Source organism: Brassica napus, chromosome C2, assembly GCF_020379485.1.
Source record: "Brassica napus cultivar Da-Ae chromosome C2, Da-Ae, whole genome shotgun sequence".
NCBI lineage: Eukaryota > Viridiplantae > Streptophyta > Magnoliopsida > Brassicales > Brassicaceae > Brassica > Brassica napus.
The window spans coordinates 13,816,083-13,958,826 of NC_063445.1; the positions used below are offsets into that span (position 1 = coordinate 13,816,083).

General features: G+C 34.0%; 16 protein-coding genes, 1 long non-coding RNA gene and 1 pseudogene across 26 annotated transcripts in view; 11 read left to right on the forward strand and 7 right to left on the reverse strand.

The window, feature by feature from the left end:
* Positions 1–670, reverse strand: part of LOC106379710 (pectinesterase inhibitor 4) — a 1,596-nt gene extending 926 nt beyond the window's left edge. The window contains exon 1 of the mRNA XM_013819599.3: positions 1–670. This exon is cut by the window's left edge and continues 926 nt beyond it. The gene's annotated coding sequence lies outside the window, so the exon portion shown is untranslated.
* Positions 671–11,189: 10,519 nt separating this feature from the next.
* Positions 11,190–11,924, forward strand: LOC111205633 (glutathione S-transferase T3-like). Its single transcript, XM_022701757.2, has one exon. The coding sequence runs from the start codon at positions 11,190–11,192 to the stop codon at positions 11,922–11,924; it is 735 nt and encodes a 244-aa protein (XP_022557478.2).
* Positions 11,925–12,815: 891 nt separating this feature from the next.
* On the forward strand, positions 12,816–14,033 carry LOC125582199. The gene is made up of 3 exons (XM_048748769.1): positions 12,816–13,410; positions 13,503–13,647; positions 13,691–14,033. Exons 1-3 carry the CDS (start codon positions 12,816–12,818, stop codon positions 14,031–14,033), a joined length of 1,083 nt encoding a protein of 360 aa, XP_048604726.1.
* A 5,643-nt stretch (positions 14,034–19,676) lies between these two features.
* Positions 19,677–26,178, forward strand: LOC111213886 (annotated as a pseudogene).
* On the reverse strand, positions 20,912–22,835 carry LOC125581902. The gene is made up of 4 exons (XR_007319673.1): positions 22,557–22,835; positions 22,278–22,460; positions 21,912–21,969; positions 20,912–21,168 (listed from the first exon to the last, which is right to left on the reverse strand). It is a non-coding gene; the product is annotated as an uncharacterized LOC125581902 (long non-coding RNA).
* A 129-nt stretch (positions 26,179–26,307) lies between the features above and the next one.
* LOC111213885 (monocopper oxidase-like protein SKS2) lies at positions 26,308–30,527 on the reverse strand. The gene is made up of 9 exons (XM_022715722.2): positions 29,253–30,527; positions 28,692–28,801; positions 28,341–28,611; positions 28,128–28,263; positions 27,689–28,055; positions 27,236–27,604; positions 27,066–27,144; positions 26,781–26,980; positions 26,308–26,689 (listed from the first exon to the last, which is right to left on the reverse strand). The coding sequence occupies exons 1-9, from the start codon at positions 29,406–29,408 to the stop codon at positions 26,584–26,586; spliced, it is 1,794 nt and encodes a 597-aa protein (XP_022571443.2). The 5' UTR covers positions 29,409–30,527; the 3' UTR covers positions 26,308–26,583.
* A 3,126-nt stretch (positions 30,528–33,653) lies between these two features.
* On the forward strand, positions 33,654–39,492 carry LOC106366918. The gene is made up of 2 exons (XM_048748097.1): positions 33,654–34,009; positions 34,345–39,492. Exon 2 carries the CDS (start codon positions 35,282–35,284, stop codon positions 36,779–36,781), a length of 1,500 nt encoding a protein of 499 aa, XP_048604054.1. The 5' UTR covers positions 33,654–34,009; positions 34,345–35,281; the 3' UTR covers positions 36,782–39,492.
* Positions 39,493–49,702: 10,210 nt separating this feature from the next.
* Positions 49,703–53,601, reverse strand: LOC106414492 (4-substituted benzoates-glutamate ligase GH3.12). Its single transcript, XM_048748098.1, has 4 exons — positions 52,241–53,601; positions 52,031–52,132; positions 51,163–51,944; positions 49,703–51,064 (listed from the first exon to the last, which is right to left on the reverse strand). The coding sequence occupies exons 1-4, from the start codon at positions 52,525–52,527 to the stop codon at positions 50,502–50,504; spliced, it is 1,734 nt and encodes a 577-aa protein (XP_048604055.1). The 5' UTR covers positions 52,528–53,601; the 3' UTR covers positions 49,703–50,501.
* Positions 53,602–53,605: 4 nt separating this feature from the next.
* On the reverse strand, positions 53,606–58,408 carry LOC125581903 (4-substituted benzoates-glutamate ligase GH3.12-like). The gene is made up of 4 exons (XM_048748099.1): positions 56,744–58,408; positions 56,534–56,635; positions 55,666–56,447; positions 53,606–55,571 (listed from the first exon to the last, which is right to left on the reverse strand). The coding sequence occupies exons 1-4, from the start codon at positions 57,028–57,030 to the stop codon at positions 55,009–55,011; spliced, it is 1,734 nt and encodes a 577-aa protein (XP_048604056.1). The 5' UTR covers positions 57,031–58,408; the 3' UTR covers positions 53,606–55,008.
* Positions 58,409–58,419: 11 nt separating this feature from the next.
* Positions 58,420–62,555, reverse strand: LOC125581904 (4-substituted benzoates-glutamate ligase GH3.12-like). Its single transcript, XM_048748100.1, has 4 exons — positions 61,248–62,555; positions 61,038–61,139; positions 60,170–60,951; positions 58,420–60,075 (listed from the first exon to the last, which is right to left on the reverse strand). The coding sequence occupies exons 1-4, from the start codon at positions 61,532–61,534 to the stop codon at positions 59,513–59,515; spliced, it is 1,734 nt and encodes a 577-aa protein (XP_048604057.1). The 5' UTR covers positions 61,535–62,555; the 3' UTR covers positions 58,420–59,512.
* A 10,586-nt stretch (positions 62,556–73,141) lies between these two features.
* LOC111198004 (trehalose-phosphate phosphatase A) lies at positions 73,142–76,627 on the reverse strand. Of its 9 annotated transcripts, none has more exons than XM_022712406.2 (12): positions 76,440–76,627; positions 75,034–75,417; positions 74,799–74,942; positions 74,619–74,690; positions 74,419–74,544; positions 74,286–74,342; positions 74,074–74,175; positions 73,914–73,991; positions 73,750–73,819; positions 73,600–73,670; positions 73,419–73,514; positions 73,142–73,336 (listed from the first exon to the last, which is right to left on the reverse strand). In XM_022712406.2, the coding sequence occupies exons 2-12, from the start codon at positions 75,307–75,309 to the stop codon at positions 73,286–73,288; spliced, it is 1,143 nt and encodes a 380-aa protein (XP_022568127.1). In that variant the 5' UTR covers positions 75,310–75,417; positions 76,440–76,627; the 3' UTR covers positions 73,142–73,285. The 9 variants fall into 9 exon arrangements, with proteins under 9 accessions (XP_022568127.1, XP_022568131.1, XP_022568129.1 ...); XM_022712410.2 differs by having other exon boundaries at positions 74,799–74,939; positions 76,440–76,626; XM_022712408.2 differs by lacking the exon at positions 76,440–76,627 and adding an exon at positions 76,205–76,359.
* A 15,277-nt stretch (positions 76,628–91,904) lies between these two features.
* Positions 91,905–95,100, forward strand: LOC125575433. The gene is made up of 2 exons (XM_048748104.1): positions 91,905–92,243; positions 92,580–95,100. Exon 2 carries the CDS (start codon positions 93,724–93,726, stop codon positions 94,246–94,248), a length of 525 nt encoding a protein of 174 aa, XP_048604061.1. The 5' UTR covers positions 91,905–92,243; positions 92,580–93,723; the 3' UTR covers positions 94,249–95,100.
* Positions 95,101–103,453: 8,353 nt separating this feature from the next.
* LOC125581905 (conserved oligomeric Golgi complex subunit 7-like) lies at positions 103,454–107,604 on the forward strand. Its single transcript, XM_048748105.1, has 10 exons — positions 103,454–103,797; positions 103,874–103,963; positions 104,161–104,280; positions 104,368–104,469; positions 104,554–104,834; positions 104,979–105,124; positions 105,591–105,789; positions 105,915–106,569; positions 106,655–106,990; positions 107,069–107,604. The coding sequence occupies exons 1-10, from the start codon at positions 103,513–103,515 to the stop codon at positions 107,384–107,386; spliced, it is 2,532 nt and encodes an 843-aa protein (XP_048604062.1). The 5' UTR covers positions 103,454–103,512; the 3' UTR covers positions 107,387–107,604.
* Positions 107,605–108,512: 908 nt separating this feature from the next.
* LOC125581906 (cell number regulator 6-like) lies at positions 108,513–112,382 on the forward strand. The gene is made up of 5 exons (XM_048748106.1): positions 108,513–109,141; positions 109,218–109,332; positions 109,583–109,697; positions 109,789–110,057; positions 110,135–112,382. The coding sequence occupies exons 2-5, from the start codon at positions 109,225–109,227 to the stop codon at positions 110,357–110,359; spliced, it is 717 nt and encodes a 238-aa protein (XP_048604063.1). The 5' UTR covers positions 108,513–109,141; positions 109,218–109,224; the 3' UTR covers positions 110,360–112,382.
* A 5,616-nt stretch (positions 112,383–117,998) lies between these two features.
* On the forward strand, positions 117,999–118,411 carry LOC125582200. The gene is made up of 2 exons (XM_048748770.1): positions 117,999–118,070; positions 118,136–118,411. The coding sequence occupies exons 1-2, from the start codon at positions 117,999–118,001 to the stop codon at positions 118,409–118,411; spliced, it is 348 nt and encodes a 115-aa protein (XP_048604727.1).
* Positions 118,412–125,583: 7,172 nt separating this feature from the next.
* On the forward strand, positions 125,584–128,936 carry LOC125581907 (protein DYAD-like). 2 transcript variants are annotated; one of them, XM_048748108.1, is made up of 8 exons: positions 125,584–125,988; positions 126,269–126,350; positions 126,428–126,528; positions 126,608–127,314; positions 127,386–127,769; positions 127,869–127,986; positions 128,056–128,139; positions 128,284–128,936. In XM_048748108.1, exons 1-8 carry the CDS (start codon positions 125,896–125,898, stop codon positions 128,659–128,661), a joined length of 1,947 nt encoding a protein of 648 aa, XP_048604065.1. In that variant the 5' UTR covers positions 125,584–125,895; the 3' UTR covers positions 128,662–128,936. The 2 variants fall into 2 exon arrangements, with proteins under 2 accessions (XP_048604065.1, XP_048604064.1); XM_048748107.1 differs by having other exon boundaries at positions 125,585–125,988; positions 126,422–126,528.
* Positions 128,937–134,465: 5,529 nt separating this feature from the next.
* LOC125581908 (gibberellin 20-oxidase-like protein) lies at positions 134,466–139,444 on the forward strand. The gene is made up of 2 exons (XM_048748109.1): positions 134,466–137,500; positions 138,683–139,444. The coding sequence occupies exons 1-2, from the start codon at positions 137,169–137,171 to the stop codon at positions 139,317–139,319; spliced, it is 969 nt and encodes a 322-aa protein (XP_048604066.1). The 5' UTR covers positions 134,466–137,168; the 3' UTR covers positions 139,320–139,444.
* A 1,006-nt stretch (positions 139,445–140,450) lies between these two features.
* The window catches only part of LOC125581909 (putative U-box domain-containing protein 53), a 6,455-nt gene continuing 4,161 nt past the window's right edge, over positions 140,451–142,744 (forward strand). Inside the window, exons 1-2 of the mRNA XM_048748111.1 lie at positions 140,451–142,496; positions 142,583–142,707. Of these exons, the coding sequence (XP_048604068.1) occupies positions 142,265–142,496; positions 142,583–142,707 (357 nt within the window). The 5' untranslated portion in view covers positions 140,451–142,264. The remainder of the gene's footprint in view (positions 142,497–142,582; positions 142,708–142,744) is intronic.

Below are 142,744 nucleotides of genomic sequence, written 5' to 3' on the forward strand. Positions count from 1 at the left end.
GACGAATTGTGCAGCTATGTTGTATCTTGTGTCTTATATATATACAACAGAAGACAAGCACCTTAGGTTTTTATATTGAAGGAGGGAACTGAATATATCTTCTTTTTAAGGCGTACGTAAGAATATGGTTAGCTAGACTATATCGTTATACGTATCATGTATGTACATTACTGTTGGTTTCTTAATATAACAACACAATTGTATTATGTATCAATGTATGTGTATACATACGTCTGAACGTAACTTAATTTCTTGTAAGATGGTCAAGAGATCGTATAATATATCATGGTCAACTCTCAACCTTTTGAATTACATAGTTCCAATACCTGTCGATTAATGGTTCTTTTAATTATAATTTTTTCTTTTCGTTAAACGGTAAAGATGATTCCGTATGATCATGTTTTTTCTTCTCTAGTTATGGTTATTCTCATTGGTGTAAGTAGTTTGTACTCAACCGGTCAGTTGTAATATATTTCCGCAACGGCATTCATTGATTATATTTGACTGAACCATTTTGAGTATGCTAGAGGGTAACGATCTCATTAACTTCTCTCATTATCACCTAATTGTTAATTAAGTTATAATTGAGTATCAAACTTTTATTAATTTGAAAGGCTATATATATTTTACTTAAACTGGTTTTTTTTATCAATGTTTCAATTAGCACTCACAACCTTGAATGATGACAACATCCAATTTTTTTACATCTATAAATCTACAGCAACATTTGTTGCCAATTGGTCCCATCATCCTTATGATTGTTCTATTTGTTCGACGAATTTGTTTCTTAGGGTGGGAAAAGAAAAAAATACAGATAGAAATAATTGTAGGTAGGGGTGGGCACTTTACCCGATATCCGAAGCCGCACCCGAACCCGATCCGAAAAACCCGAACCGAAATCCGAACCGAAGTAACAAAATATCCGAACGGGTATTGAATTAGAAGAGATTGGATATCCGAACCCGAATGGATATCCGAAGATAACCGAACATATGTATAATATTTATAGTTTACATCTCTCATTTTATATAAGATATTTATATTGATACTACACATACTTTAAGTTCATATGATATACATAGAATTACGGACAAAATGATTTGATATTCAATTAAAATGCATGTCAAACTTTTTATTTCAAGAATTAACAAAAAGTTACATCCAAAATTTAAAAAAATAACCAAATTAACGTCTTTTTAGTTTGAAAATGTTATGTCCAAATCTATTAACCATTCAATCTATTAAAAATAAAAAGTTACTTAAGTGAAAGTTATATTTTTAAATACAAGAAATTTGAGAAATGAAATTTTTTTTTTTTTTTCAAAATCTAAATATCCGAACCCGATCCGAAATAACCAAACCCGAAGTAAAAATATCCGAACCTGATCCGAAGTACAGAAATAGCCGAACGGGTTCTATATCTCTATACCGAAATACTCGAAAATCCGAAATACCCGATCCGAACCCGAACGGATACCCGAACGCCCACCCCTAATTGTAGGATGGCTTAAATTGTCTGCAAAATAAACCTACTCCAGAAGATTATTTACAAGCTTACTCCGGTATTTATGCCTAAGAAAACGTGAGGTACGTACGTGACACGTTACGTGATGAACATGGATTAGATCTCCTCTTTCGGAGGAATAATTAACTCGGTTCCAATCGATCCTCTTAATTATTCAAAGAATTGACCATTTGCATATTGGCCTGGTAAGCATAACCTATACATTATCTTTGTATTAGCTGGCATTTTACAAATAATTTAATTATTCTTGGAAGCTATAATAAGCCTTATCGTAATATTTCGAGTATTTGATAAACCTACTTGGGACAGTGAATTTTAAGATCAATGTTTCTCATTTGACAATATCTAATAAACTGAAATATGAAAAACGGATACAGGATAACAAAAAGAATGAAACATTATACTATGGTAGTGTTATTCAATCATCTATTTTAATAGAGATTAAATCTAAACACAATTCGCTGTTCTTCGAATGACGATTATAAATTCTATTTACAATCTAGTGTTATTCAATGAATGATTTAAATCCAGTTTTTTAAATCTAGTGTTGTTCAACTTTACGGATTTTAAAATTCTTTGTATTTTAGATTTATTTCAAATCATTTCTTATAGAGTCTCATGAATAAATGACTGGACTCCAAATCCAATGCATACTGGAGAGGTTTTAGAATCCACCAGCTTAACTATCTTAAAATTCTAAAATTTGATAGATTACAAAGCGTTAATAATTAATTTTAAATCACTAATTGAATAACACCCCCTACATGTTATAAGCACTCTACTCTTCATATGTTTAAATTAGGGGTGGGCATCGATCGAATATCCTGGTTTTGGAGGTATTCGTGAACCAATCCATTTCGTGAATAATCAATTAACCAATTTGATTCGATCTTAGCCATTCGGGTACTCGGTGTCCAGTGTATCCGAATTATTTTTAGATTTTTAACTAGATACCCGATTTGATCCATACGAATAAAATTAAAATTAAAAAATAAATAAAAAATCAAATAATATAAAATAATTATTATTATTACAAAAAATAAAAAAATTATTTACCTTTTTAAATTCTAAACTAATATAATAAATTTAATAAATAACAATATTTTAAAACTTATATAAAATATAATATTTATATAAGTTATATAATTTAAAAAATATAAGTATATATATATATATATATGCATATAACGGATCATATCGAATATTTGTTCCTAACAATATTAGTATTTGTAATTTGTTTCGTTTTTTGAAGATATTGCATATTAGTATTTGTTTTGCTTCGTAGAGTTACGAATATCGGATTTTCGGTTTGAATCGAAATGGATAACAAATTGAATCAAAATTTACAGATATTTTGTCTAGCCCTAGTTTAAAAACAGTAACATGGATTTGTAATGTGATCTGAAATTCAAGAATGAGAAAATAATTTTAAAAGAAAGAATATGTGACACAGCTCTAACTATGAGAAAATGTAAAATAATATTCTATATCATTTAATTAATCAATTATAGACTGTCACACTCGCATAATAACGGAAGAACATGTGATATAGTATGGTTTCCACATAGAAACCTCGATTATCGATAGTATGAATATGGGAACTGGTAAGAGAACATTAACATGGGCCTCTTGGTGTTCTTGGCTGGAAAAAAGCATGACCATGAGTTTCATACAAGACTCGGGCATTATTTTACGATGATTATTTAATGGTAAAACGTTGACATGGACCATTGACCTTTATGATGATTTTTACCGGATATTCGGTTATCCATTTTAAACATTCAAAGGATGTTGTGCCTAAGAGGCTGCACGGATAACAGCACAAGAGATTGCTCAACAGATTCCTCGATCGCAAGGCCTAGCAAACCACCACTCAGCTGGCTCATCAGGCCCACCGGTTGTGGTTCAGGGACCAGAGCAGGTCGCTGGACATGCTGCATTGTTGAAGGAGTTGAGGAGATAACGTGAGAGGTACATGACTCATCATGAGGATTATGTTGGTACAGATGTACGTTGTGATGGTGGGTTGCAGCAGAACATCCTACCGGTTATTATATGAGAGCACATTTTTCCACCACCACCGCTACCAACTTCAAGACCCACAAAGGGACCAATGTACTGGGATATGATAAGACAGATGAAGTGATACAGATAAATATTTGGAATATTTCCAAATATCTTATTGTTTATTTGATTAATTATATTAAATTTAGATCATTACTTTTATTATTTTAGGGTTTTACGTTTTTATTATATATAGTTATCTAGGCTTAAGTTTGTATTCAGTTTATAATTTGATTAATAAAAGTTAAGAGATTTCTCTTTATTCTTTGTTCTCGGCTAGAACATAGGTGTTCTCAACGAATTTAAGAAGACATTGATCTTAGACATTCTTAGACTAAATAAGATCTTTGTATTATTCTTGTTTTCCGGGTATTCTCAGAATCAACGGATCTCTTGTTCTATTTTATAAAGCTTCCGCTACATCAAGTGGTATTCAGAGCCATCACTTTTGATTTTTCAATCAAGGTTCAATTTTGTTTCCAAGTTACCATGTTGCTAGGACCTTACCATCCTACGAATATCTATCCGTTTAGTTCGACAGAAGACTTGTACGGAAAGTACAAAGAAATTAGTGGTCCTCCGATTTATGATACATATGGTGAAGACGTGATGATTGTGGAGCCAATCGATTTTGTATTCAGAGAGGATGCCAACGAATTTAAGAAGACATTGATCTTATGCATTCTTAGACTAAATAAGATCTTTGTATTATTCTAGTTTTCCGTGTATTCTCAGAATCAACGGATCTTTAGTTCTATTTTGTAAAGCTTCCGCTACATCATGAAGGGTATGGGTTTGGACCATTTTGGATGACATGTGGTTGCCACTACTGTAGAAAATTGGAGAAGAAAGCTGAAACGGAACTTCGATTTTGTAGGTGTCCCACAGAGTTCCATCTGGATATGGATATGCAGTCATGGGTGTTGATGTCCTAGTCTTGTGGGAGGGAGTTGTACAGGGTCAATGTGGTCCTACATATTGACCTTTGCGGATTTCACGACATATTCCAACATAAAGTTATTTCCTCAAAATTTTATGGAAAAAGGATAAATAAATTTTAGGATGTGAATCATGGCACCAGGTCTACCAGGGAGTACAAATTGGATTTCAGTCGACTCCGTAAATTTTCTGGAAAGGTTACGAATGAAGAGGATCGAACCTAGAGGTTCTTAAAGGATATGAGAGTGGAGGTTTGCAACATGATAAATTACCCCAGCTTGGGTGATCTGATGGAGAAGGCTACTACTCAGGAAGCATGCCTAGCTGAGGAGTATATGCTCATCAAGGTAAAATAACCTAAGTCTAGAAAGAATTATGAGCCAATTATGAGGAATTTGGATCAGTCAGGCCCCCTGAGTTGCACATGTTGCCATCATTACCATTTCAGAGAGTGCGTCAAGTTTCACTCTTGTGGGCGATCAGACCATATTGCGAGGAATTGTCGGATCAAGTCAGTGGATGCGCCTAATGTAAGACATATTGCATTACCAGCAGCGCCAATAACACCAGCACTAGCATCTATGAACTATTTCAATTGTGGCCAGCTAAGTCATATATTCAGGGATTCTCTCAGGATTTTCCCTTTCAATTAAGAAATAATATATAGCATATACTAGTAAACTAGCTATTACTACATTTGGTATGTAGATATTCTTTCGTGATGAACCGTTGTGTCTGATAATTGAATTAAAAATGATATTTCGTTATAAAATAAGCAAGAAAGCATGAGGAGGGATGTACAAGAAATGTGGTAATAACGTGATAGTGTGTGCATGGATAATTAGGGGATCGCATGGATCAGTTTTTATAAACACAGAGAGGACGAACATGCCATCTTTCTCGACAAGTTGAATGTTTACAATAAATTAAATGATATAATTAGTCGAACTGCATATGTAAAAAGAAAATTGGTCGAACTGCATAGAGTAAAATAGAAAAAATGACTAGGATAGTAGTAAAAAAGTTTTTGTCACAAATATAGCCTGTAAAAATAAAAATGACCAAAATAACACTTAATGTTTTATTAAAAGAGATAAATATACACTTATACCCCAATGGTAAATTAATGGGTTTAGAGTTAAGGGGTGTGGTTTAGGATTTAGGGTTTAGGGTTTAAAGTTTAGAGTTTAGGAGTGGGGTTTAGGGTTTAGGGTTTAGAGTTAAGGGGTGGGGTTTAGGATTTAAGGTTTAGGATTTAGGGTTTAAGGTTTAGAGTTTAGAGTTTTGGGTTTAGAGTTTAGGTTTTAGGGTTTAGAGTTGGGGAGTGGGATTTTGAGATAAGATTTCAAATTTTGAAAAAAAAAAAATTAAATTTTTCAAAAGATAAAATGTTATTTTGGTCATTTTTGTTTTTGAGGGTTATTTTTGTGACATAAACTTAGAAATGTGCTATTTTGAAGATTTGACCAATTATATACTGGGAAGCACTAGTTTATCTTTAATAGATAAAATAAAACCATATTTAGTTGTGTCTTGCTTGACAAATGACAAATGACAAGAACTTGCAGCGTATCAATATTATTAAATTAGTAACATGACCGGTTGATCATGTCCAACTGATTTTTTTTTATAACAGTATCTACTTTAATTAAATCAATAACACGTTCTCTTTGTAATTAATAAGCAAGTTACGTTTTCTTCCAACACAAAAATGAGTTTTTGTCGGTTTATGATTTTAAAATAGGGCCATGGGCCTCGATTTTTTTTTTAAATCAACTGATTTATTACATTTCGTCTGATTGCAACGAGCCATATAAATTTATACTGCTTTCTTAACCACATCTAGGTTTATGGCTAATTGAGTTTTAATAGAAGCAGACTAATAATATTGATTATTAAACAAAATTGCAACTATACTCGATTATTATCTATTCTATTAAAACAGTAACATGACCGATTGATAAAATGTTATGTCCAATTAAAAAAACTAATTTTTATATAACTGAGTTATATAACTGCATCTAAATGAATATATTTTAAAGTCCTATTTTAAAGGGATAACCACTTTAAATCATATTTTAAAGAACTACGTATATGGCAACAAAAATTTATAAAAATATATTTTTGTATTTTTTGTTATTGGGTGTTTAAATAATAATATAAACCCTTATATATGGCAACAAATGTGTAATACGAAAAAAACCCTTATACAATTGGTCATGTACCATAAAAATATAAACCCTCACAAAGGTTAAAACTAATGCTCGACATTAAAAATATATTTTGTTACCATATATTTTTGTATTTTTTTTTTGTTATTGGGTGTTTAAATAAAAATTATTTTTAGAATTTTAACCTTTTATTTGATTAATATAACACATTGTTTTATATAATTATGTATACAGTTATGTTATTGACATATCTTTCTATAATGATATGATAATTATTCCTCATAATTATAATAAAGTTAAAAATTGTATGTGAATAGAGTCTGGAAATTATAGGCTAAAAACATTTTTTGTGTAGAGTAAACAGAAAAGAAATATTTCTTAGTCATCCATAATTTTAAAAAAGATTTACGAATAACGAATTAGTCATCACATAAATCTCGGCATGCGTTTAAATAATATTTAGACCGATGAACCTGAAACACAAGAAAATGTAATAAGTAAACGGAAAAAAAGAAATAATTAGACTAAATTATATACATATTCCATGGTGAATCAAACAGACAACGACGTCAAATTTAATACATTCAAATTAACTTTTTAAGCTACTCTCGAATGAGAGGATCACTGTAGTATTTAAGGATCGAATCTACATTGATCGAAGATCATGCAATAAATTATTGGTTTCAAGCTAAGCAAAAAGTAGAAAAAAATTAAACAAAGCAATAAAATAGATTGATTATTAACATATGAGAAAGTGCAAGATAGAGAAATTAAGCAGGTGATTAAAAAAATAATAATTGGACTTCACCGGTTCTGACCTTCAACCTTGGTAGATGATTAGATTGATTCTTCAACCTGTTCGGTTTATAAAGTTAATAAACAAAATCACACATTGGACTTAACCAGTACTGATAATCATCTCTAATACATCATTAGATTGGCTATTTAGCCAGTTCGATTTATTTAATAAATAAAAAAAATCAGACTTAACTGGTTCTTAAATAATTTCTAAGGACTCGATTGGTACAACTGATGACAAAACAATATTAATATGCTGTAGAATCACAATGTTCTCATAAATGCAATTAATAAAGTGATTGGTATAACAGTAAATGATTCATCTATAAATTAATAATATATATGTATAGTACTTTTATATTTTTATTGACAATAATTAATTATATTTAATTATATATATATAAGAACTATATATTAATTATATTTTAAATGAAAATAAATTTATTTTTTAAATTTCTCTTAAAAACGATTTAAATTTTATTTTATTTTAAATATTTAAATATTATTTTTAATAAGAAAATATTTTATCAATTCTTTAATATAGTTTTGGATATAAATATAATTTTGTGAAATTATTTGATAAAATAAATAAATTATATTAAATTATTTAAAAGATTTTATTTATTCTAAATTCAAGTGCTCTACTAAAAGTTTCATAGGAAAGCATCGGATAGAAAACATTTGAAGAGCATTTGTATCATCTAAATGTTATTCTAAATGTTTCTTAAAAATTATTGATTGAATAATTATGAGCATAATGCTTATACTAAGAGCATCTCCAATGTACACCTCTATAATTTTCTCTAAAATAGAGATCTCTATTATAGAGGTGAAAATGCTCCAATGTATGCCTCTATAATAGAGTTCCTCTATTTTAGAGAAAAATATAGAGGAAAGTTACTTTTGCCTCTATATTTAGAGGTGAAAATAACATATCTCTATATTTTCCTCTATAAATAGAGGAACTCTATTATAGAGGCATACATTGGAGCATTTTCACCTCTATAATAGAGTTTCTCTATTTTAGAAGAAAATATAGAGATAAAAATAGATGTGGGTTGGAAATGGTCTAATGCTTTGTCAATCAAGCTCTAATACATGATTAGATTGACTATTCAACCAGTTTGGTTATATAGTTAATAAATAGAACAAAGTCTGACTTAACCGGTTTTGCCTTATTTTATGTGTGATATTTTTATCTTGATTATTTCTTAGAAAGTTTATCAATTAAAAATTAATAATTATAATATTTTCCAATATCTTTATTTTTTATTTGAAGAACAAATTATTATTTAAAAAACCTAACAAAATCTTTTTGGCATCTTTTAAGAAATTATTCCCAAAGATTGTTTAATTTAAATTCTAATTATCATAAAATTATCATTAGAAATTAAAATTAATTTATTTCATTTATAAATCTATAAATCTATAATATAAAAAGAGAATCGTTCTAAAAATCTAACAAAATCATTCTAAAAATCTATTATAAATCAACGTGGCATTCAAGCAATGGCAAAACAACCGTCGACCCAAAACAATATAGATACTCAACATCTGCTCTGCTTCATATCTAATATATCTCCCTTCTATTTAACTTAACCCATTATAGATATCTTGCACTTTGTAAGAACATATCAAAATCTAGTCTACTATATTAAAATAAAAGTCACAATTTCTTTTCATGTGTAATTTTTTTAAAACATGAACTATCGGTAGAAAGTCATGTTTCATTTATTTCTTAATAAAATTTTGTAACTTACTAAATCACCTCGTTTATTATCGACTATAATAACTACTTGAACCTATAAGTTCAGATCATTTAACCGAAATTTTTTGGCATAATTAATGAATCACAATTCACACTATATATTAAACAGTTAACAAACAAACAAAAAATCGGACTTAACCGGTTATAACCATCAACTTTGGTATATGTATTTCTAATACATGATTAGATTGACTCTTCAACCTGTTCGGTTTATACAGTTAGAGCAACCCCATTGAGGGTTTTAAACAGGTTCATGGGCTCAGGTTTTAAGGCCTTTTGGATAAAAATAAATGAGAAATTGGGTTTAATTTGGCGAACCGCCTCTTACCTGTGATCCCGTCCGAAACGGGTTCAGCACAGGTGTCGCATTCTGATTGGTGAAGGGGAGTAGAGGTCACGCGCTTGAACGCGGAGAGAGAATCATTTCTCTCATTTTTGCGAGAAAGCTAGGATTTGCTCTGTGTGGCGATTTCATTTGCGACGCCGAGCTCTCACCCATTTTCTCCCCTTTTCTCGATCGATTCGGCGCCGGATTGTCTCCTCCACGACCAGAGGTGAGTTCCGAGTCGATTGACGTTTAGATATTAGTCTTCTGTTGTCGATATCGCCATTGTGAATTGTCAAAAGATTTTATGATCTCGGGTTAGGGTTCGAAATCGAGATGTGTTTGAATCTAGGGTTGTATAACCTCGTCTACGGGTTCTATTTATCGATTAATGGTCCGAGATTTGCGGATTGAAAATCGAATAGGGGTTTTCGAATTAGGGTTAAAAAAAAATTTGGGGGTTTCGATTTGTGGTTTGATATATTAAACTGGGTTGGATAGACGGTTGGTATGATCGTATTTTACAGTTTTTTTGTGCTAATCAATTCTTGTTTTGTGCTTTAGATGGATCCCGCAGATGAGAGAACAGATTGTAAGAGGAAACTGGAGCACATAAACCTCCTGAGATACGTTTCCGATTCGGAACATGGGATGCCCAAAAGATGCGCTTGTGGTGGGAGAATGATACACGAGGTTCGAGTGAATGATGAGTTCGACACTCAGCCAGGGAAACGCTTCTTCAGCTGTGTAAACTACGAGGTTAGATACAAACCCTGTTACCCAGTTGAATTATTAGATACAAACCTGTGCTTTAGTTCAATATTTGGAATGTGTTGTCTGATGTGTTTATTGTTTAACCAAGGCTGATGGGTTACATTATCGTCAGCCTTGGGTTTGTGGTGTGGAGGAGGAGATCGAAATGCTGCGTAAGCGTGTGGAGGAGGCTGATGAGGTGATCAAGTCGGTGCCAATGCTGGTTGAGAGTGTCGAGGTTTGTCACTTTGTCTAAGAGTTGATTTTTTTTTTTAATTTAGGTTTTTAAAAAGTCATTTACAACGTTTCTTTTTTTCTTGTGCAGGCACAAGTTAAAAGGCTGAGTTTGCTGCTTGATAAGCTCACTGGTGACGTGTATAACCTCACAGTGCAGGTGGCTGCTCTGGAGAGGGTGTGTTTCGAGTGAAATCCAAACAGGTAAACACAGAAACTAAACCGAAGTAGTTCTTTCCGTGTACTGATAGGTGTGTTGGTTGCTGTAGTTGAACTGAAACTTAACTAGGAACTCATCTAGGTTCATTTAATATGTAGAGTAGTATCTGTACTAGATTATAACTATGAACTCACCTAGGTTAATTTAAATGGGTGTTGGTTGGTTGTTGTGATGAATGGTCATTAAAAATATTGATTTGATGTGTAATGAATACATTTTGTGAACTACTTCATCTGTAATTAAGGCTAATGAATGTTTGGTAGTTAGAGACACAAAGGAAGTAAATCCTTTTTATAGATACTGAAAACAACCATTGTAAACACAAACCAACTTTTACAAATCACTCTAACTCACCACGCTCTTGTGAAAACACCCAAAAACCTGAAACCACAATGGATCACTTTTCTCTTAATTCTGTCGGGTTTGTGAACCTATTATCTTCCCAGTGCACTCAAACCACTCAAAACACTCAAAACACTCAAACCACTCAAACCATAGATGTAGGGTCCTCAGGTGTTCCTAAACCCGTAGAGAGGAGAAAGTGGACAACACAAGAGGACATTGTCCTCATCAGTGCCTGGTTGAACACCAGCAAGGATCCCATAGTTAGTAACCAGCAGAAGTTAGGTTCGTTTTGGAAAAGAATAGAGGATTATTTTAATTCAAGCTCTCAGCTCACTGGCGCTGTTCCTAGAGAGTGGAGTCAGTGTAAGCAGAGGTGGGGAAGGATTAATGAGCAGGTTTGTAAGTTTGTGGGAAGCTATGAGGCGGCTTTGAAGGAGCAAGCTAGTGGCCAAAATGAGAACGATGTCATGAAGTCTGCTCATGACATCTTCTTCAACGACTACGGGATGAAGTTCAATCTTGAACACGGCTGGAGGGAGTTGAGGTTTGATCAAAAGTGGAGATCCAACTCTGTCTCAAAAGATGGTGCAAAGGAGAAACGGAAGGAAGCTGCAGAGTCAGTCTCTGACTCGGATGAGGCTAGGCCTCCTGGTGTTAAGGCTTGCAAAGCAGCCAAACGCAAGAAAAAGGGGAATGAAGCAGCCTTTGAAAAGACTAGAAACCATTCTAGACTTGAAACGCAACCTAGCCAAACAAAAAATTCTAGATCGTCTCCTCTCTAAGAAACATGAAACTCTAACTGATAGTGAGGTGGCTCTTAAGGAGAAACTCGTTTCTGAGATGCTCTAGGTGATAATTTGACAACTGCTTGTGCTTAGTTGAGGATTTTCTTAGTTCATTAGTTGATTCTTTTGTTCATTACTTGATAACTTTGTTCATTACATGATGATTTTGTTGATTACTTGACTTTAACTTATATTCTTCTGTCTCGTTTTACAGGTGAAGGTTGTTGGTTGTGGAGGTCACGGGTTCTACAAGGTTTAGTCTGAGGTTGATGGGTCATCTCACGGGTTGTACTACTGAGAAAACATGTGCTCAGGTCACGGGAGAAACTCGTTTGTTTTTTTTTTTAATGATGTAGTTGTCGCGGATGATGTCGAGAAAGACACTATATAATCTATCTCTCATTTTATGCATTGCTCTCATCTTCATCTCGATCTATTCTCTCAAAACAATCAGAACAAAACCATCTTTCCAATCTCTTCTCTGTAATTAATCACACAACAACACTGAAGCACACATAAGCCCACATCTCGAATTTGGTAATTCATTTCAGACAGCATCTGTTCTCTAGTAAGCACACTCACACACTTTGCTTAATTTCAGACAGCCACAGTCGTCTAACTTTTTTTTTCCACTCTCTTTGTTTCTAAATTAATCAGACTATAATATATATGGGAATTGTATCTCCATTTGAAAATACCACATTTTTTCTTAAACCACATTTATTGTTCTATCTCCATTTGATTTATTAAAAAAAAAAACAATTCATCTATCTCCATTTTTTCTTAAACCCCATTCATATATTGTTCTATCTCCATTTTTTCTTAATCCATTTTATATTTTCTTATCGAACTTTTCTTTTTTATCTTAAAATCAAATGTAGCCAAATAATGTCGTCCTCATCATCCGATGGAGTAGATGAAGTTTTTGAAGAATATTTTGACGAAGAATTTGATAATATCCTCAACTCCCTACTTGATGAACAAGCCACCAACCCAAAGAAACGGAATTATATCGAAAGAGATCGGGAACAAGGCCACATTCAACTATGGAACGACTATTTTGACGAAAATCCTACTTACACAACGGACATGTTTAGGCGGCGTTTTAGAATGAACAAACCATTGTTCCTTCGCATTGTCGAGCGGCTAACTACAGGTGTTCCGTACTTTCAGCACCGAGTAAATGCTCACGGAAGGAAGGGGCTCTCACCACTTCAAAAATGTACGGCAGCTATACGTATGCTCGCATATGGTCAATCGGGAGATACGTATGACGAATATCTCCGACTCGGTGAAAGTACTGCTCTTTTATGTTTGGAACATTTTACTAATGGGATAATACACTTTTTTGGTGATGAGTATCTAAGAATACCTACGGCAGAAGATCTTCAACGATTACTCGATATTGGAGAGGCACGCGGGTTTCCCGGGATGATTGGCAGCATTGGGAGTGGAAAAACTGCCCAACGGCTTGGAGAGGGCAGTACACACGAGGTTCAGGAAAGCCGACAATTGTCTTAGAGGCTGTGGCATCAGAAGATCTTTGGATATGGCACGCATTTTTTGGATGGCCAGGTACCCTTAACGATATCAATGTTCTTGATCGGTCTCCTGTTTTTGATGACATTATAAAAGGTCGAGCACCTAAAGTTAAATTCCAGGTCAACAACCACACTTACCGTATGGTCGACATTTATCCAATCTATCTCACTTCCTCAAGGTGAGAAAGCAGAGCTGTTTGCTAAACATCAAGAATCCACCAGAAAAGATGTCGAACGAGCTTTTGGGGTATTGCAAGCGAGGTTTGCAATAGTCAAAAACCCAGGCCGACTATGGGACAAGGAAACGTTAGGGAAGATTATGAGATGTTGTATCATATTGCACAATATGATTGTGGAGAACGAACGAGGCAAATACAGTCTAACTGATACTTCTCAGTTCGAGTCAGGAGAGTCGAGCAGAGGTTCGAAGGTCACAAGGCGAGAAAGTTTGCATTCCACTAACATGCTAGGCATGCGCAATGAAGTTCGAGATTCAGGAAAACATGAACGTTTGAAAGCTGATTTAGTTGAAAATGTATGGCAAACATTTGGAAACGATCAATAATCTTTGTATGTTCATCAATTATCAATTATCAATTATCAATGTAATGAATAAATTTTATTTAAAAAATTTATTGCATAATATTTTATACATGTTTTCAAAATAATTTCAAAACAAAAAAAAATTAAAAAAAATATTATTTAATTCCTGTGAACCCCTTCTCAGGTTCACTAATGCAGAAGCACAATATTAAGAGGTTCAACACTATTCATGACCTCACCTAAAAAATATTAAAAAAATCCTATGAACCCCAAAGAGGGGTTTAGTAATGTGGATGCTCTTACTAAACAAAATCACACATCGGACTTAACCAGTACTGGTCATCATTTCTGATATATTATTAGATTGACTATTCAACCAGTTCGGTTTATACAATAAATATAAAAACTCATACTTAACCGTTTCTTGCATCATTTCTAATACATGATTAGATTGACTATTCAACCAGTTCAGTTATACAGTTAATAAGCAGAACAAAAATTAGCAATTCAACCACATTTTAATAAACAAACCGAGAATTTTTTTGAAACACAAAAAGAAAACCGAGAATATTAGAGCATATCCAACGGTTTAGATACTAGTGTAAGTATCTGATAAAAAATATTAGTTTTTAATGTAATTTATTTAATAATTAAATTATAAATCAGAATAAGGTTTTAGTGAGCAAATCATGAAGTGCCACATAGATAGAAAGTATCTCAAGTTTTTTAAGGGTTCGCCTGCTGCAACCTGTATCATTTATTTATTCAGTTTTTGAATTTCTTTTTCTAACTTTCTCAACTTTCAATATTTCTTTAATGTTCAGATACTTAGCGTAATATAAGAACCGTCTCTTAGCGTAATATAAATGATACAAAAACTGTCTCTTAGGGTTCTTAGGGTGCAGTTCTTAGCGTAATATAAGAACTGTCTCTTAACTTTTAACTAAGAAAAACTAGAACCGTCTCTTAAAACAGAGCTAAGACCAACTCCATAAGTCGGTTGAGGAAGGGGTTCTAAACCAAAAAAGTGAAAAAATTAAATCAAAAATGGTTTTATTAGAAAGAACCGCTGCCAAATTAAGAGAGTTTAGAGTTGGGTAAAACCCCATACGTGACAGGAGCGTATTGGGTGGTGCATTTTACGGAAAATAAATGTCGTCTCTTTCTCTTTCTCTTTCGGTTCATCTTCGATGTCATCGACATCTCTTCGCCTTCGCTTCTTCAAAAATCTCTGAGGGAGATGATCTTTGATCTGTTTGTTCGTCGACGATCATGACTCTCTCTTGTTCGATTTCGTCGAAATCACATCGTCGGGTCTCTCTCTTCCTCGTTGATTCTGCCGAAACCTCGAACAGAGATGTCGTTTGATTCATTTTTTTTTTCGTCGATGTTCTCCTCCAGACTCGTGCATGCAATCACCATGAAGGTCGGTTTCTTAAAGCTTTCTGTTCCCGTGAATTTGATTCCTTCGATTATTATTGCCAATTTTGTTGCGATGATGAGATTTGACTCTGTTTATCTCAGATCGATGGGGGAAGTTGTGGTATTAGCAGCGACGAAGGGACTATGGAGACGATGATGAACAGAGGCTCACGTTTTTTGCTTGTCAAATCCGATGACTCAAATCGCCAAATTGTCACCACCCTTCTTCAATAGTTCAATTACAAAGGTCATTGCTTTACTCTGTTTAATTATTTGATGTCTTAAAGGTTCTTTCTTTGTCTTGATTTTGAAGTTTGAGTAGACTCTGGTTTTGATTCAAAACACTTAATTGATTAAATCTTTATTGTTTAACTCTGTTCCAAGTTTCGTAATTAAACTATAGTCTTGGGTTTTTATTTGAAATGACAAGGTTAGCTGTGTGGGAGACAGTAAAGGAGAAGAGACATACCAGTGAAATGGACAAAGGTCTTGCTGGGAGCAGCAAGATACGGATCACGTGTCATCAAAGCGGATCAAACCTGTCAACAGGTAAGTACCAATCCTTTAATGTGTGTTAGACATTGTTTAGGTTGGGATTAAATGGAATTTAGGTAGATACATTTACTGTCTTGGTTGTTCTGGTTTTAGGTAGAAAAATTGATTGCCATTAACACTTAACAACTACTAAACGCTCTGATCAGTTTGCTTTTAAAAACGACCAACTCCAAGAATCTCAATTCATATATCCTCATCGTTTCATATCTATCTCTCAATTCATATATCCTTCTCGTTTCATATATTTTCCTCATTTCATAACTCCTTCTCATTTCATAACTTCTTCTCATTTCATAACTCTTTCTCGATCTCATTTGATATCTCCTTCTCGTTCGCAATGAATTCATTTACTGAGCCTTGTAGATTCCAAAACCTTTTAAACATTCAACAACCAAACACCTCCTTCTCCTTTCTTACACGTGAACCTAGTATAGAACTATCTTCATCAGATGCCTCTGTCTTCGGGACACAGTGGGCTGAAGATGCAACAGTAGAGGAACACGTCATGTCTGACCGTAAAGAAAGAAGGAACTGGTCACCAACTGAAGATATTGTGCTCATCAGTGCTTGGCTCAACACCTCCAAGGATCCTGTCGTGGGGAATGATCAGAAGGCAATAGCATTTTGGAAACGGATAGCGGCCTATGTTGCATATAGTCCAAAGCTTTTTGCTTTGCAAAAGAGGGAGCCAAGTCACTGTAAGCAGAGGTGGGGGAAGATCAACGAGAGTGTATGTAAGTTTGTTGGGTGTTATGGAGCTGCAATGAAAGCTAAAGGTAGTGGGATGAGTGAGGATGATGTGTTGAAGATGGCGCATGAGTTATTCTTCAATGACTACAAGGTCAAGTTTACACTCGAGCATGCGTGGTTGGAGCTTCGCCATGATCATAAATGGTGTGGCGCTTCATCTACTAAAGATAAAGTGCAGTAAAAAGGAGGAAGCTAGATGACCAATCTGCACAATCATCAACCTCTGTGCCAGGAGAGGATGATATAGGCTCACGGCCTGTTGGTGTTAAAGCAGCGAAAGCAAAAGGTAAAAGGTCTGTCAGTAAGCCGGCGTTGGAAGAGGAATAAAGGGAGTTTCAGAGCTTCTGTAAGATTAGGCAGCAGGACTTTGCGTTGAAGGACCAGTTGAACAAGCATAAATTGCTAGACAGTCTCATTGCCAAGACAAAGCCTTTAAGTGAATTAGAACTTGCTTTGAAAAACAAGCTTATTACTGACATGTTGGCTTAGTTTCAATGTCTCTTTATGCGTTTGATTTGTGTGTCTTTCTCTTTAGTTTCAGTGTCTGAGTTTGTTTCATGTTGGTTTGTGTCTGCGTATGTAACATTGTGGTCTTCTTCATTAATGCAAAAATATGGTTCTGTGTGCTTCAGTTGTCCCGAGATTAGTTTTGCTTGTGTCTATCGCGACGGTTTGAATTGGAACATGACTAATTATGCAGTTTGGCAGGTGAAACAGAGAAGACTTGTGACACAAAAGAAGACTCGATTCTGTAGTTTTCTTACTGGTGTCATCACTCTTTGTTGTCGGTATGTGTCATTGGCTATTGTCTGTGTTTCTCGTGTTGTCTTAGTCTGTGGTCTGATACTCTCTTTGTTTTTACTGCAGGTGGGACATAAGAAGCAACTTGGACTGTGGTCTGATGCTTCTCGTGTTGTCTTGGACAGTATACTTGTGACACAATAAGACAATATGTTCCATGTACACTTGTGTTGGCTATTGCCTGTGTTCCATGTAATAAGTTGTTGTATTTTGTAAGTTGTATCTCGTGAGTAATAAGACAATTTGTTCCATGTACACTTGTGACAGAATATGACAATATGTTCTTTATAATTTATTCTTCAATCTTTACAGTTTCTTTATAAATTGTAGAAATACGAGAGAGAGCAACACATTCTCATAGCTTCTTCTTATCAACCTCGAGAGAGAGCGAGAGCGTCTTTCTTATTTTCTTATCAATCTCATACCTTCTTTCTTATCAACCTCCAAATAAACAAAAAAAAAAACAACACTAGAGAAATCAAATCTTTTTCACATTTCTTTCTTAACATTTTTTAAATGGCATCTTCTTCTTTTCATAATTTCGATGATGAAATGGATGAAAAATCCGATCAAATTTTCGATCAACAATTCGAAAATCTCCTCATTCACCATGAAAATCGCCAAGGAGCATCAAGGTCAAAAAAGAAACGAGCCTACATTGAAAGACAACGAGAACAAGGACACATACAGTTATGAAACGATTATTTTAGTGAAGATGCAACATATCCTTCTCACATGTTTCGACGCCGTTTGCGAATAAACAAGCCTTTGTTCATGCGTACTGTTGATCGACTCGCCGCTGAAATTTCATACTTTCAACAAAGAAGAGATGCTACTGGAAGGTTCGGTCACTCTCCGTTACAAAAGGCAACGGCAGCAATTCGTATGATGGTATATGGTTGCCCAGCTGATGCGGTCGACGAATACCTCCGACTTGGTGAGACCACCGCGCTTTTATGTTTGAAACATTTTGTTCAAGGAATCATTAATTTATTTGGAGATGAGTATCTAAGAAAACCCACGCCAGAAGATCTTCAACGACTACTCGATATTGGAGAGATACGCGGATTTCCCGGGATGATAGGAAGCATTGATTGTATGCATTGGGAGTGGAAGAATTGTCCGACCGCATGGAAAGGTCAATATACACGTGGATCAGGAAAGCCAACCATTGTTTTAGAGGCTGTAGCTTCCCAAGATCTCTGGATATGACATGCGTTTTTGGATCTCCAGGTACATTAAACGATATCAATATTCTTGATCGATCACCGGTTTTTGATGATATATTACAAGGTCGAGCTCCAAAAGTTAATTATATTGTCAACGGACACAAGTACCATTTGGCTTACTATTTCACAGATGGTATTTATCCAAAATGGGCTACTTTTGTCCAATATATTCCACTTCTGCAAGGTCCGAAAGCATCCTTATTCGCTACACATCAAGAAGCTGTACGTAAAGATGTCGAGCGTGCATTTGGGGTCTTGCAAGCTCGATTTGCTATAGTCAAAAATCCAGCTCTTTTGTGGGATAAAATAAAAATTGGAAAGATAATGAGATCATGTATCATTCTACATAATATGATCGTAGAAGACGAACGAGATGGGTACACTCAGTATGATGTTTCAGTTTTCGCACAACCGGAATCAAACCGAAGTGCACAAGTGGATTTCACGTATTCTACAGATATGCCTTCAAATATCGGCAATATGATGAGCATTCGGAATCGAATTCGTGACAAACAAATACATCAACAATTAAAAGCTGATTTGGTCGAGAATATATGGCAAAAATTTGGAACAAATCAAGATTTCAACTAATCTACTTTTTCTCGTTTACGATTTGTATTTGTATTTTAAATATGCTTTTATCTCATTTGTATTAAAAATTTTATGTATGTTTTTATTTTAAATTATTCTACTTAAAAAAAAAAAAATTCTTTGAACCCCTATGAGGTTCTTCCAATGGAGGAGAAAAAAATTAATTTAACTCACTAAAGTTCTTAACTTCCCAAATCTCTTTATTAACTACTAATTTAATTTTAACACCCTATTAAAGGTTTTAATGGATGGAGGTGCTATAAGAACCCCATGCTAAAAACCCTGTAATAAAGATGGCCTGGTCACATACCACCGATGTGCTTGCTTTTATACTTCACATGAGATAACATTTATAAAATGATAAATCCAATAAATTCCATATCAGTCCGTCTTTCATGGATAATAATGACAAAACTAGTAAACCTCTCATAGATGTTAACATTTTTATATATATGAAAAATACTCCGTGTGGATGCACGGATCAACTAAAAAGTTTAAAGTAAAAGAACTGATGTGGGTATGAGATGTTCTAAACAACACTAACTTAATTGTTTTCTTTTAGTGTATGTTTTCAGTATCCCTTTATTATGTATTGGATATATCTAATATTTTTCCTTTTGACATCGAAAATATAACACACGATTGAAAACTCTGGACTTTCATCGAGGATTACTAACTAGCCACGATTACTAAAAAGAAAAAGAGAATATTCTGTTAGTTATTAACTAGCATATCCTGAAAGTTCCTCCTAAAATAATTTATTTACAGCTAACAGTGATAGAAGTGTTCAAGCAATGGCAAAACAGCAGTCGAACAAAACAGTATAGACGCTAAACAAAATCTGATTCATGACTTTCAAAATAATTTTTGTTTGCTTGTTTTGCTTTAATGTTAATACCACCAATATATATAATATAGGTTAAGAGTCATGTGCCCACTCTCTAGTCCCTAACAATATACTTCGTAGTTAGAATCCTCACACTATCAAAAGAAAGCATGATGCACAAAATCTATCTTTTATCATTACATTTACTATTGTTATTACTACTCTGCTTCAATCCTCTCACCACCGTAGCCGACGACAATTCCACCACCGGGGGCATTGACGGGTGGTGCGACCAAACTCCTTACCCTGATCCATGCAAATGCTACTTCAAAAACCACAATGGTTTCCTGCTTCCGACACAGCTATCCGAGTTCCGAATAATGCTGGTGGAAGCAACTATGGATCGGGCTATATCCGCCCGGGACGAGCTGGCTCAGTCCAGCCGCAACTGCACGGATTGCCGGAAGCAAGCCGTTTTAGCTGATTGCATTGACCTATATGGAGACACGATCGTGCAGCTAACTCGGACGCTGGAAGGAGTATCTCCAAAAGCCGGTACCGGAGAAGGGTGCACCGACTTTGACGCACAGACGTGGCTGAGCACCGCACTTACAAATACCGAGACTTGTCGACGCGGCTTTTCCGATCTCAACGTCTCAGATTTCATCACACCAATTGTGACACCCGTCACTTTCGAAATAGTAAAAATAATTCGATAAGTACAAATATCTGAAATATCCATATATAAATATTTGAAAGTCAACATCCACGCTTGAATTCCATAATATAAAATAAAATCTGAAACATAAAGTACGACATAAACCGAGAGTCTGAAATACGAAATAACATAAACGATAAAAGCCCAAAGGTCTAGAGGCCCGATAACGATAAAAGCGATAAAACGATAGAAGCCCAAAAGCCCAATAGTAGTAAAAGCCCAAAAGCACCGGTCCGGTATAATCACTCCTGCTCGTCGGTCTCACCTGAAAGGGGGAAAAAAGGAGGGGTGAGCGACAGGGGAATCGCCCAGTGAGGTATGGGATGCTAAACCGCAAACCACTGACTCAGTTCATAGCACTACAACTATGTAGGCCTAGCTCTAGCATGAAGCAAACACGGTGTCTATTACACCACACAGAACAATCACATATGTCTAGTGGACTAGACACGCTACAACCAATGCGATAATAACATACCGCATTTCCTCATAAGGATATAAATATATATATATATATAACTCTACAGCGTCGTAAGTACAGTAGTCCACTCTGTACCCCCGCAATCTCCACAAACAAGCGGCCTAGTACATACGTCTCTGTACCCCGCTAAACACACGGCCTAGTACAGATATCTCCGTACCCCGCGATCTCTCAAACAAGGCGTAGCTAGCACAGACGTCATGTGCCCCCGCAATCACACGGCCTAGTACAAACGTCTCTGTACCCCGCAAATTCCGCGGCCTAGTGAAGATACCTATGCACCCCGCAATCTCAACACATGGACTAACATATATACATATATATAATTAACAGTTTTTAGCAGCAATCATTTCAATCAACCGTTGAATCCTCTATTATCCTATTTCCGGTTTAACAATCAATATCAATAACGAACAACCAAGACTCTCAAACAGACTCGATTCAAAGAGACGGATCCATGTTTCGAAACTAAACTTTCCATAATGGTAGTACTAAACTAGCTCGGGATTTAACGAAGTAGCCCTCACCTTAGCAACCAGAAGAAGTGGTATATATGAACTCCAGATGCTCAAATAGACTCCAAATCTGAAATCAGGGCGAAAAATCGAGTTAGAATGCCTTTCGAACGGTTTAAAACGGGACTGGTCAAGGTTTGCGGAAAAGTCAACCCGCTGGTCAAAGATCAATTATTTAATTAATTAATTAATCCGGTTTATCCTAACCGATTTCCAATTGATTTTAACCGACCGGTTTAACCTAACCGAATTGAAATCAATTTAAACCGGCTAACCAATCGGTTAACCGAGTCAACCGAGTTGACTCGCTGAGTTGACTCGGCCGAGTTGACCGAGTCACCGACGAGTCACCGGTGTCGGTCACCGGCGGCGGCTTACCGGTAAGTTGGCCGGCGGCGACGGCGGAGCTGCGGCGGAGGACGGTGGTCCGGCGGCGGCGCGTGGAACTCACGCGCTCGCAGAGGCGAAACTTCCGGAAGCGCGTACGGATTCGTACGGGCTCCGATCGCGACGCGGTTGGTGTCTACGGCTTCGTCTTGACGAGAGGAACACGATGGTAGTCTTGGATTCAAGAGATTCATCACGGTTAGAAAGTTATGGGTGATTTACTAAACGGAAACGAAACAGAGATTAAGGAATGCGGTTTCTGGCGATTACCTAGGGTGTTTATCGGTGGTGGCAAGCTGAACGTGGTCACGGCACACGGTTGCTCCGGCGACGAGCTCAGGTGAGCTTTCTCCCTTCTTCTCCTTCTTCTCTCACTCTTTCTCTCTCTCTCTCTTTCTCAAGCTTTAAAGAAGATGGAGATGGTGGGGAAGAAGGTGGAGATGGTGGAGAAGAAGGTGGAAGTGGTGGGGTTGGAGAAAGAAGTGGAGATGGTGCGAGTGGTGGGTCATTACACCAATCGTATCAAACACCAAAATCTCCAACCTCATAAGCAACTGCTTAGCCGTCAACGGATCCCTCTTGCCAACCGGAAACAACGGCACCACCACTGCTGATGGGAAGGGTTTTCCAACGTGGGTTTCCAGTAAAGAGAGGAGACTTCTACAATTGCAATCCGCGCGTGCTGTCCGAGCTAACCTCGTGGTGGCCAAAGATGGATCGGGACACGTCAATACGGTGCAAGCGGCTGTTGATGTGGCTGGACGGAGAAAAGTGACGTCAGGGAGGTACATTATATACGTTAAGAAAGGAATATATCAAGAAAACATAAACGTACGTCTCAATAACGATAACATAATGTTGGTCGGAGATGGAATGAGATCCACCATTATCACCGGAACAATACTTAGGTTCACCCCTACTATGAATGTTTAAATTCACCGCACTCTTCGTAACCAACCAAAATGTCAAATAGGAATAATTTAAAAAGGCAATAAAAATAAAAATAAATTAAATAGATGGAAAAAAACAACACCGACATTAATTAGCGCCATCTGCAAAATTCTAAATTCTAAAAACCTAAACTCTAAAACCATAAACCTTAAATCCAAAACACTAAATCATAAACCCCAATCCTAAAATCTAAACCCTAAATCTTAAACCCTAAACCCAAACTCTACACAATAAACCCTAAATCATAATATCTAAACCCTAAAGCCCAAACCCAAAACTCTAAACCCTAAACCCTAAATCATAAAATCTAAACCCTAAACCCAAAACTTTAAATCTTAAACCCAAACCCTAAATCATAAACCCTAAATCCTAAACCCTAAACGCAAAACTTTAAATCTTAAACCCAAACCCTAAATCATAAACCCTAAATCCTAAACCCTAAACGCAAAACTTTAAATCTTTAACCCAAACCCTAAATCATAAATCCTAAACCCAAACCTCTAAACCGTAAACCTTAATCTTATGACTAGCAGATGGGTTTACGGTTTAGAGGTTTGGGTTTAGGGTTTAGGATTTAGAGTTTAGGGTTTAGGATTTGAAGTTTTGGGGTTAGAGTTTAGGATTTGAGTTTAGGGTTTAGGATTTAGGATTTAGGGTTTAGATTTTAGGGTTTATGGTTTAGAGTTTTGGGTTTAGAGTTTAGATTTTAGGATTTTAAAGTTTATTGTTTAGAGTTTAGGTTTAAGGTTTAAGATTTAAGGTTTAGATTTTAGGATTGAGATTTATGGTTTAGTGTTTCGGATTTAGGATTTATGGTTTTAGAGTTTAGGTTTTTAGACGGCGTTAATTAATGTCGGTGTTGTTTTTTTTCAGCTATTTTTTTATTGCCTTTTTTAACTGCTCATACATGACGTTTTGATTGGTTATGAAGAGTGTGGTGAATTTAACTATTCACCACAGGAGTGAACTTTGTTCTTATCACCGGTGGTCGTAGTGTCAAAGGTGGTTACACCACTTACAATTACGCCACAGCCGGTAAATATTTAATTATTATGTCTTTTATTTATTGATTAGTTAGAACATGATTAACCCGGGGTTCTTAGGATGAGGTTCTTAACGGAAGTTAAGAAACGGTTTTTTAACTTTTAACTAAAAAAAGCTAAGAACCGGTTCTTAAATAAGGACTTTAAGAACCGGTTCTTAGTTTTTTTAGTTAAAAGTTAAGAAACAATTTCTTAATTTCCGATAAGAACCCCACTCTAAGAACTTCGGGTTAATTATGGTTTTAATGCATATGGTGGATTGGATCTAAACAAGCTTCTATTATGACACTAATAAAAAAATATTTAAAACTTCCGTACGAATTGGGTTTTCCAATCCGTAAGATTTATGGTGGAGACGTCAAGTTAAATCATACATTGGGATCATCATCAATTATTAGCACTGCTAGGCCTGCACATTTCAAGTATCTGTTCGGTTGGGTTCATGGATTTCAGGTTTTGACCAGAGGATCCATTTACTACCTGATCTATTTTCGGTTCGGTTCGGTTAGTTTCGGGTTTGGTTCGGTTCAGATAGGAAAATTAGAAACCAGAAAATATCCGAAAAAACTCGGTTCTCATTTGGTTCCAGTTTGGATTCGAGTAGTTCGAATAGTTCGGATCATTTCGGTTAAATATCGGTTATTTAGGATAAAATATCAAATAATTAGAATGATTTAAATAAAACTTTTTGGATTACTTTAGATATTTCGGATAAAAGTATCCAGATACTTTCGAATACTTTCGGGTAGTTCAGATACTTTATAATAATTTAGTTATCTTCAAATATTTTTGGATAATTTTAATAGATTTTTAATTTAAATATATATATATATATATTAGTTATGTTATATTATAAGTATATATAATTAATATTTTTATATATTCGGGTATCCGTTTGGTTCTCGGTTCGGTTCGGTTACGATTTGGTTCAGTTATTTCGGATATAGAAATATATGAACCGTTCGGATATTTGAGAGTTTTGGTACAGCTCCGGTTTCGGGTATTTCAGTTCGGTTCTTTGTTTCCGATATTTTTGCTCAGGCGGCCATGCCTAAGCACTAGCTAAGAAAATAGAAATAAAACGTAACCGGTGCTTTTGCTTTATTTCCCGCGAAATAAATAGGCGTTACCATTTGAACATTTATTACTTTTTTTTCACTGGCTGTATAATAATTGGTTCAATTGCGTGTGATCCAGGTATAGAGGGACTTCACTTCATAGCCAAAGGCCTAACATTCCAGAACACGGCTGGTCCGGCCAAAGGCCAGGCCGTGGAACTCCGGTCATCCTCAGACCTCTCAATCTTCTATAAATGCTCTATTGAAGGATACCAAGACACACTGATGGTTCATTCCCAGCGCCAATTATACCGTGGCTGCTACATTTATGGAACCGTAGATTTCATATTTGGAAACGCAGCTTAGTTTTCCAAAACTGTCTCATCCTCTCTCGTCCCCCGCTCAAGGGTCAGGCCAATGTAATAACCGCACAAGGTCGTGCTGATCCGTTTCAGAACACAGGGATCTCTATACATAACTCAAGAATCCAACCCGCCCCTGATCTAAAACCGGTGGTCCGTACAGTTAAAACGTACATGGGCCGGCCTTGGATGAAGTACTCTCGCACCGTGGTTCTTAAGACGCATTTGGATAGTGCTGTGAGTCCATTGGGTTGGTCACCGTGGACTGAAGGTTCGGTTTTCGGTTTAGACACGCTGTTCTGTGCTGAATATAAGAATACCGGACCAGGTTCGTCTACTAAGTGGCGTGTTCGTTGGAAAGGGTTCCATGTGTTGAATAGAGATTCTGATGCATCCGCTTTCACTGTTGGAAAATTCATCGCAGGTACCGTATGGCTGCCACACACAGGCGTACCCTTCACTTCCGGGCTCTAAGGCCGGCCATTGTTTTATTTTTCTTTTTTTTTTTGTGCTTAAATTAAAATTATATAACTTTTTCGACTCCGAATATAATTTCATTATGCTTATTATGAATAAAGTTTTAACTGTGGAGGGAAAAACGGGTACATAGTAAAGAACAAAAATACGAATCAAAAGTATATACTCATACCGAACAGGACGAGACTTTTGTTTTGTCCATCTCTACTTTTAAGCATTGCTTAATAATTGTAGAAATAATGTAGAAGACACAAACTACAATGCTTTAGACACAAAGCAAGCCCCACAATCTGAAGTTATTTCGGATAATGAGAAGTACATAAACAAACAATCAATGAAATCAAAGAAGAAGAAAAAAGAAGCCCAACAGTTTGTATCATACAATTTCACCAATGAGAGATCAGATTTAACAGAAAAATACTGGAACCAAGGCGAGCAGAACCATCACCAAGCTGAAAACTAGATTCAACTTTTCATTTAATATTGATGTTGCAGAGCTATGGATCTGGTCCCTGCAGGAGATAACCAAAGAGAAGAGTGCTTAGGATATTCATATCATCATCTAAGGTGATATGAGAGGAAAGGAGAGGTCAGTGTGCTTACTTCTGCATGCTCTTGAGAGCACCACAGTAAAGAGCATTTCCAGGCTGATCCATTTCTGTGCTACCGTTCTCCTCAGGGTTTATGATTCGCATGTATGTTTCTTGGCCAAGATACCATCTGTCAAGATTCTGAACTCTGATGTTCCAAACTCCGGCATTATCGAGGGAAAGAAGTACAGCAGTCCATGCCCCGGGGTAAACCTGAACAAAAACATCAAAACAAAAACAAACAATGTAAGTAAAACTTCTAACAAATTGACCATGCAGATTGCAAATGTGAATCAACCTCGACCGTGCTTCTTGATACTGCATCCCAATTGTTATAAGAGCCTTTTTTGTCTTCAGTCCAGTTACCGAAGTCCATCCTGGAACACCAGATTTTAAAAAGTCAAGTCAGAGCAACTAAAACTGTTAAAAAAAAATGTAAATAAAGAAAGTATGTCATGATTTTCTTACGCAACAACGTAAAACGAGTATCCATCAATATGGAAGCTCTGGACTTTTGTGTCATTGTTCTGGAAAATAATTTGAATAAAGCCCTTGTATGTCGCGTTGATGATAGAACTCTCCAAACGTGGAGGTATATTGTCAGCAGGTCTCTCTGGGAAATCCAGTTTATAAACTCCGTTCACTTTATGCTTATCCGCAAGCCTCATGGGCGTGCTTGGGTTCAGAAATGAAATCCCATTAAGCGTAGCACGAACTGACCCATTGATTTTGGTTGGAGGCATACTCCTCAAGATGTATGTGCCTGTGATGTTTATCTCTCCGTAGTGATATGATCCCTGCGGATTTGGACGAGCACCACTTGCAGATGTGTTTTGCCTGCACATGAAAAAAAGTCAGGTTTACATGTAAACGTCTAAAGTTTTAAATATCCATTTGCTTGAAGGGGTTTTGTAGACATACTTTATGGCTCTTTGTTGGTTCATTACAGACCAAGGTTGAGAAACATCAGTTGCTGGAACTGGAAGAGGACCAGAAGCCTGTCCTTCGGAATTGGAATAATGGAGAATGCCAACACCGGTGACTCTTTGCCACGCTGTTTCGTTCACAAATCTAGCACTCGCCACAATGTAGTAGTCAGTTGAGGCGTTTTGGTCCATGGTGACCAAGAATGAATAAGACTGTCCCACATGGATATCGAAATCGGTGAAGTTTGTTTGCGAGTTGTAGTGACCCTCAGTTTCAACTAAGAGCATTTTGTGGTTCTGAATCCTGAAGTTCAAGCTTGTGGAGGTACCAACATTGTGAACACGGATCCTGTATGTTTTCCCTGCAACAATGTAACACGGATGAATAAAATGAAAAACTACTCAGACAATAGAGAACTCTCCAAGATATTAACCTGGATCAACATTAATGGTTTCATAGTGGATTCCATCAGGTACACTGCTAGTGTACTTGTAAGGACCTTTCCCATTGATGAGGACTCCATCAGGCATCCCAAGTTCTTCACCAGAGTCAAGTACACCCCTTAATGCCTACGAAGCAACAAAGTTTTCACCGATGAACATATAATCAAAAGTGAATGAACACCACACCAGTAGAGTGGACTTACTGTATGGTTCTGAGTATACCAATCGCCAATCATAAAGCTGATTTCGCCATCAGGCTCATTGAACGGGATAGGAATACGATCCCGGTTATTGATTATGATTGGTCCAAAACCACCAGAAGCTCTCTGAAGGCTAAGTGAGGGGAAATAGAAAAAACTTCCGATTTGATCTTTCACTTGAAAGCTGTAAGTGAAGTTCCAGTTCGGAGGGATGGGACAGTTTGTGCCAAGAACACCGTCTTGCCACGATTCACCCCGAATCTCGATCCCATTCCTTAACAGCAAGACACAATGTTAGTAAACTCAGCTGCACTGAATCAGAGAAGAAGAGATAAGAATGTTAATAATGATCACCAGGTGAATAGAAAAGGCTCATCCAAACGATTGAAAACATTAACATCAACATTGTAGTTTGTGGTAGCATTAATCACAGGGCCTGGAAATTTCCCATTCATTGCTATAACCTGCAAGGAACAATATCTATTAACACTGTGTGTATTTAATTACATTTTTTTTCTTCTGAATGGCTAAGACGTTCTGGCTCATAGGCTCCTACCATCCCCTCGACCCAATTACATATCCACTAAGCTAGTTCTTCTGTGTAATTACATATTCATCATAAAAATCAATCAGCATTCAATGATCGTTGCCTTTGATCGAATTAAGATAAAATAGTGATTCTGTAACATAAATCTGATACAACAAACTGAAAACGAAGCAAATCATTTTTCCTCATGAAAACTCCTAAGAGGAAGAAATTACAATGAAATTAAAAGTTTTTTTTTGTGGAACTAATTTGTCGCAGTAAAATAAATGTGACTGATATGACAAAAGCCATATAGTTTTTAACAAGTTCGATAGTGAAAAGCTGCACTAGAGAGAGTGAAAACCCGTATATAAGAAGCTAAACGAAACCTGTTGAGGAACGCCGAGAGGAGAAGCAGTGATGTACGAGACTTCAAACACGTAGGAGACGGAAGGATCGCCGGCTAGAGAAAATCCACAGAGAAGAGCCAAGGAAAAGAGGAAAGAGAATGTAGTAAACCGCGAGAAGAAATAAGCAGCCGCCATTTTTATGATGTGGCTTATGTAAGGAGGATAGGTTTCGCTTATGCTTCGTTGATCTTCTTCCTCTACGAAGACAACATTACCGAGAAGAAAAAGAAGATGAAGAGTGTGCACTTTGTGAAACTGCTTCTCTGGCAAATGATGATTTTATTCTCTTCTTTCTGTATTAGTCCATAAACGCGTTTTTAATCTTTACTGTTTAACCGGTCCGTATAACTTGTTAATTATTCATATCTTGTCTATATAGAAGTGGTTGTCAAATTGGATAACTTACTCAAAACGTAATGATTCTCTTCGATTTTTGTTTACCTTTTCTTTATTTCTTTTGATTATATACCATATGTGTTACCATCTTGTTAATTGTTATTGGTTGAGTAAAGCATTCATTTCTCTAACTATGTGATCTATCTATACTATTATTTAACAAATAACTAGGTGGATGGCCGCAATTTCGCGGGTTAAATGTTTTGTAACAATATATTTATTGTAACTTTCAAATTAAAATATATTTTTTTATCATTATGTGTTTTTTTGTTAAATATTTTTCTAAGAAAATTTTTTTTTTTGAAAAAGATAATATGACTATTTTAAATATTTTTTGATATTTTGTTTTGATAATTTTACTAAAATTAGTTAAATACAATATTCAAGATTCAGTTTTTAATAAAATTACTTAAGTTTTGAAGGTCTATAATGTTAAAAAATTTGATTTTAAATAATTTATAGCTAAAGTTTTATGTCTTTAATAAGCTTAAAAAGTTAAAACAATATAATTGTTACAGATTCTCTACATATTCTCTACATATTCATATCAATCACATAGGCAAATAAAACTACTATATCAATTCCATAAATTATTTTTGAAATATTTTATATAGTTTATAAATACAAATATAAGGCTTTATATAAGAATATAAAACTATTTTATCGATTTTAATAAACTTTTTTAGTATATTATGTAGTTTATAAATATAAAAATCGATCAAACATCATTACTTTTGCTATAGTTTTAACAATTAGTTACCATAAATAATTATTTGTAATATTATATAGATTATTTGGTAAGTGATATTGACTGTTTATAGACGTATTTTTTACTTTTTAAATTTAATTAAAATAAATAAAAATTATCGACCATTCAATTTATAACATTTTTAAAGATTTCATCAATGATCGACACATAAGAAAAAAACTTTTAAGTAACTTCTCAATTAATATATAGTAGGATAGTAGGATAAAATTTTAAAATGGATTATATAAATTAACTTATAAGCTTTTATAGATGACTTACAAATTTTTATAATAATTTAAATATATAATAAGCCAAGATAAATAATTTTATAAATGTTTTTGTAATTTTATAAAACATATTATGTGAACTTTATAAGACATTAATAGTTATTATAATAGTTTATATAAATATAATGCATTAAATAAGAATATAAAATCATTATATTGATTTATATAAAATGTTTGTTGTTTTTTATTTTATGTATTTTATAAATATAAAAAATTGATCAACATTATTACTCTTTCTACAATTTTAACAATTAGTTACCATAAATAATATTATGTAGATTATTTGGCAAGTGATATTAATTGGTTACAAACTTACATTTTCTTTTTAGATCTAATTAAAATAAATAAAAATTAAAAAATAATCGACCAATCAAATTATAACATTTTTGTAAGAGTTCACCTATGATCGACACGTAAGCAAAAATCAATAAAGTGACTTCTCAATTAGTGTATAGTAGGATTTTGCTTATCTATCATGGTTTCTATGATTTTAGGCTATGTTGTTAGTTTTAATAAACAACTAGATCTTGACCCGCACGACCGTGCGGGTTTTCTTTAATACTAAAATATTTTATGTTAGACAATAAAATATATCAATAAAATATATCAATAAATTATATAATTTGGTGTTATATATTATCTAATTTTATAATAATATTTTTGTGGCTGATAATATTGTTACTATAAAATTTATAAATTTTGTAATTTTGTAACAAAATTTAATTTAATTAATCACTATATACCAAATTCTCTATTATGTAGGTTTAACTTAATTTAATTTCCACATATATTTCATATTTAGAAATAAAAAAAATTTATGTAAATCAGTATTGTTACATAATAGAGAGCTAGAGATTGACCCGCGCACCCGCGCGGATATTGGTTCTTATATTTTTATACATTGATATTTGTTTTTCATAATTAGTGTTATATATTTTATATGGGTCGTAATATAGTCAATTGTATTCAAAAGATCTATACCGAATCAGATAATATAGTTATATATTTGTTATTTAGATATTTTTAGGTTCCTATACATCATAACCGAACTCATCCAGACCTAGAAGGACCCAACTCAAAACTCACACATAAATTTATAATATTCAAGCGGACCTAATTTCAGAAAAAAACGATACCCGAAAATAGGAGTGTCAATTCGGGCTGGCCCGACCCGGCCCAACCCTGCTAACCCCGTAAATATTTGAACCTCGCCCGGTCCAGAAATATTTTGGGTCTATAATTTAAAGAACGGCCCTTATAGAGCTATAGGGCTTTTCAGGCATTTTCGAGCTTTTTGAAAAATAAGTTGTTATTGTCACTTTCATCTTTTTAATACATTTAAATTTTTCATAAAAAAATAGTTTTTTTTTTTAAATATAAAGTGAGTTTAAACTTTTCTTCTTTATCAAATGTTTTACTTTTTTGTATGATTTAGAAACATATTATAAACAAATCAAATTTAATAAGATTTAATTAATCAAATATAAATTAAAACTAAGTATATAATAGAACAAAATTTATGATAAACATGGTCAAAAATTTCATAATTTTGTATTTTGAAATTTAAAAACATGTTGTACATAAAAGAAAAAAGTACATTTGCAAAAGTTTCAATGTGACACTTGTAATGATCAAACAATAAAGTGTATTAACAATTTTTTTTTTATCAGAGTCTGAATAAAAATATTAAAAAAAATATGTCAATACTAATAATAGTTTTTATTTCAAGAACGATAATATTTAAAGCTATATTATAAAATTTCGGGTTTTCGGACCGGTCCTAGCCCAAACAGGCTTAGGACCAAAATACCCAAAGCCCAAAAGACCCAATCTTTTTGGGCTTATAAAACTAAGCCCAAACTTGGTAATTTTTAGGGCTGGGCGGGCTTGGGTTGCAGGCTTCGGCCCTAATTGACATGTATATCCAGAAAGAACAACTCGTACCTAAATGGATAGCCAATTTTCATACCTAGCTGATTTTATAAACTAATAAAAAGGATTTTTTTATGTGTTTGGCTAAATTAAATGAAATTGAAAGAGTTCAATATTTACTAAAATAATTATATGGAGTGAAAAGTGACAATAAATGTAATTCATTTTTATTATTTTAATTTAATTTATTATTTTATTCACAAAAACAAACTTTTTTCTATCAAAACAAAGATAAGATTTCGACTTGTTTGTTCTCTACGGCATCTGGGAAGCAATATAAAGAGGGTTTGGAGATATTTAGCTTGGAGAAATAAAAGACGTGGGAATGAAGTTTAGTTTAGAAAATTTAGCTAATAATTTATTGCAAAGATTTCACCGAGAATCCAGACAATCACGTCTAACATAATTTTCCAAACTCAATATATTTTAAAGATATTTTCAGGAATAAAGTAATATTATGTTACTTTAATTGTTTGATTAATTAATATCCACTTGGTAAGCCGATAGTCGGGGTAAGTTAACCGGTAACTGTTGTAAATTTTTTATTTCGATTTTGGTTAAAAGCTTATGTTAATGAAATTACAAAGGGACATTAATTATCCTTGTTTACAAACAGTTTTCATTTAGGCTACTATCCTTGTTTCCAAACATTCTCAATGTGTACTTCAACTTTAATAATATAGATTTGGTATATAGTGATTAATTAAACTAATTTAGTATAGTTGTTTAAATAATAAACTGAATTGGTTTTTAACTCACGAGAATACACATAGGTTAATAACAGTAGACCAAAGTCTTTTTTTTTTATCAACGTAGACCAAAGTCTTATATATAAGATATGAATAAAAATCAAATGTTTCATCTATGAAAGGATGTGTAAATTAATTGTATTACATGGTAAAAGTATTTAAAGGTATGATTTTTAAGTGGTCTAAATTAAAAAATCACATATGAAATAAGTCATAATTTATGTGCTAAATAGATAAGATATTTTTATTTTAAATCAGAAATAGAAATGAATATTTCTTTTTTTATAAAATATACCTGAAATACTGCTTGACGATGTATAGAGCGATGGCGACGGCGACTTCGACTTTTTTCTAGGGTTACGATGGATCTTCGAGGATGGGATCCAGGGGATCAAAGGGTCACAAGGGATAATCATAGGGCAGATCTTCATCATTATGAAGGTTCCTGGAGAGGATCGAAACAAACTGGGGTCTCCACCAGGAGAGATCGTGTGGATCTCGGAGGGAATCTCCGGATAAATGGAAATATATGGAGGGCAAGATCCTTAGAATTGGTAAAAGCTTCGGGCTCCTTACGCTTAAGGAAATCATCGTCAAACATCATCCAAAGGCGAGATCTTTGTGGTACGATTGTCTTTCTCATTAAAACGAAATCGCAAGATCTGGGTGTTTTGTTTCTTAAGGGTTGTCAAAAGGATACTCCTCAATCTTTTATTACTAGGAGATGGAAAGTATGGTTTGTGAATCTGCAAGTCTATTGGATAATTTGGCTGGTTAGAATCGTTGAGTGGATTCAAAATATTTGGTTGCTGACTTCTCGTATCAATCATAGAAGATTTTCTTTAATGGGAATCAAGCTAGGGTGTAGGGTCTTCGATTTACAGCACAGCTCAGTTCTCATTTCAATTATCGTTAAAGGTTTTTGTGGCTTTTTCTTTTCTTTGGTTTCAATGACTCAGAGTCAACTTATTGGGAGTGCGAGGAGTGTGGAGGGAAACCCCAAAAGACTGAAGATTTCGGGGCCACACTTTGACAACACGGGGCTCATTCAAGGCTATGCAAAGACTTTGATTGGTCGATGCATGAATCCTGATGAGCAGGATGTGAAGGCATTGGTGGTGACGCTCCCGAAAATTTGGAAATTGATTGGGGCAGATTTGGGCTTGGGCAAGTTTCAGTTTGATTTTTGGAAGAAGAAGATATTGACGAGGTCCTAAGGATGCAGCTGTTTCATCTCGACTACTGGATGCTATCATTGGTTCGCTGGCAATCGAGGAAAGAACAACCTTACCCTCCGGAAATCATTCTTTGGGTAAAGGTTCTGGGTTTTCCTCTAGAATTTTGGGCTGCCCCGACTTTCGAGAGAATCGGTGAGGCTCTTGGGGAGTGGTTTGAAGTGGATCTTGATCATGGGAGAATCAAAGTGAAGGTAGACGGCTACAAGGCATTATGTTTTGAAACTTCAGTTGATTTCAGGGGAGGAGAATTCCTTGATGGGGAAGAGGCTTTGTTTTTTCTACGATACTAGAAGCGCAGATTCAATACGTCATTATGTCGTATCTCTGTAAGTTTTTATCTCAAGTTTATGAATTGGAATAAAGATGGTTTAGTTGGTTTTTACATCTCTTGTGTGGTGGTTCTACTGCGAAGAAATTTCATGTGGACATCTGGTGGAATTTTAATATTGGTCTTAAACAAGGTTGGATTATGTGCGTTAATGAGATTATCTTTTTATTCTAGTGAGGCCTTCTATGGGGATACTGTGGTGTTGGTACGGGGTTTGAGGACATACTTTAACAATACGGGTGTTACTAGTTCACTGGTTGTAAGTTTTCCAGGTTTTTTATTATGGGCCATGGAAAATTGTAGCAGCCTCAGGAATTATAATAAGGGACTATGGAAATATGGGAAAAAGGAATTAAATTATATTGGACATGTCTGTGGATTTATGGCCTCATGGATTCGACAAAGACGTTTCTCTTACAATCATTATATATGAAAATATTAAGCTGGAATTGCAGAGGACTTAGGAGTCATTGGACCATAAGTTATCTTCGAGAAACATGGCATAAATATAAACTAGAGTTTTTATTTTTATCCGAGACAAAACAGGATTTCGAATTCGTACAAAGTTTTCAGGACCATTTTGGATATGATAGTTTGGTTACGGTGGATCCAAATGTGAGGAGTGGTGGATTAGCTCTTTTTTATAATAATAAATTTCAAGTTAAAATTCTATATTCCAGCAAGAGGATGATTGATATTGAGGCAATGGTTAAAGAGAAGAAAGTTTTCCTTACTTTTGTTTATGGGGAACCAGTACAAAAGCTAAGAGAACATGTATGGGAGAGATTAACTCGATTTGGATTAGCACGATCAGAACCTTGGTTTATTTTTGGAGATTTAAACGAGATCACTGGGAATCATGAAAAGGATGGGGGCTCTCTACGATGTACAACGTCATTTATTCCCTTCAATAATATGATTCGGAATAGTGGCTTACTAGAATTCCCTGCTCGTGGTAATACACTATCGTGGCAAGGACGAAGGGGTAAAGGAAAAGGAGCAGTGACGGTCAGATGTCGCTTTGATCGGGCTTTGGCAAATGAGGAATGGCATACACTTTTTCCATGTTCTTATACAGAGTATCTAAGAATGGTGGGTTCTGATCACCGGCCAGTGATTGCTTTCTTAGAGGATAATATTACAAAGAAAAAAAGAGGGCAATTTAGGTTTGATAAAAGATGGATTGGTCAAGAGGGTCTCATGGATTCGATTGTAGCTGGCTGGACGGAGAATCAGGAAGGACATTTAGGAGATCTTGTTACAAAAATTACTAATTGTCGTCATGAAATATCTTCATGGCGTAAAGATAATCAACCATATGGGAAGGATAAAATCCAAGAACTCCAACAAGCACTGGAGGAAGTACAAATGGATAACAATAGATCACAAGATGAGATTATTGAGGTTTCTAGGAAATTGCAGGAGGCTTATAAGGATGAGGAGGAATATTGGCATCAGAAAAGTAGGAATATGTGGCATTCATCTGGAGATCTGAATACTAAATTTTATCATGCGTTGACAAAGCAACGTAGGGTTCGTAATAATATAGTGGGACTCCATGATGAAACAGGTAATTGGATAACGGATGAGAAAGGAGTTGAGAAAGTGGCAGTTGATTATTTTGAGGGTTTGTTCACGACCACGGATCCAACGGAATTTGATAGTTTTTTGGACGAGATAGTACCATCTATTTCTCCCCAAATGAATCAGATATTACTGCGAGTGGCAACGGAGGAAGAGGTACGACAAGCTCTATTCATGATGCACCCGGAAAAAGCGCCAGGACCAGATGGGATGACAGCTCTTTTTTCCAGCATTCCTGGCATATAATTAAGAGGGATGTGGTTGAGATGGTGAACAATTTCCTTCTTACGGGAGATATGGATACACGGTTAAATGTTACTAATATATGTATGATTCCGAAAGTAGAGAGACCCACAAAGATGACGGAATTACGGCCAATAAGTCTTTGTAATGTTGGGTACAAGATTATTTCGAAGGTTTTGTGTCAAAGATTGAAATTTTTTTACCAAGGCTAATTTCGGAGACACAATCGGCTTTTGTGGCGGGAAGGTTAATATCGGATAATATCCTTATAGCACAGGAAATGTTTCATGGACTGAGGACTAATAAGTCCTGCCAGAATAAATTTATGGCGATCAAAACGGATATGAGTAAGGCATATGATAGGATCGAGTGGAACTTTATTGTGGCTCTTCTTCACAAAATGGGTTTTGATCCTCGTTGGATTGACTTGATACTGGAATGTATTTCTTCGGTTCAAAATAGGGTACTTATCAATGGTCAGCCACAAGGTGTTATTATCCCTCAAAAGGGCCTGCGGCAAGGGGATCCTCTGTCTCCGTATTTATTTATTATGTGCACTGAGGCATTAATCGCGAATATTAAGAAGGCGGAGAGAATGAAACAACTTACTGGTTTAAAGGTGGCAAGAGCGTGTCCAGCAATTTCTCATTTGTTATTTGCAGATGATAGTCTTTTCTTTTGTAAGGCAAATAAGGAAGAATGTCAAACCATTCTTAGGGTTTTAAAGGAATATGAGAATGTCTCGGGACAACAAATTAATTTCCAGAAATCTTCAATTCAATTTGGACATAAGATTGAGGAAGTTAATTGTCAAGAGCTGAGGGATGTTCTGGGAATACATAACATAAGCGGTATGGGATCCTACTTAGGTTTACCAGAAAGCCTTGGTGGATCAAAGGTACAAGTTTTTGGCTTTGTACAGGAACGGTTGAATAATAGGGTTAATGGATGGACTTTTAGATTTTTTACAAAAGGAGGAAAAGAGGTAATTATAAAATCGGTGGTTACGGCCCTGCCAGACCATGTCATGTCTATTTATCGGTTACCGAAGGCTACAGTTAAAAAGTTAACGAGCGCAGTAGCTCAGTTTTGGTGGAGTCCAGGAGGGAGTTCAAAAGGTATGCATTGGAAATCATGGGATAAATTGTGTGAAACCAAAGATAATGGTGGTTTGGGTTTTAAGGATCTCATGGATTTTAATACAGCAATGCTTGGTAAGCAACTATGGAGGCTAATTGAGAAACCAAATACTCTTTTCTCAAGAGTTTTCAAAGGACGGTATTATAGGAATGCTTCGCCCCTGGAACCGATCCGATCTTACTCCCTGTCATATGGCTGGAGGAGTATTACTTCCGCTAGATCTCTGGTTTGTAAAGGACTAATTAAAAGGGTGGAAACATGATCATCTATCTCTGTATGGAATGATCCTTGGATCCCAGCCACTCGCCCGAGACCAGCAAACAAAAATTCTCACAACATTTATCCGGACCTCACAGTGGATTCCCTCATCAATCAGGAATCTCGTTCATGGAATGTACAGGCAATCAGGGATCTAGTGGATCCGAAGGACGCAAGAATTATTGAAAGTATTTCTTTAATTAGGAACCAGATTGAGGATAGGAATGGATGGCATTTTGCTAATAATGAAAAATATTATGTCCAATCAGGTTATCAGGTTGAACGAGTTTACCCTGATAGGGTAAAACCTCCTGATTTTTATGGCCCCACAGTGGATATACTTAAAGCCTTATGCTGGAAAGTGCAGTGTCCACCGAAGATAAAACATTTCTTGTGGCAACTGGTCTCAGGATGTATATCGGTAATGAAAAATTTAAAGGCAAGAGGGATAAGAGGAGATATATGATGTGCTCGTTGTGGAGATCCGGAAGAATCAATAAATCATGTATTTTTTGAATGTCCCCCTGCACGTCAAGTGTGGGCACTATCCAAGATTCCGTCATCGCCCAATATCTTTCCTATCATCTCTTTATTTGCTAATATGGATCATCTTTTTTGGAGGGTGCAACTGAAAATGGATGACCATCAGTTTGCATGGATTCTATGGTATATTTGGAAAGCCCGAAATAACAAAGTTTTTAGTAATTTGGATATTGATCCGCGTGACACTTTAAAATTAGCTGAAGTGGAATCATCACTCTGGGCAGAAGCACAGGTAGGAAATGAACCAACAAGGGGGCTCTCGGTACAAACCATTCCTCTCTTAGAGACACCAGGTCGATGGTGTTTTATTGATGGCTCATGGAAGGATAAGGATTTAATGTCAGGGCAAGGCTGGTATAGTACTTTACCGGGGTTTGATGGTCTTCTGGGGGCAAGGAATGTAAGGGCATGCCTCTCTCCCCTTCATTCGGAGGTAGAGGCTTTGATTTCGGCAATGGAATGCATGAAGAATTTAAGACAGTTACAGGTTACGTTTGCAACGGATTGTTCTCAATTGGTGAAGATGGTTTCGGAACCAGAAGAATGGTCAGCATTTGAAAGCTACTTGGAAGATATCAAGCTCCTCAAAGGAAGCTTCCTCAACTCAGACATTGTCCATGTACCTCGAACGGCGAATCTTCGGGCGGACAGCTTAGCACGTAGTGCAAGAAAGCAACTGTCCTTTGCCGTTCACATAGATGCGGAGTTACCAATATGGTTTACAGAGTCAACATGAGTCTGTAAATTTCTTGCTGTCAAAAAAAAAAAAAAAAGCAACTTTTAAAATATTTCTTAAATTTAACTTTGAAAAATAAATCAATTTAATTTTTTTATTATCATTAAAATATTATTAAAAGTATTTTATATAATTGTTAATTTTTGTTTACAATCAAAACTAAAACTAAAATTTAGTTTCTAATTATAGTTTGTGATAACTAAAATTTTAGTTAACTAATTTCGAAAATATATTGTAAAAAGATTTTGAAAGATATTTAAAATATTTTGTTAGACATTTACTTAAGATATTTTATTAGTATTTCAAATAAAAATAAAAATATTGAAAGATATTATAATTAAGTTATGTAAAAGTTAATATTTTGTTAAAGATGGTCCAAATAAAAAAATCACACATGAAAGAAGTCACGACTTCTATTTTAATAGTATAGATTTCAGCAATTTATTTTATGATTTTTCATTATGCTCGAAATAATTTACTTTGGGTCACTTGTTTTAATAAATATTTTTATTGATTTATTTAGTGATTTTTCACTATATTTGAAATAATTAATCTGTACTATTATTTAAGAAGTGATTTTGATGATTTTAAATGTTTTTCATGACTTTATGCCGAGTCATTAGTTCAATAAACAGTTTTAATTATTTATTTGATTATTTTTTCATTATATTTAATAATTAATTAAGAGATATTAAAAAACTTATACGACTATTTAAAATGTGATTTTGATGTTTTGTCATGTTCTCGATGATTTTTTCCATTATATTAGAAATAATTGATAAAGAGATATTTAATTTTTTTACGACTATTTAAAATGTGATTTTGATGTTTTGTCATGTTCTCGATGATTTTAGATTGAATCATTAGTTTTAATAAACAATTTTAGTGATTTAGTTGATGATTTTTCATTATACTCAAAATATTTAATAAAGGAATATTAAGAAACTATAGCGATAATATAATAATTATTTTCCTTAAATTATCTTTATATACATAATTGTCACTATATTATCTATGAACAGTACATGTTTACTCTTTTTGTTTTATGTGCCATAATTTCTAAAATCTAAATTATTGATAATATATGATGTTTATTGGTTACTGTTATTTTATTGATATTTTATGAGTTTTAACTATTTCTAATTTCTAATGCATTCAGTGCCAATGAGATTATTTTCAATCCACAACTCTGAGAAGTGTTTTATTTTAACTCCAGTTTGTTTAATGATTGGTTTGGTTGTTACTAGAGAAAATTTTGGGTTTAGATGATCTAAACATATATCTCTTAAATAAAATTAAAGATAAAGAACATCAATTAATACATTAATTATTAATATGGATACTGAAGTTAGATAATTTACATTATTATTTTAAAATATTTATATAATTAAGAACTTAGATTGGTTTGATTATTACAAGAGAAGTTTATTAAATAAAAATATAGAAAAAGTTGAATACATCCCCTAGTCCCTAGACATTATTTGAGAAGTAATTTGTCATTTGTCATTACCACAATGATTTTGAAAAAAAATGATGCCACATCATACTAATAATGATGACATGACTTGAAGTTAATTGTGACATTGACATTTAAATTTAGTATTGATTTATATTTTTGTAAGCTTTTTAAAATATGGTAATAAATCATAGATTATCATTAATTTAATAGTAAATAATATAATAAAAGAAATAAAAACATAATAACATTTAAAATTTTCGAAATATTATTTAATTCTATTTTATAATTATATAATTTTTATTACTAAAACAAATTTTCTAAATTTTATGCAGTTTTGTTTTTTAAATTAATACAATTTTCTAATCTTAGTACCATTAGTATATCTACAAATTTTAGAAATATTATTTGCTTTACTCTTTGATACTTATATACCTAGCAAAATTTCTCTTAATTTTAATAAAATTTGATTTGATATATTTTAACCAAAAGAAATAGATTAAAAATCTTTCTAAGATTATTATTTTAAATGTATACATATATATTACTAAATATAAATTTAAATACAAATATTTATTTTTCTTAATTTTACATAAAGTTAAATTAAAAATTAAAATTATATATTGTAAGCAAATAATAAATATAAAATTAACAAAATCTTATTTTTAAATATAATTTAAATTTTAAAAAATTTATTTCTGTACATGGTACAGGAAAAATACCTAGTTAATTCTCAATATGGATACTGAAGTTAAGTAATTTATATTATCATTTTAAAATTTTCACATAAATTTAAGAATTTAGATTTAAATAAAAATTTATATTGATATCCAAATTTTTGTGTCTATATATATTAATTTATATAATCCGCACAAAATGTGCAGTCACACCTAGTTTATTAGTACTTTTGGTAGATAAATGAATATCAGGTGCACAAAAAAATGAATTTCTGAGATCTTTTAGCATATATTTGTTTGTATATACCACTAAGTTTTTTTCATATTTAGATATATTTATAGATCTTTATTTACGAATTATGAGAGGATCGCTACTTAATTACAACTAACGACCAACTCGTATCTAATATATAGCCTTTTCCCGTATGTAATTTGATATAAACAATACTTTAGGTTCACCAACCAATAGAAAGTTGTCATTTTAAATCTAGTATCTTTTAATTAAGGAAACCAAATAACTTGCAAATTATATTATTTTTTCAAAATAAAATTTAAAAATAAATAAAAATAATATATAAAAAACGAATTCAAAAAAAAAAATGTTGTCAACAAAACACTAAACCCTAAACTCTAATCCTAAACCCTAAATCCTTAAGTAAACCCTAAATCCTTGGGTAAAACCCCTAAACCCTTGGAAAAACACTAAACATGTTGTCAACAAAACACTAAACCCTAAACTCTAATCCTAAACCCTAAACCCTTGGGAAAACCTTAAACCCTTGGGTAAACTCTAAACCCTTGGGTAAACCCTAAACCCGTAGGTAAACCCTAGACCCTTGGAAAAACACTAAACATTTGGATAAATTCTAAATTATAAATCTTAAACACTAAACTCTAAATCTTAAAAATAAATATTTTTTTTAAACAATATTTTTTTAGAACTATTGTTATTTTTATTTACTTAATTTTTTATTTTTTATTTTAAAAGCATAATATAATTTGGCAAGTTATTTTGTTTCTTTAATTAAAAGATACTAGATCTAAAATGATAACTTTCTATTGGTTGGTGAACCTAAAGGTTCACCCTAGGGGGTGAACCCAAGAAAAAGTCAAGTTCACATGGTTTGGTTGAAATACAAAATATATATTTTTTTAAAAGGTTAAACCCGGATCTATTAAAGACACAGACCTAACCTCCAGATGAGAGGTGCAGCCCACGTATAGACTTTTTTCCGGGTATTCAAATGAGCCGAAATGCAGTAGCCAATAACCGTGTAGAGTGACCAGGAAAATGTGACTTAGTTTCGCATGGCAGGTGAGTCGAACCTGAAATATGGTGACATTTCAAGTCCTTCCCCTTACCACTTGACCACAAGTTCCTGATCAATACATAATATCTAACTGATGCATTAATTAGTGTACAAGGTTAAAATGTATTGTATTAAAAAAAAAACATGTATTGTATTTGAAAAATTTGCAGAAAAAAGAACAAAAAATTATACTATTATCCCCTAAAATTGTTTTACAAATCTTTGTCCCCTTAGTACAAACAATAATGAAAACCAAGTTTAGTCCTTCTTATTTAACTTTAAAATAAATTAAAATGTTTTATAAAAATACAAATAAAAATACAAATAAAAATACAAATAAAAATGAAAATATAATATTAATTTATAAGTTTTTTTTAGCATTTAGTAAAAATGTATATGAAGTGAAAAGAATTTGGAAACCCTTTCATCTCCAACTCTTCTCCATCGAGTCTCCAAAGAGGCAGTTCCCATGTTCGATTTAATTAGTGTGTTAAAGGAAAAAGTAAATGTATGATTTAATTAGTGTGTGCAGAAATAAAATTTAAATTTAAATTAAATTTAAAACTTATTTTAATAGATTTAATAATTCAAAAGATTGATTAAAATTATCTTTAAATTCAGTAATATATTTATTAATAATTTTAAATATTTTAAATACATACAAAATATTCTTATTACTACCGTTTTTGTTATGTGTTTTAAAATTAATTAGAATAAATAGTAATATTAATAAAACAAAATTATATATAATAATAATTTTAAATTATTACAATATTTTAAAAACTTTTCAAAATATCTAAAATGAATTATCCTTTTACTATAATCTTAGTATCATATAATAATTTTTAACTTCAATATCTTTTTAACGAATATGGTCATGAACCTTTTAAAACGTAACATATTCTTTAAAATATATTTTTGTCAAGATAGACTAACTTTTAAAAATGTAAGACATTATAAATGCTAAAACTAGATTTTGATCCGCGCTTTCAAAGCGCGGGTTGTGAAAGCGCGGGTTTATTATTATTATTTTTTCAATTGATAAATATTTAGTAAATGTCATATTTTCATATATTTGTGTTTTATTTTATAAAAGACATAAACTTTTTATCTTTATTTATTGTATTTCATTTTAAATGACTATTTATGTTTAAAAAATTAAACTTTATTTCTTTAATGAATTAAGTTGGTATAACTCTGATAAATTAATTTTATTATGTGGTTAATATTTTTTAAAAAAATTATATACTTTTAATAAAGATTTGTACTTTTCAATGAAAAAATTCAATTTTTTTTATGAATGCTTAAATTATATTAAGAAAATAAAAAAATAATAATTAAGAATAGTTGAAAAAAAATTATTTGAACTTGGACTCAATGGCCCAAAGAAAAAAAAAGTGAGAATTGGATCTGATTTCTTAATCTCCCCAAATGGCCCAAGAGAGATCTGATGTGGGCTGGATCCGAAAAAATGACCCAATATAGATGTGTTATTAATATTACTTGATTGCCCTTAATGAAACATGCAATGTTAGTAAAGAAAATGGCAGACTAAGGTAAAAAGGACAATAGGATCATGCTTTAATAGTATACTAGATTTTGACCCGCGCTTTCAAAGCGCGGGATTATCTTATTTGAAATATATTTTATCGATCACGTTTTTACCTATTAGCAGTTTTTCATCAAGAGTTTCAGATAAAACGCTTTGAAAATCGACCAAATTAAGATATAACTCATCATTCATGAAATTGGACCGAGTAACGACTGTTGCTTGATTGAATGAAATCTTGTAGATATGGTTTGTTGTGCGATATGCTCCTCCAGCAGGCCTGACTTGGAAGTTTCTGATGTTGCGCCATACTCCAACCAGAAGAAGTCTTCCTTTACTCTCAAAGTAAGTCTTTTTGCAGCTTGCATGAATTTTATGCCCCTTGTACATGTTACAATTAAATAAATTAGAAATATTAACATCAATTAATATCAATGCTCAAATTACACAATTTTTATATAAAAAACTCTATTCTATTGAAAAAGTTTGGATTGATTACATTCTCATCAGCCAATACGAATTCCAAGGTTTCCCCCCCCCCCCCCCCCCCCCCCCCCCCCCCCCCCGTGATTGATGTTTTGTGACCAGGAATGTAGAACCTTGACATGAACCATCTTAGTAGTGTGCTTTGGCTTCAAGTCGCTGATGGCGGTGATTTGTTGTTTAGAATCATTTGCTGTGTTGTTGAGCGCTTTAGAAGCCATTCTTTTGGTTTTGCGGTATGAGTGTTTTAGGAAGAGGCGTGGGTATTTATAATAGGAAGAGGTTATAGGAAGAGTAGATTAGGTTATTTGAAAACTTGTAGGCTACTCTAAATATTTGCGAGATCTTTATCGTTAATAGTACTAAATGCAGTGACCAGAAATTTTTAAAATATATTCTGTGAGTAAGTTACACGTAATCTAGATTATAGAAAGATATTTTTGAACTTTGAATGTAGCCAATTGTGTATCTTCATTTTCTAAATTTGGTTGTACATTTATTTGCACCGTGATTGTAGGCGCTACATACCTTCCACCTTTTTAATCGGAAAATCTTATAGGGAATATTATGTTGTTAAAATTATAGTTAGAATAGATATAGTATCGATACTCTATATTATGAAAAAAAATCAGTTATTTTAAAATAAACCGTATCTATTAGATATGGGATTGGTTAATTTTTAAAATAATTGATTTCTCATAGATATATATATACATTTAACAAATATTAAATATGTTTTTTATAATATGGAATAAACTAACCATTAGGTTATGTTTTTAAAATCCTTTTCTGTAAAAAACATGAGAATGCGTATGAATACGTTCGGGTATAAGGTTTGAAAAATATTATTAGTAAAAATAAGTCATATTTTTATTTGCACACGTGAGTTGTTCGGAAATTATTTTCATCTTTTAAGCCTTTTCATTTTAGGGTATAGGGTTTGAGAAAAGATGAAGATGGTTTCATGTTATAGGGCATTGATGATGTTTTAAAAAATAAGGATTATTCAGGTATGCATACGGTTTGGGCCTTTATAGTATGCATTCGGCTTGGGCCTTAAGTCATTGACGATTTTTTTAAAAAAAATTAAAAGGGAATGGCATTTGGTGGTAAATAACTTGAAAAGCCAGGGGCAGAATCCTATTAGGGATTTTGCTTTAATAGTATAGATACTAGATTTTGATCCGCGCTTTCAAAGTGCGGGTTCATTTTCCTTTTTTTTTTCAATTGACAAATATTTAGTAAATACCATATTTCATATATTTGTGTTTTATTTTATAAAAGACTTAAAACTTTTTATCTTTCTTTATCGTGTGTCATTTTAAATGAGTATTTATGTTTAAAAAATTAAACTTTATTTCTTTAATGAATTAAGTTGGTATAACTCTGATAAATTAATTTTATTATGTGGTTAATATTTTTAAAAATAAAAAAAAAATTATATACTTTTAATACATATTTATACTTTTCAATGAAAAAAATCAATTTTTTATGAATGCTTAAATTATATTAAGAAAAGAAAAAAAATTAAGAATGGTTGAAAAAAAATTATTTGAACTTGGACTCAATGGCCCAAAGGAAAAAAAAATATGAGAATTGGATATGATTTCTTAATCGGCCTAAATGGCCTAAGAGAGATCTGATGTGGACAGTGGGCTGGATCCGAAAAAAATGGCTCAATATAGATGTGTTATTTATATTACTTGATTGCCCTTAACGAAACATGCAATGTTAGTAAAGAAAGAGCAGACTAAAGTAAAAAGGACAATAGGATCCTGCTTTAATAGTATAGATATAGAGCGCTTGTTTTATTTATAGTATATAAAACAATTTAATTATGAGCTATAAATTTAAGAATGAAATACTTTCTTATAATTTTACAATATTTGGATAAATTTTTATTATAAACATTAAAAATATTATAGATAATAAATAAATTTAGTTGATTTTATTTTAAGTTGTTCAAAGTGTAAGTTTAATATTAATTCCATCTCGGATTTCAATTATTTTATTTAGATATTTTAAATATGGTAATAATTATATATTCAATCTTTTAATTATGGTACTAACTAAATGTATTAATCCATGTCATAAATAGTTAGGATTCATATCATCATTTAAGTGAGTCATGTCATCATTTTTTTGCTAAAATTATTGTGGTGATTACATGTGTCAAAATCACTTGGTTAATAATGTACAGGGGATCTCATTAGATATTATTTCAAACAATATCACGATTTAGGAAATATAAATTTATTTTTTTAGTAAATTACTAAATATTTTTGTGGATATTCTAAAATTTGTTAGGTAAAGATAACAAAAATATATATTAACAAACGGTAAATAAAATATACTAGAGAATATACGATATTATTTTCAAGTTAAACATATATATTTATTAATATATCACATTTTTAGTCCACTCATCACTACTTATACCATGTTATTTTCTAGTATATTTTAAAAAATGTTAAATGAAAACAGAAACCTTAATCTACCTATGTAAGATGACATGGTAATTTCGCTGGAAAGCAATAGTAAATAAATTTATTTTCTAGTAAAATCCTTTCTTTCTGTTATACTACTACAAAAGAAAAAGAAGAATTTTCATTTTTACCACCACTAAAGAGATATTTAAAAAAATATATTTTTCATTAAGTATCAAAAGGCTTTCATATCCTTGTTCTCTCTCTCTCTATATATATAATAAATAATTATTTAAATAAAAATAATTTTCTTTATGTTTTCAAATTATACTTTTTCAAATTCGAACTTTTTTATAAATTTTTTTTTTGATTTTGTTTTTTCAAAATTTCTTTTTGAAAATCGAAAATTATGTTTCAAACTATTTTATAAAAAAATTTAATATTTTTTTAAGTATTTATTTATATATTTATTAGAATCCTGAATTTCACATTCCAAAAATCCTACCCCACCCCTCAACTCTAAACCATAAGTCTATATTAGTTAATCCTATAGATATAAATGTCTTTTATCCTTCATTAAAAGTAAGGATAAAAGTGGTTAGTGTAAACGTGAAAATTGGTACTATGAATATTGTATTTGTGGAATTTTCCCAAAGAAAAATATTGTTATAGCAAACCAAAAATATATATTTATTTATATATAACATATTACTTCTTATCCACTCATAAGTATTTAAAACATAAAAATAATAACAAACATAATTATGTTCTCTTAATTTTTATTCGGTTCATTCTTCTTGCACCAAATAATAAAAATGACAAAGTTCATTGTAACTAAATCTTTCAAAATCAGACATGGATGGTCTAATAGTAGATGGACTTCGGAAGTTTGAGAGATCAGGGTTAGAAACAACCTCACAACACTAAACATGTGCGGCCATACAGAAATGAGACCATATTTTAAACATCATTTAAATATAGAGAATATCCATCCGTGAACTGCATTTTTCTTTGAAAATTAGTTTGAAATTTTCCAAAAACAAAACTAAATCTTTACAAAAATGTCGCACCAAACAAACAACACTGGCACTAGCACGAGCGCTGTCCGCAACCAATTATATATAATACCAAACTTCTTTTTTTCAATGAAATCATATTGTTTATAGAAAAATATTATAATCCAACGGTTTAGTTTATTCTAATTTTATATTCTAACAACAAAAATTTCTTTTCCGATGACATCATATTTTTTACTATTACTTTTGTGGATAAATAATAATCATTTATATAAAAATCAACTAGTATAAAAATCTGATAGAAAATTGTATAATTATCAAAAAGTTAAACTAAATAGTATTTCTAAAATTAATTTGTAGATAACAAAAGGAAAATAATGGCATTAGGATAAAAATTTATATATTTTTTTTTAAAAAAAAATTGCATATAATTTTGAAGAAATTTTTTGTAATAAAAACTATATAATTGTAAAAATAGAATTAAATAATATTTCAAAATTTGTAAAATGCTGATTTATTTTTATTATTATATTATTTACTATTTACTTTAATGATGATATATGAGTTATTGTCATATTTTAAAAAGTTTACTAAAAATATAAATAAACATTTAATGTGATTGTCCATGTCACAGTTAGTCATAAGTTATGTCATAATTGTTAGTGTGACATGTCGTCTTTTTAAACTATCAATAATGGGTTGTTGAATAATTGGTTTGACTGTTTAGACCATTGTAAGGCAAGTGTTGAATTGCAAGAAATCACACATGGATTCACAAGTGTTGAATCTTCTCAACTAGTTTAAAGCAAAACAATTGGTCCCACTCTAACACATGTTCTATTATTATTGGTTATCTAGTTTTTGTTCCTCTTTATTTTCACCCAATAATTTAAACTTAATTGATTTATAATAAAATAATTTAAAATAAAAATAAAAATGATACTAACATTTAGTATTTTTAATGATCTATAAATAGATACTAGTTTCATTTCATTTGGATATAGAATAAAAATGTCATTTTTTCTTATAATTTCTATTTTTACTAATATTAATTATGAACTCAATTATGTCATTCATATTTGTTTAAAAAATATTATTTAAATATTATTTTCTGAAAATAGTAAAGAATAAAAATATAAAATAAAAATTATTAAAACTATGTCATTTTAAAATATTTACTTTATTTACAGTCATTTTGAAATTGTGGTGTTGAATTTTTTTAAACAAAACCATTGTAGAGACAAAATTTATATGTGTTGAATTAATAGATACTAATTTCATTTCATTTGGATATAGAATAAAAATGTCAATTTTTCTTATAATTTCTATTTTTACTAATATTAATTATGAACTCAATTATGTCATTTCATATTTGTTTAAAAAATATTATTTTCTGAAAATAGTAAAGAATAAAAATATAAAATAAAAATTATTAAAACTATGTCATTTTAAAATATTTACTTTAATTACAGTCCATTTTGAAATTGTGGTGTTGAATTTTTTTAAACAAAACCATTGTAGAGACAAAATTTATATATGTGTTGAATTAATAGGTGGAAGAAAGAGAAAATGATGTGGATTGTGAAAAAATGAAATTAGAATATTGAATTTATACAACCATTGTACATACCCTTAGTGACGGTGATTGCAGAGATGACAAGCAAAATTTGAAAAATTATTAATTATGTCTAGGCGATATGTGGTTGTCTTAAGTAAATTCTTGAAAATACATTGAAACATGATGAGCACACACATTCTATTTCAACATCTCGTGTGATGTCAGGATATTTTCGATATTGTTTTCACTCACTCACTCACTCCATTTTCTTCATGCTCAATAATAGAAGTGTGTGTGGCTAATTTAATCTTTCACAATGGAATATATATCAAAGCGCTAGATTTTATATCTTTTTCTCTTTTGAGTTTCTTAAAGTTTTGCACTTTGTGTAATCTCTATTAAAAACTATATGACATCTGTCATTGTGATCGGTTTTATTAATAAAATACTAGTTATATGAAAAGTATACTTCAAAATAAGATTGAAAAGCATGAGTTTTGTCTCCTCTCATGTTATTTTCCACAAACTTTATTTCAACGCATGCAAAATGATAGAAATCATGACGAAAAGTCTAAAGAAAGGGAACCTTATCGGTAAAGAACCTAGATCGAACTTTTTCTTCTAAGATCGCTAATGCCTCGGAAGATTTGATGCAAATGGGTGTCTTGTATTGAGTTGAAGAAGCACCTTGGGTAATGAAAAACTCCATAAGAGATTCGAAAGTTCCTTGTTGCACCACCCTTATCTCTAGAGCTCCAACTGATCCGTCTTTGCTCCTAAATTCTTTGTAAAAATTGTTCAAGGACTCTTCCACCACGTAACAACATTCTACTAAAACCTTGTTATCAATTTCAGCAATGTCATTGTTGTATTTGCCTTTGAGTTCCCAGTAGAGAACATAATGACCTGGAGTAGTAGATACATCAGCATAGCTTGTAAAGTCAATCAACATCAAATTTGATGATTCAAGAACCATCTTTGCATGTGTCACCGCATTTAAAAGATCTTCATCTGTAGTTATCTCCAAATGAACGCTCAGAACCAAATTTCCTCTCCGCACAAACCTAAACTGAGGTGCACTATTGTAAAATCCAGTCACTTGTAAAACATCACCCATCTTATGTCTGTGTAGGCCTAGCAAAAAAAGAAACAATATTAATATCTTAGTTGAGATGATAATATATATATATATATATATATATACATTTTCTCCACGTAAAAATTTGACTAACCAGAATGATTTGTGACCAACGGCTCGTAATGGCTCCCTAACTTGACATCCACAAGATCAACAATTTCTACTTTGTCACCCGCGTCAACAAGTAAGAACTCGAAATATGAGAAGTTAGGCATAAATGTGTATGACACGTCTTGTGGTTTGCACAAAGGATTCATGTTAATCCCAAACATAGTTTCCGAAGAAACATAACTTGAAGAAATCAAAGGCAGATTGTTAGAGTAAAACTCTAATGTTGGGATGTGCTGAGCCATTTGGCCTGTCGCAATGCTTTCGATGAATTTGGTTTTAGGCCAAAGTCTTGGAATTATACCTTCCCATGATTTTTGGTTGCATTCATTTTCGATGAGATCAGCCAATTCAGGATTAGGTTCTCCAAGGGTCTTTGATACAGAATCCCTACAGCTAATATCAGTGATCCATTCGCTAAGATGACCACAACGGATATTAGTGCAAATTTCTTTCCAAAATTTTTCAAGAAAAGTAATTGCACGGACCAAGATAGAAACAAAGGCGGCACCAACCTTCACAACCTCGTCTCTTTGAACTATACCACACAGGAGATGACAATACAAACTCTGTTTGTTGTCTGAACACAATATGACTTCGTCAGGACTTGTGAATGACCAATGCCAATATGATGGTCGGTTCTTGAAGTAATCACTCTTGAAGAAGCTCGTCGTCGCAGACGAAGCTGGCAAACCAGAGGGAGTATTCTGCTCTGGTGTACAAAAGTTAAACACCATTCCCTTTCCATGCTCAAGACCATCGATATGCCTATGAATCCAAAAGAATAATTTATCATATAATCTACAAATACATTATTGTTTACTAAAACAAGACACACATGTTTCCATCATTACTTGGTTATAACGAGCGAGCGGTAAAAATAGATGAATTTCAAGTTTTCCAAGTATTTGTTGTTACGAGGAAACATCTTCCGTTTTCCTCCAGAAGTTCCGGAACTACAATAAAAAAAAATTAGAGAATTAAGACTCTCAAACATAGGTTTGATCACATAATAATTAATCAGTTGCCAGTGGGTAAAGTTGCTTTATACAACAAGAGACTACCTTAGTAGGAAACCGGTAATGGGTTTCCCAGAAATAACATCAAAGGGCTCTCCATTTGCAACACGGCCGATATAAAGCTTTACATCTTCGTACGTCGTCACGGGAACGTTCTTTTTAAAAAGCTCCTTATCAGAACTCCCATGGAGAAAACGCCTAAGATACTCAGTTCCAGCATTAAGTGTGAGTATCTCCTCCAATACATTGTCTTGTACTTGCTTCACATTGGACGTCAACTCTTCCAAAACATTCTCGTCTAATTTGTCGCAGAGATCAGAGCACAAACTCATATTTGGTTCTCTTACCTTAGCTCACCTGAAACCAAAAAGTTGCACACTCGGCTCACAATATTATTGAGTTGTACGTACAAGTTGCTAGTTAGACCATTGGAGATGCCTTTGGTGAAACCGCTCAGCATAATAGGGAATGCCAAAAATATATATTGATATAGTGCTAATTTATGTGAGTAAAAAACAAACAAACCTTTTATTTGTATGGCGTTTTCAGCCAATTTGATATTTGGCTGTGCCGGAACTCTCTGATTTGACTCACGTCAATGGCAATATCCAAACATGGCTTGGCCTTCTTATATAGTGATTATTAACTATTATTGTATTATTTTAAAATTTTGAATCTTTAAACTTTAACACATGACATTGACCACATGTCGACTAATAAGCTCTTACTAATGGATCGTTAGAGAAATAATAGTTATGTATATTCAAATCTTAATTTTCAAACAAAATCATATAAATAAATATGTACAATCACGTAGCTTGTGAAGAACGTTCAATGTTTATTAAAATATTTCAACGATAAAAAGGCTGAAGGAGGAAACACGATTTTATTTGTGTGACTAGATTATACGAAAAGTTAGTTACTCTTTGCCTTCCTCAAGTAAATTTTTTATAGATTATTCACGCATAGTATAAAAATCTGATAGAAAATTGTATAATTATCAAAAAGTTAAACTAAATAGTATTTCTAAAATTAATTTGTAGATAACAAAAGGAAAATAATGGCATTAGGATAAAAATTTATATATATTTTTTTAAAAAAAAATTGCATATAATTTTGAAGAAATTTTTTGTAATAAAAACTATATAATTGTAAAAATAGAATTAAATAATATTTCGAAATTTGTAAAATGCTGATTTATTTTTATTATTATATTATTTACTATTTACTTTAATGATGATATATGAGTTATTGTCATATTTTAAAAAGTTTACTAAAAATATAAATAAACATTTAATGTGATTGTCCATGTCACAGTTAGTCATAAGTTATGTCATAATTGTTAGTGTGACATGTCGTCTTTTTAAACTATCAATAATGGGTTGTTGAATAATTGGTTTGACTGTTTAGACCATTGTAAGGCAAGTGTTGAATTGCAAGAAATCACACATGGATTCACAAGTGTTGAATCTTCTCAACTAGTTTAAAGCAAAACAATTTGTCCCACTCTAACACATGTTCTATTATTATTGGTTATCTAGTTTTTGTTCCTCTTTATTTTCACCCAATAATTTAAACTTAATTGATTTATAATAAAATAATTTAAAATAAAAATAAAAATGATACTAACATTTAGTATTTTTAATGATCTATAAATAGATACTAGTTTCATTTCATTTGGATATAGAATAAAAATGTCATTTTTTCTTATAATTTCTATTTTTACTAATATTAATTATGAACTCAATTATGTCATTCATATTTGTTTAAAAAATATTATTTAAATATTATTTTCTGAAAATAGTAAAGAATAAAAATATAAAATAAAAATTATTAAAACTATGTCATTTTAAAATATTTACTTTATTTACAGTCCATTTTGAAATTGTGGTGTTGAATTTTTTTAAACAAAACCATTGTAGAGACAAAATTTATATGTGTTGAATTAATAGATACTAATTTCATTTCATTTGGATATAGAATAAAAATGTCAATTTTTCTTATAATTTCTATTTTTACTAATATTAATTATGAACTCAATTATGTCATTTCATATTTGTTTAAAAAATATTATTTTCTGAAAATAGTAAAGAATAAAAATATAAAATAAAAATTATTAAAACTATGTCATTTTAAAATATTTACTTTAATTACAGTCCATTTTGAAATTGTGGTGTTGAATTTTTTAAAACAAAACCATTGTAGAGACAAAATTTATATATGTGTTGAATTAATAGGTGGAAGAAAGAGAAGATGATGTGGATTGTGAAAAAATGAAATTAGAATATTGAATTTATACAACCATTGTACATACCCTTAGTGACGGTGATTGCAGAGATGACAAGCAAAATTTGAAAAATTATTAATTATGTCTAGGCGATATGTGGTTGTCTTAAGTAAATTCTTGAAAATACATTGAAACATGATGAGCACACACATTCTATTTCAACATCTCGTGTGATGTCAGGATATTTTCGATATTGTTTTCACTCACTCACTCACTCCATTTTCTTCATGCTCAATAATAGAAGTGTGTGTGGCTAATTTAATCTTTCACAATGGAATATATATCAAAGCGCTAGATTTTATATCTTTTTCTCTTTTGAGTTTCTTAAAGTTTTGCACTTTGTGTAATCTCTATTAAAAACTATATGACATCTGTCATTGTGATCGGTTTTATTAATAAAATACTAGTTATATGAAAAGTATACTTCAAAATAAGATTGAAAAGCATGAGTTTTGTCTCCTCTCATGTTATTTTCCACAAACTTTATTTCAACGCATGCAAAATGATAGAAATCATGACGAAAAGTCTAAAGAAAGGGAACCTTATCGGTAAAGAACCTAGATCGAACTTTTTCTTCTAAGATCGCTAATGCCTCGGAAGATTTGATGCAAATGGGTGTCTTGTATTGAGTTGAAGAAGCACCTTGGGTAATGAAAAACTCCATAAGAGATTCGAAAGTTCCTTGTTGCACCACCCTTATCTCTAGAGCTCCAACTGATCCGTCTTTGCTCCTAAATTCTTTGTAAAAATTGTTCAAGGACTCTTCCACCACGTAACAACATTCTACTAAAACCTTGTTATCAATTTCAGCAATGTCATTGTTGTATTTGCCTTTGAGTTCCCAGTAGAGAACATAATGACCTGGAGTAGTAGATACATCAGCATAGCTTGTAAAGTCAATCAACATCAAATTTGATGATTCAAGAACCATCTTTGCATGTGTCACCGCATTTAAAAGATCTTCATCTGTAGTTATCTCCAAATGAACGCTCAGAACCAAATTTCCTCTCCGCACAAACCTAAACTGAGGTGCACTATTGTAAAATCCAGTCACTTGTAAAACATCACCCATCTTATGTCTGTGTAGGCCTAGCAAAAAAAGAAACAATATTAATATCTTAGTTGAGATGATAATATATATATATATATATATACATTTTCTCCACGTAAAAATTTGACTAACCAGAATGATTTGTGACCAACGGCTCGTAATGGCTCCCTAACTTGACATCCACAAGATCAACAATTTCTACTTTGTCACCCGCGTCAACAAGTAAGAACTCGAAATATGAGAAGTTAGGCATAAATGTGTATGACACGTCTTGTGGTTTGCACAAAGGATTCATGTTAATCCCAAACATAGTTTCCGAAGAAACATAACTTGAAGAAATCAAAGGCAGATTGTTAGAGTAAAACTCTAATGTTGGGATGTGCTGAGCCATTTGGCCTGTCGCAATGCTTTCGATGAATTTGGTTTTAGGCCAAAGTCTTGGAATTATACCTTCCCATGATTTTTGGTTGCATTCATTTTCGATGAGATCAGCCAATTCAGGATTAGGTTCTCCAAGGGTCTTTGATACAGAATCCCTACAGCTAATATCAGTGATCCATTCGCTAAGATGACCACAACGGATATTAGTGCAAATTTCTTTCCAAAATTTTTCAAGAAAAGTAATTGCACGGACCAAGATAGAAACAAAGGCGGCACCAACCTTCACAACCTCGTCTCTTTGAACTATACCACACAGGAGATGACAATACAAACTCTGTTTGTTGTCTGAACACAATATGACTTCGTCAGGACTTGTGAATGACCAATGCCAATATGATGGTCGGTTCTTGAAGTAATCACTCTTGAAGAAGCTCGTCGTCGCAGACGAAGCTGGCAAACCAGAGGGAGTATTCTGCTCTGGTGTACAAAAGTTAAACACCATTCCCTTTCCATGCTCAAGACCATCGATATGCCTATGAATCCAAAAGAATAATTTATCATATAATCTACAAATACATTATTGTTTACTAAAACAAGACACACATGTTTCCATCATTACTTGGTTATAACGAGCGAGCGGTAAAAATAGATGAATTTCAAGTTTTCCAAGTATTTGTTGTTACGAGGAAACATCTTCCGTTTTCCTCCAGAAGTTCCGGAACTACAATAAAAAAAAATTAGAGAATTAAGACTCTCAAACATAGGTTTGATCACATAATAATTAATCAGTTGCCAGTGGGTAAAGTTGCTTTATACAACAAGAGACTACCTTAGTAGGAAACCGGTAATGGGTTTCCCAGAAATAACATCAAAGGGCTCTCCATTTGCAACACGGCCGATATAAAGCTTTACATCTTCGTACGTCGTCACGGGAACGTTCTTTTTAAAAAGCTCCTTATCAGAACTCCCATGGAGAAAACGCCTAAGATACTCAGTTCCAGCATTAAGTGTGAGTATCTCCTCCAATACATTGTCTTGTACTTGCTTCACATTGGACGTCAACTCTTCCAAAACATTCTCGTCTAATTTGTCGCAGAGATCAGAGCACAAACTCATATTTGGTTCTCTTACCTTAGCTCACCTGAAACCAAAAAGTTGCACACTCGGCTCACAATATTATTGAGTTGTACGTACAAGTTGCTAGTTAGACCATTGGAGATGCCTTTGGTGAAACCGCTCAGCATAATAGGGAATGCCAAAAATATATATTGATATAGTGCTAATTTATGTGAGTAAAAAACAAACAAACCTTCTATTTGTATGGCGTTTTCAGCCAATTTGATATTTGGCTGTGCCGGAACTCTCTGATTTGACTCACGTCAATGGCAATATCCAAACATGGCTTGGCCTTCTTATATAGTGATTATTAACTATTATTGTATTATTTTAAAATTTTGAATCTTTAAACTTTAACACATGACATTGACCACATGTCGACTAATAAGCTCTTACTAATGGATCGTTAGAGAAATAATAGTTATGTATATTCAAATCTTAATTTTCAAACAAAATCATATAAATAAATATGTACAATCACATAGCTTGTGAAGAACGTTCAATGTTTATTAAAATATTTCAACGATAAAAAGGCTGAAGGAGGAAACACGATTTTATTTGTGTGACTAGATTATACGAAAAGTTAGTTACTCTTTGCCTTCCTCAAGTAAATTTTTTATAGATTATTCACGCATAGTATAAAAATCTGATAGAAAATTGTATAATTATCAAAAAGTTAAACTAAATAGTATTTCTAAAATTAATTTGTAGATAACAAAAGGAAAATAATGGCATTAGGATAAAAATTTATATATATTTTTTTTAAAAAAAAATTGCATATAATTTTGAAGAATTTTTTTGTAATAAAAACTATATAATTGTAAAAATAGAATTAAATAATATTTCAAAATTTGTAAAATGCTGATTTATTTTTATTATTATATTATTTACTATTTACTTTAATGATGATATATGAGTTATTGTCATATTTTAAAAAGTTTACTAAAAATATAAATAAACATTTAATGTGATTGTCCATGTCACAGTTAGTCATAAGTTATGTCATAATTGTTAGTGTGACATGTCGTCTTTTTAAACTATCAATAATGGGTTGTTGAATAATTGGTTTGACTGTTTAGACCATTGTAAGGCAAGTGTTGAATTGCAAGAAATCACACATGGATTCACAAGTTTTGAATCTTCTCAACTAGTTTAAAGCAAAACAATTGGTCTCACTCTAACACATGTTCTATTATTATTGGTTATCTAGTTTTTGTTCCTCTTTATTTTCACCCAATAATTTAAACTTAATTGATTTATAATAAAATAATTTAAAATAAAAATAAAAATGATACTAACATTTAGTATTTTTAATGATCTATAAATAGATACTAGTTTCATTTCATTTGGATATAGAATAAAAATGTCATTTTTTCTTATAATTTCTATTTTTACTAATATTAATTATGAACTCAATTATGTCATTCATATTTTTTTAAAAACTATTATTTAAATATTATTTTCTGAAAATAGTAAAGAATAAAAATATAAAATAAAAATTATTAAAACTATGTCATTTTAAAATATTTACTTTATTTACAGTCCATTTTGAAATTGTGGTGTTGAATTTTTTTAAACAAAACCATTGTAGAGACAAAATTTATATGTGTTGAATTAATAGATACTAATTTCATTTCATTTGGATATAGAATAAAAATGTCAATTTTTCTTATAATTTCTATTTTTACTAATATTAATTATGAACTCAATTATGTCATTTCATATTTGTTTAAAAAATATTATTTTCTGAAAATAGTAAAGAATAAAAATATAAAATAAAAATTATTAAAACTATGTCATTTTAAAATATTTACTTTAATTACAGTCCATTTTGAAATTGTGGTGTTGAATTTTTTAAAACAAAACCATTGTAGAGACAAAATTTATATATGTGTTGAATTAATAGGTGGAAGAAAGAGAAGATGATGTGGATTGTGAAAAAATGAAATTAGAATATTGAATTTATACAACCATTGTACATACCCTTAGTGACGGTGATTGCAGAGATGACAAGCAAAATTTGAAAAATTATTAATTATGTCTAGGCGATATGTGGTTGTCTTAAGTAAATTCTTGAAAATACATTGAAACATGATGAGCACACACATTCTATTTCAACATCTCGTGTGATGTCAGGATATTTTCGATATTGTTTTCACTCACTCACTCACTCCATTTTCTTCATGCTCAATAATAGAAGTGTGTGTGGCTAATTTAATCTTTCACAATGGAATATATATCAAAGCGCTAGATTTTATATCTTTTTCTCTTTTGAGTTTCTTAAAGTTTTGCACTTTGTGTAATCTCTATTAAAAACTATATGACATCTGTCATTGTGATCGGTTTTATTAATAAAATACTAGTTATATGAAAAGTATACTTCAAAATAAGATTGAAAAGCATGAGTTTTGTCTCCTCTCATGTTATTTTCCACAAACTTTATTTCAACGCATGCAAAATGATAGAAATCATGACGAAAAGTCTAAAGAAAGGGAACCTTATCGGTAAAGAACCTAGATCGAACTTTTTCTTCTAAGATCGCTAATGCCTCGGAAGATTTGATGCAAATGGGTGTCTTGTATTGAGTTGAAGAAGCACCTTGGGTAATGAAAAACTCCATAAGAGATTCGAAAGTTCCTTGTTGCACCACCCTTATCTCTAGAGCTCCAACTGATCCGTCTTTGCTCCTAAATTCTTTGTAAAAATTGTTCAAGGACTCTTCCACCACGTAACAACATTCTACTAAAACCTTGTTATCAATTTCAGCAATGTCATTGTTGTATTTGCCTTTGAGTTCCCAGTAGAGAACATAATGACCTGGAGTAGTAGATACATCAGCATAGCTTGTAAAGTCAATCAACATCAAATTTGATGATTCAAGAACCATCTTTGCATGTGTCACCGCATTTAAAAGATCTTCATCTGTAGTTATCTCCAAATGAACGCTCAGAACCAAATTTCCTCTCCGCACAAACCTAAACTGAGGTGCACTATTGTAAAATCCAGTCACTTGTAAAACATCACCCATCTTATGTCTGTGTAGGCCTAGCAAAAAAAGAAACAATATTAATATCTTAGTTGAGATGATAATATATATATATATATATATACATTTTCTCCACGTAAAAATTTGACTAACCAGAATGATTTGTGACCAACGGCTCGTAATGGCTCCCTAACTTGACATCCACAAGATCAACAATTTCTACTTTGTCACCCGCGTCAACAAGTAAGAACTCGAAATATGAGAAGTTAGGCATAAATGTGTATGACACGTCTTGTGGTTTGCACAAAGGATTCATGTTAATCCCAAACATAGTTTCCGAAGAAACATAACTTGAAGAAATCAAAGGCAGATTGTTAGAGTAAAACTCTAATGTTGGGATGTGCTGAGCCATTTGGCCTGTCGCAATGCTTTCGATGAATTTGGTTTTAGGCCAAAGTCTTGGAATTATACCTTCCCATGATTTTTGGTTGCATTCATTTTCGATGAGATCAGCCAATTCAGGATTAGGTTCTCCAAGGGTCTTTGATACAGAATCCCTACAGCTAATATCAGTGATCCATTCGCTAAGATGACCACAACGGATATTAGTGCAAATTTCTTTCCAAAATTTTTCAAGAAAAGTAATTGCACGGACCAAGATAGAAACAAAGGCGGCACCAACCTTCACAACCTCGTCTCTTTGAACTATACCACACAGGAGATGACAATACAAACTCTGTTTGTTGTCTGAACACAATATGACTTCGTCAGGACTTGTGAATGACCAATGCCAATATGATGGTCGGTTCTTGAAGTAATCACTCTTGAAGAAGCTCGTCGTCGCAGACGAAGCTGGCAAACCAGAGGGAGTATTCTGCTCTGGTGTACAAAAGTTAAACACCATTCCCTTTCCATGCTCAAGACCATCGATATGCCTATGAATCCAAAAGAATAATTTATCATATAATCTACAAATACATTATTGTTTACTAAAACAAGACACACATGTTTCCATCATTACTTGGTTATAACGAGCGAGCGGTAAAAATAGATGAATTTCAAGTTTTCCAAGTATTTGTTGTTACGAGGAAACATCTTCCGTTTTCCTCCAGAAGTTCCGGAACTACAATAAAAAAAAATTAGAGAATTAAGACTCTCAAACATAGGTTTGATCACATAATAATTAATCAGTTGCCAGTGGGTAAAGTTGCTTTATACAACAAGAGACTACCTTAGTAGGAAACCGGTAATGGGTTTCCCAGAAATAACATCAAAGGGCTCTCCATTTGCAACACGGCCGATATAAAGCTTTACATCTTCGTACGTCGTCACGGGAACGTTCTTTTTAAAAAGCTCCTTATCAGAACTCCCATGGAGAAAACGCCTAAGATACTCAGTTCCAGCATTAAGTGTGAGTATCTCCTCCAATACATTGTCTTGTACTTGCTTCACATTGGACGTCAACTCTTCCAAAACATTCTCGTCTAATTTGTCGCAGAGATCAGAGCACAAACTCATATTTGGTTCTCTTACCTTAGCTCACCTGAAACCAAAAAGTTGCACACTCGGCTCACAATATTATTGAGTTGTACGTACAAGTTGCTAGTTAGACCATTGGAGATGCCTTTGGTGAAACCGCTCAGCATAATAGGGAATGCCAAAAATATATATTGATATAGTGCTAATTTATGTGAGTAAAAAACAAACAAACCTTTTATTTGTATGGCGTTTTCAGCCAATTTGATATTTGGCTGTGCCGGAACTCTCTGATTTGACTCACGTCAATGGCAATATCCAAACATGGCTTGGCCTTCTTATATAGTGATTATTAACTATTATTGTATTATTTTAAAATTTTGAATCTTTAAACTTTAACACATGACATTGACCACATGTCGACTAATAAGCTCTTACTAATGGATCGTTAGAGAAATAATAGTTATGTATATTCAAATCTTAATTTTCAAACAAAATCATATAAATAAATATGTACAATCACATAGCTTGTGAAGAACGTTCAATGTTTATTAAAATATTTCAACGATAAAAAGGCTGAAGGAGGAAACACGATTTTATTTGTGTGACTAGATTATACGAAAAGTTAGTTACTCTTTGCCTTCCTCAAGTAAATTTTTTATAGATTATTCACGCATATTAAAAATATAATAAATATTTATAAATATTTTTTTACTATGTGTTTTTAATAAATATAAACCAATGATATTCAATTAACTCAAATATTTTCAATTATTGTTTTTAAAAATATATACAAAAGTAATTTAAAAATGTTAAAAAAAAAATTGAAACAAAATAAAAATCTAAAAATCCTATTTTATGAACGGAGGAAGCTGAGGGAATACATCTTAAGGAAAACGTGTGAAATGATACGGAAGATATGGTAAGTTAACACAATATGCTTTTTGTTTGTACGGGATTAAAGTGATGTGTGTGAGCGTGAGAGAAGTAACTAATAGATCAAGTCCCCATGCACCAACCTACTACGACCTATCTTTACGTAAGGCGCACGTTTGAACGAATGCACGTGTCTCCACTCTGGCTCACATTTCACATTTGTAAGTATACTTAGTAAATCTGAAATATATGCAGTTTCCCATGAAGAAAAGTCTCGTAATCTTTTGAAAAATGGAGCTACACCTCGTTAATCCGGATTATTATGCTTAATGAGTTATATACTGTCTAATGTTGTCGCCTAGTATTAACTTACAGAATCAAATTCTCATAATTATGCATGTGGGACTTTCAGGTGTTGACGGGTTTCGGATATGGCCCGGGTTTTATTGAACAAATTGCAATTGTATAATTGTATCTTCATACCAAAGCATGTCTAGTAAAAGTTATAAAATACTTTTATGTACCATCTTTTTGATAAAGGTTATTTATTCAAATGCATGGAAAAAATACAAAGCAATGACCTTTTGTAACTTTAAAGCAATGAGTTTTTGGATCATATACAAAGTTTGGAAAATTAGTATAGATGAAGGGAACATAACATTTTAAACCATGAAATTGGTTAAAATTAGCACTTTAAACATTTAATTTGGACATTTAAAACTTCAGACAGTAAAACTAATTTTAGTAACAGATTAAACCTTGAAACTAAGTTGTTTGTTCATCACATCAATAGTATGATCGATTATGTTCATTTCCTGGTAAAAAAGGATAATTTGCTTTTACAAAATTATTAGTAATTAATCAACAAAATTAGTAAAATAAAATTAAAATAATTTTAAAATCAACTATAATAAAAAGAATTCAAATAAATAATAATAATTCAAATAAATTAAAAACTTAAAAATGAAGGTTACTGTAATTTTAAACAAACCAGAAATTCAAAAATTTTAAAAATTAATTAAAATTTTTGTATTTTAAACCTGTTGGCAAAAGTTTTTTTTTTTACAACGAAAGACCACTCTACTACTCAAATTTTGAAGTGACACATGTAACTATATCGGAATAGAAAACAACAAAGAACAGTTTCCTATGGGATGATCTTGCAATTCTAGCTAAAAAATCCACAATTACATTATGAGATCGAGGAATATAGATAAGCTTGAAATGATAAAATATCCTTTGCAAAACTGCTATCTCCTTTAGCTCCGTAGAAAAATTTGGCCACACTAGATGCTTCCCAATCATTGTTAACAATTTTTTTTCAACATGGTTCAAAACCTGGTAGGCAGAGTGACAAAGCATGTTTTCCATTGCACAGCTTAGAGCTTCTAGCTCCGAATGCAGCATTGATTCTCTCGTTCTTTGATTTATGGTACCCATAAGTTGGATTTTTCCGGATGTATCCTTCATGACCCATCAACAACTAATTGCGATGTAGGGTTCCAGAAACCATCCACCAGACATATATTATGTAAGCATATGGCTTGTGAATAAATAGTATATGGGATTTGTTCAGAAACTGAAACTGATGAATTTGCCTCACACCATGCTAAACATTCTTTTTCCGCATGTCTGATAAGTTATGTAGATATCTGTCAATTCTTCTGAATAACTTATCATTTCTAGCTTTCCATAAGTATCATATTACCCAAAAATAAGGATTTCCATCAATGTCATGATCTTCGATACCAATTTTTCGCCAGAAAAAAATAGTAAATATTGGCATAGACACTTAGACTAGGAAAATTTTCAGATGCGAATAATGCTCATGCCTACACAGCAGGTGGGCACTCAAAAATAGCATGACTCATCAGGTTCTCCACATGTATTTAGTCCAACAGAATTCAGGTTGAGTAAATCGTAATTACACTCTCATGTCTCTTGATTGTCCTATCATCCTAGGTTCTAGTTAATTACTTTAGATCCTAATATTACATGCCATCTTGGTGTAAAAATCTGTGAATACCATGAGTCTTACATTATGAGTTTGACAATAAGTTTATGAAATCTAAAATATCTAGGTTCTATTTAATTACTTTAGATTGTAATATTACAAGCCATCCTGGTATACCATGAGTTTTACATTAAGTTCGTGAAATCCCTAAAACTAACAAGCCATTTAGGAGAAAAATCTAAAGAGCCTCGCTATCATCTTTGACTTTCAGTTCCCACTACATTTGTCTAGTTAGTAATGTACTCACTGTTATTGAGATTCAAGAGTGCCTACGTCTCCATTGTCTTAAAAATTGTTAGCTTCTTTATTGTCTCCGTGAATCACTTCTTCAGAAAAGCATATGCTCACCACTTTTGACACAGAAAGTTGTATGATCCAATAAAAGTTAAAACCAATTATGTTTACGTCTTAAATGAGAGAGGAGCCTCATATATCAAAATTAGAAAATGAGATTTCAATATACAGAATATGCATGCCCCATATCACTACAAGAAACTGTTTCTATAACAACGAATATTTACGAGGAAAATATTTCCTCGTAAATTTACATGGCGTTTACAACGAAATTTCAACGAGTCCAAAATTCGTCGTAAACTCCATGTAACTTTACGAGGAAGCAGTTTCGTCATAAAGTCAATGTAAATTTACGACGAAAGTACGTGGAAAGAGAAATTCGTCGTAACCGTTACATCGACATTACAACGAAACATGTTACCGTTATATTTAGGTGAAAACGTGTATTCAATGTGCTTTAACTTACCTAAATTCGTTGTAAATTCGTTGTTATATATTCGTTGTAAATTTGTTGTTATATTTCACCTACCAAACTCGAAAATTTCTATATATATATATATGTTATTTCCCACAACTTTCTTCCTCACAACACACAAACGAAAACAAATAAAAAATCAGAAAAAAAAATTTTCAAAACAAAATCTAAGAAAAAAATGGCCGGTGGCGGTAGTATTTACGAGTTACGGAGTTGGATGTATTTGCACAAAGATTCCGATGGGAGGGTGACGAACGCATTTCTGAGCGGGCTAGAGACATTCATACACCAGGCGGGCTGTACACCGATCACGCAGGAAAGCGGTAAGATGTTCTGCCCCTGTCGGAAATGCAAGAATTCAAAATTTGAACGTAGTGAAACTGTATGGAAGCATTTAGTAAACAGAGGATTTACACCACAGTACTACATTTGGTATCAATACGGAGAGGGTTATGGGGGAAATGAAGCTAGTAGTAGTAATAATAATTTTGAGGATGCTCATCATAATGAAGAACCGAATCATTTGCATAATGAATATAATTTTCATTATGAGGAGCAGATGGTAGATCATGATAGGGTTCAAGATATGATTAGTGATGCATTTTTAGAAACAACTACAACAATAGCTGATGGAACTGGAAATGTAGAAGAACCTAATTTGGATGCAAACAGGTTTTATGAAATGCTAGATGCTGTAAATCAACCAATCTACACTGGTTGTAGAGAAAGTTTCTCTAAATTGTCTCTAGCAGCTAGGATGATGAATATTAAAACGGATCATAATTTACCTTATAATTGCCTGGATGCATGGGCGGAGTTGTTTAAAGAGTATTTGCCAGAAGACAACGTGTCTGCTGAATCTTATTATGAGATTCATAAATTGGTTTATAGTCTTGGGTTGCCTTCGGAGATGATTGGTGTTTGCATCGACAACTGCATGATCTACTGGAAGGAAGATGACAAGTTAGAAGAGTGTCGATTCTGCAAAAAACCACGATTCAAACCGTAAGGCCGTGGGAGGAATAGGGTATCGTACCAAAGGATGTGGTACCTACCAATTACAGACAGATTGAAAAGATTATATCAATCTAAGAGGACTGCTGCGTCGATGAGGTGGCATGCTGAACATGTCTAGAGAGATGGCGAGGTTGCACATCCTTCAGACGCAAGAGCGTGGAAACATTTCAACAAGGTACACCCAGATTTTGCTACAAATATTCGGAATGTCTATCTTGGGTTATGCACCGATGGATTAAGTCCATTTGGAATGTCTAGGAGACAATATTCTTTGTGGCCAGTCATTCTTACGCCGTACAATTTACCGCCGGATATGTGCATGGAACAAGAATTTCTATTTTTGACCATATTAATCCCTGGTCTGAAGCATCCAAAACAGTCTCTTGATGTTTTTCTTCAACCGTTGATAGAAGAGCTAAAGCAATTGTGGTCGGAAGGGGTGAGGACGTACGATTGTTCCTTGAAAAACAATTTTACGATGCAAGCAGTTCTGCTGTGGACGATAAGTGATTTCCCTGCTTATGGGATGTTGTCTGGCTGGACAACACATGGAAGATTATCTTGTCCATATTGTCTTGGATCGACGGATGCTTTTCAACTGAAGAATGGTAGGAAGAGTTGTTGGTTTGATTGTCATCGTCGCTTTCTTCCACTTTTCCATCCGTACAGAAGAAATAAGACATTGTTTCGGCACAAAAAAGTTGTCAGAGACAGTCTTCCTCCATAATCTCACCGGCCAGCAGATTGAAGCGGGCATTGATTATTACGGAGCTCAGGAAACAGTTAAGGTTGGAGGAAACTGGCATGTTCCTGGAAATATGCCTGATGGGTATGGTGTCTCTCACAATTGGCATAAGAAGAGTAACTTTTTTGAGAACATCGTGAATACAATACTGAACGTCCCTGGGAAGACAAAAGATAACAAAAAGTCAAGGATAGACTTACCTGATATTTGCTCAAGAAGTGAGTTACATATCAAGAGAAATGGAAACGTTCATGTTCCCATCTTCCGGTAGTCATCAGAAGCCAAAACAACTTTGTTTGACTGGGTTGCATCAGAAGTTAAGTTTCCTGATGGTTATGTTTCAAATCTGTCAAGATGCGTTGAACGAGGTCAAAATTTCTCTGGAATGAAGAGTCATGATTGTCATGTGTTTATGCAACGACTACTTCCTTTTTCTTTTGTTGAGCTCCTTCCAGCAAATGTCCATGAAGCACTTGAAGGTAATTATAAATTTATAATATATATACATATCTTATGAAATGTTATTAATTTGATTACTTTTGCAATATACAGCCATCAGAGTATTCTTCAGAGATCTTATCACACGTACGTTCAAGGAAGAAGTCATCGAACAACTTCATGAGAACATTCCGATCATATTGTGCAACCTGGAGAAGATATTTCCTCCTTCATTTTTTGACATCATTGAGCATCTAGTTGTCCACCTACCGTATGAAGAATTGTTTTGTGGACCTGTTCACAACGGATGAATATATCCGTTTGAGCGACAGATGAAACATTTGAAGGGGAAAGCAAGAAATCTTGCAAAGGTGGAAGGTTCAATAGTTGCGGGGAGTTTGACAGCCGAAACATCTAACTTCACATCATACTACCTTGCTCCAACTGTTCGTACGAGAAAAAGAGTTCGTAGAAGATATGATGATGGTGGAGTACCGACATCATATGCAATTGATGGGGTTCCTGACTTTTTCTGCCAAATTGGACGGTTTGGTGATAAAACGAAAGAAGTATGGTGGTCATGTGAAGATGATAAACATAGTGTCCACACTTATATTCTGCTCAACTGCGAGGATGCAGTGACCCGTTACTTTGAAAGGTAAATATTTTTGTGAATGTTAACTATGTGAATGTTAATTGTATGAATTGAAGTTAATTATATATGACTTGATCATTTGTTTAATTTGTAGCATGTTTGTATCTCAAGTTGAAAAAGCAATACCAGGAATATCTGCAACTAATGTGGGCACACGGAAAGATAAGCACTTTGTCAAGTGGTTAAAATCATATGTACATAATATATCTCATTCATATATTAATTAAGTAAGTTTTTTGTTACTTCAATATTAATTAAGAATATCTGTTTTTCGCAGGTTGATTATGACGATCCATATTATCCCGTATGGTTTCACGATTTGGTTCAAGGTCCAGTAGCAAAGGTCACCACATCACCTATGTATTTCACACGAGGATTTACCTTTCACACATACGAGTATGGGAGACATCGGGCAACGAGTAACTATGGAATATGTGTGAAAGGTGAAACAGACTTTTACGGGATCTTTCTGGAGATTATTGAAGTGGAATTTCCGGGGTTATTGAAGCTAAAATGCGTCTTCTTCAAATGTGAATGGTTCGATCCTTATGTGAACCGAGTGATTCTGTATAACAAATTTGGTGTTGTGGATGTCAATTTTGGGAGAAGATACAACAAATTTGAGCCTTTCATTTTAGATTCACAAGCCGACCAAGTTAGCTTCCTTCCTTATCCTCGCCTTCGAACTTCCAGGATAAACTTGTTAGCTGTTATCAAAATTACACCTCGTGGACGCATTGTCGCTGGAGAAGAACCGCATTTGCAAGAAGAAGACGCTATCACTGAAGTTGAGGTACCTGAACAACAAACTGATGAAATCCTTTTGATCGATCCGGAAAACTTTCAATATGAAGATCTTCCCAAAGATGCGACAGATGAAGCACGTGAAGACGAGTTCGAGGGAAGCGACGATGATGATTCTACTGATATTGATGAGAACGAAAATGATTTAGAGTGATGTAATATATGTAACAAATGTTGTATTTCTCTATTGTAATGTTTGTTTAAGGAAATATTGTTTTTATATCATCTTAATGTATGTGTAACAAATGTTGTTTTATATAATATGTATTTCTTTAGATTTTAAAAAATTATTTGGAGTTTTAGGGTTTAAGTTGGAGAAAGAGTAAGAAGAAGTAAAGAAGATGATGATGATGTTAGATGATATGTGACATTGGGGTTTAGGGATTTCATTCTCGGGGTTTAGGGTTAAGCGTAGTAAAGTCCTTGTGAAAATAACAGGGGGCTGGTAACTTCGTCTTAAATGAAAAAAGACGGGTCTGGTAACTTCGTCGTAAATGGTTAAATCGATTCCTCGTAACTTCGTCGTAAATGAAAAAAAGACGGGTCTGGTAACTTCGTCATAAATGGTTAAATCGATTCCTCGTAATTTCGTCGTAAATGAAAAAAGACGGGCCTGGTAACTTCGTCGTAAATGAAAAAAGACGGGTCTGGTAACTTCGTCGTAACATTACGTGGAGTTTACGACGAATGCCTTTCTCTATATATTGAGACGCCGCAGAACGAGGCTTGCCTCATTCATTCCTCCCAAACTCCTTTGCTCTCTCCCTCTAAGGTACCCCTCTCTTTTTTTTGTTTTTAGTTAGTTAGTTTAGGTGGTTAGTTAGGTAATTAGTTTAGGTGATTAGTTAGGTGACGGAATAATATTTTAATTATGTTGTAATTGATTAAATTTATTTTAATTTTTTTTAGATGGCTCCTAAGAGGAAACCAGCCGCACTTACTTATTCTCAATTGTTTGGCGATGGTTCCGGAGCATCTTCTTCCGGTCCATCATCTTCCGATGCAGTTCCAGACTCTCAGACTTCTCAGAGAGTTTCTTGGAGTCCTCCTCCTCCACCGCAGATGCCTCCACCTCCTCCTCCAGCGGCTGCACCTCAGCCTGCCCCAGCAGGTGCAATTCATCCAGATTTGCGTGTGCCTTCATATGCACCATACACGAGATATACGGTGGAGGATTTGCTTGTCCAGCCTGGACGGGAGGGTTTGGATGTTTTAGACCCCGATAGACCGCCAGGAACTTTTTGGTAAGTTATTAATTTTTATTACATTAAAATTTAAATTATTTTATTTTCTAACAATTAAATTGTTTTTTGTTTCAGGTTTGGGGCTAACCAAACGTGTTAGCCGGAGCGTTTCGGAAACGATGAAGGGTTACTACGACGGGGCATATCCGAACTGGAGCATGACACCAGATCACGTTAAGACCACTTGGTTTAAATGTTTTGCGGTAAGATTTTTAAATTTAATTAAATTTTCACTTTTAAATATTACTTTTTATCTTTAAATATTTATTATTAATTGTAATTTCTTCAAAATTTTTGTGTTTCAACAAAAGTGGCATTGGTCTTTGGGAATCACCGAGAGGGTGAAGAGGGATTTCGATGCAAAGGCAAAGACCCGCCTTTGCAACACTGTCTCCGATTGGAAGGACAAGTGGGAGATCTACGGGTATGAGGGAAAGCCCACTGAGCTCACGACGAATGTGTGGGATGGCCTCATCGCCTATTAGAATCTACCCTCTTCGATCAAAAAGGCCAATTCGTGCTTTGCTTCTCGAAGAACGAAGGATAAAGATGGTCATTGCCCATGGTTCACAGAACTGGACAAAAACCTCATGCAGGAATCCGTCTAGAAGCTGTAAGTTTTGTTTTTAATATTTATTTTAAAATTTTCAATTAATTTTAATTTTAATATTTAATTTTTTTTGTGTAGTTAGAGAAGACGGAAGTCTTACCATCTCTGTCTGAGCTATTCAAGATGACTCACGCCACATCCGACGGAGTTTTTGTGGATCCTACATCTGAAAAACTCTTCCGTGCAGTGGCTGCTCGGATTGAAGAACGGGAGACGCAACTAACCCAGAAAACTCCCGATGGATTACCCATCACATTGACCACCGAAGAGGTCGATAGAATCTTCGAAGAGGTACAACTTAAAATTTTTGTTTACATTAATTTTAATATTTAAACATAATTAACTATATTAATATATGTTTTAATTTTATAGGTGGCTCCTAAAAAGAAGGGACGGACAGTCGGCTTTGGCTCTGTTAACGAAGTTGCAAGGGCAACTTCGTCATACACTTCGAGACGGGATGAAGAGAATTCTCAGATGAAAGCTCGATTGGATAGCCAACAGGTTCGTTTAGACTCTCTTGAGGATCTGCTAGACGTGATGGCGGTGGGAAACCCGACTATGCAGAGAATGTTGAGTGAGAGACGAGCCGCTCTTGGGTCGCCAGTACGGGATCCCGAAGAGTCCGATCCAAACCGTCAACAGCCGAGCAACCCCACCGATTACTTCGAGAGTATGTAGTTTTTTTTATATATCGGTTTGTATTATGAATTTAAATATTATTGTATAACTTTTAAATACTTTTTTAAAATATGTTTTTCATTTTCATATTTCGTTTTAAAATTTAAAATATTCTAAATTTCGAATATTAAATATAAATATAAATTTATTATATATAATATAATAAGAATCGATGTAAACTCCTCGTAAACATTACATGGAGTTTACATCGAAAGTTTAAGAGTGATTAACATCGAAACTTTGACGAGGGTTTTACATCGAAATGTTAACGTAGGCTTTACAACGAATTCGTTTACGTGCACTTTACATCGAATGCATTACGTGGGCTTTACCACGAAGCGTTACGTGTCTTTTACGATGAAACCTTTCCTTTCACTTTACGAGGAATTTATTTTGTCGTAAACGTAACGAGTCCTTTAAGACGAAACCTCCGTTACGACGAACGTTTAACAACGAAACGTCTTTCAAGGTTAATTCGTCGTAACACCCCGTTTACGACGAATAAACTTCGAATACTGCACTCGTAAAAAATATGTTTTCTTGTAGTGTATAGATTAACTCTTTTGACATCATGTCATTCACCCCATAAGCTCTTGTAGATAATACGAGTACTTCTGATTGTAGCTAACTTCTAACCATTAACAAACCCCCACAATCTACTAAATAAATTCTATGGAGAATTAAAACATCAGAATAAAGCTGCCAATTATAATTAAACATACGAAGAAAAATCTTGTACTTTCTGGAAATTCTAATTGCTTTGCTAGAAAATCATTTAGTATTTTTGAATCATGATTTAGTATCCAAGAGGACTGAAATCTACTAAGTTAGACCATCTCCGATGTATATTGTTATTTTTTTCCTCTAAAATAGAGATGGAGTGTGCTCCAATCTATTCCCCTATAATAGCCTCACTTTAAATGTCTATTGCTATTTCTTATCTAAATATAGAGAAAAGATAGCAATCTTCATTGTTTTTTAAAAACAGCAATTTTTGTTTCCGAAGAAAAAATAACAATGAGTTGGACTAAATTACCTCTAAATGCTATTATAAAGTTAAAAGTAACAATGAGTTTGAGATGCTATTAAAGTAGATCAAAGTTGCATGCCACAAGACTATAAGACTTTAAACTTGACAAATATCTCAAATTCTCAATCAATCAACAAGTTATAACTTCTTTTATTTTCTCAGCAAAACTAAATCTGCTTAATTTTGATTGAGTGAGAACGTTATGTGGCAATTTATCCTACAATTACATAACTCATTGTTTCACATAAATTAAATAAAAATGATAAAACAGAATGAAACAAATGGTTTGATTTAATCGGGGATTTAGTAAATATGATAAACTGTTGTACAGAACTGAAAGAAGAATTTACAGTTTCAAGAGGAAAATGACGATGAGAGAGATTGATAGGGAAAAGGATCTCCGGCATGTTTTAAGCCTTCATGTGATCTCTCCCTCCTACGCCGCGTTACATTAAAATCTCAACTGAAGTTAGGACATCTGCATCAGCGAATCCCATGGAAGGGGTTCACAAAGTATTTTTTTATTTTTTTTTTCTGTTTGATTTTTGTTTTCAAAAAAAAAAAAATTAATTAATCGGATCAATCGCGGATCGCCACGTGCCGTAGGGCCCGTGCTACAGTGATGATCCGGGTTCAGTGCAGTGACCCTGCAGAAGATAGATTCACTTCTTTTGTTTATTTTAATATTTTTTTTTTTTTTGAAAACTGTGTGAACTCATTGTCAATACAGATGGTCTTAAGCAACTTCAAGAAAAAACCAACCAAGAAAGAAAACTAAATGCTTTACTTTTGCATCATCTCTTTCTCCATTCCATCTGTATAACAACAATAATTTTCTAACTTCCATATATATATAAATAAATATTATATAGTCAGCCATTTTCTTCTACTTCATCTTCTTGTTCTTCTACTAAACCATTGATCTCTTCCAGGTAACTAATGATTTCAGAAACTCCATCACCTGATAGATAAATTAAATTTGCAGCAAAATCAAACTCATAACCTTAGGCTCAAGTATTCAGTAAAGAGATTTATTAGTTTACCTCGGATGGATCACGAAGGGAGTAAAAGGCATTGGTGTCTTTAGGCACAGCAGAGACTAATACACCATAACCGTGGTTTGGTCCATCTCGTAACACCTGACATTACTTGCACCTTTAAGTCAAAACTATTTATTTTTTTATGGAATTGTTTTTAACTAATGGGTTATATATAAAAATAAACCTTAAATGCATCTTCATCTGTTCGATCATCCCCGACATAGATTGGAAGAACATCATCACAGTTGTTTAGGCCTGAAGAATGTTTTGGTTTCAATGGCTAAACCAAGTTTCAGTTCAGAAGAAGCAGAGGAGAAGATATATTTTAACATACCAAGAGATTCGAGTAAAAATGTCACAGCTTTTCCTTTGTCCCAGTCAATAACTGGACGGATCTCTAAAACCTTTTTAACCCATAAGATACAAATCAAAACTGTTGAAATTTATTCGAACTTGTTTTGTTGAAATATACACTAGAGGTTCAGATGTTGTTTTTACCTTCCGGCCATGTGTTAGACGTAGCTTTGGATATGTTCTAATGACATAATCAACGCGTTGTGCAACCAATGTCCAGTTCTGTAAACAGAAGAGATATTAAAGAAAAGTGTATCCGTTTAAGAGAACCAAACAGGCTATTGAACTGTGAAAAAAAAAAAACCTTTTCTTCTACATTGCGGTAATGCACAGAGATGCAGAACTTGTTGTCTTCTACTTTCACCCCTTTGATATCTTTTGTAATCTCCACAAGCGAACAAAGCACCTGAGAGTATAAACAATCAAGTATGATGTTGGTTTTTACCAAAAAGAAAAAAAAAGTATGATGTTGTTATTACTTAAAACTATACATAAGAAAATGCATTGTGAATATACCTTATCAATCATCGGTAGAAACTCGCTAGCAGGCTGGAATAGATTCACATCTTTCCCCTGAAATTTTGCCAAAATCACATTTCAAGAATCTGAACTGTCAGAAAACAAACAAAAGAAGCAAGAAAACAAAAACCTGTTCGTTAACTGATACAGTACGGCTGAGATGTTCATGGTTTAAAGATTCTCCTGCAGGACTCATGATGTCCATTCCGTGGCTTCCGGCGTAATAAAGTTCACTCAGTCCAACAAACTCATACACCTGAACCAAAAATAAAATAAAACTATTGATTATTACATTCTTGCTGAGGAAGATTGAAGATAAGTAGAGATTACCTTATCACGGCTTCTTCCACTAATGATCGCGGTTGGGAAGTACTTGGCAACGTTTTGCACCGCAGTACGCATCTAAACAGGATGATTCATTAGGCTAATGATGATGGCACAGATTTTGATTTTTTTTTTTTTTTTTTAGCATTTAAATTGAAACAAAGAGAAGTTAAACACACAACTTACAGCACTTGACATGTAAGCGCAGTCAGGTTCCTCAACTATAGGCGAAAGTGTCCCGTCATAATCAAGAAACAATGCTATTCTTTTCCCTTTTGCAAAACTCGTGATTTTCTCAAAACTAGTAAGAGCTGATGGATACTTGAGCTGCTAAATATAAGATAGATCGACGAAGATAATCAATATCAAAACAGAGGTGCAGTGTTCAGCAATAAAAGTGAAACCGTAAGGGGACACAGACCGTCCATTCGCGGTAACTCGCATCGCTGCTAATGCTGTCTTTGTTAAGTATTGCTGGGGGAGGAGAAGAAGATTTCATTGCATCGAGCCAACCACAAGACTTGACATCATCAAGAATCCCAGTTTTCTTTCTGGGAACGGTTAGCAAAAGATTGTTGTTCTCTGAGAACGCTGCTGATGAGCATGGTAGTCTATTCTGACGAATGGTTAATCTTGAGTTGCTTATCGGTGGAGAATCAGTCATTACAGGAGACGAGTGACCAGATTTTATCTCCATAACAAGACCAGATGTTATATATCCTCGAGTTCCTTCAACGGACAGTGGATATAAAAGAAGCCTCTACTCGATTTTCAACTCAGTTAAGAATCCTCTTCCTCAAGGACCCTGAAATAATGTAAGATGCCAAGAAGAAATAGAACCAGTTTAGACTTGAAAAATACTTAGAGAAATTATCCTGCTGACTCAAGAAATTAAATATTTTGAAAGCATTCTCTTAAGCTAGGACAGGAGAACATTGTGTACCACAGAGTACCATATTGGCCTCAAGCTTATTAATCAAAAATGAGAAACAAACAAAAAGATTCCTGTTTTTGTATTTTGCTGACAGTTGTTATGAAAGGTTAACCAAGATAACAACATGATTCATGGAAAGACTTGACTTTGTAATAGAATTTTGCAAAGAGTTAAACTTAAAAAAAAAAAAAAAAAATTGCAAAGAGTTAACACCAGAGAGAGAGAGAGAGAGAGAGAGAGAGAGTTTTGTAATAGAACTTCTATGATTGTTGCTACCAAAGGCATACAATTTGGGAATATTTGTCCTAGAATTTCTTCCGCGTTAATGAGATAAAAATAAATAAATCTCAAATCCTTCACCATTTGACCATTATATGAAGCTCAAGGACAGAGCCAAAAAATTCATAACCTCACATATAATCAGGCACACACACATAATGGTTCTGCAAATACATACACACGCTTGGAGAGAAACTAGTGTTGTGAAAATTACATTCCAGAAAAGGCAAAACACACATTGAAAGAAGACAGATGCATATATATATATAAAAATTGAAAACAGTATGGCCAATTAATATACATATTTGTATTGTTTCGAAGGAAACAATTTACACACTTGCAAGGATATAGACAATTAAGAAAACATGTTAAGACCCACCACCACTATTGCGCGTGAAGCTTTGACAAATCATTGTCATTCTCAACCAAAATCCACCCACAGAACAAAGTACCCATTCCAAAAGAAAAACCAGAAGAATTTTTTTAAAAAAAATCAAGTTCTTAAAACTGGGTCAGGCATTTTATCATATTGTTAAACGAGTCCAAGCTCATAACAAAGAACAGAGAGGGGATAAATTGTTAAATGTGTAATTTTTACAAGTGAAAACACGAACCTTTAAGCTACGCAAATTCCTGAGAAAAATGCTTCGAAACTGAAAGCAGAAACAACGGGAAGAAGAAGAAATATCTTTAAAAGAGATGGAGGTTTTTCTCTGGCGGTTTCTCAGCAATCAAATAAGGGACACAGAAAATAAATGGGGGAGGAGAGAAAATAATTTTTAAGATTTGCAGAGAACAAAGAACAAAGAACTGTGAAAGGTCCATATTTTTACCTTTATAAGTTCCCGAGAAAATCGCAGAAACTATCCCCAAAAAAATGTCCATATTTTTACCTTTTCTGATTTAGCATAAGAGGTCGAGATTTTGGTAATATAAATGATGCATAATAAAAAGAAAAATTCTCATTTAGCCATTTTTTATTTATTTTTTTCAAAAATAACCAAAATAAATTTTATTAAAAAGTAAATATATACTTATACTTAATAGTTAACTAATTTATATTTAAGTTTTAGAGTTAAGGGGTGGAGTTTTGGGATAGAGTTTCAAACTAAAAAAAATTAAAAATTAAAATTTTAAAATTTTAAAATAAAAAAGATCTATTTTGGTCATTTTATTTTTTGAATGTTAATTTTGTGAAAAAAATTTAAAAAAATCTATTTGAGAGAATTGTCCTAATAAAAATACAGTAAAATTTAGTTATGGATAATTTTAAGTGAGAAATAAAAGTATCGCAGTTTTGATTAATTGATAAAATATATAATGCAAATACACTATTTATGAAAACTATTAATAATTATTACACTTTTCATATTTTAAAACAATAACCTTTTCGCTTTCAAAAGCTCTCTCCCGACGGTTTGTTTAACAACTAGGTGGCGTACGCGTGTTCACTACACATCAAATGATACTAGAGCGTGGGATAAAAGGAACACTTGTAGCGCGTGTAGAAACGCCGTGATTAAAGAGTTTCACGCCTTCATGGTGCGTTTTTGATACAACAATTAACTGATTAATTTAGAGTGTTAAAACCGCCGATCATTTTGGCGGCCCACGTTGTGAATCCAAACTACGGCGCTGGCAGCTGATTTCAAAACTTGACGAGTAGATTAGTCGAGTCAGGTCTGACGTGGATAAGTCGGATGGTGGATCCCACTACCATGAGATGGGTTGCCTGGTGCGGTCGCTCTCGGACGCAGCTGGTGAGTAATGAGTGATGAGGTCGGTGACGGTTTTTTTTTAATCTCTCTTTTAATAATGTTAATAATAAAGTCGTTTTCCCGGCTCAGTTCTAAAAACCAGGAGGGACCTCTCGGCTCTCGTGGAGTCGACATGGGCTCCATGTGACCAATATTAAACTAATATAGCGATTGCTGCACAAAATTGTCTAACTTGTATTGTTTACAGATAGATTATCCCATTATTTTACTTCGTTTTTTTCGTTCTTGTGGCTTTTACTGTTGTGCTTCCTTCTCAACAAGAAGCAGAAACGATTATGAGCATTTAAAAAAAAAACATACTCGCATTGTTAATTTCCAGATTTGGTTCTTACTAGGACAGCTAACACTATAAGCTTCTTTATATTTTTATTTTCCAAGCCTATTTAATAAATGGTTTTCCAGTATTCCCACCAATTTCTATCTGACTAATGTAGTGTTACATGTTATGTTATCAACTTTTTAGTAGGGGGAGCAATACTTTGAAATTCAAAACAAAAACTAATAATAATGATATTATTAATATGCAGACCCTATGTCAATGTCAAATATAAACAGGCAGCTAGTCCAAATCAAATGGAGTAATTGTATAATTTGGCCATACAACATTTTCGTAAAATTATCAAATGTAATTCAGTTTAACGAGTAAAAAATGGCTATTGTTACTGTATATCCTTCAGTTGACCAAATTGGATTACGGTGTAGGTAAAATTCATATACATGTGGAGGTATTACTTTTGTTGAACACTATTTTATATTCAACGTAAGATGTATATATAAAAATCCAAAGGTAAGAAGTTAAAGGAGAAAAGTCGGGTCAAACTGGTTACAAAAAAAAGTCGGGTCAAATTAAGTTTTGACGAGAGCTAGTGTAGTTTAACAAAGACAGCCAAAGATTCTGACAAGAAGACGACAAAGTAGAAGAACCATTTTGGAAGTGGAAAATGTAACTGTAAAAGAAAGAAGAAGAAGAGATTTGGCTTTTCGAGGAGATGCAAGGTTCGACTAGGTACCAAATGAGGGAAGATTGCGGGACCACGTCACAGTTGAATACTTGGATCCTCAATTTCTAATTACCTTTTTTAATCACTACATGTAGAATTATATGAATTAAGTTAAGTAATTGTTTTATAATGAAGGGAAACACTAGCAGATTTTTTTGGTCAACAACAGATTATTATTTAACTTTAATAGTAATAGAGTATAAAAATAGGAAGATCTTTTGGAAATTGAAATTGAGCAGTCAGAATCTTCTCGTTTAACGCCGCTGTTTCTGCTTCTCTCTTTGACCATCCGTCAGGCCTCAACAACTATTTTTAAAAATAAAATATCAGAAACTCAAAAATTAAAAGGAAAGCACCTTGGAGCATCTCTAAAAAAAACTTTATAACCTCAAATATAGTTTTTTTGCTCCAAAAAAAAGAAACTTCAAAACTTCAAATTTAGAGTTTTAAGAAGTGAAATTTCATCTTAAAACTCTAAATTTGAAGTTTCACCTTTTTATTTGCATTTTGGTCCTTATAATTAATTATACATCATATTTATAATTTTGTTGTATTTTATCATTCATCTTTTTAATCTTTAATTTTTTTTACATTTTAAATATTTCAATTTTTTTTTAGATTTAAATTTTACACATAAAATTAAAAAAATGTTAAAAATAATATTTATAATATTTTAAAAATAGAATTTGACAACAAGAATATTACACAAGAAACTTAATCAAATTTTTTTTAAGAAGATACATGAAGAAATAATTATTACACAAATTTAAATATTACAACAACACTAATAGTCTAGTAAATTTGCTCCGTAGCTTCTAAAATATTTTCCAAACAAATTTTGTGTAACCGAAAATAGAGCATTAAGAAAATAATTTTATGTAATAATATAGTATTTAATATTTAATTATTATATTTCTATTTATAATTTTATATTTTAGTGTAAGATTTTATTAATTAATATTACTATAATATTTATATATATATATATATGCTAGTTATTTTATAAAAAAAATTATGGATTTATATTAATTATGACAAATATAAAGACCATATTGTAAATTACAAATAATTTTGAAGTTAAATTTGAAGTTTTGCTTTCGGAGAATAACACATTGAAACTTCAAATATAGAGTTTTGCAAACTCTATAATAGAGAGTCCTTTTGGAGATGCTCTTAGGATGACCCTCAATTTTGTTTATCACAAATATAGCTCTCAATAATTAAAATAACCAAAATATGTTATTAAAAAGATAAATAAACACTTAGTTAAGTAATCTAAACTTATGGTTTAAGTTTTAGGGGTGGTGTTTTGAAGACGGTAATGAAGTTTAGGATTTTAAAAAATAATTAAATACTAAAAAATAAAAATAAAAATTTTAAAATAGTTCCAACAAAAATTTTCAGATTTCAAAATAAACTTCTGGAAAAAGATTTGAAAAATCTGAATTCAAAAACGTATTATTAGAAAAAAATAGTAAACTTCTTTTATTATTTATTTAAATAATTTTGTATATTTTAATCTATTAATAATAACAATCCCAATTAATGTGAAAGGTTATGAATTTCAATTAAGTTGAAGAGTGTCTTTGTACAATTATTTGTTTCAAGAGTTGTGTATTAGTTAGTGTAAAAAGTTGTGTCTTTCCATTGTAACAGAAAAATTAGTTTTAAAAATAGTCAATGTGTTTTTCTATAATAAAACTATTCTTTGAAATGATGTGTATATTTGAAGTTTAGTATTTTAAAATAGTTAAGGTGTTTTTCAATAATAAAAGTGTTTTTAACTAATATGTCTATTCAAAATATATTTTGTAATAGTCTTATTTCAAAATAACTACCAATAAATTGAAAAGACGTGTCATATAGATTTTTGATTTTTCTTTTAATAGTTAAAGCACTACAAGAAAACACAGTTTTAGCAAGGAAATTTAACGAGGAAAACTATTCCTCGTGAAATTACGATGACTTAACGATGAAATTGCGAGGAAATAAAGTTTCCTCGTAATGGCCTTGTAAAATACCGAGTAAAGCTTTTCCTCGTAAAATCGTCGTAAGTTGACGTGGTTTTTCCGAGAAAAATGTATTTCGTCGCAAATTCGTCGTAATTTTAGCATGATTTTTACGAGGAAATAACTTACGAGGAAAGAACGAGAAATCCACCAACTTAACACGTTTTTTTTGCCACCAACCTAATTTTTCGTCGTAAATTCCTAGCCAAATTCAACTACCAGATTCGAAAATTTTCTATATATATGGAGGTTTGAACATAATTTTAAGCACACCAACAAGAAAAAAAAACGTGAAAAAAATGTCGGGCTTGGGAAATATTTTCGAGTTGCGGAGGTGGATGTATATGCATAGAGATGCTAACGGGAGAGTGACGAAAGAATATCTTGCTGGGTTGGAGCGTTTTATGCATCAAGCAGATTCTACACCGCTCGCCCAAGAAAGCGGTAAAATATTCTGTCCTTGTAGGAAATGTAACAATTCAAAGTTGGCAAATCGTGAAAATGTTTGGAAGCATTTAGTAAATAGAGGTTTCACGCCAAATTATTATATCTGGTTTCAACATGGAGAAGGTTATAGTTATGATCAGAATGAAGCTAGTAGTAGTAATAACAACTTTCAAGAAGAACCGGTTGATCATCAATTGCATAATGCACATAGTTACCATCAGGAGGATCAGCCGATGGTAGATTATGATAGGGTTCATGATATGGTAACTGATGCATTCGTAGCTCATGATGATGAAGATGAAGAACCTAACATAGATTCAAAAAAGTTTTATGAAATGTTAGATGCGGCAAATCAACCACTTTACAGTGGTTGTAGAGAAGGTCTCTCTAAATTGTCATTGGCTGCTAGAATGATGAATATTAAAACTGATCACAATCTACCTGAAAGTTGCATGAACGAATGGGCAGATTTATTTAAAGAGTATTTGCCGGAAGACAATGAGTCTGCTGATTCTTATTATGAGATTCAGAAACTGGTTTATAGTCTTGGGTTGCCTTCGGAGATGATAGATGTTTGCATCGACAACTGCATGATCTACTGGGGAGATGATGAGAAGTTGGAAGAATGTCGATTCTGCAAGAAACCACGATTCAAGCCGCAAGGAAGGGGACGTAATAGGGTACCGTACCAAAGGATGTGGTACCTACCAATTACAGATAGATTGAAAAGATTGTACCAATCGGAGCAGACTGCTGGAAAGATGAGGTGGCATGCCGAGCATACTCAGACGGATGGTGAGATGACTCATCCATCAGATGCAAGAGCCTGGAAACATTTTAACAAAGTACATCCGAATTTCGCTAGCAATAGCCGGAATGTGTACCTCGGATTATGCACAGATGGATTTAGTCCATTTGGAATGTCAGGGAGACAATATTCATTGTGGCCTGTCTTTCTTACGCCATACAACCTGCCACCGGAGATGTGCATGCAACGGGAGTTTTTATTCTTGACCATATTAATACCCGGTCCGAAGCATCCAAAAAGGTCACTTGATGTTTTCCTACAACCACTGATAAAAGAGTTGAAGGATTTGTGGTCAACAGGGGTGAGGACGTATGACTGCTCAACGAAGAAGAATTTTACGATGCGAGCTATGCTTTTGTGGACCATAAGTGACTTTCCTGCCTATGGGATGTTGTCTGGATGGACTACACATGGGAGATTAGCTTGTCCATATTGTAATGGAACGACAGATGCATTTCAACTGAAGAATGGTAGAAAGACAAGTTGGTTCGATTGTCACCGTCGATTTCTTCCAGTTGGCCATCCGTACCGAAGAAACAAGAATTTGTTTAGGCACAAAAAGGTTGTGAGAGACACTCCTCCTCCATATCTAACTGGAGAACAAATTGAAGCGCAAATCGACTACTACGGAGCTAACGAAACAGTTCGCTGGGGTGGTAATTGGCATGTCCCTCGTAATATGCCTGATTCTTACGGTGTTCATCACAACTGGCACAAGAAGAGTATATTTTGGGAGTTACCATATTGGAAGGATCTTCTTCTGCGCCACAACCTTGATGTGATGCATATAGAGAAGAATTTCTTTGAGAACATCATGAATACAATATTGAATGTCCCAGGGAAGACAAAAGACAACATAAAATCGAGGTTGGACTTGCCGGATATTTGCTCAAGAAGTGAGTTACATATAAAAAGCAATGGCCAAGTTCCCGTTCCAATTTTTAGATTGTCTTCAGAAAAAAAGTCGGTTTTGTTCAATTGGGTGGCATCAGAAGTGAAGTTCCCTGATGGGTATGTTTCAAATCTTTCAAGATGTGTTGAAAAGGGTCAAAAGTTCTCCGGGATGAAGAGTCATGATTGTCATGTCTTTATGCAACGACTTCTGCCATTTGCATTTGCGGAGCTACTTCCAACAAACGTACATGAAGCACTTGCAGGTAGTTTACAATAGGACAATAATATTAAATTGGTTTAGTTTACAATAATAGTATTTGACTAACAATGTGTTTAATTGTTTTTGGAATAGGCATTGGAGCATTTTTCAGGGATTTGAGCACACGCACTCTTAAAGAAGAAGTCGTAGAACAGCTTCAGGAGAACATTCCTATCTTATTGTGCAACTTGGAGAAGATATTTCCTCCAGGCTTTTTTGACGTGATGGAGCATCTAGCTATCCACCTCCCATATGAGGCATTGCTTCGTGGACCGGTACATTACGGATGGATGTATCAGTACGAGCGAGCCATGAAATATTTGAAGGGAAAAGCAAAGAACCTCGCCAAAGTTGAAGGTTCTATAATTGCTGGAAGTTTGACAGAAGAAGTTTCTCACTTCACATCGTACTACTTTGCGTCAAAAGTACGTACACGAAGAAGAGCTCCAAGAAGATATGATGATGGTGGCGTTGCGCCCACATATGCAGTTGTTGGTGTTCCAGAAATCTTTAGCCAGATTGGACGACTTGGTGGGAAATCAAAACAGGTTTGGTGGTCGAGTGAAGAAGACGCTCATAGTGCACACACCTATATTCTACTCAATTGCGAGGATCCATTGATGCGTTATTTTGAAAGGTAACTTAAATTGAGTATACATTATATAATTGAGAGAGATTAATTCATGTAAAATGTGAATTTACAGCATGTTTGTTTCACAAGTCGAAGAAACATTTCCTGGTATATCCACAAGTGACGTAGACAAAAGAAAAGATCAACACTTTGTTAAGTGGTTGAAGAATCAGGTATTAATCAAATACTTTTAAAATTTTCATACATGAATGATTTGTATTTCAACGTTCTTTTTATTTTTAAATAGGTTGATTATGACGACGATGCAGATTATCCTAAGTGGTTACACGAAGTAATTCAATCTCCACTTGTAAAGGTCACCACATCACAGATGTATTTCACACGAGGCTATACTTTTCACACATATGAGTATGGTAAACAGCGGGCAACCAGTAACTATGGAATTTGTGTGAAAGGAGAAACAGATTTCTACGGAATCTTGACGGAGATTATTGAAGTCGAATTCCCAGGGATATTGAAGCTAAAATGCGTCCTCTTCAAGTGTGAATGGTTCGACCCCGTCGTCAATAGAGGTGTTCGGTTGAACAAATTCGGTGTAGTAGATGTCAACGGTGGCCGGAGGTACAACAAATTCGAGCCCTTCATCTTAGCTTCACAAGCAGACCAAGTTAGCTTCCTTCCATACCCACGGATGAGAGAGTCGGGTATAAATTGGTTAGCCGTGATCAAAGTTACACCTCGAGGACGAATCATCGTAGGAGAAGAACCACCATTGCAAGAAGAACAAATAAATGAAGTTCATGAACCTGAACAAGAAATTGATGACATCCTTCTCATTGATCCGCATAATCACGAGTATGAAGATCTTACCGAAGATCCCACGGAGGAAGCTGTTGAAGACGAGTTTCATGTAAATGATGATGTTTCAAGTGATGACGAGAATGTCGATGAATCCGATTAATGTATTTCATATTTGTATGAGTTTGATTTATTATATATAATTAAAGATAATGGGAGTTTATTTATAAATAAGATATCGACATTAATTATAAGTAAAGGAATTGTGTTTTTATAATTTTCGGTTTGGATTAGAATGAATTGCTTGAGGTTAAAGGATAGAAGTGTTTGATATATGAAGTAGAAGATAAAGAAGATGTGGTTTGGGATTTGGGGTTTCGTTTTAGGGGTTTAGAGACAGTCGTCGTACTTTCCACGTTATCTCACGGGAATTTTACGACGATTTATAATACATTACCTCGCATATTCCACGGTAACAGTAAACGTCGTAAGAGCCTCGTTAACTTACGTGGACTAAGAGACGATTTATAATTAAAAAAGCGGACCTCGCTTATTCCACGTAAGACCAAAACGTCGTAAGAGCCTCGTTAACTTACGTGGAATGAGCGAGGTTAGCTTTTTTATTTTACTTTTCGTCGTTAATTCGTCGGTAAATATAAACCCTAAACTAAAATGAAACCCAAATCCCTAAACCCCAAATGTGCAAACCCTAAAACTCCCCATCCTACTTCATATAAACTAAAAAAAAATTAATTTTCAATTTTATATAAACTTAAAAAAAAAAGAGAAGAAAGATATTGGAAACACATATGACGAGATACGTAAGTGTAGCCCACATAAATCTACATCATTTGTATTCAAATATCTTCTTCTCTTTTTTTATATGTTTTTAAACCTTCCATATATGATTTGTAGAGTGTGTTTGATTTGTTGTGTGATATGTCAAATTCAAAATTTGTAAAATTGTTTTCCAACGTATTAAACCTTTCAAATTCAAAAAAATATATATATTGAAGTTAAAGGGTTAGAAATATATGAAGTATAAGATAAGAAATATAAGAAAGATAGGGTTTGAGGTTTGGAGATAAGAAAGATAGGGTTTGAGGTTTGGGGTTTAAGATTTTAGGGGTTAGCAAAAAAAGCCTCGCTATTTGCACGTAATGTCGATGATAAAAACAAAAATCGTCGTAATATCCTCGTTAAATAAGCGGACCTCGCTTATTCCACGTAACGTCGTAAGAGACTCGTTAACTTACGTGGAATGAGCGAGGTTCGCTTTTTTATTTTACTTTTCGTCGTTAATTCGTCGGTAAATATAAACCCTAAACTAAATGAAACCCAAATCCCTAAACCCCAAATGTGCAAACCCTAAAACTATATCATAAAAAAAATTAATTTTCAATTTTATATAAACTTAAACCTTTCAAATTCAAAAAATATATATATTGAAGTTAAAGGGTATATGAAGTATAAGATAATAAATATAAGAAAGATAAGGTTTGAGGTTTGGAGATAAGAAAGATAGGGTTTGAGGTTTGGGGTTTAAAATTTTAGGGGTTAGCAAAAAAAGCCTCGCTATTTGCACGTAAAATCGATGATAAAAACAAAAATCGTCGCAAGAACGACGTTAAATAAAACACGGGCCTCTGTATATCCTCGTTAATTTGTTTGGGCCTTGCGACGAAACAAAAGACGGGCCCACGTAAAATCGATGATAAAACAAAAATCGTCGCAAGAACGACGTTAAATAAAAGACGGGCCTCTGTATATCCTCGTTAATTTGCTTGGGCCTTGCGACAAAACGAAAGACGGGCCTCTGTCTTTCCTCGTTATTTTGCGACAAATTTTCGACGAACACTAATCCTATATATAGGCGAAACCGCAGCCCTCTTCATTTCCTCTCTAATTCCTCTCTACAGCCTCTCCATTTCCTCTCAACATGGTAACTCTCTTTCCTCTCTAAGTAGTTTAGGGAATTTAGATTAGGTGGTTAGTTTAGGGAATTTAGTTTACGAAATTAGTTTACAAAATTTAGGTTTCCTCATTTTATTAATTACGTAGTTAATACTGTTCATAATTTTTTATTTACTCTTGACTTTAATTTAGAAATTTAAATTTTGCAGACTATTCGTAGGCACCAGCGTAGTGCTCACTACTCGCAGATGTTCGGTCCACCGGGTAGTCGGTTAGACCCGTCTTCACTTCCCGGTTCTTCTTCAGCTCCTGGTTCTTCGGGTCAGCAGGAGACCGTCCCCGAGACTCAATCTTCTCAGAGAGTCTCGCCTTCTTCTACGGCATCGCCATCAGTTCCTCATGTGCCTCCTCCGGTAGCTCCTCCTCCGATGCCAGCTCCTCATGTGCCTCCTCAGATGCCCGCCCATCAGGTTCATGCTGATTTGATGGTGCCAGCGAGTTGTCCTTACTCTCAGTACACTGTTGAGGACATTCTCGGTTTGCCAGGCAGAGAAGGCTTACCGATCATAGACCCCGACCGACCTGAAGGAACTCTTTGGTATGTATGTTACATTTATTTTTTAAAATTCATTTGTGACTTTAATAAATATTTAAAACTTTGAATTGGTTTTTTTTTTTTTCCAGGTTTGGGGTTGATAACTGCCTTGCAACAGAAGTAACCGAGACGATTAAAGGTTACTTCTCCATGGAACATCCAAACTGGAAATCCACTCCGATCTACATCAGAAGGACGTGGTTCAAGATTTACGCTGTAAGTTTTTACAATTTATTCCTGATTTATAAATTTTTTAATTTTTATTTTTCTAAACTAATTATTAATATTTTTTTTTTTGCAGCAAAAATTTAATTGGTCCATGGGGGTCACTGAGAAGGTGCGGAAAGAGTTTATCGACAAGGCGAAGAAACGTTTGTTGGACACGGTCTCCAACTGGAAGGGTGACTGGATCGTGAAGGGCTATGAGCGGGGCAAACCCTCAACCATCACAACGGACGTGTGGGATGGCCTCATCCGTTACTGGAGGGATCCTGATGCCATGAGAGTCGCCCAGTCTTGCTCCGCCTCCCGTAACTCGGTAGATGAGCATGGCCACAGGGCGATGCAACATAGTACGGGCCAAAAGCCACACGCCCGCGTCCGTTTGGAAATGGTACGTAATTTAAATATTTAACTTTTTGATTTTTAATATATATATATATATAATAAAAACTTTCTTAACTATTTTTAGGCCAAGGAGTTGGGACGTTTACCGACTCTTATGGAACTTTTCGATCGGACCCACAAAAATAAGGCGGGCGCATTTGTAGATGAGAGGTCTGAGAAGATCTACAATGATGTGGCAGCTCGTATTGACGAGCGTGAGACCCAGCTGGCGCAGGAGTCCGCCGACGGATCACCCGTCGTCTTATCCACAATAGAAGTGGATAGAATTTACGAGGAGGTAAATTTTATATAAATTTTTTATTAATTCCATTTTACTTTAAAATTTAAATTTTAATATATATTTTATTTTTTTTTTAAGGTCGCTCCTAAGAAAAAGGGACGTGTGTTGGGGATTGGTTCCGTCAACGATGTTCCGAGAGCGACTTCCTCTTATGGCCAGAGACGGGATGATGAAGTCTCTCAGCTGCGCGACGTGTTGGAGACGACACAACATCAGCTGTCGTCGACACAAAACGAGTTGGCCTCGACAAAATCGTCGTTCACAGCTCGTATGACTGGTCTCGAGAACTTCTTGGACGTCATAGCGGCCACAAATCCGGAATGGGAGGCCATGTTCAGGACCATGAGACAACAAAACCCCATTCCAGGCGAGACATCCGTGCAAGTCAACGAGGAAGATCTCTCGAGAAGGAGCGAGGAATTCTACGACGCGGCAATGCAGCATTAGTTTTTTTTTTTGTTATTGTATTTTAAAATTCAAAACTTATTTATATATTATATAATTTCATTTTAATTCGGCCAAAAATTTTTTTTCTATTCGATTTAATTTCAATTAAAATTTTATTAATAAATTAAATAAATATAATTTTTATTTATAAATTCAGTAAATAGAAAACAAAGTAATTTCGTCGCTAATTCCCGATGTATTAACGAGGAAAATTAACGACGAAATATCGAGGAACAATTATCGAGGATTTTACGTGGATTTAGTTACGATTCCATTACGACGAATTGTTTTCGTGTTTCTTACGTTTTTATTACGACGAATTTATTTAGAGGTTTTTGCGGGTCTTTTACGACGAATCATTTACGAGTTTCTTACGAGGAAGCACAACGACCGCGTTACGTGGAAACCCTACGTGGTCTTTACGACGAAAACTTAATTCTTCTTTACGAGGAAAATATAACCTCGCTAATTAACGAGGAAATGGCGACGAATCTTCTCTTACGACAATCATATAACGACGAAACGCCTTTCATCGCCATTTCCTCGTAAGCCTTCTTTTCCGAGGAAATAACGACGATTTTGGCCGTCGTTAAATTTGTGTTTTCTTGTAGTGAAGTGTTTTTCTATAAAAAATGTGTGATTTATGTTAAGAATTGTGTATTTTCACAAAAACTTAAAGAATCTTATTGGGTTGACTGCCCAAATCCTCTTCTACTTAACGAACCCGCACTGATCACCTCCAAACTACTGAACTCATCGAAAAAACCACCCAAATTATTTTAGAATACAAAAACGCCAAACCCGACCCACTAAAGTTTAGTGACTAAACAATACACTCAAGAAAAAAATTTCTTTCACTTGAAATCTGGAAAGCATCGTCTTCTTCATCTCTCTCACATTTTATTTGTTATTTTTTCCAAACCTCTGAACCCTCTCGCATTTCTAAATGTATTTCTTGAGACTCATCTTCATGCTCTGTTAGTTTCTGTCTTGATTTCCATTGGATTATTAGATTTTTTTGTTGCTTATTTACTTATAAAATGTATTGTGTTAGTGGAGAATGGTTCTTCGCTTTCCACCATTTAAAGAGATGATAACATGATGATGACGAAGCATTATAGGAATGATTTTGTTGTTGTTGATTAATATAAACATCAACGAGGAAGAAAAGAAGAAATCCTTAAGCAGTATGGGCATACACTCTGTTCGGAAACTCGTTAGTCGCTACGCGTGCGGCACACACGGGCCTAGCGATTTATTGGAAAAGCGAAAAAAATCGGGGAATACGCGGGGAGGAATTTTTTATACTTTTATATGTATTATACGGTATTATATTTATAATACCACATTTTATACATATAATACAAAATTTTGTACAAAACATGTTTAGGAAATACAACATTGATACTAAAAATCATAGATTTATAAAATATAATACATCATTAATACATAATACTACAAAAGGTTTGTATAATACAGGTTTTATCATTGTATAATACAGGTTTTATCATAAACCCCATTTAAAGCCCAGTCTAAAGTTCAATTATCTCCTCTTACGTCAATAATAATAATAAATAAAAGAACCATAAAAAGACACGTCAATTTTGTAAACCTCCCACATCGCTAGATGATGGAAATGACAAAGGAATTCAAGTAATATAAATAAGATACGAGTTACAGAGAAAATTACACAGACTTCAATTAAGCCAAGGCCCATCGTTGTGATTGGGCTTAAATTAATTGAGTCAAAATAGTCGGTTGTTATCCGATTTAAAGCGGATAACATTATTGTGCGGGCGCTGATTTAAGTACCGATTAGTTAAACCGAATTGGTCAAAATCGCAGCGGCTGACCTCCGTTTAGCGTTTTAGCGGCCGCAAACGCGGCTACGCGGCCGCGTTTTAGAACAAAGGGCATACATAATCTGAAATATTCTGAATATATATATGTATATTTTTATTAGAAGAAGATTTCACATGATGAAATGATCATTACACGGTTCTTGATGGCGGATTAGGACTAGGTCCCATCATGGCGGAATAGGAACATTTTTTGGTAACATTCAAAAAACCAGGCGTTGTGATGGTGACCATGGCTTTACGCCGACTATGGCTGCCTTATGTAGACCTCGTGGTGGTGGATCAGCCGGTCCTCTAAGCAGTTTTCGAGGCCAGAGTAAATGGCTGGTCTCATCCTGGAAGTTCTTCTCAGTAGCTTCAATGACACAAGCAAAGATGAGACCAAATGAAATCACCACAAGAAGAAAAGTTGATTTCGCCATCGATCACAATTTTACTTTGCAGATGACGATATCAGTTTATATAATTGATTAATTGGAAGAGTTTGCATAAAGAGGCACTTATATAACACATGGATATTGATTGTTTTTCAACTTTCCATAAATGCTATGCTGACTAAAATCCAGTTCAATTCATTTCAATACATGGACTTTTTTTTAGTTCATTTGCTTTAATATTTTTACAAAAATATCTATGATTTATTAAGTTTGGTTAGGATACACTTAATCCATATATATTAAAATAAAAATATATATATATATATATATTAAAATAAATCATCCATTCTAATACATCTATCTATATATACTATCAATTTATGAAGTGATTTTGCTTACTTGTCATGATTTCCATGATTTTAGATAATTTTGTTTATTTGTCATATTTTTCATAATTTTAGTTTGTATATTTTTTTTCTTATTTGTCATATTTATAGTCAAGTCATTATTTTATGAAGTGATTTGATTTTGCTGATTTGTCATGTTCTTCATGATTTTAGGTAATTTTGCTTATTTATCATAGTTTAGCTCCATAACCATAGTTAGTAAATAGTTTTGCATATTTGTCATATTTTTTATTAAGTCATTATTTTGAATAATCCATAATTTTAGTTAGTATATAGTTTTACTTATTTGTCATATTTTTAATTGAGTCATTATTTTGAATAATCTCTATAATATAATTTAAAATTTGGTTATTTAGTTACATAAGTTTAATATAAATTTTTAGTAAAGCTTTTCCCTTTATTTGTGTGCCAACTCATGAATTAGATGAGAAGGTGAAAAAATATAACAATTAAACTCGTGTGTTTATTAAGGTAGATATATGTTAATAATTAATAATAAAATTGTATTTAAAGATGATCACTATGTTTTTGAACAATATAATATGCAAAACATTGCTTTTTAAAGCCGATGTTACTTCCCTTGAACTGAAGAGTACATAGACAATCTTATATTACAGTTACAATTTTCTGTATATAGTAAGTAGTTATCGGTATAATTATATTTGATTAAGTTTAAACGTAGGGACATATCTAAAGTAAACCTACTATAATTATAGTCCCTCCGGATTTGAATATATGATGTTTAAGGTTGTGCACACATATTAAGAGAAATTAAATACTTACTTATATCAAATACTTTTTGGTTTTACTTTTAGTTAGTTTAAAGATTTATTTGAATCCCAATAAAATTCAACCACTTATATTTTTTACATTTTATTTTAAAAGCAAAATGCATTAATGAAAAGTAGAACATCATACATTTGTATACAAGAAAAAAATACTAAAACATCATATATTCAAATCCGGAGGGAGTATTTGATTTAAGTTTAAACCTTAAATCCAGATATATCTAAAGTAAACCTACTATAATATACTGTGGGAAATGATACAGTTTTTGTAAATTTTATTATATACCTTCCTAAATGGCGATCTAGGGTTCGATGGTTTTCCGACGATGGGATCCGAGTCCTTGCTTAGGAGATTGGTTCGTCACGGGGATTCAGGAATGCGCTTCTGATAGCCAGAAACGAGGCTTTCAATCGGATCAATTGGGGATAATTTTGGGGTTCAATAAGGATATTTGGGTGAGGTTATGGAAAAGCAAGATTTTGATGGATTGGATTGGGAATCCGTTCGGTATCAATACGGAATCGTGGACCAATAAAGGTAGTCTTTTGGTTTCTGATCCTCTCCAATATCTTAGATCTGAAATGATTGGAGCTTTTTCTATCTTTTCATTAATTATTGTGGAGATATCACGACATTTTCAAGGATTTGGTGTGTGGGGGGGCATGGATGTTATGGGATTTTTTGGATTGGAGATCTGAAAGTATCAATTTGCAGGGATATGGGTTTATGGGGAAAGATCTTTTGCAGGAAATCACGGCCAATATGGATCAATATAAGAGATTGCTTGAAGCGCATATTTGCTTCATCACTCTTTCATCATTTGACTATAACAGCGATCAACAACTGATCCTTTTTTCTATTATCATGACACAGAGCCAACTCTTGAATAACAATGAGGGACTGAAGAATGGCGAGGGTATGCGCAAGAAACTGAAGATTTCAGTGGCACATTTCGACAATTCGGCCTTAATCCAGACATATTCCAAAACCTTGATTGGAAGGTGTATGAATCCAGAGGAGCAGGAGATGAAGGCGCTGTTCACTAATCTCCTGAAGATATGGAAATTGGAGGAAAGAGTTACTGGTATATATGGATTTGGGATTTGGCAAATTTCAATTTGTTTTCAAGACTGAGGAGGAGCTTGAAGGGGTACTGAAGCAGCAACCGTTCCACTTTGACTATTGGATGCTGGCTTTGGCGAGGTGGCAACAAAAACAATCTAAAGCTTTCCCATCAGAGATCATGTTCTGGGTCCGCGTCATTGGTCTACCGCTGGAGTTCAGAACAGTCCCTACTTTTGAAAGTATTGGTGGTGCTTTGGGAAGAACGGTGGCAGTGGACTTGGTTCAGAATCGGGTTCAGGTGGTGATTGATGCTTTCAAGGAACTGTGTTTTGAATCAACCATAGATTTTAAAGGTGGAGAGTTCTATGAAGAGTAGGAAGTGGCAGTTTCACTACGCTACGAGAAGCTGTTTGGCTACTGCAAGCTCTGCGCTAGCCTATGCCATAAGGAAGAGGTTTGCCCAAAGGCTCCAAGAACGAGTCCGGAGCGAAAAAGGGAAATCAGAGAAGGGAATGGAGGATGGTTTGATGAGGCGAAGCATGATGAGCGAGTTAGGAGCTACAATGGTGTAGTTATTAACGGTAACGTGGGACAACAGAATAAAGAAAGAGAAGGAAGGGAGTATTACGGGAAGGGTAAGGGGAAAATGGCTGAAGCACAAGATTCCAAATGGGTTAAGGTGGCGGAGAAGGGACATAGGAGACCTTACAACAATCAAGGAAACTACATGGGAGATGGTGAGGGCTCGAGGTACAAGTCTGGTCATCGAGAAGACGCGAGAAATGGTAACTCGGAATTGGGATTTGGAGTCCAAGAAACTTGAAATGGAACTTCCTCGGGGCAGTCTAGAACAGTCCAGGAGCAGAGGGGGCCACCTAGGGAAGATAGAGAGGAGGGGGAGATAAAGAACAATGGTGAGGAAGATACGAGGTTGCCTTCCAGAGAATTTCAAATGGAGCTAGCTAAGACGCATGCGGAGGGGACGGAGGTGATAGTGGAACCTACTAATGAGGAGAGGGGCTTGAACATGATCAACAGAATGGTTGAGAAGCGGGATTATACTGAAGAGGATCTAGAAATGGAGTTAGAGGCAATTAATGCTACTCTTCTGGAGAATGGTGATGATATGGAGGAAGAAGAGGAGTTTCAGACATTCTCGGAGGAGGAAGCTGAGCAAGCTTCACGAGCTCAGGTACTGCGTGAGCACGCACTGGAGGAAGAGAAGATGGTGAGTGGGGAAGCTGATGTGGAGAAGGGCACGGGACCAGAAGTGGGAGAGACGAAGCAAGGAAACCGCAAGAGGCTTTTCAAGCCTTCAATCAGTACTGCAGGGAGCACCAAGATGAGATTGGCAAGTGCACCGGTGTCTCCACGCAAAAGGGCTGCGGCGAAGATGGGGCCTCGTCATGGAGACAGCAGTAAGCCACCGGAGAGCAAGGGTCCTTCAAACCCGAAGCTGGCTAATCTTAAATTCTAAGTTTTATGGATCACGCTTTTTTTCCAAGATCAAGCAAGAAGGATATGGTTTGTGAGGGGGGTGGGGGGTGGTGTTTTTATTTATTCGAATAAGCTCTTTTGAGTATTGGGGTATTTTCTGGCTTTACGGTCATAAGGAAAGTAGTACTTGGGGTTTTTCTTTGGGTTTTTATTATGTTTTGGAATAAAATTTTCTTCTGACCGTGCTTTTGTCCTATCTTATGGCATTATGAGAATGGCTACCTTATGGTGATGTGGAAATATGGAAATGTATGGGTGTTGGTGTTGGTGTTGATCCACTTGGAGACAGTTGGTGTGGTCCTAAAAGTGTTGCGGTTCGCTGGAAACGGGTTGAGTGAGACAGAATTTGTATACTGTGTGGTTTTGGATATGTATTTGGATGCAGGTTGGTGTTTTTTAAGTAAATGGCAAGAAGGGGAGAGTTATGGTGCACAATGTAGGAGGTCTTTAACGACTTGGAGAAGAACTGGGAGAGTTATAACACGGAATTCAGTGGAGGTTCATGGGTATCCTTTGTTGGGTGATGTACGGTGCTTGATGGAGTCAAACAAATGACACAAAGAAGGGTCTGATCTACAACACGGATGGGATTTATTGAATGATCAGACGGTTCTAAATAGTAAAAAGTTTCCACCTTTGTTTTGTTTTGGTATCATTTTGATGCGGTATGATGGGAGTTTGTGGAACCATATGGGAACTAGAGCTGTAGAGATGGATGTAAACCTAATAAAACGATCGTATATGTTTCTAATTTTATGCAATCCTCCAGGTTGCATCTATAAGGAATGGTGGAACATGAATTTTTTTAATGGAAAAACGGGGTTTATGGTTCCTTTTGGCTCGCTGATTATAATATTGTTTCTTTGCAAGCCACTACAAGAGGGCTGGTCAGATTATTTACATAAGAAGTTATTCATTTTTATCGTTATGTTTGTGGTTTTTGGAATTTTCAGTTATTTGGATATTATTTTAAGAGGGCTATCTTCTCGTACATATTGTTACTTCCGTTTTGGATTCTATTTTGGAGACTGTTAAGAAAGGATATTTATAATGGCTCTTATTAGGATGATGGTCTCAAGGGCTGTAAGATGATGTTTCAGATGGTTACTTTAATAGGTCTCTTTAAACCCGATTTTTTTAATGCTCGAATGAGTAACTTAATCATTTTAATATATGAAAATATTAAGTTGGAATTGCAGAGGACTCGGGAGTCATTGGAACATAAGTTATCTTCGGGAGATATGGCATCAACATCGACCGGACTTCCTATTCTTATCAGAGACGAAACATGATTTTGATTTTGTACAATGATTTCAATCTCACTTTGGGTATGATAGTCTGGTCACTGTAGATCCTTCTGGGAGGAGTGGGGGGGGGGAGGGGGGTTGGCGGTTTTTTATAATAATGAATATCAAGTTAAAATTCTATATTCTAGTAATAGAATGATTGATATTGAAGCGGTGGCCAAGGGGAAACAAGTTTTCCTTACCTTTGTCTATGGAGAACCAGTTCAAAAATTAAGAGATCAGGTTTGGGAAAGATTGACCCGGTATGGTTTATCAAGATCAGAACCTTGGTTTATTATAGGAGATTTAAATGAAATCACTGGGAATCATGAAAAGGATGGGGGTGCCGTGAGATGTGCGACTTCTTTCATATCTTTCAATAATATGATACAAAATAGTGGAATATTAGAATTTCCGGCCCGTGGAAATACTATGTCATGGCAAGGACGGAGAGGTAAAGGAAAATGAGCAGTAACAGTACGATGTCGATTGGATCGTGCTCTGGCAAATGAGGAATGGCATACGCTCTTCCCATGTTCTTATACGCAATATTTGAGGTTTGTGGGATCTGACCACCGTCCTGTAGTGGATTTTCTCGATGATAAAATATAAAGAAGGAAGGGGGGACAATTCAGGTTCGATAAGCGGTGGATTGGTCAAGAGGGTCTTATGGAATCAATTATGTCAGGATGGACAGGAAACCAGGGAGGACAGGTTGAAGATTTTGTTACAAAAATTAGTAATTGCCGACATGAGATATCTTCATGGCGGAAAGACAATCCACTTTATGGGAAGGATAAAATTAAAGATCTTCAACAGGTGTTGGAAGAAGTACAAACGGATAATAATAGATCACAAGAAGATATTCTTGAGGTCTCTAGGAAACTTCAGGAGGCTTACAAGGATGAGGAGGAATATTGGCATCAGAAAAGTAGGAATATGTGGTATTCGTCAGGAGATCTTAATACAAAGTTCTATCATGCATTAACGAAACAACGTCGGGTTCGTAATAAAATAGTGGGACTTCATGATGATGTGGGCAACTGGATTGCAGACGAGAATGGGATTGAGAAAGTGGCGGTCGATTATTTTGATGGACTGTTTAGGACTACTTCTCCAACGGAGTTTGATGGTTTTCTGGAAGAGGTTGTACCGTCCATTTCTCCTCAAATGAATCAATTACTACTGAGAATAGCAACTGAGGAGGAGGTGCGACAAGCTCTATTTATGATGCACCCGGAGAAAGCACCATGTCCGGATGGAATGACAGCTCTTTTCTTCCAGCATTCCTGGCATATTATCAAGAAGGATGTGGTCGAAATGGTGAACAATTTTTTGGTCTCAGGTGATCTAGATCCTCGGTTAAATATAACCAACATTTGTATGATACCGAAGACGGAAAGACCAACAAGGATGACGGAATTAAGGCCGATAAGTTTGTGTAATGTTGGTTACAAAATTATTTCGAAAGTCTTGTGTCAAAGACTGAAAATTTGTCTTCCACGACTCATATCGGAAACACAATCGGATTTTGTGGCAGAGAGGTTAATTTCGGATAATATCCTTATTGAGCAGGAAATATTCCATGGTCTGAGAGCTAATAAATCTTATCAAAACAAATTTATGGCGATCAAAACGGATATGAGTAAAGCGTATGACCGGATATAATGAAATTTTATCGAGGCTCTTCTTCACAAAATGGGTTTTGACCCTCGTTGGATAAAATTAATGTAAGAGTGTATATCTTCGGTTCAATATAGGGTACTTCTTAATGGTCAGCCAAGAGGACTGATAATTCCTCAGCGTGGATTACGTCAAGGGGACCCTTTATCCCCTTACCTATTTATTATGTGTACTGAGGCTTTAATAGTGAATATAAAGAAGGCAGAGAGACTGAAACAATTAACGGGTATGAAGGTAGCAAGAGCTTGTCCGGCAATATCTCATCTGTTGTTTGTGGATGATAGTCTTTTCGTTTGTCAGGCAAAGAAAGAAGAGTGTCAAACTATTCTCAGGATTCTAAAGGAATACGAGATTGTCTCAGAACAACAAATTAACTTTCAGAAATCTTCAATTCAATTTGGACATAAGATTGAAGAATCTAGTCGTCAAGAATTGAGAGATGTTTTAGGAATTCAGAACTTAGGAGGAATGAGATCTTATTTGGGATTGCCGGAAAGTCTTGGAGGATCTAAGGTACAAGTATTTGGTTTCGTACAAGATAGGTTAAATAACAGAGTTAATGGATGCACGTTTAGATTTTTTTACTAGAGGGGGGAAAAGAGGTGATTATAAAATCGGTGGTTACGACTTTACCAAACCATGTGATGTCTGTTTATAGGTTACCAAAAGCTACGGTTAAGAAGCTGACGAGCGCAGTAGCTCAATTTTGGTGGAGCCCAAGTGGAAGTACAAGAGGTATGCACTAAAAATCATGGGATAAATTATGTGTTCCTAAAGATAATGGTGGATTAGGGTTTAAAGACCTCACGGACTTTAATATGGCGATGCTTGGAAAGCAATTGTGGCGGCTGATCGAGAAGCCGAATACTCTTTTTTTCTCGAGTCTTTAAAGGACGGTATTACAGGAATGCTTCACCCTGGAACCGATCCGATCATACTCCCTGTCATATGGCTGGAGGAGTATTATTTCTGCTAGATCTTTGGTTTGTAAAGGACTAATTAAAAGGGTGGGAACATGGTCAACTATTTCTGTGTGGAATGACCCTTGGATCCTTTCCACTCGCCCGAGACCAGCAAACAAAAACCCTCTTCACTGTTACCCGGATCTTACTGTGGATTCCCTCATTAATGTGGAATCCCGAACATGGAACTTATCGGTAATTAGGACTTTGGTGGACCCTGATGATGTCAAAATTATTGAAAGTATTCCTTTAAGTAGGAATCAGATATCAGATAGGAATGAATGACACTTCACTAACAACAAGAAATATACTGTACAATCTGGGTATCAAGTGGAAAGAGTCTATCCAGACAAGGAAAAACCACCGGATTTTTATGGACCAACAATGGATATACTTAAAGTCTATTGCTGGAAAATAAAGCATTTCTTATGGCAATTAATTTCAGGATGTATAGCGGTGATGAAAAATTTAAAGGCAAGAGGTATACATGGAGACACTTGTTGTGTACGGTGTGGAGATCAGGAGGAATCAATTAACCATGTCTTCTTTAAATGCCCCCCCCCCCCAACACGACAAATGTGGGCGCTATCAAAGATACCATCAAATCCGAATTTCTTTCCTACAAGTTCTTATTATGCCAATATGGATCATCTCTTTTGGAGAGTTAATCCAAAAATGGAGGATCATCAGTTTGTATGGATAATATGGTACATCTGGAAAAGTCGGAATAACAAAGTGTTTAGTAACATTGATGTTGATCCGAGGGACACTCTTAAATTAGCAGAATTGGAATCAACACTTTGGGCTGAGGCGCATGTATCAAGGAATCAGAGTTTGGTACAGGAAGTACATACCAGACCCACTAAAGTAACTGCAGGAAGATGGTGTTTTACAGACGGTTCATGGAAGGATAATGACCATTTTTCAGGGCAAGACTGGTATAGTACTCTCCCGGGTTTTGATGGTTTGTTAGGGGCAAGGAATGTACGGGCATGTCTATCTCCTCTCCATTCGGAGATAGAGGCATTAATATGGGCAATGAAATGTATGAACAATTTAAGACAGTTCCAGGTCACGTTTACTACGGATTGTTCTCAATTGGTGTAGATGGTTTCAGAACCTGAAGAATGGCCAACATTTGAAGGCTACCTGGAAGACATTAAGCTTCTCAGAAGAAGTTTCCTCGACTCAGAAATCATTCATGTTGATCGAACGGCGAACCTCAAGGCGGATAGTTTAGCACGCAGTGCTAGGAAACAACTGTCTTTCGTTGTACATATGGATGCAGAGTTACCACTTTGGTTTACAGAGTCAACATGAGTACGTGAATGTTTTCTGTCAAAAAAAAATAATAATAATATATTGTGGGAAATTATATTTATAAAAGGTATATTGGTTTATTATTTTATTTAGGAATCAAAGGGGTGTATTTTCTGTATTGGTTAGGATTAAGAATCATGATACCCTTAATAAAAAATAGATATAATTATTTGATATCCAATTATAAATTAATATCATAAAATTTGGTTAACAAATAAATAAAATGTATTTAAAGTATAAATATAATTCCTACATATATTGTGTTGTTATGATAAAAGAATATTGTTTCAATCATAAAAGTTAAAAATTAATTATCTTTAGATTTACCTTAATTTTTACTATTATTGATAATGAAAATCAATATAATTCACTTTATATACATCCCAAATCATTAAAAACCAACTTTAAAATATTACTATTTTTTTATAAATTACTGAAACATGTAAATAATCAAAATTTTATATATTTAAGTTTAATACTAGCAAAAAAGGGTAAATATTTTGTTATTCGGAAAATTTTTATTTTTACGGCAGATTTTTTTTGTTATTTCAGATGACATATACATAATTTGATGTTGTCTATGTTTTCTGATGAATATTAATGGAATCTAATGTCACATGTTATGAAAAGTTGGATTATTTTTCCAAAAACAAAAACTAAATTGAAGATCTTGATAACTGATGAATAAAAATTCCAATACGTTTGTGTTTCTATTTTTTTCTAAATTCAATAAAAATCATATATATTTTGATAAACAACTTTGTCATGTATAAATAATTTGATGTTTATTTTAATTTTTTAGAACATAAATGAAACGTATTATGGTGATCTTTGAATTAATATTTACGTATTAATAAATATCCATAAGATAATTATGCTCGTATGCGCGGGTAAAACACCTAGTATCTATAAAATAAGGGTAAAATAATTTTTTACCTCTCTTTAATGAAAACTTTTTTTGATTATTTTCTTTTTTTCTGGACTCTTTTGGTAAAAAAAACCTATTTTCTTTTAATGAAAACTTCTTTTGATCATTTGAAAGAATTTTTCATATTAAAATTATAATATGCTGATACATCGACTAGAGTTAGTTTGATCAAGAGAGAGGTCATGGACATAAATCAGTTCCAAGGCAGCTGATAAAGTAGTGAATGAAGCTTTTTCTTTAGAGAATCATGTTCTTAAGTTGTATTCTATCTTGCCAATTTGGTTAAAATCTGTTTGTGAGGCTCATATGCCTGTTGTAAACATGAACTCAGTTGGAGAATAAAAGTAGTAGTTGACCCAAAAAAAAAAAAAATCAGTTCCAACTTCAGCTATAAAAAATGTAGAAAGTGGTATTTTCCTGTCGGCTTGAGGGAGTGCCCAAAGTGTACATGCACAACAACCGGGATAGAAACTCTCATTTTGCCATTTTAAAAATATATTTTAAAATGTAAGGTTGTAATTTTTTAACAAGTATGGAACAAATCCACTAAATTAGCAGGTGGAGGTTGGGTGATTCGTAACAAAAGAGGTGTGGTCCTTTGTCACAGTATAAGAGCTTTTAGCAATATTCATTCACTTGATGAGGCTATGCTTGTGGTGATAATTTGGGCTTTGGAGAGTACGGGAAGCCAGAGGATGTCTAACATTATTGTGGCGGGTGAGTTTACAGAAATGTTTGGAGCTGTCGAACACCCTCAAGTATGGCCTTCCTTCCTTCATCAAGCTGGAGAGATCAAGTTGGGACTATCCAAAATAGATGGCTGTCAGTTGTTGGTGGTAGCTAGTGAACAAAAGAGAGAGGCTACTTCCATTGCACAAAGTGTGACTAAACAGGGTCTGGTGAGATCCTAAGTTTAAAATGGTCATCTTCTCTGGGCTTTTGAATTTTTCGTCAATGAAAGCCTCAACCTCTGTTGTTCTAATTTTTTGGGATTAGGGGTGGGTATGGATGTTGGTTTATCATGCTTTGTCTGATTTTTTGGTGTAAGTATGGGCGATAATCAGTTGTAGGTTTTCTGTTAATCTTGTATGCTGCAGTTTTAGAGTTGGTATGTATTGGTTGGATTCTCAATTATCGATGGAAATTCAATGAATTTTTTTTAAAACATTACGTAGACTAGGGTCCTAATTTGTAAATTTAAAAATATAATTATCTTTTAGGGGAAAAATATGTGAGCACAAGGCCTATCTAATATATTAATTTATGGTTCTATTTTTATCTACTATTAAAAACTCATAATATGATCACTTAAAGAATTAGCTAATATGAAATATTTGATTATTTAAATTAATAATAAACCAACTAAAAATTTAATTTTTATTTTTTTTAATTATAAACAAATTTGTTGAGAAAAAATCTAACAAAATCTTAATTACAAATTTAAATATTTTTATAAATAACACATTAATAAATTAGTAATAAAATATTATTATAAATCTGTTTTAACTAAAATTTTATTATAAAGCAAGAAAATAAAAATTCTATACTAATTTGTTATAAATTCTATAATTATATTCTATATTATATATAAATAGTAGTGCTATATGACTTAACTATGAATTTTCTTATTAAATAGGTAAATTAAATATGTATATATATATATATATAAATATATATTAAAATTTTCATTTAAATAAATTATCACTCATCAGTATAATAGGTTAAAATTCGTAAACTATATAATTTTTTATACGAAAATAAATGTATTAACATATGTTAAACTTTTATATCTACACCTATATATTTTGTTTTTATTTATTTTGACACTCTCAAAAATATATTGTATAAAAAAAGTTATATACAAAAATATAATAGTATATAATAACCTTTAGTTCATATATTATTTTAAAAATTATGTTATTAGTAAACTATGAAATTTTAGTAATTCATTTAAAATATTAATGACAAAATAAAATTAGAACTATAAATTTATTTTTATTTTAATTATAAAAAATCTGTTGACAAAATTTTTAAAATTATTGCCAAAAATAAATAGTTTTTATAAATTAATATATTAATGTAGTAACAAAAACAAATTCAAAATTTATGTATTGTTCCAAACTCAAAAAGTTGTGTAATTTTAAAAAGTTTTCTCTACAAAATATAAAATTTTGAAAATAAATATTCAACTCAAAATGATAATATTTTAAATTTTACAAAAGATAAAATCATGGATAATAAATGATAACTTTTTGAAATGCACCACGAAAAAACTTACTATATATGTTGTAAAAATTAAAGAAATCTAATATTTTGAAGTCTTGATTTAAAAAAAAAACTTAATATCATAACATCCAAAGAGTATCTTATATCAATAAAATTTACTAAACTAATAGATATTACTATATATAAAATTTATTAAAACAATAGGGCTATATTATTGAAACAGAATTGTGTTTTTACTTATAAATTCCGTAAAATACTAAAACGATATACGTTAAAGTACATTTTCTTAAACACAACATGTAAATATAAAATATCTGAAACATATTTATTTTCTATAATATAAATAAATAAAATTTAAAAATATATTATATGCAAAATGTATAAATTAAAGAAAAAACATATTTTGAAAGAAGTTCTTTATTTGATTATTTCATATTGTTATTTTATTATATCTAACTCGAATATATAACACTAAAATATAGATTATATATTTAAACATTTTTAATAATATTAAATACATTTATTAAATGGAAAATATTTTCGCGGACGTGCAGATCAAAATCAGTACTAATTTATTTAAAACGGGGTTGATGCCACTAGATTAGTTAGAAAACACATTGTATAATGTGCTTACACATTAGCAACTGATCCATTGTATCAACATAATCATGACATATAAATAACGTTTAAGCGAAGATTCTCTTCGGTTCAGTTTTCGTGTAGATTTGTACCGATTGAATTGGAGTCGGTTTAAATTGATTTGGTTCATTTCCTCACTCGATGCCTCTTTGCAACATAATCGAATTAAAGAACGTAGTAGTCGATCCCCGTGACCGGAAATGATGCTGGATCTGGGTCCGTTCTCAGAGGAGAAGTTCGATGCGAAGCGGTGGGTTAACTCGTCGTGCCAAGCGCGCCACCCACAGGACTCGCTCGAGAGACAGCTCGTGGATCTGGAAATGAAGCTCCAGATCGCCTCCGAGGAGATCGGAGCGTCTCTCGAAGAGCAGAGCGGAGGCGCCCTCCTCCGTGTCCCTCGCGCCACTCGCGACGTCTTGCGACTCCGTGATGACGCGGTGTCTCTCCGTAGTTCAGTCGCCGGAATCCTCCAGAAACTCAAGAAGGTTCGTCGCACTATGCTTACTTGATCTGAGCTTTCGTTTAGATCGATGATGAGTTGTTTGAAAATGATGGTTGCAGGCAGAGGGATCTTCCGCGGATTGTATAGCTACACTTGCTAGAGTGGACTGTGTCAAACAGAGAATGGATGCTGCCTTCAAAACTTTACAGGTCTGTAATCCATACCCTGAAATTTTGAATTTTGGAGGTTCTAGACTATTTATTAAAGATTTCAATATTTTTTTTAAAAAAAAATTTGGAAGCTTATGCCTATGTAATTTTTTTCAAAAATTTGAGGTTTTGAAGCCGCACTGTCCATAATGTAGACAGTTTGAAATTTGAGTCTGTTCTCTCTGGTATATGGACAGGATGCTTCTGGGTTGACTCAGTTAAGCTCGACGGTCGAGGATGTTTTTGCTAGTGGAGATCTTCCCCGTGCTGCTGAAACTCTTGCCAGCATGAGAAATTGCTTGTCTGCTGTTGGAGAGGTAGTGAAAAAAATACCAGCTTGGCTAGTGTAACGGGCTTTTTAGTCCTTTGTCGTCACTCACTCGGATCCTATTTTTGATCAACAGGTTGCAGAATTTGCTAATGTTAGGAAGCAACTAGAAGTGTTGGAGGATAGGTTGGAGGCAATGGTGCAGCCACGTCTTACTGATGCATTGACATATCACAAGGTTTGGAATTCATATTCCTAGAGAACCCAAATAGTTTAGGTTGTTGCTATTCTAGGAATGAAAGGCTTTCTCCGAATTTTGTAGGTTGATGTTGCCCAAGATTTGCGAGGGATTCTCATCCGGATTGGGAGATTCAAGTCTCTGGAGTTGCAATATTCAAAAGTTCGTCTAAAGCCAATAAAACAACTCTGGGATGATTTCGACACTAAGCAAAGAGCCAACAAGCTTGCCAGTGAGAGAAGTGAAACCCAAAGGTTGTCTAGTGGCGATGAGTTTCAGTTGACATCAACTCAGACATCCTTTGCCAGTTGGCTACCAAGCTTTTACGACGAGTTGCTACTCTATCTTGAGCAGGAGTGGAAATGGTAACTGTGTACTCTTTTTTTGCGTACTGTTACTAGATATATTTACCCAATTAGGAAAGTGTGTCAGACCTTCATGCCTAGTTATGTGATTGTCTCCTAAGTATCAAGTCACTGTAGTTCGTTATTGTTTCCATGATTGTTCAGGTGTATTGTTGCCTTCCCTGATGATTATATGACTCTCGTCCCAAAGCTGTTGGTTGAGACCATGGGAGTACTTGGGGCTAGTTTTGCTTCTCGTCTTAACCTTGCAACAGGAGATGCTGTTCCTGAAACTAAAACACTCGCCAAAGGTTGGATATGATGTCAGTACATTTGGATTATCAGAGTTTCCTTCTTATTCTAGTATTTTTACCCGGATGGATTTGGAGTACTTGCTAGCTAGGTGGTTTTACTCTACTGTCCTAATAATTTGCTAGATATGATGTCACTGCATTTAGATTACAGATTTTCCTTCTTAGTCTATTCCTTTTACCCAGATATTTTTGGGTTACTTTGCTAGATTGGTCAACGAGGATCAGTTTCTTCTGCCTTGACATGAAACTATTTTCCGTTATTCTTGTCTGGTTTGTTATTTTTGTGTACAATAGCCAACGATATAAATCTGTGAATTTGCTAGAGAGGTTGGAGGAAAATCTGAATTTTTATCTAAACAAGTTATTGAACCATATCATTCAGTAATTGCAATTTCCCAAACAGTCATGCATTCTTTGTGAAATGACAAGAGTACCGTTACTTCTTATGTTTTTTTTTGAACAGGTGTGATGGATCTATTATCCGGCGACTTACCCAAGGGTATTAATATACAGACCAAGCATCTTGAGGCCCTTATTGACCTGCACAACGTAACTGGGTCCTTTGCAAGAAATGTTCAGCACCTGTTTGCCGAATCTGAACTTAGAGTCTTAATAGATACGCTGAAGGCCGTGTACTCACCCTTTGAATCGTTTAAGCAAAAGTAAGTTTTGATGTTATGTAGTTCTCTAGTTTCCCACGTCTGTCCATTTCCAGCACTTATGGATTTTCTCATGTTTCGATGGCTCTTCAAGGCTGCTTGTGACATTAGAATTGATCATGCTTTAGGTATGGGAAGATGGAACGTGCTATTTTGTCCTCTGAGATCGCAGTTGTGGATCTGAGAGGGGCTGTTACACGTGGTGTTGGGGCTCAAGGAATTGAACTCAGCGAAACAGTGCGTAGGATGGAAGAGTCTATCCCCCAAGTTGTTGTTCTTCTTGAAGCTGCGGTTGAGAGGTGTATTGGCTTCACTGGCGGCTCAGAGGCAGACGAGCTGATACTTGCACTAGATGACATAATGCTGCAGTATATCTCCATGCTTCAGGAAACACTCAAATCTTTGAGAGCTGTGTTTGGAGTAGATGGTACAGGTGATGGAGTTAGCTCAGAGAAAAGGGAGAACTCTCGCAAGATGGACTTGTCTTCAAATGAAGAATGGTCCATTGTCCAGGGAGCTCTACAGATACTTACTGTATCGGATTGTCTTACGAGCAGGTCTTCAGTATTTGAAGCTTCTTTGAGAGCCACTCTAGCTAGACTGAACTCCAGCCTGTCTATTTCATTATTTGGCACAAATTTGGATCAGAACCTGTCACATTTGACAAGTGAACAAACAGCTGGAGATTTGTCTATGGCTGGACGAGCTTCCCTGGAGGTAGCAGCTATTCGATTGGTTGATGTTCCGGAGAAGGCTCGCAAACTCCTAAACCTGTTGGAGCAGGTACTTGAAAAGCAGAACATAGATTCTCAGTTTACCGTACAATATTCATGAGTAATCGTTTCTTGTTCCCTTTGTTTTGTTGCAGTCCAAAGATCCAAGGTTCCATGCACTGCCTTTGGCGTCTCAGAGAGTCGCTGCATTTGCCGATACAGTCAACGAACTTGTGTATGACATCCTCATATCAAAAGTCAGGCAACGACTAGGGGAAGTATCTCGCCTACCAATCTGGTCTTCATCTGAGGAACAGACCGCTTTTCCGCTACCAAGCTTCAGTTCATACCCTCAGTCTTATGTCACAAGCATTGGAGAATACCTCCTGACTTTGCCTCAGCAGCTTGAGCCTCTAGCGGAAGGAATCTCAACCAATGGCGATTCGAACAACGAGGACGCACAGTTTTTTGCCACCGAGTGGATGTTCAAGGTCAGTCTAACTTTTTTTTTTGCTAAAGTCTCAGCCTCGTAATCGCAGTAGACTAACCATTGAAATAAAAATAAACAGGTAGCAGAAGGTGCGACGGCTCTGTATGTGGAGCAGCTGAGAGGAATCGAATACATTACAGACCGAGGAGCACAACAACTGTCTGTAGATATAGAGTACTTGAGCAATGTGCTTTTGGCTTTGTCCATGCCGATTCCGCCTGTGCTGGCAACTTTCCAGACGTGTTTGGCTACACCAAGAGATGAGCTCAAAGATGTGATGAAATCAGAAGCTGGTAGTGAACTTGATTTCCCTACGGCTAATCTTGTCTGTAAGATGCGTCGTATCAGTTTCGATTACTCTCTCAATTTGGAGGTCCATACTCGTCTACGAGACTAAGCTAACAAATCGGTTCGGCCGTATTGAAAGTTTTTGATGCTATATAAAAGGACTAGTTTCACATTTCGTAGTAAAAAGGTTCAAATTAATGTTATCAAGATATAAATACTTTTTCATGTGTGGAATGTTTCTCTTAATTTTTTTTTTTTTAAACTCAATTCTTCTGTTTTATATATTTAAAACAAGTTATATTATGGAATACAATGCAATGTCTATCATGAAACGTTCGTAGAATTTCCAACAGTGTGATTTAAACGGTTGGTTTGTAAATAGAATCTCATATGTATATAAACAAAAGCTTGAAGTTTATCTTTATCAAAATTTCAATATAACTAATTAAACATTTATCTACTAGGTGTTTTATCCGCGTTAATTATTTTGTGAATATTTATTAATTTGTGTATTATCAATTTAAACACTACCATGAAAAAAAAACTGAGCGTCATATTTATATAAAATAGATACCTTTTTATTGCATAAAATTAAAAATTCTGAAATAATGTAATATTATGGAAAATCTCTATTCAATATATTTACTTTGTTTTTAATCATTTAATATATCATCATTCATCAAGATGTTCAATCATGTCCGCATCTTCACTCTGATTACATAATTATACAATTAATCATGTGAAAACACATACCTAACAAAAACAATCCAACTTTCTGTAATGTAACTAACAGAAACATTAAACTGTTGAAACCTTTACAATGGTCTTCTAAGACCATTTATAATGGCATATTGAATAAAAACATTAAACTGTTGAAACCTTTACAATGACAATTTGAAAAATAAATATATAATGTGGATTTAATCTTGTTGAAAAGATTCAACGGTTTTAAATGAGCAAAAAATAAAGACATAATTTTGTTTTTGATTAATATACAGTACATGTGCTGTATATTTATTGGTCAAGTTTGTTAGTAATTTTTTCCACCCAAACTATTTGTAAAAAAATATTTCATAGAAATTATAATTATAACTAATTATTTATATACCAAAATACATAATTTTATAAATATATAATTTGGACACTAAATTTTTCGTTTTTTTTGTTAAAAGAATTTTAACATAATCCTTTTAAACTCAAAATCTTAGTATCTATTATTTGAAAATATAAATTAGAAAGGAAACAATTTTTATTGTTATTATATTTTGATTTTACTAATTATCATTGTAAATTATCATTAACATTTTATATAAAAGAAAACAAAACTATGAAATGAAATGTTTGGATAAGGTGTTTAATTTTATTAAACAAATTATTATAAGTGTAAAAACTGAATGAATGTTGAATTAATAAGTAAAAGAGATAGAACTTAAAAAAGGTTATTTAAAAATTTAACTATTGTACATCAGTACATAGTCTTATATTTGTTTTTCTTACAGCCACCTCAGCACTTGCAAACATGTTTTCTTATATCCCATCAATACTCATGCCGTACTGATCGATGGAGAACGTTGCTTAAGACTCGTTCTCTTATATATTAACATGTGGGAACAAAGAAACTTCGGAGACTTCTTCTAACTCTTTAAATATTTTCGGTTCTACTTATGTGGCCTTCTCGTTATTGCCACCTCAGCATATGTACAAGTGTATTCCTGCATCCTGTCAAAAGAAGACCAATCTTTAACTCGTTTGAACACTTTGGTTAAGCTCTATTCAATGTGATTACAAAAATAAACAAATTCACAGAGATCCGACCACTGGAGCAAGAAGAAGAACCTTCTAGGACTGCTCTTTTGTTTCTCGGGTTCGTGTCTTTTTGTCTTCCTTTTCTTTCCCAATTCCATTATTGTTGATTTGTTTTATCACTGTTAAAAATTTAGGATTCAGATGTCGGATGGAGGAGCACCGTCGAGGTACGTGAAGTTGACAAAGGAACAAGCTCCAGTGGATGAGGTTAATCCCGGCGAACTCAATCAACCGATTCAGGTTCCTCAAGTATGTCTCTCTCTCTTTCTCTCTACTGATCTAATTTTACATTTACGCATCTCAAGAGGACTCTCACATGATCACGGTTATTTCTTTCTTGTATTCAATTGTTTACGATCAAGAATGTAACAGAAATTATATGGTTTCCGCCATAGATCCGTGTTTCGTGTTCATCAAGTAACCTATTAGTGGTTACGTGCTTGGCTCTTGCATCAATTTATAATTCCCTAAAAGCAATCCGGTCGGTTTGAATCTGCAGCTAGCAGTTTACAAATGCAACGAGTGTGGCCAAACTTTGCCTGAAAATTTTGAAGCTCCTGCAGATGAGCCATGGACTACCGGAATATTCGGGTGCACTGAGGACATGGATAGCTGTAAGTTTTTCATTTGCTATAAAACCATCATCAAGTGAGTGATCTCACTAGAACTAATTAAGAGCTCCTTACTTCCATGTCTTTCATACAGTTTGGCAAGGATTCTTTTGCCCAAGCGTTCTGTTCGGACGTGTCTATGAAACTCTGAGTGAGGAAGAAACCTCATGGAAGAGAGCATGTGTTTGCCATTCGATTGTAGTAGAAGGCGGTCTTACAGCCGCATCCTTGCTTCTTTGTATTCCCGGTATAGATCCACATACCACGTTTCTTTTTTGGGAAGGCTTGTTTTTTGTTTGGTGGATGTGTGGGATTTACACTGGAGACTTCAGGCAAACTCTCCAGCGCAAATATCATCTCCAGGTACAAACCACAAAGTTTCGTGACATATCTGGAGGTTGATGCTTTGAAAACGTGTTGTTTTTGTGATGATTAAACAGAACTCTCCTTGCGACCCATGTATGGTGCATTGTTTCCTCCATTTCTGTGCTGTTTGTCAAGCACACCGGGAGATGAAGAACCGTCTTTCGGACAACTTTGTGATGCCAATGACTGTGGTTAACGCGCCACCGGTTCAAGAGATGAGTTCCTCTAACGACGGACACCACCATGACTCTGTCCCGGTATCACACCACAGCTCTGACCTTGTGATGCGGCCATTGTAGTGCAAAAAGATTCAAGGTCTTGTTTTGTATGGACCTGAAGATGCATGGTTTAATAAGGATGATATATAGTATATACACCCACTTGGTTTGTTTAAAACTCATAAATAATATGATCCTTATCACAAGATTGTTTTAAATAACATATAAGAAAAAAGTTTATTAGTATTTGATTTGAAATATTCTTACGTAGCGTGTAATCTCCTTATTTTGATAAAATATTCTTTTGGATAAATACAAACAAATTAAAAAAAATCTTTAAACAATCATTATACGTTTAAGTTTCTTTGAGATTTCCTAGACTTATTAAAATAATAATGAAAATACCAAATCGTTTCGTATAAGTAACGATAAGTACGAAATTAGGTACGTAAAGTCTTTACAGTTGAGTTTTCTGCTAGATACGCGAGAATCAAAAACATAACTATATCCAAAAAGATGATCGGAAGAGATGCTGCTTCGATTCCCAACGTTGACTTACCATCTACAACGGCGGGATCACGAGTTTCAGCATCGTTGCCATGCCGACGGAAAAGTCTTGTTAACGCCGGACAGGGAGATGTTTTCTACGGCGAAGATGACGTGGCAGATTTGATGTTTAGAGAAGACGAAGTGGAACAAGACTCGGTGATGAGAGCTTACAGAAGTGACGAAGCTATGAGATCTATTCAAGATACGAGAAGACGAGAAAGAAGAAGCTTCTTTTGCTTTGAATGTTTCGACTTTCTCATACTTGTTTTCTCTAGAAATAGGAACTAATTAACATACATCTTGTAAATTCTACTAGTTTTTTCTTGTTAGCTTTTTAATTCATCCAAATTTAATTAAAAACCAAAAAAAAGTTATTTTAAATTGATTGATAATTTGATGATATGAACGACAAGAGTTTTTATTACTGTTATTTTATAACAACAGAACATTGCAAATACATATGTGCTTTCAACGTTGACTAGAATTTTTTTTTTCGTTTTTTCATTGGAATTTTATTAATAGAACGAGGCCCACCAACCGAGCCAAGCCCAACACAACATTAAACAGAACATGAAACAAAGGCCCAACACGGAAGGCCCGTCTAAACAAACACCTTTGAGCCGAAAGCCCAAAAAGACAGCCCGTCGCAGAAGAAGTCGAGTCAGTCAACCATGTGTTCGATCGCACGGCGATCAATGGACACGTGCCTTGACGAGAACCAACCTTCTTCTTCCGGAGCCAGCGAAGCGACACGACAGATCACCGTCGACGGCGAGTCAACCCGAGACGAAATGTTCAAACCGCACGGCCACCACTGAGCTCGAGCCGATAAGTCGACAAAACTGGTGGATCTGCGAGATCGACGAGAAGATAAACCGCCTACAATCAATCCTTAACCTCCGATTTACTTGCATGCGGAAAAAGACAACTGTTTGAAACCAGAAATAGATTTTACAACAGGTTACAAATGTTGAAAACTTGAAGTTAGCTTGAGTTTCAAGCTATCCTAATCTTATTAGGATTGTGTTTATCCAATAAAGATTAGGATATATGTGAAAGGTGATTACTAATAGGTTTAGGAGTTTTACCTAGTCCTATATATAAAGATGAATGCTGTGATGAAAGAATAACGATTGTATGAAAGTGATTGAGATTATTGATTTGAATAATACGAAATAAGTACTTGCGATTACGACTTCTTGATTTCAATATTTGGTATCAGAGCCATACATCAAAATCAAATAGCCGACGACGAGAGATACAACGACAACGACAATGGTAGACGTGAAAAGTGAAACCGAGAGCAACGTTAAAGAAACTGGACCCTCGTCCATCAAGTTTCCAATGCTGACTTCCACCAACTACACAGTTTGGGCTATGAAGATGAGAATTGCTCTCAAGGTAAACAAAGTCTGGGAAACAATTGATCCAGGGAGCAAGCATGAAGGAAAAAATAACTTGGCTATTGCCTTGTTGTTTCAATCCATACCCGAATCATTAACATTACAAGTTGGAAATCTCGACACATCCAAAGCCGTGTGGGACGCGATTCAAGCCAGACATATCGGGGCCGAAAGAGTTCGAGAAGCTCGACTACAAACACTAATGGCAGATTTCGACAAACTAAAGATGAAAGATGAAGATAATATCGATACCTTCGTCGGCAAGTTAACCGAGATCTCATCAAAGTCAGCTTCGCTTGGAACAATCATAGAAGAACCAAAACTTGTGAAGAAATTCTTAAAGAGTTTGCCAAGGAAAAATATATTCACATGGTTGCGTCTCTTGAACAAGTTCTGGATCTTAACGAAACTAGTTTCGAAGATATAGTTGGAAGGTTAAAAGCATATGAAGAGAGAATAAGCGAAGAAGAAGAAGAAGAACAGAATGATGATCGAGAGAAACTAATGTATGCCAATAACGAGTCACAGCAGGATAGTTATGGAACCGGTCGAGGAAGAGGACGTGGTGGAAGAGGCAACTGGAGAGGAGGAAGAGGCCGAGGACGTACCGGAGGGTTCTATGCGCAGAGAGAAGCGTATAAACAAGGACAGTACGGGACCAAGGATAAAAGTCACATAACTTGCTTCTCATGCGACAAGCTCGGCCATTATGCCTCCGAGTGCCCTGATGCAAAGCTTAAACTACAAGAAACGGTGGAAAAGAAGGATGATGACACACAAGAAGCCGATGAATTAATGATGCACGAAGTTGTTTACCTAAACGAGCAAAAGGTAAAGCCAAGCACCTTTGAGGTTGAACAAGGAATGGAGAATCTATGGTATCTTGATAACGGCGCAAGTAATCACATGAGTGGAAACCGCTTGTTCTTCTACAAGCTTGACGAAGGAGTAACATGAATGGTTCGTTTCGGAGATGACTCGCAAATTGAAATAAAAGGAAAGGGACTATAAAGTTCGTTTTGAAGGGAGGTGACAAGAAAGTCCTAAGTAATGTCTATTACATTCCCGGTTTGAAAAGCAACATAGTGAGCTTGGGACAGGCCACCGAAGCAGGGTGCGAAGTAAGCATGAAAGATGACATACTAAAACTATTTGATCGTGCAGGACAATTAATGGTTAAGTGCACAAGGTCAAAGAACTGACTATATAAAGTCGTCTTGCAAGCAGACACTGTACAATGTCTACAAATTGCATCATGCTCGGAGTCTTCTAATTGGCATGCGCGCCTAGGTCACCTCAACAACGAGACAATGAAGATGATGATGAACAAAAGTCTAGTTGTTGGCATGCCTAAAATAACGATCGAAAGAGAGACATGTGTATTGTGCCTTCTTGGTAAACAAACTAGGAAGCCATTCCCGCAGTCAATGTCATATAGAGCAACAACACCACTTGAACTTGTCCATGGGGACTTATGCGGGCCTATTACACCTCCCACACCAGGAGGAAAGCGTTATGTTTTCGTTTTAATTGATGATTTTTCAAGGTACATGTGGACAATATTACTGTAAAGAAAAAGCGAGGCCTTTGACAAGATAAAAATCTTCAAGAAACTTGCGGAAAAGGAAACGAAAGCAACACTGAAAACACTTCGAACTGACAGGGGTGGTGAGTTTCTTTCTCTATGAGTTCAGGGATTACTGCGACAAGAACGGGATTAACAGACACTTAACAGCTCCATACTCACCTCAACAAAACGGAGTTGTGGAGCTTCGAAATCGCACTCTGCTCGAGATGACCAGAAGCTTACTAAAGCATATGAAGGTACCTAACACTTTTTGGGGAGAAGCAGTGAGGCATGCCACCTATCTGATCAACAGAATCTCCACAAGGTCCTTGTCAGAGAAAACACCGTATGAGGCATTGCGTGAGAAACGCCCTAACGTAGAACATCTTAAAGTGTTCGGTTGCGTATGTTATGCTAGAACAGAGGCGGCAGGAAGAAAGAAACTGGACGACCGATCAAGAGTGTTGATCCACTTAGGTATTGAACCTGGCACAAAGGCGTACCGGTTGGTGGATCCCGACAGTAATAAAATTATTGTTAGTCGTGATGTGCATTTTGAAGAGGAGAAACAGTGGAATTGGAGCACGACCAAGACAAAAGGTCCTGAGGAGTCTGGTTCGTTTGAAGCAGAGCTGATACCTCCTCAAGAACTCGACGTTGCACCTATTAACGAGATCGAGGACAGTGGCGAGGAGATAGAAGACGAGGATAATGAGGACGCAGAAGAACAAACAGAGCCGAATGTAAGAAGATCAACAAGAGTTAGTACTAAGCCTTCTTATCTAGATGATTATATAATGCTTGCGGAGGTAGAGTGCGAGAAACTCTTGATGATCATAAATAATGAGCCATGGGACTATAGTGAAGCCAAGAAACTGCAAGTTTGGGTCGATGCATGTAGAGACGAGCTATCCTCTATTGAAAGAAACAACACTTGGATTCTCGTCGATTTACCGAAAGGTTTCAAGCCTATCAGATTGAAGTGGGTATTCAAGATAAAAAGGAATGCAGATGGAAGCATCAGCAAATACAAAGCACGCCTAGTCGCTAAAGGATATGTTCAAAGACACGGAGTAGACTACGACGAAGTCTTTGCCCCTGTCGCACGCATTGAGACAATTCGAATGGTTATTTCACTTGCAGCTTCTAGAGGATGGGAAATACATCATTTAGATGTTAAAACCGCGTTTCTACATGGAGAATTGAAAGAAGAAGTATATGTTAATCAACCCGAAGGATTCGAGATCAAAGGAAAAGAAGGAAAAGTCTACAAGCTTAACAAAGCTCTTTATGGTTTGAAACAGGCTCCTAGGGCATGGAATATAAAACTCAACCGAATTCTACAGAGTCTTGGCTTCACCAGATGCTCCAAGGAACCGTCATTATATAGGAGAGAAGAGAAGAACGGTCTACTCGTCGTATGCGTGTATGTGGATGATCTGCTCGTTACCGGAGCTTACTTGCAGTCGATAATGGAGTTTAAGCGGGAGATGAGTAGCAAGTTCGAGATGAGTGATCTAGGTAAACTGACATACTACCTAGGTATTGAGGTCTGTCAGCTTGAAGGGAGCATTCTATTGTCACAAGACAAGTACGCTCGAAAGATTCTTGAAAAGACGAGTATGCATGGATGTACTCTCACTCATATACCCATGGAGTTGAACCTGCGATTGTCAAAGTCACTTCAAGAGCGAAGCATTGACGAGAGGCAGTATAGAAGAAGTATAGCATGTCTTCGCTATCTGCTACACACCAGACCTGATCTCTCTTTTAGCGTCGGAGTGTTGAGTAGATATATGCAAGATCCAAAAGAGTCTCATGTAGCAGCTTTGAAACAAGTGTTAAGATACTTGCGTGGAACTACATCACTAGGACTTCGGTTCGCGAGATCAAGCAATCAAGAACTGACTGGCTTCAGTGATAGCTCGCACAACGTTGATGATGACGATGGGAAAAGCACAACCGGACACATATTTTATCTTGGAGAAAATCCTATAACTTGGTGTTCCCAAAAACAAGAAATTGTGGCGCTATCCTCGTGTGAAGCAGAGTTTATGGCTGCAACCGAAGCTGCAAAACAAGCAATTTGGCTCCAAGAGCTCTTAGGAGAGGTCGTAAGTGAAACGTGCAAGAAGGTGGTGATTAGAGTTGATAACAAATCAGCAATCGCTCTCACGAAAAATCATGTATTTCATGGCCGAAGCAAGCACATTCATAGGAGGTTTCACTTCATTCGAGAGTGTGTTGAAAACGAACAAGTTGAAGTCGAGCATGTTCCAGGCAATGAGCAAAAGGCTGATATATTAACTAAGTCACTTGGTCGAGTTAAATTTGCAGAGATGAGAAGACTGATCAGAGTTCAAAATGTGAAAGATGAAGGCTTCAAGCTTAAAGGGGAGAATGTTAAAAACTTGAAGTTAGCTTGAGTTTCAAGCTACCCTAATCTTATTAGGATTGTGTTTATCCAATAAAGATTAGGATATATGTGAAAAGTGATTACTAATAGGTTTAGGAGTTTTACCTAGTCCTATATATAAAGATGAATGTTGTGATGAAAGAATAACGATTGTGTGAAAGTGATTGAGCTTATTGATTTGAATAATACGAAATAAGTACTTGCGATTACGACTTCTTGATTTCAATAACAAATACCTTAAGTGGTTCTCTTTGGCGTCGACTTGTGAGCTTCGCTGGTTTTTGCTTACTTCTTTCTTTCACACCTTCTCTTGATCATGTTGGTTTATCTCTTCTTTTTATTTTTCGTCATCTGTTTGTATTGTTTCATTATGTGGGTTTGTGCTTTTCTCTAGTTTTGGAGGAATTGGTCTTTGCCTATATGCATAAACGAATTACCCAAAATTACATGAATTGCCAAAAATATCCATGATTGTCCTAATGTTATTATCAGATATTATCCAAATATTTTCATTTGGTATTATCCAAAACTACTTGTATTACTTGATATTTTTATGCGAGGAGAATTTTAATCTGAAAAAATCCGAAGTGCTCTATATTTTTACACGAACTATCTACACAACATGAGGAAGAGATTTTTATCTGAAATAGTCAATTACTTTATATTTTCTTCCGAACATCTGAACAATCCAAAAAGGAACGGGAGCATCTATTGTTTTATAGATCTATCGTCATCATCGTCTACTACTTCATCTATTGAACTTCCAGATGTGCTAGCCCCATCAATATAGGTTACATATTTGAATAGAATTTTTTTAAAAGAATATTTTCATGTATTTTTAAAAAAAATGATGCATTCATTGATTCCATGATCGTATTGATGTGAATGTCTGATATATTATTTACTGAAAAACGATAGGCATTTGTGTTTTATACATATCCAATTAAGATACAATCCATGGTTTTAGGTCTACTTGTGAAATTTTTGAGGTGGCAGGGTACAACTAACCTCCACATTCTGAGGTATTTATTCAAGAGTACAATAGTTTTTCAAATCTCATATGGTATACTGTCTGTTAGCTTGAGGGGTAGTTTGTATAGGATATATTTTGTGGTAAGCAGTGGTGAGTAGTGCTTCCCCAACAGTCACCTAGTTCCTATATTCTGATCAATCCTAATTTATCCAAAAAAAATCCCAATAAAACATCAATCTTTCTAAGAATCAGCTGGTCAAATTCAAAATTAATTACACATTTATAGTTACCAAGTATAATATTCTTGTTCCTGTTTGAAGTCATTTTCAACATGATTTTTCCAATACATTCACCCTAATTAGATTGTGACAAGTTTCCCATCTTTAGTTGATCACATTTCTTTCTTTTTTTTGCTAAGAATGTTAATATCATAAATGAAAAGAGTTCTTACAAAGTAGAAACACTTAGATGAGAATTGTTTCTCTGGCAAGAAAAGGTAAAAACAGAGAGACAATTAAGTTATAGTGGTGTGGTTAGAAATCTTCAAGACTTCAACGTATCCATAGTGACATGAAGTGGAGAAACTTGTTCCCCGGTTTCTTGCGTGTATCGTGACCTTTGTGGTGTGGTTCGTCCAATAGACCTTTGTCTCCCACGGAATGCTAAAGTTGCACAGGCCTGCACCACGCTGGAGACTACCGAACCCAAGATCAGAACAGGCTCTCGAGCTTCATACTCACCTGACAACGGTACCACTGCCTTCCTTATCTACTGAACGGGATTCATATCATTGGTCAGTTAATGGGGTTACGATGCAAGGATACTCTTCAGCTAAAACATGGGATTCAATCATACCAAGAGCAGATGTGAAAGATTGGGCAAAGGTTGTTTGGTTTATAGGAGCAGTCCCTAAGCATGCTTTCTACATGTGGATTGTAAATTATGATAGGTTGCCAACAAGAGTAAGACTAGCATCATGGCGTTTGCAAATTCCGACCACCTGCTGTCTTTGTTCCCACTATCCAGAGAACCGAGATCATCTTCTCCTAACTGTGAGTACAGCACTGCCGTATGGAAGTGTGTCTTGCTAAGGACTCGTCCTTCGGGTAGACTGTTTTCTAATTGGCAGGAGCTTCTATCATGGATAAAAAGAGATAGTCAACAAGCGCCAGCAGCTCTCCGTTGTTCATGCTACAATTTACCATCTGTGGAAGCAGAGAAATAATGTCCTCTTTAACCACACTCATATTCCACCAGAGTCTTTGTTCAAGTGCTTAGAGAGGGACATCCGCAACACGATACACGCAAGAAACTTGATCACATTTCTTGCACTTCTAATATGTATTGAAAATGTCTTTCCAGTGTAAATGCATGTATTGGCATGTATTGTACCACCACTCTTTAGGGGTTTTCTTGCAACCATATTAGTTTATGTGACTATAACTCAACTTCAATCGGATTTACTTGATTTTTATGCATAGTCTTCTTATGACATTCTAAAAGATTTATGATCCGACTTGCCACAACTTTTATACTTTCCAGTTGATTTATTCTTCATGGAAACTCAGCGCAAGTCCAACTATATTGGAGCTCTCATTCAAAAATTGGATTTTTCTGTTTGATTAAATAGACTTAATTAGTTTTAAAAAAAATTGGAAAATGGCTTGGGCTACGCGGCCGCTTCTAATGCCTACGTAGCGGGCCGGGCCTGTGGAAACAAGCTTAAATCTAGTGAAACCTTGATGAACAAATTTAATCGGTCCAACTTTATTAGGTCTTGCCTTTTTTTTCCCTTATTTTAGTACTCACCACTAGGCATGCGACTTCGGTTTTCCGAAACCGAACCGTCGGGTTTTGGTTAACCGAAGTTTTTAAAAACAATTCCGAAATAAACCGAATGAAATTTCGGTTCGGTTCGGTTCGGTTATCGGTTTATTTTGGTTTTCAATTTTATTTCCGAAAATAACCGAATTTTTAAATTTTCGGTTAATTTTGGTATAATTTTTCCAAAATATTCGGATATTTTTGGTTAGATTCGGTTATTTCGGTTAAATTTGGTTATTTTTGGGTTATTCGGTTATTTTCGGTTCGGGTTTTCGGTTATTTTCGGATATTTTTGGTTATTTTCAGTTTTTTAATTTTTTTTTTTTTGAAAATCAAAAACCAAACCGAACCGAACCGAAAACCGAATTAATTTTCAAAACCATACCGAATTGAAAACCGAACCGAACCGAAAACCGAAAAAAACCGGTTCGGTCCGGTTCGGCCCATTCGGTTCGGACAAAAATCCCAGGCCTACTCACCACATTCACATTATGAATATGAATTAATCCTTCTTTCTCAAGTTTCAGTGACTCATTTTATAGCCTGATGATCAAGTTTACCAAAAGCTTGTAAGAAACATGGTTTTGAAGTATGCTAAACTTGCTAAACGTAGTTTCATGTTTCAATTGTTGCTAAAAAAGAAGTTTTCATGTTTCAATTGAAGAAGGTAATCGATTCATATATTTTTCTTCAATTCCAATAGCTATGCTTTAATTCTACTAATTATTGATTTGACTACAGCCCAATGCTGATGTTTCATGTAGTATTTGGTTTACCTCTTTTCAATTTTATATTCTAAGAATCAGGCCTGAAACTATTGGGGGTGAAACATTTGAACGGGGTTCCATCTATATAACGGATTCAAATATTAAAAAAAAATTGTTTTTATATATTAATTTATAAAAATTTAATGTTTTGACATAATATCGTATGAAAATATATGCCGAGATGGTCGTGGTCCAGTGGCCATGCCTTGTGACAAAGTTCACTTTGTGATGTGCCCCGGATCGAGTTGGTCGAGCTAAATCAAAGTGACACTATCTTGGATGAGCTGAATACTCAAGTGAGCTGGACTGACACTAACATGGACGAGCTGAGTAGGACTGACACTCACTTGGACAAGCTGAGCAAGCATGTTCGATCTTTCGAGCTGGTTCAACCACCCGAGAAGCTGAAAATGGCTAACATTCTTTCTGATGAACCAATGACCAATTCAATCATGCCAAAGGTGATTATCCATGTTCTAAATGTCCAAGAAATTCTTGGGCTTGATGGTTTTCAAAAAGATTCAAAAACAGACTTGTTTGGGCCAAATGGAGAAACCGATCAAATATTGGCTAAGGGAAAAGATGGATTTCGACCAGGCCTCAAAGGGACATGTCATGGCCCATATAAGGAGCATATTTTTCACTTTTCAAAGTCCTGGTCGTGGCTATATCAAGAGGCAGTCCAAGTTTCAGTCAAAGACTCTATTTAGTCAAGTATTTGTTTTCGGTCTTTTATGTCTTGTTTTTAGCACATTCTTCTTTGGATCTCTACAACTTGTAATCCTATAAAAAGGGCTAAGAGCCACGAAATAAAGCAATCGATTTTGTCTGAATTTTCTGAGTTAAAACTCTTTGTTCTTTGTAAGAACTTGTCTTGTTTCTTGGTGAGTCATATCCAAGTAAACACTTCCTCAAATCGTCGGACTTGTGCGTCATATCAAGCAACGACGAGAGATCCTTCACTTGGTGGTCTTGTGAGTCATATCAAGCACCATTTGGAGTCGGGAATATCAGAGGCTTTCCGCAACCTTCGTGCGACCGTTCAATCCATTCAGTTCTCCATCCGGAGTTCATATCCAAACAGAACCAGTAGAGTGAACCGTTCCTAGGGTCCTTCAAGTGGTATCAGAGCCACTCTTCTGGTATCTTCTGAATCATTCCATCTTCTTGTCTTCCATTTCTTCATAAACACTTCTTCTTCTATCTTTCTTGAATCCGGGCTCCTCATTACCATCCACTATATAAAAAAAAGATCTACAATTAAAAAAAAAAAATTCAAAGTATGATTTGTGGATTAGTGGTGGAAGAGAAAACTTACTGGCTGAGGAGAAATTCAGCCTTTGGGGTGGTTAAAGCGGATTCCAAACCAAAATCTCTTATCTTTTTATCTTAAGAAATTCCCTTGAGTTTGCTTGGAATTGTCCATTGGGATTCTTTGATTTGTTTTTCTTAGAACCTTGAGTGGAAACTTGATTGTGTGATCACTAAAAATTCTGAGAGAAACACGTGTGTGGGTGAGGATCAAACACTTGAGTGTGTGAGGTTTTTATCTAACGTTTTGTGTTTAAGAAATTTCAGGAACAATGAGTAGTGGAGAAGAAAGAAGCCGACCCAAAAATTCTGTCGATGAGTTGTCTAACTTGCAAATGAGGGCTTCGAATGATATTTTTGATAACTTTATAAATGCATGGCTAGATCAAATACACCAAAGGCTGGACGAGATTCAGGGTATCCAACAGACTGATCGTCCTAGACCCGCTGCAAGGAGAGAACGCCCAAGGCGGACCAACCGGTCCGAGGAGGAAATTGGAGAGAAGGAGTTCCATGAGGGTGACAGCAAGAGCCAAAAGAAGAGCACAACCACATGTGCACCTGTAGCTGAACAACCAATATTCGTCAGTGAAAAACCCAACGGTAAATCTGAAAACACCCTTGAAGAGCTAAAAGATTTTTCAGATTCTTTACCAATTCTTGATGAATATGATGAAGATCTGATTGAAAGTTTGATAATTTGTGGGGATAAGTGTGATCGTTCTTTTCCTGGATCTGATTGTATGCTTGATGATGAATAGACTAATGCAAAACTAACATTTTTGCAACCGGAGCATCTGAGTAGTCTTATCTCATTTTTACATGATTTTGAGGAAAAGAAAGCACCAAGCATAACACCCATCATCATGGAGAACCAACTTTGCTTTGATCCAGGAACAACTTCTACGCCTTTTTCCATAAACTTTCAGGAGCACTTCAAGTTTTTGAAACATAACCAAGCTGTCCAAACTGACTACTTTGGAGATGCCAGCGACAGAGGTTCAGTCCAAGGCGAATATCTCAACATCCAAAAGGTCTTTTTCCATGAATTCAATTTTCCCAGAAGGCCAACTCAACAAGGATTCACTAAGGCTTGGAATTACAAGAAATTATTCACGGAAGAAAAAGTTATGAATTTTACAAACCGGAGGTTTCACAGTCCATCTATCTGTGAGTACCAGACTTTCGAAGGAGATTCAAGCCCAATGAAGAAGCGGCCTGAGACAAAGCCGATCATAGGATTCAAGATGGATCTCCCATATTTCCAGAAAGCCTAATATCAGAAGAAATGGCCACGGAATTATGAAGTTATGATCCATTCTCCAAAACCGGTCAAACCAGTTCTACACTTGCCTCAATTGGAAGCTAACCGATTCAACCAGCTTCAAACCCGACATTTACGACCAGGAGATCAATCTATACAATCATGAATTTTCTTTCCAAAAATTTCCTTCTCAGACTTTACATGAATTTTAAATTCTTTTTGTCTGATTAATTCCCTTTTGAAACAGGTAAAATGGATTTGAGGTCCAATCCTTTTGAAGAGGGAGGGAATGATGTGCTCCGGATCGAGCTGGTCGAGCTAAATCAAAGTGACATTATCTTGGATGAGATGAATAATCAAGTGATCTGGACTGACACTATCATAAACGAGCTGAGTAGGACTGACACTCACTTGGACAAGCTGAGCAAGCATGTTCGATCTTTCGAACTGGTTCGACCACCCGAGAAGCTGGAAATGGCTAACCTTCTTTATGATGAACCAATGACCAATTCAATCATGCCAAAGGTGATTATCCATGTTCTAAATGTCCAAGAAATTCTTGGGCTTGATGGTTTTCAAAAAGATTCAAAAACACACTTGTTTGGGCCAAATGGAGAAACCGATCAAATATTGGCTAAAGGAAAAGATGGATTTCGACCAGGCCTCAAAGGGACATGTCATGGTCCATATCAGGAGCATATTCTTCACCTTTCAAAGTCCTGGTCGTGACTATATCAAGAGGTAGTCCAAGTTTCAGTCAAAGACTTTATTTAGTCAAGTCTTTGTTTTCGGTCTTTTATGTCTTGTTTTTAGCACATTCTTCTTTGGATTTCTACAACTTGTAATCCTATAAATAAGGTCTAAGAGCCACGAAATAAAACAATCGATTTTGTCTGAATTTTCTGAGTTAAAACTCTTTGTTCTTTGTAAGAACTTGTCTTGTTTTTTGGTGAGTCATATCCAAGTAAACACTTCCTCAAATCGTTTGACTTGTACGTCATATCAAGCAACGACGAGAGATCCTTTACTTGGTGGTCTTGTGAGTCATATCAAGCACCATTTGGAGTCGGGAATATCAGAGACTTTCCGAAACCTTCGTGCGATCCTTCAATCCATTCAGTTCTCCATCCGGAGTTCATATCCAAACAGAACCAGTAGAGTAATCCGTTCCTAGGGTCCTTCACCTTGGCATCAGAGTTTCAATCCCTCCTCTGCTCCAAAGTAAGGAACCTCCCCTTCATGGGGTTAATGAGCTAACGGGCCGGTCCGTTGTGGCCCGAAGTTGACAAAAAAAAAACATATGAAAATATATAAATTTTTATATATTACATAAAGATAGATAATTTGTTTTCATCTCTTCATTTAGGTTTCTTTAAATAATTTTATCTTGTTTGTATATAAGTTGATTGGGGCCCAATAATACCAGTCCCGACTCTGTATATTCGCGGACCTTTTCCATGTCTTTGTTAATCTTCCATGTGAATTTATTTGTATCTTAAAACTCAATTAAAATTATTTTGATATATGAATTTGAGGGTGAAGATATGTTGATTATTGAATATGATGAAGATACAATCGTGATGAAAATAAATCCACTAATTAATAAAACTAGAATTTAAGAATTTTAACAATCATTAGGAATTTACATCCTACTAACACTCCCTTAGAAGAAGAGGAAATGACTTCTTATAGATTTGTGATAGGTCTTTGTTCTCTTATGGTTCAGCATCATTTTAATGGATCTTCAAACTATTGGACTGAATCTCAAAGCTGGTTTGGAGAATGGTAAAATCTATTTCCAACAAAGATCTATATAGAAAATTATAGTGGTGTCCAAAAAGAAAAGTAATCAATATCTAAAGCAAATACAAAAGCAAACGAACAATGTGTACATATATATGTACGGGGTAACGCACTTCGGTCGATATAATTCATTATTTTGAAAGAAAATAAGTACAGTATTGCTTAAAATAGCATTAGTTAATTTCTTAAAAAGTAATATTTTTTTGAAAAAATTCTTTATCTAAGATTCTGAACAGAAATCACAACAAATAATTATACCAGAAATTGATTAGTACATCACTACATCTGATGTAAGAAAACATTGATTAGTACACCTCCTAGTCCTAGACGAGGTCATAGCTAATATATATCTGGAAATTTGTTTCTTCTGATCACTTCATTAGAAAGCAATAGTGGAATTAAAGAATTTATTTTTGGGAGCAATCGAAGTCTTTAGGCTTAGTCTAATGTTTCGAAGTCTTTAGGCTTAGTCTAATGTTCAATTGGATCAAATACATCTTGAACCATTATATTAAATATACCATATTTTCATGCAAATTGAATTATGACAAGCGAATTTGTGTGAATGAAAAATTTTCATTTTGACAAAAATATATATATGAATGAAGCTAGGTTTGTAATTTTGTTTTGACAAAAAAAATGAAACTTACTTGTTTCGTCAAAAAAAAAATAAACTTACATAAAACAATATTTGTTTTTTTGTAAGCTAACAATATTTTTCCTTTATTGAATATAAATCAATGATTATGAATGTATCAAATCAGATATAGTACGAAAATCTGATTTCAGCTCTAGACTCTAGTAGGAGGCAATAACGGAATGATAACCGCACGCCGCGTGGGTAAGTTGAGCCCAAAAATAATAATATTGAAGCTAGAAAGTAATATAGTATCATTTCAACAAATTAATGATAAACGAATTTAGTGTTGTTTTTGTTTTTGCTTAACGAATTAGTGTTGTTGTAATAATAAAAAAAACGAATTTAGTGTGGATGAAGGAATATAAGTCATATATAATTTGAACAAAATATATGTGAATAAAATTAGGTTTGGTTTTTCCAAAACAAAACTTATATAAATCTACAATATTTCTTTTGTCTAAAAATAGTAAATCAATGATAATGAATAATTGAATACATATGTACGAAATCAAATAAAAAGATTTTGAAATTCTCAAGTGTAGTGTAGTCGGTCCCCGCTGTAGACTCTAGTAGTAGGCAATAACGGAATGAGAACCGCAGGCGCGTGTGTAACACCTCAAAACTACACGGAAACACAAAGTTATTATCAGGTACAGTCGATTCCACATTCCTTCATGTTTTAACACCGTCAAATATCACACAAGTTCAAAAAGTAACACGTGGCATAAATCCATCGCTTCACTGCACAGGCCAATATTTTCTCTACCTTGTAAACGAGCACAGACAAATAAATCGCCGCGAAGGAGCACAGTTACATAGTTACAGGCGGTTTGAGGGTAAAAATGTCAATTAAACTCAGCTTGCAGCGCAGGCAAAAGACTCACGTGACATGCCACACGCATATCAGGCACACACACCACACTCTCCCTTTCTCTCTCTCTCTCTCTCTATATATACGTAGATTTTAACGAAAGCGACATTTCGAAGCTTTTTTTCTTTTCCGTTTCGTCCTTCCTCAGCAGAGAAAAAGCTCTTTTTTTTTTTCCGGTCAGAAAAATAAAATTGTTCGTTTGTTTCCGATTCTCTCTTCCAACGCGTTCATGTTCACTGAATCAGATTTACAGTTTCCGTTACTGATTTTCCAGGGAAATCGAAGGGAAGAAAAGGATCATCGGGAGCAGACGATCATGGTTGTAAGCTTTCTCTCTCTCTCTCTGTATTTAATGAATCCAAACAAACGAAAAAGGGTCTCTTTCTCATGACGATCGAAATAAAATCATCATCGTCGTTGGTCAAGTGATGTTGACAGTGTTTCCTTAGTGTCTCCCACGCGCGCACCTGATAGCGCGTGTGTGTTTATTGTTAGTCAGCTTTTTTCGAAATATATTCTCCAGGCAGGCATCAACTGATTTTCCTCGGAAATTAAAAAAATAAAAAAGTTAAACCTCTGAGTGTACGTACGCTCGTGTGCAGGAAACGATGTTCGTGAAAAGGTATCCGATCAGAGGAGCCTCCGCCGGTAAAAACCCTTCGCCGCCACCGCCTCCGTTGAATGGTAATAACTCTTGTTCTCGCTTTCTCTTCAAACTCCCTTTTTTTTTCTCTGATTATTTTTGTTGGTTATAGTTGCAGTGGCGCACATAAGAGTGGGATCTTACTACGAAATCGATTCCTCCGTCCTCCCTCTGAGATCATCGACGCCGGAGCAGCTCAAATCCATCAGAATCGTCATGGTAATAAAACCTCACGTTTCCTTAATTCTCCTCACGTTTTCTCAAAGACTGATTTATTTTTTATTTTTATTTTGCTCAGGTGAACAAAATCACGGGACGTCACGTGTCTCTCCGGTACCCGAGCATGTACTCACTCATATCGTATTTCGATTTCGCCGCTACTAACCGGACTAAACCGGAGAATAAGAAGAGTGGTGGTAGTCTTCTTCCGGTTCTTGACGAGGGGTATGTGACGACGGCGGATCTAGCCGGAGACTTGCTCTACAGAAGAATCCCACCTCACGAGGTTTCTCTGAGTAGAAAGTCCTGGAGTTTTTGGGTTTCCGACGATTCTCATCCGGCGAAGCACAACGCCGCTAGACTCTATCGCGCGATTTCGCCTGAGGGAAAGTGCTGGTCTGAGCTGAGATCGAGAGGGATGATCAAGTGGGGGAAGAGGTTGCGTGTTCGTTACCAGAGCCGCCATATTGACTATAACAACAAGAGTTGTAGACTCAAGGAGGAAGATGATGTCACTGGTAAGAGGAAGCTAACTGAATCCAGGGCTGAGACTCTCGCTAAGAGGGCTAAGGTGTTTGATCAGAAGAAGGAAAGTCAAATCGTGGTTTATAAGAGGAAAACAGGGGATGAGATTGAAAGCAGTGATCTTCGACCTGAGAAGGATGCAAACGAGAAGAGAAGATTCGCTCAGAGGGCCGACGTATCTGAGCAGAAGAAGGAGAATCAGATTGTGGTTTATACGAGGAGATCAGAGAAGAACTTTATTGACAGATGGTCTGTTGAGAGGTAAAAAAAGAGCATATCTTTAATCATCTCTGAATTTTTGGATTCATCTGATTTTTTGTTTTATGTTGAAGGTACAAACTTGCTGAGAAGAACATGTTAAAAGTGATGAAGGAGAAAAACGCTGTGGTTGGTAACTCCATGCTCAGGGCAGAGTTGAGGTCAGAAGCAAGGAAGCTGATTGGGGACACGGGTCTTTTAGATCATCTGCTTAAGCACATGGCAGGGAAGGTGGCTCCTGGAGGTCAAGACCGGTTTAGGAGAAAGCACAATGCAGATGGAGCTATGGAGTATTGGTTGGAGAGTTCTGATTTGGTTAACTTAAGGAAAGAAGCAGGAGTCGAAGATCCTTATTGGACACCTCCACTTGGTTGGAAGCTTGGTGACAGTCCTACTCAAGATCCTGTCTGCGCTGGAGATATCCGTGACATCAGAGAAGGATTAGCTAGCCTTAAAAGGTACAAATCCAACTTATTTTGCTTGGTTATATGATCATCTCTCTTTCCTTTGTTGTCTTGTAGCAACTGTCCGCTTATGTTTGACTTGGTCTTGAGCAGAGAGATGGAGAAACTCACGTCAAAGAAAGAAGAGGAGGAGCTTGCTATCATGACTACACCTAAATCTTGTGTTACTAGTCAGAACGTACACCATGATAGCATGATGACTCCAGCAAAGGTAAAGAACTCAAAAACATTTCTACCTTGTGATAACTGTCTATTGAACATTTCTGCTGCTTCGTCTCAGGAAATCTACGCTGATCTGCTGAAGAAAAAATCCAAAATTGAGGACCAGCTAGTGATAATTGCAGATACCTTGCGCAAAATGGAGGTAAATATATCCCAAGATTGTGTTTCCAAACACAAACACTCTTCTGGCTAGTTGTAGCTGAACTTACTCAAAAGTGAAACCTTCTATAAAGATGTCACTTTGCTGATGAAACATTTGTGTGTTTGATGGATGCAAATATTGCAGGAAGACATGGGATGGCTTAAGAAAACAGTGGACGAGAACTGTCCTAGAATGCCAGACTCAACGGAGATGCCTTTTCTACTAGAGGATTCACCAATGTTGAAGACACAAGAAGGAGAAGTGAAGGAAAATCAAATCACGGAGTCACCTCAAAAAGCTAGGAATCATAATCGACAAGAACAACCATCACTTATACACAACACTGGTTTCAGAATCTGCAGGCCTGTGGCGAGTTTCTCCTGGCCTAAACTGTCTGCCCTTGTTGCTGCAACTGATACTGATGAGTTTGCTTCTTCGCCTAGTCACCGACCATCTCCCGTCTTGCCTTTTCCATTCACCCTTCGTTCTCCAGAAACTCCAACAAATCTCTTTGACCTTTAAAGCTGTCATCAGTCTTGAGATCTTACTTGCCCTACAAGTAAGCTCTCAATGGTAAACCACAAGCGAGCAGGTTTTTACAACTATCACTTATTATAGAATTTAAGGTACGGAAAATAAGAGAAGGGACCCTTATTCTTATGGGAGCAATAATTGGGATTTTGAATTATTTTTCCTCTTTACTTTATGTCTCATAGAGGGATGTCTTGAATGGACTTTATATATCATAGGAAAATATTTTGAAGATTGAAACAATGGGACCAAATGATTCTGTCTTACTGAACCATTTCTATTATTGATACGGTTATATATACTTATTCAATTCGCAAGGCTTTTTATTTTAAAACTCATTTCATGCAAAATTGATTTTGATAATCTATCACGCAGATTGGTTACGTCCCCATTGAACTGTAGAAATAATAGTTTGAGAATGTTGTACTGATCCGGTCCGGTTCTGTTCTTTGGGTTAACCCTAATACGGACCTCTTAGATTCAGCCGTGGTACTGTTTAACTTACGGTTTAAAATTTTAGTCTTTCCGATGGGTTCTCCGATTATAATTTTCGGTTCACAAAGTTCAATTTTTTTTTATAATAATAGAAGTTGGAAAAAAAATTAGAAATGTGTTATGCTTCCAAAAGGTAAATTTGTACTAACGGAGGAATACCGTAGAAGAATATAGAAAAATACTGAAAAGAAGCCTCAAAATAAACATTATATATCTCAAATTAAGAGGCACATTTTATGTGTGTTTGCTAAGAGCCTTGCTTAGAGCTTTTACTCCCATAGGCACAATAAAATAGTTAAATGTTTCAATATGTTAAAATATATAAATAATTTTTTTAAAGAAAGTAATTTATTAATTATTATTTTTTGACAAAGGGTAAACTGTTTACAAAAGTAAATAGAGAAAAAGAACTGATATAAAAATATTATGTATAATTAAAATATTTAAGTACATAAAAGGAATAAAAATCGACTACCAAATAAAAATTTACGAAAAATAAATTTCCATGCAATTAGTTAAATATAAACAAGTGTGTAAGTAAATACAGAGAAATGAAAATTAATGTTGTTAGAAGAGCATATAGGTTAGTTTTGTAAGGAAAAGAACTTTGGAACATATGAGAAAGCATTTGTAAACATGCCCTTAAGTTTTGTTTGTGATCAAACAATTAATGCCCTAAGCCATTACTTTTATTAAAAAAAATTGAACAGACACGGCTCTGCTTAAGCCCTAAAATCACTCTTGTCGCTTGTGTTACCGTGTACATGAAATTTGCAATCACTTTACTTGTATAAGGAACCATAAAATATTGATTCAGTGCCATTTTCTTTGTCTGATTCAATCTTTGGACTGAAAAGACCATCTTGAAATTGTCAAAATCACCGTGTAGTTAGTACAACAATATTTTGAGCAAGGGTTAGAGTGTGCATGTACCAAACTTCATGTCCAAATAAGCTTTGTATCACATTTTTAATATCGGATATGAATACAACCTTTTAAGCCAAAGTTCCTAAACATTTCTTAATGCCCTCAGAGTTGATCCTGAGATTTATAAAGTAAGATGCGGTAAAAAAAATTTTGGCCCTATATAATTTTATAAACAATTTTATCGAAAAAGTTTTAATTTTAATTTTAATTTTAATATTAACGTTAAAACAAAAACTTAATAAACAGAAATATACTTGAAAAAACCAAAAAAAATAAATAAAATGGATATTTGTTTCGTGTTATCAAAAGGGGAGGTTTAATTGTTTATTTTGAATGACTTTTGTTAATCAATATTGATTGTTGCTTTTCCCTTCTTATAATATTAAAAAATATGGAAAGTGTGATTTGCTTCTATAATTCTGTAATTTCTATTGCTTTTTCTAGTAATTTGATTAAAAAAATAACGAAAAACAATGAAAATTTCCACTTTGATCTCAGGTGCGTAAGCCAATATTCAATAACTTTAAACCAACTTAACCAGCTAACCTTTTTGTTAATTGCATTCTGAAATGATTACAAATTTACTGCCCTGAACACAATGCTTAATCAGTTTGGTTTGGTATCAAGCCCGGCTTTGTGCACCCCCCCCCCCCCCCCCCCAGCGCCTCCCCTTATGTTTCCAAAGCCAAGCTTATGTTTCCAAAGCCAAGCTAATTACTATTGTGTCGCATGAGCATTACCTCATTTGCAATATTTGACCCTTATTTTCTTTAAGAATCTACTGTACTCCACATAATTTTTACATGTTCTCCAAGAACCATCCATATTACACTTAAACCAATTCAATATTTACTTACAGTACGTTTCCGATTGTTGATTTGCTTTGAATTTGGATGTTGCACTTAGAAGATGGATGATGCATCAAGTACATTATACCAACGGATTGCATCAAATGTGTTGCATCGAGTTGTTATGAATGTTACATATGATCGTGGGTTTATGTCTATGAGTCTTTGTGGACTAGAGTTATAGGATGCAAATATTACTATATATCTTGTATTCAAAGTAACTCTAACGTTGCATTCTGTAAATACTAAAAATTGCCTACAATAATAAGATCTCTGTTTGTCCGTGGATGTAGCCAAATTAGTGAATCACATTACATCACTTTCTTGTTTATTTCACAACTTTATACATCTGTTCAGCATTTATCCCTTCTAACGTATGTACCAACAAACTGGTATCAGAGTAATTTTTTTGATCTAGTGAGAAGATTATGGGATAAACACGAAGATAGACAAGTTTGATGTGACAAATAGCTTCAGTCTTTGGTAGATTAAGATTCAAGCGTTGATGAAGCAAAAGAAATCTGATGTTGCTGATTTGGAGGCTATGTAAAAAAATGTGTTCTCAGCAATTTTGTTATGTCTAGCAGACATAATTTCGAAGTGCCGAATGAGAAACTCAATGTTATTTTGTGGAAGAAGTTTAAGAGTTTATACCTGACAAAATCTCTGACAAACAAGCTACTTCTGAAGCAACACATCTTCACTATGCGTATGCAAGAAGGTATTAAGATTCTAGACTATCTTAACAAGTTAAAATCGATATTAATAGAGCTGTGTAACATCAATGTTAAGTTGGAGGATGAAGATGTTGCACTAATCATGTCGATATATCTGCCAAACTTCTTCGAGAACATCGTGCAATCATTCATTATTCGCAAAGAGACAATGAAACTGGAAGAAGTTAGATTAGGATTCATAGTCGGGATTGCGCCATAAATCATCCATGTCAGGGACATACAATCAGGCTTGACGATTGTTTGTCATGATGTAAAATCCAGTGGGAACCAAAGGAAGTTGAAAGACATGAAGTCATTCCCAAGAGGTCCTTAGCCATGAGATATTTGCAACTATTGCAAAGAGAAGGGACATTAGAAGTCAGGCTGACCAAATAAGAAGGAGCAGCAGTTAGGGTATATATATTGCAGTAGCCGAGGATTAGACGAAGTATGAAGTATGACGACATTGCTCTTGTTGTGCATGGACACACACACACATACTCTAATGTGTGGGTTCTAGATAAATGGGTGTCCTACCATATGACACCAAGGATAATGTGGTTTTTAGAGTACGCAAAGCTACCATAGATTGGCAAACAATTTTTTCTGCAAGATTGCTGGGATTGGCTTAATCGAGTTAAGGAAACATGATGGTAGTTTATGCACATTGAAAAAGGTTAGGCATGTTCCATCAATGATAAAGAATTTAATATCCATGATATCATGTTCATAACAACACCGATTTTGTTCTCTAGATCATAAATATATCAATCTAAAACACATACTTATACTTGAACCTAAAATAAAGTACGGTTATGCTCATGCATTATGGTAAAGCAGTAGTTGAGTAATTTGGACTTCCACGATTCAATATACATTATAGTGTGTGATATTGCATAGTTATAGCTATGTAGTTAGCCAAAAATAAATAAATCACAACAATTATTTATTTATTTTTGTTCTATTTACATTTTTATATGTAAGAATTAAAATAGCAAGTACTAAAACCAGTGATAAATAAATAAACACAAGGGCTAATTAATTCAATATACATAGAATGAAAATTCCCATTAAAAAGCAATGTTTTGTCAACAAACGAAACAATTAATTGTATATATTGTTTGCCTAATTGCCACTCCTAAATTTTGTGGTGTATTTTAATTTATTATCCACTTGTAATTTTCTGTTTCAAGTGGTAAATTATAAAGCATATCATATTGTACAAAAATCAATTTGAGAGAAAAAAATTATATATATATTTATATGCCATAGTTATGTAGTTTCAGTCCGATAGTCAATCACTCGTGCCCAAAAAAATTTGACGAAAAGGGTTACAAAAGTTGGCTATCACGGCAGCATCAGCCCCTGACTTATGTTCACACATTATTTTTGAGTTGCATCCACATTTGTTTAGCCTAAATTGCATTAGAGTTACTTTTGATATTATATAATGGTCATATTTTCTAAACTAATGTTAAAAAGGTTTAAACTGATATGGAGAACAAAAATAGTGGCGGTTTGGGAATATGTGGTGATTTAGTTAAGAGATTTGTCAATAGATTATATGTATCTTTTTTTTTGTTGAATTGTGTTTAGAAATCTTCAGGTACATTTATAAAAGTAATTTTCCTTTATTTTTGTTGTTTAACTATTTTTCTTACTTTTTCTCTGAATTTGATTCCTTTTTGGATTTTCTTATTTATTAAAAGAGATTATGTGCTCTGCACAGATTAACTTTTGCATCTTTTTCATGTCACTTTATATTGTCTCAAGTAAAAAGGCCTAGTCAACAGATCTCCAGCCGATCTGCACTCGAGTTAGGGGATCTCTTGTTCTCTTAGTTACACCACTCAAATATCCATCCATACTCCTACCAATACTCGTACTTAGAGCATCTCCAAATAAACTCTACAATTTCAAATATAGAGCTTTTTACTCTCCAAAAATGAACTTCAAAACTTCAAATATAAAATTTCACTATTCAAAATTCCAAATTTAAAATTTCATATTTTTATTTGTATTTTGGTCCTTAGAATTAATTACACATCACATTCATGATTTTTTAGTATTTTCTCATTTACCATTTTAATGCTTAAAACTTTTTTATATCATAAATATATCAAATTAATTTTTATAAATTCAAATTTTACACATAAAATTAAATAAAAATTTACAATAATATTTATAATATTTTAAAACTAGAATTATAAAACAAAAACAAATTCAAAATTTTACACATAAAATTAAATAAAAATTTTTAAGATTTATAATATTTTAAAACTAGAATTAGACAGCAAAACCAAATTCAAAATTTTATACATAAAATTAAATAAAAAATTTAAAATAATATTTTAAATATTTTAAAACTAGAATTAGACAACAAGAATATTACAAAAAAAACTTAATAATTTTTTTTTAAAAGATACAGCAAAATATAATTATTACACAAATTTAAATATTACAACAACAATAATAGTCTAGTAAATTTTCTCCGGAACCTCCAAAATCTCAAAAAATTATCTAAACAAATTTTGTGTAACCTAAGATAGAGCATTGCGGAAATAATTTTATAGAAAAATGTGGTATTTTTCTTATAGTTTAGTATTTAATTTTTTATTTCTATTTATAATTTTCTATTTTACTGTAAATTTTATTAATTAATATGATGATAATATTTTTATATATGTGCTAGTTATTTTATATTTTTTTATGAATTTGTATTAATTGTGACAATAATATAAGAACCATAGTGTAAAATACAAATATCTTTTGAAATTAAATTTAAAGTTTTGTTTTTGGAAAAAAAAAACATATTGAAACTTCAAATATAAAGTTTTGTAAACTCCAAAATAAAATCTTTTTGGAGATTCTCTTACATGTCGCTTGTTGATTTTCCTTTTGTGGTCTGTCTCTCGTTGATTAACCACAACAAAAAAATCCTAATTCATTTATTGTATAAAATTATATTTTAATTGTAAATGTACTCACTTAAATCGTAATCCAAATAAGTAACTTTGCTAGCTAATCTTAAACAAATAACTAAAGAAATTTATAAAATCATCAAATTATCTTTAAAATATCTAAAATTTAATTCGCAAATTAAATATAATTATTTTCAATTGTTAAATTACATCTAATATTGGAGAGACTAAGAAATTTGAAATGATAAATGAAAATAATATATATATTATGTTAATTGCTGGACTGTTTGAATTTATTTCATATGATCACCGGTTTTGGTTACTATTAGTATTAATACAAAGGCATTGGACAAAATTTGTTTTAAATATCACCAGTGTATTAAGTATTAATGTTTAAGCGTAGGAGTTAGTGCTCTCAGTTCGAACACTGATGAAAAAGAATGTTTTACGTCGCATCATTTGTATTAGCATGGTTTTGAGATAAGGAATGATTAGTACTTAATTCAAACTTTTCCTAGTTAATTAAAAATATAAAAGAATAATTCATTTTTTCTTTTTCTATCATAGGTTCAATCTTAAAAATTTTAATGTAAAAAATAATCAAGATAAATATAGCTGAACTTTTATTTAGAAAAAATTTTGAATGTAGAATATAAATCTTTTAGGAACGGAGTGAGTAGTTGAATAATTTAAGTGAGTGTAAAATATAGTTCTTTTATTTCTGTAATCACATCGGACGATTATGGGTTAATAAAGGAGAAACATATACTAGATTATAATCGTCCGATGTGATTAAATAAAAGAAACTGTAGATTGATCAGTTCAAAAAAAAAACTGTAGATTGGAAATTATAATACAATTAGAGAAATAAAAATGGATGGAACATTAATGTTTTACTCTAGCTTTTCACCATCTGTGATGAAAAGTTTGGAAACCAGCTCCACTTAAAATAAGTTATTAAAAGTGCTCTTCTAATAGTTATATGGAGATGGTGAAGATATTTGTTATATTCCTCAACTTCATTGTTTCATTTAAACTGTTTATCATTTAATTATATATATTCTATTGATTTCTCTAGCTGTGCCCATTTGCACCCCCAGTTTAAACTCATAAAAAGAGCTGAGTTGAGTCACTCCATGAAATTAGTTTTCATACATTTCACTGTAAATATTTTTTTTTAAATCTAGTATATTTTTCTCCTCTATTAACCCAAAATCTTCCGGTGTGATGAAAACTCACAAGAGGAATAGTTTACAATATAAAAGAACAAAAATTAAGTCGGCAACCTCATAAGAAATTAGAGAAAATAATTTGTTTAAGATTCTCGAGGATGAAGAGTTCCAGACTTCCGTAGAGCCGGAACGTAGCAGACCAGCTAGCTGTAAGTGTTTGACCTTCTTATTTAATAACTGTTAGAACTATATAAAAACTCATTTTTATAATTCAAATTATGTTCATGTTCTCATTAAATCCAGTTTTCAACGGGAAGACAACTGTAGTCTTTGCCTTAACCATTTTATTTCGGCTGAGTTTGTGACAATTTAAAAATGCGTTGTATGTCAAGGGGACAAATAAACAAAGTTTTCATTGCTTTAAGACTTGGTATCATATACTATAATAACTACATCTTACTTAACAATGATGATATACACAAGAAAGTATGATTAATATTTTTGTTATGTTAAAAAACAATGTTAGTGTTCTGAAAACTAATAATATGTCATTTAGGTGCTAGGCCACCACTCTTTTGCTTTATTTTTGTAACGAATGAACACAGCTATTTATTTTTGTTGTTCAGTTTATGAATTAAAAGACAGATAATAATCTAGGTTTAGATTTTATGTGCATAAATACTCCATTTTCGAAATATAAATCTATGCTATTATAAAAATATTCATCATTAAATCAATTTGATTACAAAATTCATCCGCAGTAAAAGAGCATTCATTATTTATGTTTTATGGTAATAACTCCCAAGACATCTACAGTTTTGGTTTTCCTCTAACATTTTTGTAATGTGATCGTTTTAATTAGGGTTGAAAATCTAACCTAACACCTACATGTTCTACGGTGGTGATGGATTCTTATTTTCTCACGCAAGCAGTGGTGTAACTATTTTCAAAATTGTAATGTTTATTCCCCTAAATTTAGCGATAAATAACCCACTAAAATGGTCGAATAAGAATCTCACCATTCGCAATCCTCTTTAGGACCAAACATCTTAAAATGTAGAAATAGTTAGAACAAAAAGACGTTAGTTGGTTTAAATTATTGCAATGACGACAAAGATTAATTAGCATCCAGAGTTTCTGACTATTACACGAAATAAATACTAGATTTATATGTAAGAGTTCAACCAAAATATATAAGAATTGTATAGGGGAAAAAATATTATAAACTTATAGAGAAAAATATATCTTCTAATCAATCAGCTACCTCTACACACATATATATATATAAACGCAAATAAAAACCTATTTGAATCACTAAACAAAAGTTACGAAACTAAGTTGTATCACAACATAAAGATGCAACAAATATAAAAACATTCATTACCAAACATCAATCATAATCATTATTTCAGGTAACTGATGTCTGTGGAACTTCCGGTGTTTGACATCTCAAAGCCTCTAAACGAGTCATCGCTGACGTCGCTACAAGATGCTTGTAAGGAGTGGGGTTTCTTCTACGTGACAAGCCATGGCATCTCCGGCGATATGTACCAGAAACTCCGACGATTCTCCGGTGGAATTTTCGGGCTCAGAGACGAGGATAAGATTAAGATGGGAGCATCTAATTATACTCCTCGTTTCATTGCATCTCCTTTCTTCGAGAGCCTCCGTGTCTCCGGTCCCGATTTCTATGCTTCGGCCAAGTCTTCCATCGATGCTTTTTCCGACCAACCTACCGATGAGGAGTTCAGGTATGTATATATATACATTACATATATTACATGTGTATATATAAAACCTGCAGATGCTTGTTGACATTTTCTTTGACAACCCTTAAAACGATGGCATTTAATGAGTTGAATTAAAAAGTCTTTCAATATTTTGAAAATTGTAGAAACCATGATTAAGCTGCCTTCTCAACCAATTTACATGCAATCTACCTTTTGTTTTGTTCATATTTTAGTACTCCCTCTGTATCAAAATAAGTGGGTTTTAAGGTTTTTGCACACGGATTAAGGAATTACAAAATTTTATTCAATCTTTCTCGTTTGTATAAAAACAACATTAAAATACAAATGATTCAACCAATAAAAAATTATACTGCAGTATACAAATAGTCAAAAACATAAAATTGCATTTACTTTTTACATACAAACTTGAAAACATCATTTAAAATAAAACAAAAAATTTCTCTTAAAATGATATGGAGAGAGTATCATTTTTAAGAAGTGGCCAACGGGCAGATTGTAGTTTTTAGAGTTTATGTTAATGAGTTTACATTTTGTAGCTTAGTGTATACTAGAGATGTTCATGCAGTTTGTTTGTTTGTTTTTTGTTCATGCAGTTTGTTTTTCATCAAAACATCAATTCACGAATATCATTGAACGAAATGCACCACAGTATTTTTTTTTTCAATGACTAGGAAATTGTAATTTAGTAGGCAAACATCCGGTTAGGGCAGTGCCCAAACTACGAAATTAAATTAAAAGTAAATATATTCCAACAGAATTTGAACATGTAATCTCGAAAATCCTTATTTAGCAATTTAAGAGTTTTAACCATTATGTCAATTCGTTGTTGGTGCTGAATTGCATCAATTAATAAATAGTAGAACGATTTCGTGATAATAAGATTGTCAAACAAAAGACAAATCTGATTCCAAATGTATTGGTTACTCTTTATTTGATAAGTGCGCATTGCATATTTGAATTCTCTTTAATTAAGCATTTAATGCAAGCACTAATATATTCCTTTTGTCTTTGTATAATACTTGTACATAAAATACAAAAGGAGGTGAAAGTTGGATGTTGTGATGCTTTGATCTATCACAAAGTTAAAACTTCATTAGATCTCGACAACAAAACCAAAGTTGTGTTTAATATGATTTGCATTTCCTAATCTTTTTTGTTATAATTATTTTATATTTTTAAAAGCGAGTTGATGAAAGAATATGGAGAAAAGATGACGGAACTATGCGAGAAAATAATGAAAGCCATACTCTCTAGCTTCGGAGAGGATCTTCATCACAAATATTACAAGTCTGAGTTTGGAAACTGCCACGGCTACTTCAGGATCAACAACTACACAATCCCTTTAGAACAAGATCATCAAGAAGACGATGTTGACTTGTTAGAAGGGCTGGGAATGCACACTGACATGAGCTGCATCACTATCGTTGATCAAGACGACATTGGAGGTCTTCAAGTCAGAACCAGAGACGGGATTGGTCTCATGGATATTAACCCTAAAGACGAGGCTTTAGTCGTCAACGTCGGAGATTTATTACACGCTTGGACCAACGGACGGCTGAGATCGTCCCAACACAGGGTTGTGTTGAAACGGCATAGTTTCGTGGAAAACAGATTCTCCCTCGCTTTCTTCTGGTGTTTTGAGGATCAGAAAGTCGTGTTTGCCCCTGACGAAGTTGTTGGAGGTGGTGAACGTGGGAGGGTATTTCGGTCATTTAAATGTGGGGATTATTTGAGGTTCAGGGAGAGTAATGAGAAAGGGAAGTTCGAGAAGGTTGGGCACACGGTCGAAGACTTTGCACGAACTGAGGACCGTAATTAATTGTCTTTGTTTTGTTTAATATTATTGAAAATTAATAATTTGTTGTGTAAAATATACAAAACACACAGCAACGGGCCTTTTTATCGCTTGGTAATATATTTAGTTCTATAAATTCAAAACTCAAATCAACTCTCAAATTTTTTTAAAAAGTTGGTCAAAAAGATGGACTCGTTTAATTTACCTGAGTCTGAATCCAATTCAGCATAGCATGCATTCGTGATTGGATAGATTATTTCCGATACATTATAGCGTATCCAAAACTTTGAAAATGTATTATGTATTCTTCGTTATATACACGACAATTCTCTCAAATATTTATTTTTAAGTTTTTGTCACAAAAATAGTTTTCAATAAAAAAAATGATACAAAATATTCTTTTTTTTATTTTGAAAATTTTAATTTGAAACATATCTTCAAAACCCCACCCTATAACTTTAAATCCTAAGTCTATATTAGTTAACCCTAGGGTATATTTCTACCATTTAATAAAACTTATTTTGGTCATTTTCCTCTTTGAAGACTATTTTGTGACAAAAACTTAAAAAAACTATCCTAAAGAATTTCTCTTATATATAATATGATTTCTCTTCATGAATACAATGTAGAATTATTTAATATTTTGTCAATTTAAGTTTTTTTTTTAAGTTTCATCAACCTTTCCCTTTTAATTTTCTTTAATATAAATATATTGTTTCTACCCAAAAATTCAGAAAATTAAATCTGGTTACAAACTCGATTTGAACAAAACAACCCAAATCAATCCATTACATTCTAGCTTCGTCCAGCCATTAAATCCGGCACATTCCGCTAGTCCGATTTTTGAAATTTCTGAGAATCGGTAACCGTTCTCAACCTTTAACGAGAACCGCATGACCGTGAGATTCTCCTCGTTGCCCCGGATACCGGAACTTTCAACGTGGTCTCAGGAGTAGCTAGCTCCGATTTTTGAATTCTGAGTTTAGCATATGAGCATGAGCATTTTTATGTGTATCACTTGTCTCCAATAAATTTTTAACATCATTTAACCATATACGGTAAATTTGTAGTTTATTTGTTCAAAGTTCTATAGATTACTGTCACTGAGAATATAAATGTTTACTGAGAAATTGAATGAAAGATTATGAATATTGAGGCAGGCCACAAAGTTCATAATTGTAAACGGACGGAGTTCTAATTGGGCACGTTTTTAACATTTTATTAAATGTGACCAAGCTCGCCCCAGCTTTTACGGTCATCTACATAATACATAGTTTACATTTCAATGTTATATATAATGTAATTCTATAATCTTATTATTTAGGTTTTTTTATTTGACATTATTAATATAAATTTTTTTTTATACATTTTCTTTTTTATTAATTCTTATTACATACTAATATAATTTAAAGTTTGGTACAATAAATTCATAATCTGAAATAATCAAATAGATAAACTCCTTTCAAAATAATATTTTAATTTCTACAGTTTGCATATAAAAATATTTTTAAAATTTATTTAGTTATACTATAGAACATAGTTCATGATCATTTATATTTCTTTGTTGTTTCTTTAAAAATATATTTTGAGCATCTACAGTTTTAGTTTATAGCAGGATTTTATAAGTAAATATGATGTTATGTTTAAATAATTAAGAATTATTTACATAGTTTACGAATTTTACCCGTTTTAATGGTGAATGATATTTTAAAATGAAATATTTTTAAAAATAAAATAAGTTAATTTATCAATTTTATATAATTTATATTTTAATCATATAGTATTTCTATTTTAATATAATATAAACTATATATAATTAAAAAGTTTATGAAAATAGCATTAAAATAATTTTTATAACAAAATCTTAATTGTCATTAATTTGTAATATTATTATATTACTAATTACGAAATTCATGTTTTTTTTATAAAAAATATTTAGAACTTTTAGTGATATTTTGTTAGATTTTTTGTCAACAGATTTTTTATAGTTAAAAGTAAAATTAAAACAATTTTATTGGTGGAATTATCATATGTGTGGATTATATAAGATGTGATATCTTAATGATGCCAAAATGCTAATTAGAGATAAATGAAATATGATTTTCTAGAGAACGTCTATTTAAAAAAATCACACATAAAAAAAAGTTGTAATTTCCATTTGAATTGAATAGATATCTCTTTGTTTACTTTATTCTCAAACAACAGTAAATAACAAAAATAATTTAAGAAGCGTTATAAGATGATGTGGTTTATTCAAAGGACTTGATTTTGTGTGAAATTAGGAGCACGAACGTGCATGGCTTATACAAGATTACATCCCTCATTCAACTTCAAGATGTCAAATTGAGAGAGTCTGCCCCAACTTCTTCTCTTTAGGTTTGAGTTTCTTGACATCTTCTATCCATCATCAGGTTGGTCAAAGTTTTGATTTTTTTTTTCTGGTTTATTAGAGATTATAATTGATCATGCTTGACTTGATGGGTTTCTGGTAAAGTTCAAAACTTATGTGCTCTACTCAGATCATACATTTCTAGTTCTGAAAATGATTCATTTTCATAGTTTTGCAAGTATCTCCTCACCTTCTGCATTGTCTAGCTGTCCATCTAATTTGACTTTGGAATTTTTGATCAGTATTCATAATAACTTGTCCAGATTGAAATTTTGAGAGATTTAATCATGAGTAATATCAAATCATCTTCTTGATCTATGCACTCTCTCTATCAAAAGCTTTGCATTCCTTATTGACCAATGTGATAACAATTTCTCTCTAATGTTCCTCGGTTACTTCCCAAACCAAAACGGATCTTGATTTGATTTCAGTTGTGAAGTTGTCCTGACTTATGTCCCAAATGGCTTTGAGACAAAAATAAGCCACGACTTGAACCGTTGCAGAACTTCTTCTGCAGAGCCGACCCTGACATTTTAGAGGCTCCAAGCAGCTTTTGAAAAGGCTATCTATTCAGAAATAAATGGACTTCTTTTTCAAAAATTCGTATCTGGAACCCAAACCGGCGCTTCCTGTGAGTACCGGCTCTAATCATGCGCCTCCTTCTCAATCGTTGACCATTGCGGTAGCTATTAGTGGTAGTACCAAAAGCAAGAATGTACTTAAATGGGCGCTCAAGAAGTTTGCTTCCGAGAAAAATATTGTTTTCAAGCTGATTCACATCCATCCAAAGCTCACTTCTATACCTACACCTTGTAAGTTCTACATATTTTCTTCTCTACCTGAGACTTTATGTGACTAATTAAAGATCCTGAAAACTGGTTTCTGTTTCCTTACTAAGCCGGAAACATAGTCTCTATCTCTGAGGCACCAGAGGACGTGGCGGCTACTTATAGACGACAATTTATGGAGGAGACTAAAGAAACACTTCTGAAACCTTACAAGAAGATGTGCGAGCGTAAAAAGGTTTTTTTTTTCTTTATCAGATATCTTATAGCTAAAT

Excerpts from the sequence above, each read along its gene's own strand:
- LOC125575433 (XM_048748104.1), top strand. The coding sequence starts at position 93,724 with ATGGAGCTAGCTAAGACGCATGCGGAGGGGACGGAGGTGATAGTGGAA.
- LOC125581903 (XM_048748099.1), bottom strand. The coding sequence starts at position 57,030 with ATGAGTTTGTGCTCTGATCTCTGCGACAAATTAGACGAGAATGTTTTG. Across the intron at positions 56,448-56,533 it reads CGCTCGCTCGTTATAACCAA|GCATATCGATGGTCTTGAGC; the intron begins GTAATGATGGAA and ends TTGGATTCATAG. Across the intron at positions 55,572-55,665 it reads GTTGGTCACAAATCATTCTG|GCCTACACAGACATAAGATG; the intron begins GTTAGTCAAATT and ends TTTTTTTGCTAG.
- LOC125581906 (XM_048748106.1), top strand. The coding sequence starts at position 109,225 with ATGTCGGATGGAGGAGCACCGTCGAGGTACGTGAAGTTGACAAAGGAA. Across the intron at positions 109,698-109,788 it reads CACTGAGGACATGGATAGCT|TTTGGCAAGGATTCTTTTGC; the intron begins GTAAGTTTTTCA and ends TCTTTCATACAG. Across the intron at positions 110,058-110,134 it reads AGCGCAAATATCATCTCCAG|AACTCTCCTTGCGACCCATG; the intron begins GTACAAACCACA and ends ATGATTAAACAG.
- LOC106414492 (XM_048748098.1), bottom strand. The coding sequence starts at position 52,527 with ATGAGTTTGTGCTCTGATCTCTGCGACAAATTAGACGAGAATGTTTTG. Across the intron at positions 52,133-52,240 it reads ATTACCGGTTTCCTACTAAG|TTCCGGAACTTCTGGAGGAA; the intron begins GTAGTCTCTTGT and ends TTTTTATTGTAG. Across the intron at positions 51,065-51,162 it reads GTTGGTCACAAATCATTCTG|GCCTACACAGACATAAGATG; the intron begins GTTAGTCAAATT and ends TTTTTTTGCTAG.
- LOC125582200 (XM_048748770.1), top strand. The coding sequence starts at position 117,999 with ATGCAAGGATACTCTTCAGCTAAAACATGGGATTCAATCATACCAAGA. Across the intron at positions 118,071-118,135 it reads ATGTGAAAGATTGGGCAAAG|GTTGCCAACAAGAGTAAGAC; the intron begins GTTGTTTGGTTT and ends AAATTATGATAG.
- LOC111213885 (XM_022715722.2), bottom strand. The coding sequence starts at position 29,408 with ATGGCGGCTGCTTATTTCTTCTCGCGGTTTACTACATTCTCTTTCCTC. Across the intron at positions 28,612-28,691 it reads GAGCCTTTTCTATTCACCTG|GAATGGGATCGAGATTCGGG; the intron begins GTGATCATTATT and ends CTTGCTGTTAAG. Across the intron at positions 26,690-26,780 it reads GCTCTCAAGAGCATGCAGAA|GGACCAGATCCATAGCTCTG; the intron begins GTAAGCACACTG and ends TATCTCCTGCAG.
- LOC125581904 (XM_048748100.1), bottom strand. The coding sequence starts at position 61,534 with ATGAGTTTGTGCTCTGATCTCTGCGACAAATTAGACGAGAATGTTTTG. Across the intron at positions 61,140-61,247 it reads ATTACCGGTTTCCTACTAAG|TTCCGGAACTTCTGGAGGAA; the intron begins GTAGTCTCTTGT and ends TTTTTATTGTAG. Across the intron at positions 60,952-61,037 it reads CGCTCGCTCGTTATAACCAA|GCATATCGATGGTCTTGAGC; the intron begins GTAATGATGGAA and ends TTGGATTCATAG.
- LOC111198004 (XM_022712406.2), bottom strand. The coding sequence starts at position 75,309 with ATGGAGATAAAATCTGGTCACTCGTCTCCTGTAATGACTGATTCTCCA. Across the intron at positions 74,691-74,798 it reads GCGCTTACATGTCAAGTGCT|ATGCGTACTGCGGTGCAAAA; the intron begins GTAAGTTGTGTG and ends CATCCTGTTTAG. Across the intron at positions 73,515-73,599 it reads CAGATGAAGATGCATTTAAG|GTGTTACGAGATGGACCAAA; the intron begins GTTTATTTTTAT and ends AAGTAATGTCAG.
- LOC125582199 (XM_048748769.1), top strand. The coding sequence starts at position 12,816 with ATGTCGTCCTCATCATCCGATGGAGTAGATGAAGTTTTTGAAGAATAT. Across the intron at positions 13,411-13,502 it reads CCAACGGCTTGGAGAGGGCA|GTACCCTTAACGATATCAAT; the intron begins GTACACACGAGG and ends TTGGATGGCCAG. Across the intron at positions 13,648-13,690 it reads ATCTATCTCACTTCCTCAAG|AAAAGATGTCGAACGAGCTT; the intron begins GTGAGAAAGCAG and ends AGAATCCACCAG.
- LOC111205633 (XM_022701757.2), top strand. The coding sequence starts at position 11,190 with ATGGATCACTTTTCTCTTAATTCTGTCGGGTTTGTGAACCTATTATCT.
- LOC125581905 (XM_048748105.1), top strand. The coding sequence starts at position 103,513 with ATGATGCTGGATCTGGGTCCGTTCTCAGAGGAGAAGTTCGATGCGAAG. Across the intron at positions 103,964-104,160 it reads CTGCCTTCAAAACTTTACAG|GATGCTTCTGGGTTGACTCA; the intron begins GTCTGTAATCCA and ends GTATATGGACAG. Across the intron at positions 104,470-104,553 it reads ATGCATTGACATATCACAAG|GTTGATGTTGCCCAAGATTT; the intron begins GTTTGGAATTCA and ends CGAATTTTGTAG.
- LOC125581908 (XM_048748109.1), top strand. The coding sequence starts at position 137,169 with ATGTCTGTGGAACTTCCGGTGTTTGACATCTCAAAGCCTCTAAACGAG. Across the intron at positions 137,501-138,682 it reads CCTACCGATGAGGAGTTCAG|CGAGTTGATGAAAGAATATG; the intron begins GTATGTATATAT and ends TATTTTTAAAAG.
- LOC106366918 (XM_048748097.1), top strand. The coding sequence starts at position 35,282 with ATGGAAATATGGGAAAAAGGAATTAAATTATATTGGACATGTCTGTGG.
- LOC125581907 (XM_048748107.1), top strand. The coding sequence starts at position 125,896 with ATGTTCACTGAATCAGATTTACAGTTTCCGTTACTGATTTTCCAGGGA. Across the intron at positions 127,315-127,385 it reads GACAGATGGTCTGTTGAGAG|GTACAAACTTGCTGAGAAGA; the intron begins GTAAAAAAAGAG and ends TTTATGTTGAAG. Across the intron at positions 128,140-128,283 it reads ATACCTTGCGCAAAATGGAG|GAAGACATGGGATGGCTTAA; the intron begins GTAAATATATCC and ends CAAATATTGCAG.